Consider the following 141,638-nt stretch of genomic DNA (forward strand, 5'->3'; position numbering starts at 1 on the left):
CCAAGTCTATTTTACACGCAGCAGCTGTAATGGGGATCAATGTAGCGGTGACAACACTCCAGGAGGGCAACCTGCCCAGTCGTCTGCAGTCTGACACCACCGGGCTGCTGGAGGGCTCGGGGGCCTGACTGCCCGCATCCTCCTCCCATAGGTAGAGAGGCGCTGCAGGAGCCTTAGCAACAAGGCCAAGAAGAGAAACCAGGGTATTTACTGTGATCCACCCTCTCAGCTGAGGCCCTAACAACCAGGCAGCAAGAAGGAGCAGGGCAGCCAGTCCTTCATCAGTTGGCTGCAGAATAGGCAGAACAAATCTGTGACCAGGAAGAGCTTTGTCTTCAGCCCAGAATTCAGACCTCAGAGCAGAAGTCAAGTAAGGATTGGCAAAAGGGACTGAGCTGTGTGTTTACTCACTTAAAAATGTGTCTTACCTTCCAACTATCATATTTACCTCTGTGCAGCTAAGTATCTGTCTATCTGTATCTATCATCTCTGCCTTAATCATCCATCCATATCTATATCTATCATCTATCTATCTATCTTTCATTCATTCATTCAGAAAGATGTCCTGAATGTGATTGCTTCATATGGGTTGCACTCACTTACATTACTAAAAAGGTATCTTTTTAATTTAAAAAGCATGAAAGATTTGCAGTGGATTTCAGTGGAGAGCTGACCTCTGCAAGGGTCAGGGAACTAGCCAGCACTTCCCACCGGAAGCTCTGGGCCCAGCATGCGCTACTCTGCTGGAGGGCCTGGTCATGGACCAAATGATTGCCCATAGGTCAACAGTCCCTGGGCTGTGCTGGAGCAAACTCTCTCAGTGGAGTATCATGAACATTGAACTCTCCAAAGGAGGCTCTGCTATCCCAGGATTGATGCCACGCTCCCCTTGAGGCCTGTAATCACTTACATAGTGTAAGCACTACATGGAGAGAAGGTCCTGAGCCTACAAGGAAACCGACCGTATGAGGGGTGATTGCAGGTGAAAAACATTTTAAAGCCACAGTAATAGAATTTTAGCATCTTAGAGATAAAGCATCATTTGCATTATGTTGCAGAGCAATCAATAACATAGTATTTTACTTCCCCCAATATATTAATATACACATTTGAAGGAACATAAAGTATGTAAAATAAAGTTACAGTAAAAATTCAGGTACGATGCACAGTGGCCACAAATGCACTACATAACTAAGTTTTTCTGGATACTGAAGAAAGAAACATACAATTTTCAACAGTACTGATATCATTTATCCAGGTTACACTTAATTTCGTGTACCCCAAAGCAACACCTTTCCCCCAGAACGTGACTACTTTCTTTACATTGCATAGACATCATTTGGTGTAGAACATTTTTAGATTTCTGTGCCCAATTGTATAATCTTTGACAAGTAATGCTTTTATTATGGACTTCTGAAAAAGATCTAAGTGTCCGCTTGTATGTAAGAGCAAATATTTCCAGGGGGGAATTCTAGAAATATGGCAGGTACTGATTTTCCCAGGGTGGGGGTAGCCCTCGTGGCAGACTGTCCCTGCCCCTTGCCTTGGCAGACATCACTAATCGATCAGGGCACCAGGCTTGCTGAGCCTGGACATGGTATGACACGGATTAAGGTAATGATAACTTTACTGATTGATCCAACTCAGCCTGTGGGGTGAGCCCTAACTGCCCTTCTCCAGGTTAAACCCTTTGTCCTGACGGGGAGGTCTGACTGGGTTCACTTCATCTGCCCTTGCTTGTGTGGGGTATCAGAAAATTTAGCAGGACATGTAAGGCTCCCCCTGCAGAAATTGCTGGACCAGCTGATATCCTTAATGGAGGAAAGATTGCCTCAGTCTGGGGCTCAGCTCTTCCCATCTTTTCCTTCTCCAGTTCTCCTCCCTGGCCCTGGGGTTGACATCATAGCCTTAGACCACCTTCTGGGTAATGCTGGCCACAGTGCCCATGCACTGACGCCCACCTGGACTAGGTGGGTGCCCCAGGACCTGCATCACTGAACCACACCTCCTGGAGGCCGAGGCTGAATTGGGGACATTTTCTGACGAACACAGTGTCGTAGAGCTCTCTATACTGAGAGTTCCACATTTCAGTACCGTGAAGAATTGCAGTAATGCAAATTATATACAAATGAAACAAAAACGGGCTTTTATGGACGGGCCTGGGAACCTAACCCCTTCGTCTATGGGAAAATGCATTTGCAATGCTCAACAATAAGCCGGAGAAAGCCCTGGCACGCCCTGCCTGGGGCTGCCAACACTCCGGATGCAGCGTGTCCCCCGTGGACTGGAGCTCAGCGCTGAGGACCTGAAGGAGGGAGCTGGGCTTAGAAATCCTTTCTCCAGGGCTGCAGCAGGACTTTGTAAAGAGAGTCTAAGATTCAAAACCCTTAAGTGGGGAATTCTATGATTCCAAAAGGCAAAAAGCCTTTGGAAGTTGATGTCCTGATAACGAGGGCGCATTTTCATTCTGGGTCCAGGGTGACGTAAAGAGCACGCCCGGGGCACAGGGAGGCTGACATTGAATCACACTGTTACCCCTCGGCTGCCCTTTCAGCTCTGTTGGAAGAAGGCAGCTTACTGCCTGATAGAATTTTCTCATCTATTCAGTGGTCAAGGCTGGTTCTCATGGGTTGCAGACATTGCATGATGCTTCTGTGGCCCAGTCCACACTTTGTCCCATGCTCTAGGTCACCTTGCACACCCTGTTCCACCCGGCCCAGTTTTCCATACCCAGACCCCACTGACATCGCCCAGAGACCTGACTGTGGCAAGCCCCACCCACATTTGATGGTGACCGCGTGGGGCTTTGCAGCACATTAGGTGAAGAGCACCTGTGCCGACCCCAGCCACCGGGACATTCCTGCCCTTAAAGTCCTCTGGCCCGGGGGAGGTACTTGCTAGCTTTGCTTTTGTCTTTCCTCTTGGCTCCAGGGTCACAGACAGCCTTCCCCATGGCCACTGGCATTGTCTGGGCCAAGTGGGCAGGACCCAGGCTGTCCTGGTGAGTGGATTTGAGGTTTGACCAACATGCTTGCAATTTATATCAACTGTGCATGCATGTGTGTATGTATGTATGTACGTTTGTATGTATCTAGCTATCTATCGTCTATCTATTTTTCAATCTCAACTGTGTGAGATATTCTTATGTGGTTTTCCGGTTTCCACATTCAGAGTGATTCCATGGATAGAGGTGGGTATAAGAACCTGCAGCTCACCCCTGGGAGCATCTTAGGATTCCTCCTTCCAGGCTGGGAGTAAAAGGCCCTGCCCCCAACTTTCTTTGTCTTCTTGTTCCGGTGCCAGGAGTTCTAAGCCATTTAACCTTTGGCACATAGAGAACATACTCCGGACATTTTTTTTGGAATTGCAAATAAGGCAGTTGACTGGGGCGCATGCTTTACTTCTCATTTCTTGTCCTGTGGTTCATCAGGAAAAAAACCACCCTCATCCTCATGTCCTCATGGGCCTGAGCCCGTACACCACAATCCTGCCCTGGAGTGAGTGACCTCAGACCACATGGCCACGTGAGACAGGCAGCTGGACAGACTTAGGCCAACAGACCAGGTTAGGGAAGGAGGACAGCCACCTCCAGCAGGGGTGCAAAGCTACCAGGGGTGTGAGTGGGGAACTGGCGAAGGGCTGTGAGAAAGATGGGGTGTCAGGGGGACTCCGGCCCTCTGTCTACCTGGGCTCCTCCCATGGCTCAGGACGGGCTCTGAGGTGTGGCCATCAGATTTCCCTTTCCTGAATCCCAGCCAGAGGTCCTGATTCATGAGTCTGGGGTGACCTGGAGGCATTAGTGTTTTTTAACAGCCCCTCCTCCAGGAGATTCTTCTGGGCAGCCTGTTTTGGGCATGACTCACTACATTGTGAGTGGTCACCAGGGCAAGGGACAGGAGGCCTGGTCATCCTGGGTATGAGTAGTGGGGAGGCTGGAGGTTTACGTACCAATGACACAACAGGGAAGGGAGTCCGCAAGCTCACCTCCAGGGCAGAATTCACGACGACACTATTCGCAGGGAGCACGATGTGGGCGCAGCATCTTACAAGAGGCCTCGGAACCCAAGCACATCTGGAGCCCATATCGGGTGAGGGACAGATGAAGGATGTTCAGGCTGGAGACGTGAAGGGCAGCGTGAGGATGATGGGATGCTGGTGCCTGGCCAGGAGGGGGCCCGCGTGGTGGGGATGAGGTTGACCGAGTAAGATGGGGCCAGAAAGGCCCCAGGGATGGTGGATATCACAGAGCAAACCTCAGGCAGTCCCCAGGTCCACGGGGCCCTCAGCACAGCGCTCACGGCCTCGGTTCAAGGTTTGAATCCTTGCCTGGCGTGGTTTCCCCCTTTACTCCCTCCCAAGCACTGCTGGCTGACAGCCCAAATAGCGCTCCTAATCTCTTGTGTGGTTAAGAGTTGAAAGCTTGGCACAACTGAAATAATAAAGTATCTGCATTGTGTCAAACTCTAAACTGTGCAGCAACTGAGACATAAAAACCGAAACACCCTCAAGTTTTCCACGTGAGATATTTATCCCACAAATCTCAGTGCCCACGTGGGTGCTTGTCTCTAGCTAATCACAGACCTTTACAGAATCCCTCAAAGTCCTCCATCAACAGAAGCAGACCAAACCCCAGTGAACCAGTGACGGGAACCAGGAGGTAACTTTGTTTTTAAGAGAACAGTGTTTGTAACGTGCACAGCATGCTCTTTTAACTAAATTGCCATGAGCGTCAATTTTAGGACTTTCTGAAAAATAAAGAACATTTTACTCAATTAGTGGGTTGTAACTCGGTGCGTCGACAATCCCCAGGGGGGATGGGCCAGTTCAAGGAAAATGGTGAAAATGGTTTTAATCTCTAGATCCTGTGTTGCCCAAGACAGCTTCCTCAACAGTTTTAGGGAGGGAAAAATGCCTCCTGATGTCTGCTGACTCAACACAATTTGGGTTATTGCGTGGGTGTTGTTACTGCAACGTGCACCTCCTGGCCTGGTTCCTGGGGTTGCGGTCATAGACTCTAAGGCAAACCAACCCAGACATCCAAACTGGTAGGTGAAAGGTGACGAACGCAACAGCCAGAGCATAGAAGTCAGGAGACGTGTTTCATTTCTTGTCTGTGGAAACGGCTGGTATGTTTAGAGGCCAAACTTCAGAGAATGACCAGAGAAGAGGGTTAGCAGTCAAGGACTTCAAAATAACTCTGACAAATATGTTAAAAAATAGAGTAAAACATACACAAGTATGGACGCAAAGAGCGAGCGTTTCATTGGAGAATTAGAATCTACAAAAATCATCAAATGGACTTTTTGGAAGTGCAAATCAATGTCTGAAATGAAGGTATTTCAGATGGCTTTGACAGCAGACTGAATACAGCTGGACACAAGATTAGTATGTTTAAAGACAGATCAAGAGAAAATATACAAAATGAATCACAGAGAGGAAAAAAACACCCATGAGAATAGCCACATTTAAAAAAAAAAAACTGAAAATGCGAAGTGATGGCAAAGATGTAGACCAGCTGGGGCGTCACATTGCTGGTGGGAATAGAAATTGGTATAAATTTGGAAAACTGGTAATATCTACCCAAGTTAACCGTGTTCTTGTCCCCTAACCTATCAATTTCACTGCTACGTATATTCTCCAGAGAAATGAATATTTATGTCCACCAAGATACATTTACAAAAATGTTGATAGCAGCTTTATTTATAATAGGCCCAAACTGGAAACAACACAAGTGTCCATCAATAGGAATATGGAAAAGTAAACTGTGGCATAAAGGAATGAACTATGTGTACGTACAACATAGGTGAGTTTCAAAAACATAATGTTGAGTGAAAGAAGGAGTACACCTAGTAGTACGTACTATATTCCAGTTATACGAAGATCAAGAATAAACAAAACTAATCTATGGTGATCGAAGCCAGAATACTGTTTACCTCCAAAGACAGGAACTGATTGGGAAAGGACACAAGAAACATTTTCATAAGTTGGAAATGTTCTATTTCGTGGTTGGTGAGTATACAGGTGTATAGATATGTGAATACAAGTGAATAGATATGTAAAATTCACCAAGGTTTACATTGAAATTTGTGTGCTTTACTTAAAAAAGGAAAAGAAAAAAAATCCTTCTTATAGGAAAAAAAAATTTGCTATTTCTGGAACCAGACCTGACTATTTTGGATCTGAGATTGGTACTTTTTTGCTGTGTGACCCCAGGCAAGTTACTTAAGCTCTCTGTGCCTTATTTTCCCATTGTGAATAATAATAGTGTCTGGCTCATGAAGTTGTGATAAGGATTAAGTGAATTAATGGCTCTAAATTTCAACACACGGTGCTAGGCACCTAGTACGGCCTCCAAGGCTGGTAGTCCTTGTTACCAGGTGATGGCTAAGCTCTTTTCAAGCTCATAGGTGTCAGATACTTCCCCAGCTCACTTTTTCTCCACTTTGCAGCGATAATCATTGGCTAGAACTATCATGATATGATACTGTATAAGTTATTCTAGACCTTCTACTAGGAAATACTCGGTTTACTTTTTTTTTTTTAACATCTTTACTGGAGTATAATTGCTTTACAATGGTGTGTTAGTTTCTGCTTTATAACAAAGTGAATCAGCTATACATATACATATATCCCCATATCTCCTCCCTCTTGTGTCTCCCTCCCACCCTCCCTATCCCACTCCTCTAGGTGGACACAAAGCACCGAGCTGATCTCCTGTGCTATGTGGCTGCTTCCCACTAGCCATCTATTTTACACTTGGTAGTATTTATAAGTCCATGCCACTCTCTCACTTCATCTCAGCTTACCCTTCGCCCTCCCTGTGTCCTCAAGTCTGTTCTCTACGTCTGCATCTTTATTCCTGTCCTGCCCCTAGGTTCATCAGAATTTTTTTTTTTTTAGATTCCATATATATGTGTTAGCATACGGTATTTGATTTTCTCTTTCTGACTTACTTCACTCTGTATGACAGACTCTAGGTCCATCCGCCTCACTACAAGTAACTCAATTTCATTTCTTTTTATGGCTGAGTAATATTCCATTGTATTCATGTGCCACACCTTTATCCATTCATCTGTTGATGGACAGTTTGTATTTTTTACAGATTTTTTTCCCTGTAATTGATATGTAGTCTCATAGCGTTGTGGTCAGAAAAGATACTTGATATGATTTCAATTTTCTTAAATTTTCCAAGGCTTGATTTGTGACCCCAGATATGATCTATCTTGGAGAATGTTCCATGAGCACTTGAGAAGAAAGTGTATTCTGTTGTTTTTGGATGGAGTGTCCTATAAATATCAATTAAGTCCATCTTGTTTAATGTATCACTTAAAGCTTGTGTTTCCTTATTTATTTTCATTTTGGATGATCTGTCCATTGGTGAAAGTGGGGTGTTAAAGTCCCCTATTATGAATGTGTTACTGTCAATTTCCCCTTTTATGGCTGTTAGCATTTGCCTTATGTATTGAGGTGCTCCTATGTTGGGTGCATAAATATTTACAATTGTTATATCTTCTTCTTGGATCGTACCTTGATCATTATGCAGTGTCCTTCTTTGTCTCTTGTAATAGTCTTTAGTTTAAAGTCTATTTTGTCTAGTATGAGAATTGCTACTCCAGGTGTCTTTACTCTGTTTACTTTTATTATTATCCTGTAGACCTTGATGAATTACAGTTTTTGCTGTAATTGTGTTCAATGTGTGTTATAAAAAATTCCACCATGTTCACAAATGCAAAATCTATCATCTGACTGAACATGGGAAATACCTAGATTTTACACTTGGTCAATCTGTAGACAGACAGGTGGTGGGTGCTTTTTTATGCAAGTAACCTGGGAGGGAGTAAAATTGCCCTTTAGTAACCTCACTCGCTTCCTGTTTTCTACAGTAACAGTTACACTGGGCAATATTATTACACATATGATTGCATCATGCCTATTTTATAATAATTCTCCTTGTAGTATGAATCATGGTTTGGGGTTTGGGGTTTTTCACATGTCTACAGTGGTGACAGCTGAAACCTGCCCTACATAAGGCAGAGGCTTCTTCCCTTTATTAGCTGCAAAATAAATATACTTCACCTCAGAGGGGTCTGTTTTGCAGCAGAAGGGCTCCTTGGGAAGTGTTTATATCTACGCTGTGGGTAAGTCACTGACAAAATGCATTTTACGAAAAAAATTTTTATATAAATTCATGGAGTCAATGTAACTAACTAGATGTGTATCAGGGAAAATATGTCATGTCTCCTAGTACACGCAGCCAACAGGAATTTGGAATTTAAACTTTGATGTAAATTGTCTGTGACTTAAGTCAGCCAGTCCACAAATATTGGAGAGCCTGCTAGGAGGCAGGTACCTGCTAGATGTTGGGGACCAGTGAGAACCAGTCAGAGTGACTCCATCCTCTGGATCCAGAGACTAGTGGGCGACAGAACAAATGTGTAAATTCAGATGAGTTAAGAGTCAGCAAAAATATTTTTTTCCAGTTGTATTGAGAAATCATTGATATATAATATTATATTAGTTTAAGGTGAACAAGATAATGATTTGATATAGGTATAGATTGCCGTATGACCACCACAATAAGTTTAGTTAACATCAGTCACCTCACACAGTTACAGATGTTTTTTCTTGTGATGAGACCTTTTAAGATTTATTCTCTTATCAACTTTCAAATATACAATACAGTATTATTAACTCTAGTCACCACGCTGTACATTAGATCCCCAGGACTTATTTATCTTACAACTGGAAGTTTTTACCTTTGCCCACCCTATTGATATCTTCATATTTAATACTGAAATGCGTCATTCTGAGGTTGGTGACAATGTTCCTCCCCTGTGCTATGCGGCTGCTTCCCACTAGCTGTCTATTTTACATTTGGTAGTGTGTGTATGCCCATGCCACTCTCTCACTTCGTCCCAGCTTACCCTTCCCCCTCCCCGTGTCCTCAAGTCCATTTTCTACATCTGTCTTTATTCCTGTCCTGCCCCTAAGGTCTTCAGAACCATTTTATTTTTTTTTTAGATTCCATATATATGTGTTAGCATACGGTATTTATTTTTCTCTTTCTGACTTACTTCACTCTGTATGACAGACTCTAGGTCCATCCACCTCACTACAAATAAGTCAATTTCATTTCTTTTTATGGCTGAGTAATATTCCATTGTACACACGTGCCACATCTTCTTTCTCCATTCATCTGTAGATGGACACTTAGGTTGCTTCCGCGTCCTGGCTATTGTAAGTAGAGCTGCAGTGAACATTGTGGTCCATGACTCTTTGTGAATTATGGTTTTCTCAGGGTATGTGTCCAGTAGTGGGATTTCTGGGTCATATGGTAGTTCTATTTTTAGTTTTTTAAGGAACCTCCATACTGTTCTCCATAGTGGCTGTATCAATTTACATTCCCACCAACAGTGCAAGAGGGTTCCCTCTTCTCCACACCCTCTCCAGCATTTATTGTTTGTAGATTTTTTGAGGATGGCCATTCTGACTGGTGTGAGGTGATACCTCATTGTAGTTTTGATTTGCATTTCTCTAGTGATTAGGGATGTTGAACATCCTTTCATGTGTTTGTTGGCAATCTGTATATCTTCTTTGGAGAAATGTCTATTTAGGTCTTCTGCCCATTTTTGGATTGGGTTGTTTGTTTTTTTGATATTGATATAGCAGTTAATTTTAGAATTAAAATGAGCAAAAGTTCAAAGAGTCATGCTCCAATTATAAATCTCTGCTATATAAATTGTGATTCCCTTGGGTTTTAGATGATGAATGATTTTTGATGGAAACCTAGATATTTTGGGGATTATGTTACAAGACGCTAGATCTTATTTAAGCCTTCTGTTTTAGCCTTCTGTTTGTTCAGGCTTTTTTGACATCCAAGGGAGGGACTCCTTGTTACTGCTGGGAAGGCCTGGAGTCCTGGCTCTCCACCTGGTCACCACCCACACCTCCCTGGCTGGGAGAGGTGAACCTCATTACTGCTCCCCACATGCTATCCATTGGCGTCATGGCTTGGGGGCTAGTATTGTGTTCTTGTTACCACTGGATGGTGGTGAGAGTACTGATTCTGCTGGGTCTCCTCAGCCACCACCCCCATAAGAAGGGGAGGGGCTCCTCATTCCTGCCAGTAGGGGTGTGGTCCAGACTCCCTGTGTGGCCTGCTCCGACACCATTTTAACTGGGGATGGGGCAGGTTTTTGTGCCTCAGTACAGCTTGAGGAGGGTGGACATCTAGACTCCCCCTTCATCTTTGCTGTTGTGGGTGGTGCGGGGAGTTTATTGCCTGGTATTTGGCTGGAATAGAGCAGTAATTGTCTACAAATTTTCTATAGTGATAGGCTGCTCCTTTTCCATTCCCGTGGTGAGAGAGGACAGTCTTTTGTGGGGGCTTTTGTTGTTCGTGTCCATTGGCACTTCCAGGTTATTGCTTTCTTCAGCAGAATGTCTGAAGACTGTCAGTGTGGCAAAAAGAAAACCCAGCATCTCACCAGTGTGCTTCCTTAGGTCCCAGGGTCCTGACCACCATGCCTTCTCCTCTCCACCTTTCAGAGTCTCCTTGTGTTTGTTTGGCATAATGTCCCGAGTTTTTAGTTGTGTTGGGGGGAAGAAGAGAGAAAAGCATGTCTACTCCATCTCCCTACTAGCTTGCCTGTGACCTTTAAAAGATTGAACTTGGACTTCTTGTAGCCGTCTCCCTATTTGAAGTAGGTTTGGGTTATTCTCAACAAACATTTGGCCGCTGTAAAAAAGTGGAAAAGGGGCTCAGCAGGAGTCAGGAGAGCTGGGTCCTTGCCTGGGCATCATGGCCTTGGGCAGGTTTCAGTCCTCATGCTCCATCTCCTTATTTTCTGTGGCAGGAAATAATTTGCTGAAATAATCTCTGACACTGATTTCCCTGCTCAAGCTACTTTCCCTTACCTTTTCTTAAAAAGTAGCCAAGACTTTTTTTTTTTTAAATTGATTCTCTCTCACCCTGGGGACTTGCTCTGTCCAGAAGTTTCCAAGCATGCAGAGGATAATTTCCCTAACCAGACTTTTGCTTTCAAAATCCAGGGCTCAGCAAAGTGACCACCAGGTCTTCCTGGAGCGGAGGGGATGGGATGGAGCTGGGGCTCTGGAGGGGAGAGGCAGGAGGTAGAGGAAGCATTTTCCAGGCCTGGACAGGGGAGAGGTGGGTGGGCAGATGCCAGGAGAGCTCAGTTGTCTTGTGGAGGCAAGAGGGCTTCTGCCCGTGGCCAGGGTGCTGAGCGCACTGGACTTGAGCTGTGGTCTCTGGAGGCGTGGAGAGTCTCTTTGCGTCCCAGGGGCATGGCCTGTCCTGAATCTGTGGCTTGGGAATCAAATCCACACGTGTTTCGGTGATGGCATCTGCCCTCCGGCTCCGCAGGGGTGTTTTGAGCATCACAGAGGGTAATGCATGTTAAAGCATTTTTCAAACCATTAGATGGCATCATCGAATGGATCTGGGTAGGGGTTGCTTTGTAGGATTGAGCACATGGAGCCTGGGAGGGCAGCTTCCCAGAGGACAAGTGAGTGCCCAGTGGCCTGGGAGTTCCAGCTATGTCCCAGCTGGGACCTTTTGTGGGGGAAGGAGGCCTCTGGTAAGTTTCCAGTGTCCACCTCTGAGACTTCTCTCCTAACCTTCAGCTTTGAAGGTCATCTCATTGCCAGATGCTATTCCCTCTTCATTTGTCTCCTGCACCTTTCCCCCCACTCTGTGTTCCAGGTTAACAGAAGAAGGCAGAAATAATCTGTTTGCAATGGTGAACTTGCCTCTTGCTAACCTAGCTTATGAAATACTTACTTGCCTTGTCCTCTCCCTCCTTCACCTCAACCTTCCCTCTCTCTCCTTCCAATCTGTGCTGCACTCTCAGCAGATGGCCCCTCCTCTGCTCCCACCTCTGGGCAGGCTGGGGAGGGAGGGGCCCCTCTCTGGAGCTGGGCTGGTGCCCACACGTGATGGAAGCAACTGGGTGGAGACAGAAGCTGGAGGAGTCAGGAGGGCCAGCAAACTAGGGATCAAGCAAACCACAGAGAGGGAAATAAAGTTGCTTTAAAATACACCAATTTACAGAGTCCCCATTTAGTGTGTGACTTTACCTCAGGCTGTCACCCTCCCTGATGGACTGTCTCTGTGTCTGTCTGCTCATCTGCTCCCCTTTTTACCATTTCCCCGTCAAGGGCTAAGGCACCTATTCTTACCACTTAAGGGTCTTTTTTCCTCTCCCTCACCCCTCTTCCTTCTTTCCTGTGTCCCTCCCTCCCTCCCTCCCTCCCACCTCCTCTCTCTGTCTTTCTCATTCTCTCTCTCTCTTCCTCTTTAAAAGTGGAGGCAATGGCTTCTTTGTGAACAGAGCTAGAAAGGGCCTGATGGCCACTAATTCTCTGCTAACACAAGTGGAAGTATCAGAGAAGCCGAGAAGGCAGGGGCCATGACCCGAATGCAGGTCTCCAGCCCAGACAAGGGCAAGTGTCCCCCAGCGACACCGCCTCCGGTACCTGTTGTGTTGTCATGAGCCTGGGGATATAATAGGGCAGGGTTCCTCCCCACCCCCACCCCCGCCTCCCAGGAGTCCCCACCGTGTCTCCCACCACCGCCAGCCTGGGGAAGGGACTAGCCCCTCTTTATTACTGGCTATGGCGGCACAAGATTTTGCTTTCATTTGACTGAAAACATTTACTTTCAGAGTCAGAGCTTTGGGTTGTAGAAAGCAAGCAACTAAGCAAACACTCCCCTACACCACGCCTCCAGAATCAAGTTTGGTGAGGCTTTGGGGAAAGAAATCCCATAAACCCTCATATTGCCGCAGTACAGGCGTCGACGTGGTGAGAGGAGCTGGGGACGGGGCAGGGGGATCAGGCTTCTGTGGGCTTTTATTTTCCTCTGGGAAATGGTGGGGTGCCAGAGGTGTTCCCCTGGCAGAACACTGCAGGGCAGGCGCTTTCCACACTGGGGCCTTCATGCACACTGGCAACAGCCGGGCTGGGGGACCCAGAGGGATGGGGGTAGGAGGTATCGACCAAATAGCTGATGAGCCGGGACAAAATCCCTTACGAGGCACCGTTCCTGGGGCTGGAGATCCATCAGTGGATGGACATTCCTTCCGGCGTGGAGCTTCCATTCTCAAGGGGTGTGTAAGCACAACCAATAGTAAATTAATTATGTGACATGTGATGCCCAGATTACAAGGGGGCATAGCATTGGGGATGAGGCAGTTTGGCGGGATGCAACTGCAGATATCAGGTCTCTAGGGTGGGACACCTGAAAGGCTGACTCCAAAAGGGCTGGACTGTGATAGACCGAGGCCCCTGTGGTACCAGCTTGCCTCTGGCAGGACCTCCCTTAATCTACACGGTGAGAGTTCCTCTAACTATTTACAAAATAAGTTGAGCTCATGGAACAAGTTGAAAACATACCCAGCTTAGACAAGAATGTCAGCTTTCCAATCTCTCTCCGTCACTGACCACACCCGAGGCCTGGTTTCCCCTTGGTCCACACCCGAGGCCAGGTTTCCCCTTTGTCCACACTGGGTTCCCAGCGTTGAGGCCGGGTCCCAGTGACGCAGATATTTCTGTCTGCTGAAGGGCATGGCTGAAATCGTAGGTCTTGGAAAGAAAACAGAGCTCAGGTTGGTGGAGTTCTGCAGTCAAACAGGAGAAAGTCGGCCGAGCAGAGTCCACTTAGGTGGATCACTTGGGTTAATTCGGAGCTCAAGGTCAAATTATCGAAAGGCAGATCACCCAGATGTGAAGAAGACTGTGTTCATTAGATTTCTTCCTAGCCAGCTGAGAGCGGGGAGGCTGGGAAGCCAGGGGATGTGCCCAAAGGTTCCTCTGGAGGGATCAGAGACCTTTTGTTCTGGACCTCCAGCGCTGGGGCCATCCAAGATGCTCACCCCCTGTGACCAGCTCCCTGCAGAAGTACACCTGGGTCAATCCACAGGCCTGCCGCAAGGCCACCTGGATATCTGATTTACCTGTACCCGCCCCCCCTCCCCAGGCACCAAGAGCGGAATCCTTGCACCAGAGACGAAGTCCTCAGGGTGTCCTCTCCATTCCCCAGCCTCGGGGGCTGTATGTCTGGCCCCCCAATCTATGGGATTTGGGGGATAAAGTGCAAACCAGGCAACTGAAACTACACAATTACAAGGAAAGTGAATTGAGTCGGCTGCTGGTTGAGTCCACTGACCTGCTCGCTCCCAGGACATCGGGCAGTTGGCTCTGCAGCTTGGTAGCGGGTCCTTACCAACAATTTGAGGGAGCAAATGCTCATTAGAGAGCAGAGGAGTTACCTGGAGTAGGTGTTCGGTTGTGGACCCCAAGTTTCAGAGGGGACACTGAGAAAGGTGAGCAGGAAGAAGGGGCATCTTCTCCAGAACAATGTCGGAGGCACGATTTGTCCAGGGAAGCCAAGGCCTGGAGAGAAATATGGCGCCATGATTGAAGAGCTCAAGTCCTGTTGTGTGGGGGCGGGGCTCACTGACACGGTGGAACACAGAGCCCGCGGGGCGACAGGGAGTCCCATTAGGCACAGGGACCGTTCCCTGCAATGACAGCTACCTCAGCTGGTACGGGCTGCCCTTTGAGGCAGAAAGTGTTTTCCCACTGGACATTCTCAAGCCCAGCCTCGTCCACCTGCCTGTGATGTCCTGTGGAAATTCCTGTTGGGGTTGGGGTGTGGACTGGACAGTCCTGTGATAAGCTCCTCTTATGTTTGCCTCCCCGGCACGCACACTGGGCTCCGAGTTCCCCAAAATGGCCTTGAGGAAGCACGCATGTCCCAATCTTTCTGCACGTTCCCATTAGGGCCGGCATTCCCTTTGGCCTGTTTGGTTCCCTGGGATTCAAGCCAGGCCAGTCAGAGTTTGGCTCCTCCTCACTGGGCATCGTGGCTGGTTGCCAGCTGATGAAACCCAGTCCCCTAAAACCAAGTTCCTTTACCAAGTTTAGGATTCATCTCTATCCCAAACTTCATCCCGTTTCTGTCCCCTCTGGCCTCAAGCCTGTGCTAACAACACTAATTACCAGAGTCGGATGCTTAAGGTTGCTGTTGTCCATCGTTAACGTACTAAAATTGCTATTATAGATTCATCATTAACGTACAAACTCGGGTCATTTCTCCAGGGCAAGGTGAGCTCACAGACCCCTTAGCCGGGGACCACCTGGGACACCCTGACTCCTGAAACCATGATTCAGAAATGTCACAGGAAAAAGATTCACCCCAGCTTCTTTGTTCTTCCCCTTAAACGCATCCCCCAACCCAAAGACCAGGTGGGAGTGGCTCTGAGGCTTGTCTCCCCTTCCCTCACTTGATGCCCTGCAATTAATGTTGTACTTTCCTTCACCACAACCCAGTGTCAGTAGATTGGCTTTGCTGTGTGGCAGGCAAGTGGACCCGAATTTGGTTTGGTAACACTGATGGGATGCAGGCTTGGAGCTGCCAGGAGGGCCGTGGTGACAGCCTCGCGGAGCAGAAAGCCAGCAGATAGAAGGCAGAGCCATGGAGAGAGCTAGAGATCAAGGGCTGAAAACCCAGAATGGGTGCTTGGTCCTGGCAGGCCTGAAACAAGTGCACCCTGAGCCTTCCCGTTAGCCATTTGGAGAAGAGTTTTGGTCACTTACAACCAAAAGTCCCAATAGCAATGTCACAGATCCGACCTACTTTACCATTTGCTTATTCTCAGATTTGGCGCAAGGGGGATGACATTAGTAAGGATTAGAACTGGAGTGCTAGCTATGTGCCGTGCACAGTGGACAGCACTTGACAGGCACTATTTCCCATGCGGCTGAGATGATCATTACCCCAACGTATAGATGTGTATAAGTGGGACTCTTTCCATGCCTGTAAGTGCAAAGCCAGCAGCTCAAGCCACGGCAATAAGGACCCACTTTATCGCTGTCTGCCCTCTCTGGCTTCATCCTAGGCTCTACGTATTGTCCCCCTGGCCATTCCCAGGAGCCCGGCGAGCATCGCCTTACACTTCTGGTTCCTCACCAACCACTGACCGGATCGCATGGTGTAGAACTGGGGGCAAGGGGAGTTCCAGAAGGAAATTCTGAACACATTCCTAGCAGCATGGAGAATGGATATTGGGCAGAGAATAGATGCCAGTGCAACAGGACCACGCTGTCACTTGTCCCAGCCACACAGCTGGGCAGCGACCAGCCAGGTTCTCATAGAGAATCTCTCCCCGGCCGCGTTCTGTGTCTTTCTCCCCTGCTTTATGTCCCATCTGCCCCTGGAGCAAGTGGTGGGCTTCAGTGCCGTCCACCAATCCTGGGTCCCAGAGATGAGGCACCTCTGTCTCTGCCTTTTGGCCTAAACTCTCCCAGGGAGGTTTGTAGATTTGAATCCTCTTTCCAGAACATTCAGAGTTTGTTGGCCTCCCTGTTCAGCACGTTTAAGGCACCACACAGCCTCGTGGGCCCGGCATGTAGAGGGTGGCACCTGGAAATGCAGCAGTCAGATTTCCTAACAATAGAATAGAGGTAATGCGTGGACTCTTCAAGTGAACTATGCAGACAAAAGCAGGGCCCTCTCCCCTTGAAATCATACAATTTACTGCCTTGCCCTCCTTTGATTTGAGGGGAGAATCTGCCTATGGTCATCAGGCTGTGGTGTGAAGCCCTCCTGCCTGGCATGAAAAGCCATGCTCTCTTTCTAGGTGAGGAGAAGGACAGGGGCTTAGCTCATCTGAGGGGTAGTGGGAAGGGGCGATCCAGGTGTGCTGGATGGGAGAAGAGATGCATTCCGACCTGTGGTCCCCACATGCAAACCACTGAATAAAAGCATTAGCCTCTGAGACTGGGAGTAAGGAATGTCTTATCACCATGGTTACCGGGAAATGGTCCCACTTATATATAATAAGGGCTTTAGCAGAGGCCAGGCCATCTGATGCTCCCATCTGGGGCCAAAAGACAGGGTGCCTGAAGTGTTACCCCTTATGAAGTTACCTGAACACAGCTCTGGGCCAGGTGCTGGGCCACGTACTGGGAACACCGGGTCTTTTCTTTATTTGTTGGGATCGGGGGGTGGGAGCCAGGGGAGGACAGAGGCCTGAGCATCTTCACCTAGTCACCGCTTTGTTACCCAGCACTTGGCTCTGCGTCAGGCACACAGCAATGCTGCATTAATGAGTGAGTGTGCTGCCTCAGTATGGGGGTACCACCCCAGATATGGAGCTGCAGTGGCGGGGGAGGGGTCGTTGGAGCGGCCATCTCTCCTTTAGTTCTCACGCTCCTACGTGGCAGAGTGATGCCCAACAAGGAAAAAAGTGCCCCTCCGCCCTCCCCCCCCCCAGACGCCTCCCCTGGCCCTCCCTGGCCCGGCACTGCAGGCTTTGAGGTGGCAGTTCTGGAGGGGGACCCCCGCTGACTGACCGCAGGGGGCCCGGGGTCGCTGGCCCAGGCCCCGCGAGTTTCCGAACTCGGCGCCTCCGGGGCCGGGGCGGACCCTCGGCACCAGCCAGGCCAGGGGCGCGGGCAGCGCGAGGAACCGGACTGCCTAGAACTGGGGCAGCCGCGCCGCACAGGAGCAAAACAAGAGCACGCGCACCTGCCGGCTCCGCCCCGCCCCTGCGCGCCGGCCAATCGCGGGTCGCGGGCGGGGCCGGCGCGGGCGGGTCGTGGGCGGGGCCGGGGCCACAGCTGCGGCCGGAGCCGGAGCCAGAGCCAGAGTCCGCGCCCGGCGCAGCCGCCGAGCCTAGGGCGAGCGCGCCTCTTGCCCGCCGCCCGTCCCCGCTGCCCGCAGCCTCGTCCCCACCGCCGCCGCCCCCGGGGCATGGCCTGTCTGACGGCCGCTTTCTCGGTCGGCACCGCCATGGTGAGTGAGCGCATCCTTTGGCCCCGGGGCTTGGTTCTGTTCTCTAGGAGAATAACAAACGCACAAAGACCCGCACCCGCACCCTGACACCTGTCCCCCGAGCCCCGGGAGAGGCGCCCGCCTCCCATCGCCCCCCGCCCTAGCTACCTGGCTCCTCGGGATGCCTCTTGCAGCCGAGGATGCGGGGAAGGCGGAGGGGCCAGGAGAGGCAGGGAGGAAGGAGGCCAGCAGCCCCACAAGTGTACTGATGGCCTTGACCTCGTCTGCCTCCGAGTGAGGGGCCTGGGGCCTGGGGACCCGGAGTGTACTGGGGCGGGGCGGCAGCCCGGGCCAGAGGGAAAGGGGGCCCCATCCCTCTGCCGGCGCGTGCGGCCAGAGCCTGGGGAGCGGGCGCCTCTCGCGCTACTCTCCGGAGCACCGGCACTGTCTGGGGGAACAAAAGAGAGAGGCGGCGGAGAGCCGGGGCCCGTGCTGCCCCTTCGCCCTCGGGGACAGCCTCTCCCGGACCTGCTCAGGAGGGGGCGGCGGAGTCATGGGGAGGCAGATGAGGGCCGAGCCTGGGTACCTCTGGCCACATTTCTGCACCCTGTAGAGAGAATAGGGTGGGGACAGAGGCACGCATCTCACTTTTCCCAAGGGTACCAGCTCCGTAGGGGTGCCACCGGCTGCAGGCGCATTCTTTGCTAGACGCTGTTACAGCAAGTGCTATTCCTCTGAGTGGTCAAGGGTCTCCTCTTGCCCCTTTAACATATCTCCATAAAGTCACATTAGGAAAAAAACAAACTAACCACCGTCTCACCCATCCTAGGGCCCTTCATTTCTATGCCTAGCACGCCAACAGTGCAGTTAGGTACCTCTGGACCGATTTCAGGTCATCTAAAGTACAAGTAGAAAGCATTCCGTATTCCAAGCCCTCTCGCCCTCCCTATCCATCCCCCTTCTATCCTTTGTCTATGTATTTACTATCCTGCTAGTCACTTCCCTTGAGCTGTAACCCCACCGTGCACATCGGTTTTCACCTCCACCCCTCGCCTTTATTTCATTTTTAGCATCCCGTATTTGAAGTCAGCAGGGCTCAGCAGGATTTGACCGACAGTTACCTCTTGCCTTGAGCTCAAGAAAGAAAAAAAAAAAAAGAAGAAGTAGCCGGGTTTCTGCGCATGCTCTGCTCTGACAACTGCATCCTATGATTCCAAACAGGTTACTGTAGAACATACCGAGCCTCGGCAGCTCATTATATAATGATTTTGTGTAAACCGATACAGTGGGGCCTCGGACACATTAAGGAGGTTGGTAGAGCAGGAAAGAGCCAGGGGCAGGGGGACCCACAGGCCGGGTCCCATCTCTGGGCATGTTCTGCCTCTATGACTTAGCTTCTTACATATAAGAGGGATCAAAAACTGAAAGAGGCAGTCCCCTCCTCGTGACATTTGCTTTTATCTGATTGCATGTTTGGGTAACACTTGGCCATTCTTCATTTTACCCGTGTTCATTTCTTTGGGATTCCTAAATGATGGTGGTAATGGAAAATGAAGGAGGTTAGTATTGTTAGTTGTGGGTAAAGAAAGTTTCAGGTCGTGGAGACACTGGGTAACTAACTCTTGAAGCCCTTTCAAGACTGCAGAAGTAGCTCATACACGTGGGACAATAATGAATCAGAATGTTTTAAGGTACAGGTGTTTTTATGTCAAGATATTTTGGATGTTACGTTATGGTTGGAGACAGCCCCAGAACTCAGGTGTTTCGTTCGTGTGGAGGTGCTAATGGCTGAGCTCATTTTTTCAGAGAATGTTGTTCTGTGTGAAAACCATTCTTCCCTGAAAACCTTGTGCTTTTTTGTTTTTAATTTTAAAAATTCTACCCAAGTCATAAACAGAGCCCTGGGGAGGTACCCAGCATCCTAAACTTTGCTCTGCGGTCCAGCCCGGGGCTGGCTGCCAGGTGTGAGTCTGGAGAAGGTGCCTTGGAGGATGGAAGAAGCACCCACATGGTGTTTCAGAGTCCCTGAGCTGGGCTGGGCGGGGCAGGCAAGGGCTCCCAATGGGGACTGGTATTTGGGGCTGTTGGAAGCCAGATTTTGGAGACAATGAGGTTGGCATTCTGAGTGACCATGCCAGTGACACCTACCCTTTGCTTAGTTAAGGGCGTGACGTTTGGGTTCTTTTCCCTTAGGCGGTGGTCTTGAGGATTCTGGACCAGTATGTTCTCCTCTAATGTGCCCAGGGTCCCAGGGAGGGATCTGCCCTTCAACTGCAGGGTCTGCTGGTCTAGGTGGGCACCATAGCTGGCAGCAGTGAGAGTGCACGCCTGGAGCCTGCGAGTTCCTCTTGGCTTTCCTCCCTTCCCCAAGATGCTGTGGGGCAAGTTTCTATCTCCAACTGGACTTCCCTGGGTAAAGAGAGTGAAGCAGCCTCACAAAGGCTCAGGGGCTCTCTGACCATTAGAGACCCTCCCCAGCTAAACAAGCATCTCAATATATTAGCATTCAAACTGAAATCAGTGCCCAAGAAAATATTCCTAACAACAGCGGGCAGGAACAGTCCAAACAGGGTCTCCTCTGCATTCCACACCTGTGAATGGACTCACTAGTATTTACCATTTATTATGCAGCACAAATTGTGTGTGGAAGAGGAGGTCAAAGACAATGCTTCAGCGAGATAGGGAAGCGAACAAAGAAAGGGAAAGAATGGGGAGGGAGGATGTATTTCATCTTTAATGAACTCAGGAGGCTGAGGACAAGCTAGCTGTAACCTACATCACCGGCGGCTCTCATCTGAGGATGTGTTTCCAGAGAGCTGGTCTATTTTGGAGTGAGAGCCACTGCCACCCATCAGATAGGATTTCAGATAGAATTTTATTAATTGGACACCCATGGTGGAAAAGTGGGTGATGGCATGCACCGCTTTGGTGTCGGTTGCTTTGGGGGTAGGGTTGTGTGGTCCCCCATTCTCTTGTGGATTTCCCTGCAAGGGACGGGGGCTGGGATGACCCAGGGTCCACTACAGCTTGCCTACAGAAAGCCAAGCAACGTCCCGGCGCTGCTGGGGACTGTTTGGGAGGACCTGTGCAGGCAGGGAAGCTGCAGAGAGCTGGACCCCAGTTTGGCTACTCCTTAACGGTGGGGTCTCAGGCAGGTGAGGTGGTCTCCTCGTGAAATGGAGCGGCAGAGGGTCATACCCCACCCGGCCCCGGCCCCCGGAGAGCTGTGGAGACAGAGGAGGAGTAACCTGTGCAGTCTGGAGTTTAATGAGCGCACTGTAATTGTGCATTGCTGCACGAATAGCCGCTACTGTTCATAATTGCTTACCTACTCCGCGGGAGGTATTAATGCAAAACTGTAAATAGTAAGTACGGGCCTCTCTCGCTCCCAAATCAGTTTACTCCCCCAGCTTTGTCCCACTGGCCCGTCCACTTGTCTCCCTCCCCACTGCCCCCCGCTGGTGAAGGCCACGCACCCTCCCCACTGCAGGCAGCTGCAGGAGACGTTCTCACCGGCTCGCTGGTCTGCTACTTGCGCCTTGAGATGCCTCCGCGGCCCGCAGAGACCTCGGGATAAAGTGCACATCCCTTAACAAGCTTTGCAAGCCCTCCACCGTGTGGACCCCGTGGGCCTCGCTAGTCCCACCTTGTTCCAAAAGCCCCTCCCGCCTTCCCCAGATCAGAGCTCCAGACCCTGAATTACAGATCTCCAGCTGTTCCTCTGTCTTGCTGCCGAGCCTTTGCACGTGCTGTTCCCTCGCAGGGAATGTCGGTCGTGAACGAGCACCCCTTCCCCACCCCACCTCGCTAAGCTCACCTCACAGTTTATTTCCTCAGAAACACCGTGTATCCCCACCCAGGGCCCCCACTGCATTGCGTGACCCTCGTGGGTCCCTGCATCATCTTGTTCTAGCTCTTGCCCCTTGGCATTGAAATCGTTTGCGGCCCAGTCTTGGACCTGAGCGAGCTGAGGCCACAGGCTACGTCTGTCTGGCTGACTGCTGATGCCCAGGGCTTTATCTGGGCTGTGAGTGAGTGAGTGAGTGAGAGGATAGATAGGCTTGGAATCTAGACAGGCAAGTCAGACCCTCATCATAATCCAGGTCTGGCATCTGCTCCAGCTGGCAGGTGGGTGGAGTCATGGCCGTTCGTCCCTGTATTCGTGTAGGTTTCATTAAAAAGGGAAGACCCGACCTGTCCCTGGGCTTCCTCAGGGGTTGACGCAAGTGGTGGGTGCTGGGGGAGGGTGTGGATGGTCCAAGGTGGCTGGAGGTGGAGGGGGCCACGCCCTGGGGAGGGGCTTCTGGAAGCTCCCGCCCCCAACTGAAGACAGAGCAATTGGCTCTCCCGGCGTTAGGGCCAGTGCCCCGGCAGGACGCGGGTCTGGAAGTAGACGTCTCACCTTTCCAGGTGGAGGTGAGGATGGACTTTTGGGACCAGGCCTGGAGCTGTCTCACCCATTGTTCTGTCCACTACCCACCCCCCACCCCCCAGCAAAGCCAGGATTTGGTGTTTCCAGGGCCCCTGTGGAGTCAAACGGGGTTATAACCCTGGGACAGCAGCTCGTGTTCCCCAAGAGCAAGACAGGTGGGCCCAGGGATGGCATTTGGTGCTGCTCTGGGTGCTAGAGCTGCAGGTGCACGAAGCCAAGAGCCTGCTGAGCTGGGGCAGGGCCTCCCGTTGATCCTGCAAGGGGCGCCGACGCAGAAGGCACCTGACAAGCCCGGATGCAGAGGCCACGCCCTGCAGCGCCCTCCCGGGAGCGGGAGAGGCTCGTGCTCAGCCCAGGCTCTGAGGAGGCCCGTTGTCAGGCTAAGACAAACCTCCCCAATTATGCGGAGGATGCACGAACGTACTCCTGCTTGTGTTTGAAGCATTTCTCATGCTCGGCGCCAGCGGCAAACCAAGATTAATTTTGTCAGAGTTTTACTCCGCACTTTAATTTTTAGCCACAGAATGTTATAGTCAGTGAGCTAAGTTTTGATACGGTTAAGCTTTCCAGAGGTAGGAGATGCCTGGGAGGTGTGTGTGTTGTGTGTCTTTTTCTTAAACAGCAAAGCAACATTTTCAAACAGCACAAGAACCGGAAGCCCCTGTGCCCACATCTCCCCATCCCCCTATTTGTGTTTTAAAGATTCAGAACCTCCAAATCGTCCAAGATTTCCACGATGGAAATCATGTGGAATAATAATAATGGAAATCCTCTTCAAGGATGCGGTCACGTACCCTCAAGAGGCCACTCTAAGGCGGGGGAGGGCTTGTTTCGGTCACTAGAGTTGCTGGAGTTTATAAGGGTGTTTATGGATGACGCACTCTCTGGTTTTGTTTTAGCCTTTTGTTAGGAACAATAACGATCAAAAAGCCATCAACTTTAAAGAAATACCTCACAAGCTGTGGAAAAATAACAGTATGATGTTATTTAGAACAAACAGCAGTATGGCGGCGTCTCCCCAGTCCTACGGCCATCAGAAGGGCCTGAATTATCAAAGGTGGCTGTCCACGGGCTCTCGAGATCAGGCTGACTGCCTGCAACAGTACGGAGGGGTGTCGCCAGAGGCCACGCTTTGGGCACTGCGGAATGTTCTGTCTTGATTCAAGAGGCAGCTAGAAAAAGCACAGCGCTTTGTTCATCCACCCCAGGGTTCTTCTGTGTTTTGGAGGTACCTAAAGCATATTGACTTGTCCAGCCGTTGCCAAGCCATTAGCAAGAATATTCCTTTCTTTGCTTAAAGACCTTTGGTTCTTGGCTTATCTGTAACAGTTCAAAGGACTCCCGATGGAATCTCGAAAAGCCAGTGTAGCTATGTATTAGGTATCCAGGTGATGCAGTGGAAGAGGCAACCGTTTTTCAAGATGACTCACACTGGGATCACTTCTGCCCCTCACTTGATCGTAGAGCTCAGAGCAAGTTCCTTAACATAGTCTGTGCCTCAGTTTCCTTGTCTGTATCCCAGAGAAAAACAAATCAACCTTTCGAACACTTCAGTGCCATTATGAAGGTACAGTGAGAGAGGAGAGCTGTAAGGGATTTGGAAGATTTACAAGGGAAACACAAAGGCCATCTCCTACAAACCCCGTCGGTCCAAGTGGTATCGCTGCTCTTGAGAAACGTTTATGAGGTTACGCCAGGAAGGGACTAAAAGAGCTCATTGTAAAGCTTTTTCAGTTGTGCGTTTCTTAGCAGCCTCATGCATTTTTATGGGATTTTTTAGTGAGTGGACTGCAGGCAGATAATTTTTAGGGTGGCTGGTGTCTCATTCTTTGAGACAGGTGATGTATTTATCAGTTTTGTGATTAGATGTTAGGATTCCTAGATAAGACGGTAGATCATAGTTTATCTTTAGCATGTTTTTAGTAGAAGAGTAAGTGAGGGCCGGGGAGGAGGAATTCCTGTAGGTGAGCATCCTTCCTGTGACGCTGAGGGCACCATGGAGGGTGAGAAGCACTGATCGATGACTCTGACTGATCGATGGCCCTGAGCCTGATGGTGAGTCCCTGTGGTCCTTCCCGTGGTGTAACTTATACCTCCTCTTGGTGCTTTTCCTCCCCATCTTTCTAGAATGGCAGCAGTCACTCTGCAGCAATGACAGAGCCCAAGTCAGTGTGCGTCTCTGTGGACGAGGTGGTCTCCAGCAGCAGGGAGGTGATAGAGATGGAGCTGCTGAACGGACTTTTGAAGAAAGAGGATAACAGTCTCACAGAGGCCCAGCGCCTCTCCTCCCTGCCGCGGAGGGCGGCTGTGAACATCGAATTCAAGGACCTTTCCTACTCGGTCCCAGAAGGTCCCTGGTGGAGGAGGAAAGGTAGGGCGGGGGCATCCAGAGGCGCGGCACCTCGGAGGAAGGAACAGGTTGTTTGGGAGGATCTGGGTCTGGAAGCTGGGAGGCTGATTCTCTTTCCAGACTCTGGCTCTGCTGTGGCCAATGCATGTAATTGCTTTATGCCTGATTTTTCCTCACTTACGATATGAACAGATCAGATTAGATGACTCAAGATTCACAGCGTTTGTTGGTTTTTTTTGACTGAAGTATAGTTGATTTACAACGTTGTGTTAGTTTCAGGTGTACAGCAAAGTGATTCAGTGATACATATATATATATATATATATATATATATACGTATATATATATATATATACGTATATATATATATATATATATGCACTTTTCCAGATTCTTTTCCATTATAGGTTATTACAAGATATTGAATATAGTTCCCTGTGCTATACAGTAGGTCCTTGTTGTTTATCCATTTTATATATAGTCGTGTGTATCTGTTAATCCCAAACTCCTAATTTATCCGCCCCTCCTTTCCCCTTTGGTAACCATAAGTTTTCTACGTCTGTGAGTCACACGCTGGTTCTTAAGCTCTGATCTGATCACACAGTTTGACCACGGTCCATGTGTGTCAGTTTCCTGTCTGCACTCGGAGGGTCCTCTTTACTGGATGCCGTTAATGTTAGTCTTTCGAGATAGGACTGTTTTTTTTTTAATGTTTCAGAGCAAAGTGGAAGCCAGGTGTTTCCTCCCAAGCTTGACGTGTTGAAAAGTAACAAGTGACCTATAGTAACCTCTCTGGAAACCAGACGTGTATGTTTACAGATCTTGAAAGGACTGTCTCATGGGGGTCGTTGGTGGGCTATCCATAAAAACAGAAGAGAGGGCGGAGCAGGTGGGACTCGGAGGTCTCGGGAGAGCCACGCCCACAGGAGTTTGCCGCCAGCCTGTTGCATGTTAATGGGAATTGATGACTGACGGTGTTCTGAGTTTTCTTAGCAACGTGGATGCTCCCTTGTCAGCTCTAGGTTTTCAAAGTGTGTGGAGTTAATGCCTCCCTGGGTTGGTATTTCTTTCTCGAGCCCGACCGACTTCTTCCCGTGGAACTCACTCCGTGTCCCCCGCTGCCCCGTGCACCCTCCAAGTATCCATCTTTGGCGGGGGGGTGACTGGGAGAGGACGTGCTACACATCACCCAGAAACAGTGGTCCTCAGTTTCTAATGAATCATTGAAAACAACTTGAAAATCTATGAGGAATTTGCAACAAAGTGACTCAGGTACCCCCGGAATATCCTGGAATAGTGGGGTTGTTTAGAGCTCTCAACTTAAATCTAGATTCAATCCTTCTTCGTTTTTGAAGGAGACCCACCAAGACTCACTTGTTTACTTTGCATCTTTCTGCCCCTTATTGCCTTCATTTTGCTTCCTACTCTCTGGACGTGAAGCAGTTGAGACGGTTGGCGTGGGCACCCTGGAATTCCTTAGAGCCATGATTTTAGAACCTTGATTGACTGGGGCCTGGGACCTTTGAGCCGAGCTGGTTGTGGGATGATTTTGTGTCTGTTTGCACCAATGGGAACAGATCCCAAACCTCCCCAGCGGCTGATACCGTCGCATTGTTATCTGAGACTCAACATCTTCAGAGTATGCCAGCCTGTTCTGTTAACAAAGAAATTCTGTGAGAGGCTCAGGGTCGGGCCCATTTGGTTGAGTCTCTTGAAATTTCGACATAAGATTCCAGCCTTTTCCTTCTCCACTTGAACAAAGATTTTACTGAAACAATGCACTGGGCGACCAGGAGGGTGTCGTGAGGTTTTGACCTGCTGTGTCTCTATAGACAAACTGCGGCAGACCTGTGGGCCACGTGGGCAGGTTTCTGTCCACGTGTTACGTGTGGCCTTAGAAACGTGGTCATGATGCTGAAAACGCTTGGGTGGGTATCCTCGCAGGTGAAGGCTTGAGATGCAGAAATGCACATGTTTGAAAACCATGGCAGAATCTTGGTTTGAAATCCAACCCTGCAGGTGTTCACTTGGGGCTGGCAGGTGAAGAATATCATTTCCTGGTCAGGTGTGCGGCTTGCCCACCCTCTGTTCTCTACGTATTAGAACTGGTCACACTGATTGTCAACAGTGATGGCCTCTTAATTAATGAGGGAGGAGCCGCTACCGTCCATGGCCGGTGGCCTCCTAGGAAGCCCCGCCCAGATGGCTGCCGGATAAACACTTGCCCTGCAGTAACCTGTGTGGGCTCAAGCGGGGAGGAGTAGAAAGTGGGCCCCCGGGACCTGCCTGTGAGTCAGAGATGGCTAGGGCTGGAGAGGAAGTCGGGCACCGTCAGCCTGGTGTGTCCAGGTGTTTGGTTTCTCAACCAACGAGGCCTGACTTCTCTGTCTGGCTTCCTCCTGGCCTCTTTCTCCACCCCAGTGCCTGTGTCCACTTCCCTCTCTGTGCCCCTTCTCCCGTGCAGCCCCATCGTTTCTTTTGTTCTTGGTACCCTCGCAGTTCAGAATTTAGATTGTTTATCACTCCCGCATAACTCGAGGGTGTGGGATACTCGTCCACATTCTCACTGAATAGAAAGGAAGCCACGTGTGAAGGGCTTGCCCGAGCCTGAGCTGGGAGCTAGGCCGGGGGCTGGGTGGTGGTTTCCGACGCTTGGGCACCGGGCAGCGCCTGGCGCAGGGCCTCAGGGTGCCAGGGTCCCCACGGCCATAGGGAAGCTGTGCTCCTTCTCCAGGCTTGGTGCCCACAGACGCTGCCGAGCTGGCAAGCGTTCCTAGTTTTAGGTTTCACGTCGCCTCTGTGTGATGCCCGGCGTGATGCCAAGTGTGACCAAACTTTGGGGCAGGAGCTTATGCTCTTACTTCTCTGACCATATTCTGTTTTTCTGTCTGTATCAAGTCAATAGTCTTTTGTTTTTTTAAAAATTCAACTTTATGTGCTGAGCTCATTGTAATGCCCACAGTGAAGTGTGCAGTGAAGGACAAAGGAGCCTGAGGGCTGGAGTGATTCGCTCAAGGTCGGAGCCAGCAAGGTCCGCCGCCCAGCCGTCGGATTCCTAGTTCAGGCTTCTTTCCATCACGAAGACACTGGGCCACTCCAGTAAACTCTAGGAAAGCCGTTTTCTCCCAGAACGTGGTGCTACCACACACACTCAACACAGAATGCTGTAGCCAAGCCTGGCACTGGGATTAGAATAATATTAAAAACTCCTACACAGTTATTTTAAAGAAAGAAGACGGAGAAAGAGAGCTTCATAACCCTTAGTAGAAGGGCCGTAAGTGACTCCATAGCAGCATTTTGAAGAAGGCAAATGTCAGGCACTGATGCTTTCTAATTCTTGAGCTTGACAATTGCCAGGCATTGACTTCAGCGTCTAAGAAAACAACTTGTATTTTCAATTCTAACTCCATTTTCACCATATGATTAATGATGGCTTGAGAGGAAAATCTGGATCGTATAATAGATTCCTAGTAGACAACATAATTGTGAAAGGAACTGTTCTCAGGAGAAAAAAAGTACACCCCAAGGATGATTTCCCTGGCTTCTGATACAGTGATTACTTTCCCTCAAGGAATTCACTCACATAGCCTAAGTTGATGGGACAGATGATTTGGAACAATGTGGACTCTGGTGCCGTTACACAAACTATTGTGTCGAGGGACGTAGGGGAACAATCCGGTTTGATTGTCCTCACTCACCCCAGTGTGACTTATTTTTGAAAGCGGCTTTTGCTTCCTGGATGGTAGACACTGCGTTGGCGTTGGTAACATTTAGGACCCCTTGTTAAGAAGAGAACCCACATTGTGAAATGCTGAGGTGGAGCGGAGAAAATTCTGCACTCAGACAGCACTCTCTGGCTTTCAGAGCTCGTCCACACGGTGGAGTTAAGGGGGTACTCTGGGTCGTCTGTCCCCCAAGGAGACTGGAGCCATTTGCATTTATACAATTCAAGCAGCCCTTTGGTCCAGTTGGCGCAGGGGCCAATTCTGTCCTTTCAATGTGTGGAGTACACGAGGTTCAGAGATAGATCCCAGGTCACAGGAGCAGGGGAGAGGGGACGTGAAGGCAGGTCTGGGGGGCTTGAGGCTACAGGACCTGACAAGACACCTAGCAAACATCCGGCCCTGATGTGAGCACACAACGGGACCATTATGGCACGGATGTGTCTCACCCCATTTTACAAAACCACTGGGGGTGGCCTTGACTGTTACCTCTGACTCATTTCCCCTTTAATCGGCCTGCTTGGATGTCAGTCACCTCTGCCTTTCACAAGGACCCACAAAGAGGTTTCCTAATCCCATGGGGAGGCTTGGCTGTCCTGTCTCCTCCCCAGGGAGGTGAGGCTGGCATGTACGGCATGCTTTGCGCAAACAGGTGACATGATTCTTAGAAATGAAATAACGCCTCCCAAGATTACCTCGTGGGTTGAGAACAAAAGTCACATCTGAGGGTTTGGAGAGTTTTCTTTACTCTTCCCCAGCCCAGCTGGGGCCTCACCACAGTAACACTCCGATGGAATGGGACAGCACCTCCTACTTTGAAGCCGGACCCTCCAGCCTCATCCTTGCCAAATGCCAGGATGGAGTTAAATATTCTAGGCAGCCCCACATCAGATTATCTGTATTGGTTTGCTTCTGAGCTATAAAAATGCATTTGAACACCCTTCTCAAATTGAAGTTGGCTTCCTCTTAATTTCCATGGCCATTGCACAAGGCCTGCGCTGACAGGCCGGCTAAAACGAGTACAATGTGCTATTAAAATCCCTTTCATCGGGCTTCCCCGGTGGCGCAGTGGTTGGGAGTCCGCCTGCCGATGCAGGGGGCGCGGGTTCGCGCCCTGTTCCGGGAAGATCCCGCATGCCGCGGAGCGGCTGGGCCCGTGAGCCATGGCCGCTGAGCCTGCGCGTCCGGAGCCTGCGCTCCTCAACCGGAGAGGCCACAGCAGTGAGAGGCCCGCGTACCGCAAAAAAAAAAAAAAAAAAAAAAATTCCCTTTCAGCGATTCCATTAAGGGAAGACTGGATTCCAACCCGGCGCTGGGAGACTTGATCCAACCGACTGGGACAGGGGTGGGGAGGGAAGGCCAGAGAAAGGGAGAATCTAGAAATCCCAGAGCAGAGAGGGGGCTCCAGAGGGGGAGCTGCTCAAGGGCAAAGGCGGGTTTCTCTTCCCCAAGCATGAATGAATTACTTTTGTATTTCTTGGAAACTATCGTGCTAAGGTGGGCTTTCTCTGGGGTGCAAAAGAAATGGCTTTTGCTGCTCTTCCTTTGCCTTTATTTGAGGCTGTGACTGGTCTTATAGTGCAGTGTGGCAAACCTAAACCTTGCTTGCCAGAGCTCCCTGCCTGAGGCTGGAGCTTTACACCAGGAGCCCAATGACCCCAGGTCACCTTGGTGAATGCAGATGGCTGGAGACCTCCTCCCGTCCCCTCCCGGGCCAGTTCTCAGGCTCTCAGTGGCTTCCTCTCAGGCCCATTTGGTGATGAGGTCTTCTGGAATAGTTCTGTACCTCCGTCTTACATGCTCCAAAAGAGGCTTTGAAAAACTGTGGAGGATGAGCTGACTCTCAGGACAGACGGATGTAGCGTGACCATGTACAAAACCAAAAGGGTTTGCTAGTTTACAGCAGAACTTGAACATCCAAGGGGTCTAGGCGCCCCTTCTCCAGCCAGCCCCTTCTCTCCCTTGGAGCACACTGCACGGAAGCCAAACCGTCACCAGTTGGGACCTGGAATCAGGGGTGCGTGATTCAAGTGTGGCTCGATCAGGTTCAACAGCCCCCGTAGACACGGCACAAGTGGCCCTGTCGACACCGGCTCTTCTCCTTTGCGTCACTGTCAGGCCACCCCCGTCGCCTTCCGATTGGCAACGCACAGTAACACGTTGCTGTTTTTCCAGAGAGTGTGCCTGGTCTGGAGCCATCTGGTCTCTTCAGTGTGACTTTGCAGGACTGTGATCTGCTCAGTGGGGGGTTGGTGTCACTATCACTTTCAAGGACATTCTTGTGACACTCATTTTCACTTGCTGGGGGGGGTGCCCTCCTGCCTTCCTTTAACACCCCCAAATATGCTGACACCTTGAAAACTTCACATGCAGGAACTAACGTCCCCTCTTGTAAACTGGAACCGAATCCATCAAGGCCAAGAAATAACACAGGGTGACATTCTGCTGAGCACGAAACCATTTCTTTTGTCTATAAATTGGCAGGAGAAAACGTTTAGTAACCATACACCTGCTCTTTTTGAGTTCCGTTGTAGAATCAACAGATTTGCTTATTTAAGGAACAAAGGTAACCACGTGGGTCAGATTAAAAAACATTTGGAAAGACTGAACCGTACAAACCAGGGGTTTGTAGAATGGAGGTACATGCGCTATAAAACCCTTGCTGATGGAGTTCCAAAACCTCTATAGGAACGCTTACATTCAAGTGAAATATCTCTGATACTGAGTGGTTTTGCCCCTAGTTTGAGAAAAGGCGTCAAGAGGAGTTTTCAGAATGAAGGATGGAGGCTGATGCACCTGCAGGGACCCGGCCTGACCCACAGCCCTTAGTTTCACTTCTCACTTTGTCAGCTGTGTTGTCGTTAGTCACCTTTGTGCTTGTGGGGTAAACGGCATTCGGTGTCAAAACTGAGACATGCCAGAGTGATTTCAAGACTGTGATGATGTCCAGCTGAGACCTATATTTAGAGCCTGAATCCTGGAGCCCAAAGGGTCCTGGGAGCTCCCTCATCTGACCTCTCACCCGTGGAGCAGTCCCTCTCGCCCCGTGACAACGGGCGGCCAGCCTGTCTGGGCAGCAGCCAGACCCTGACATCCCTCTGCGTGGCCAGGTCCATGTTTGCACAACTCTCATTCTTAGAATTCTGTCTGTTGAGCTGAAATCTCAATTCGAGTCATGTTCGTTTGTTGATCCAAGTTCTGCTTTTTGGAATTCTGCAGAACATGTACAATCTTGGTCTTGAAATGAGCTCACCAATTGGGAGGAGAAAAGCCTAACCATGTACAAAACAGGTACATCAAGATCCAGGGCTACCTGGAAAGGAGGAAATAAGAAGCCTGTGGTTTGTGGAGGAGATGAGGCTGGAGTCCTGCTTTGGGAGCAGGTACCACAGTGGCATCCCTGGGGGCAGGGCAGTGAGCAGGGGCCCCTGCTGGAATGTTCTTGGTTTTGGTTGTGAACTGGTAAGGGTGGAGATCAACGGAAAAACAGAACCTGAGTGACTGTTTCTGTTTCTTTTACTGTCATAAGGTGAGCTGATGCGCTCAGACAAAAAAGTCCCTCGCCTTGATAGCTCCACTGCCTATCTTGAAAGCGAAACTTTTAGCAGGAATTTTATGGGATTTCTCAGTTTTTATTTCTTCCCTCCCACTTTTTTGGCGGGAGAAGTGTCTGGGTTTTTTTAATTAAAAATAACTGTTTACTAAGCAAATGCTGTTTGCTTTAGCACATTGTCTCATTATGTGTTCCCCGGAAAGCCATTATCAGTGTGGACATTACCCAGGAGAAAAGGAGGCTTAGAAGGAGGCAGATCTCAGGTTCAGGCTTAGACCGCAAGTCCTAACGACCTGCCTCTCAACAAGCTCCACTGAGAACACTTCTCCCCTTTGTCATTTCGCAGGTCCACGTAAGATGAGCTGTTTTTCTCACCTTTTCTTTGCGGATGACAAACACAACCCCAGACCCTGGCAGCAGCAGGGGTGCCACAAAAGCCCTTCTCATCTGCTGGGGAAGGGGACCCCCAGATTTCCTTCATGAGCTGGGCTGGGGCGAGTTCTGGCTTCCATCGTGAATCAGAACTCCGTCCAGCTGGCTGGGGTCTGTGCAGGGAGCCTCTGCTCGCCCTGCCTCTCCAGGACGGGGTTATCAGCCCCCCTGTCGTCCACCCCTACGTTCCTTCCAAGGGCGACCGGACCGGCTTGTCTCGAAAGAGCGAATTCATTCTGGCCAGGCCCACCTCCCGCCCGCCGAGAGGGCTCTTCCGCCGGCTTTAAAAATGGAGTAAAAACCCATCTCTTTTCTTGGCCGGGGCGGACGCTGACTCTGCAGGCATGGGGCCCAGGGCGACGTTTGCGCTGTCCCAGCCAATCGGCAGGGACATACCTGCTTTCAGAAATAGATCTGGCTGAGGGTCCGGCAGAGGCTCCCTGGAGGTTTTCGTGCTCCTCGGGAATCCTAAATTTTCAATAGTTGAAAGATAAGAGCACGGCCGGCCTCGCTGCGGGCCGGGCAGGTGCGCCCCGCTGCGCGTGCGCAGTGGCCGCCGGCCGCCGCCACCGCCGCCGCCGCCCGCGCCGGGGTTACTACCGGTCAACGCTCGCGGGTAACCTCGGCGGCGCCGCGCGATTGGCTGCGCGCCGGGCGCTGTTGCTAAGCGCGAGCAGAGGACGCCGAGCTCCTAGGTCCGGATGCTGCGGCCCCTCCGAGCGCCTACCCCCGACTGGGGCGCCCTGTGCACAGCGGACCCCCGGGCATGCGCTCCCCACTGCTCCAGCCCAGATCCGTCGAACGCCTGGGCCCAGAAAGTGGAAGAACCTTTCCAGTAGCCTAATTTTGCTCTGGAGGCATCACTAAATGTATCTGAGGAATGGAGACATTTCTTACCCAGTGATTATTATTTTGATGTCTCTAAGCATACTTGGGAAACTTCACTGGAATAGAAGTAGCACATAGATATTTAGAAAGGCTGTCCTCAGGAAAACGGCTGGCGTCCTGGGCAGTGTCTCAGTCCTTATCGCGTTCATCAGAATGGGGAGGCTTCATGAATTTTCCAGACTTCTATTTAAAGTGGCAAGCAGGGCCATTAGGTCAGGTGCATGCGTTTCCTGTGAGACAACCGAAACCTGAATCCTCAGGAAATGTTGTTTTGCTTTGTTTTAGGTTCTCCCTGTGGGTGAAGTAATGAGAGGCAAGGCCTCCCAGCTTGGGCCAAGCAGATGAAGCAGTCAGCGTTTACAAATGACCAGGGTGGATTCTGGAATCCTGGAATTCCCTTAGGAATCTGAGTGGCAGGTCCAGTAAGTGGGCTGGAATCCAGTGTCACGCTGCAAGGCTGCCGCTTCCCTGATCCCTGCTGACTCACTTCCGTCCTGGGTGTGTTGGCGAGGCTTAGAGAAATAGCAGCTGAACTTCAGGTGTGCTTCCCGTAGCATCCAGTACACATCGTGTGTGCGCAAGCGCGCGCGCGCGCGCGGGTGTGTGTGTGTGTGTGTGTGTGTGTGTGTGTGTGTGTGAATCCATACATGCGATCATAAATATAAACATGATTTCTACAAGTTGGGCTCCGTTCCAGCGCCTCAAAGGCCTGGGATGCCTTGATGGAACTGGGGGTACCATGCTTTGCCTGTCCCTGGGAACCAGGGTCTTCCCTAGACACCCGCCGGTCTGGTTCCTATGGGCTGAATTTAGGTGAGTTATGAAACGTTCAATGCCGCCATTCATATGGCTCCTGACCAAACGCAAGGAGACCGGGAGCTAATGATTGTTCTTATGAGAACAGTCTTGGGTTTTACTTGGTTGCTCATTTGATTTTGTGATTGTACAGTTGACATAAACCTACCTAGAGAGTATGGTTCTCAAATCTCTGAGACTCACTGACCTGAAGGTTGGATACAGGAATCAGAGATGGTGGTGGGTAACTTTTACACATAAATTCCCTCTTGTGTTTTCCCGAGGTGCGGCTGGTGAGGTGGGTGAAAAACCTTTGGAAAAAAGAAGGAAGTGCACATTTATGATAGCCGAGACGTTCTATTGCTATAAACAATAACAGTGCTCATTGCCAACCCAAGCACAGACTATATCCGAAAGCTGGTTGAAAAGTGGGGACCGCTTACATTTAGTTTCACATTTCATGAGAGTCCCCATTGAGACCTGGAAAGGAAGCTTGTGGGTTTCCTGTTTCTAAGACCTGCATGTCAGCCTGTCCAGAAAATGGTTATGTCCTAAATGGTATGAGAGGGTACGGTCTAATCATGGGCTTCTGGTCTACCCTGTAAGTTGTCACAAATGTGCTGCATGCCTTGGTCCAAACCCCACACCCTTTTCTCGTCTCTGATTTTTGTCTGGCTTAGAGAGGAGGATGACGACTGTCCTCTTGTCCCTTCGTCTCTTCTTAAGAGTGTTCTTAGTTTCAGGATTGGATGAGTCTCTAGCAGGTGCCTAGCCTGGCCAGAAGTCTCTCTGTGGGCCCTTTCCTCCTTGTCTCCTTTCTCTGCCGCCACTCTGCATGTGCTAGCCAGGTGGACCGCCTGCTGCAGAAGGGGCTGCTTACCCAGTATCTGTGTGTTCTCTGCCTGGGCCACACCCTCTGCCAGGAACCCTCCCTGCCTCCCCAAGCTGGGGGAAAGCCTGCCCTCATCCATCCTTACCTCCGGGGCCAGGGTCCTTCCTGGGCACCTCCCTACCCCTCTGCCCTATGATCATGGAACTCAGTGCATGATTTTATGTGTTTCTTCTTCTGAGCTTCCAAGCAGGGGCTGTGTCAGTCACCCCTCATCTCTGCCACCTACCCCACGCTTCACTCAGAGTCGGCACCCTCTAGGTGTCTGCCGAATGGATGTATGAAATAACAAAACTCTGCATCACAGTAGAAGAGCATATGCTTTCACCCCAGGAGAGGTCTTAGGAGAAGTGGGGAGGAAAAGCAAGAGCCTGAGGAGATGGACTGTTTCGATCTCCCCTTGCTGTGTCAAGCCCGTGCGCCATCTCTGACTAGCCATGTAGGAAGTGGTTTCTAGGTGCTGCTTCCTTGGGGCAGCTCAACCGCTGGCCTCAGCTACAGCATCGTGGATGGGCAGGTGGGGTGCCGGGCAGTGGGGAGAGCCTGGATTCTGGGTCAGGCAGCCTGCTCTTGAAGCCTGGCTCCACGTGGTTTGGGGGCCTCGGTTTCTCATCTGCAGAATGGGCCTGATAAGAGTGCCGGTCTCAGAGGGTCGGAGTGGGGGGAGTGACTGTGACCCACGTGCACACAGTGGGGCTCAATGCTTTTTAGTGTGTGGGTCGAAGGTGTCTGAAGGGTTGGGTTCTTGGCTTCATTAAAGATTTGGCATAATAATAATAATAAAATAATAATAATACAGCTCATGTGCAGTAACTTACCCCGTCTTCCCAGCAACCCTGTGGGAAGGTTTGCTTACCCTTGCCCTGTGGTTCAGAGCAATTAAGTCCCTTGCTCACTTGTCCAGCAGCACAGTAGTGCCGTCTCTTGCATGGCATCCGGGATCTCTCATCCAAATGCCTGGAGCTTCCTGCCCTCCCAGGGGGAGACAGCTGACAAGCTTCCCGAGGGTTGCTCTGCGAGAGAATTTCTATACTGTTCCTTCTCTACCGTGCCCCTGGGTTTCCTGCTCACGGCAACAATTAGGACTAAATCAACCGAGCGTTTCAGAGATGTGAACAAATGCCTCTTGTCAAGACGCGTGTGCTTTCGTGGACCAGCTAGGTAGAGTTTATTCTATCCGGGAGGTCTTCCAAGAGCTTTAGGTTACCACCCGAGGAGGGTTGCATGGTCCAGACATTTACAAGGAAGCATCTACACTTGTCGTTACTGGATGGAAATTTCCACCGTTGCAACGAAGCTACCCTCAACCTTACACTTTAGGGCTTGGCCTCAGGAGTTGAGGTTTGTGTAGGTTACCTTAGGAGGATGTGGGGTTTTATCAGGTGCCACACATTTTAGTCTGGTGGCTAGACTTTGACGATTGAACATTAAGTATGTTGTACCCACTGCTCCAACTGGCAGCCGCGGGGGTGTCGGTGGTGAGCGAGGTCTCAGCGTGGCAGTGGCATGGCCAGCACAGAAGGCTGTTCTTGGAATTGAAGATATTTTATGTGAAATCCCACTGGCTGCAGTTTTGTAGAAAATGTATTTTCCTTCCTTTACAGTCATTCTGAATTAATGTGTACCAAGAAGGAGGTTAAGATGAATGGAATTGTATGTGGGGCTTAGTTAAAATTTTCCTTCTTTCTCTCGCTGTTTATTTTAATAAAATGATTCCCCGTCTAGCGCCTTTTAGCAACATGCACTCAGCAGAGAAGGGGGTGGGGCTGGAAACGTGGTCTCCAGACTAAAAGAGTCAGGGTTCAAAACCTGGCTCTACCACTTACCAGCTGGGCAACTGGCTGAGTCACGTAACCTCCCTGTAGAAAGGAGTTATTAATAATAATAATACCCATCTTATTGGACCAAATATCTTGATACAGGTGAAGCTCTGTGCCCAACATGTAGCATTTAATAAACAGTAGCTACAGTCCTTATGAATGGTATTATATGGGATATAATAAAATAATAAGAGCCTAGAGTCAACAGGATGTTATCATTCTGAAAGTAAGTTGGGGCTTTAGAAATAAAAGGAGTGAAGCTACTGCACAGTTATGGTGAACGTTGACTTAGCTGAGCATTTCCTAGGTGCGAGGGAGGAGGGGAAAGACCTCCCGAGGTCACAGGGCTGTAAGTCTTGTGTTAGAGGGAGGGTCCAGCCCTGTGTACCTGCCTTGGGCTGCGAGGCCCCCAGTGGGCAGAGGAGGATGGCAGTGGTGTGACCAGCCTTGCCGGCGGCCCCACCGCCTTGTCATTGACGAGGGAACCGCTGCTGGAGAAGCGTGAGCGACACGTTCAGCCTTCCTACGAGGGCCACTAGGACCCCAGGCTCCCCTTCTCTGTCCTGCTTCCTGTCAAAAGATCCTTTGACCTCCCAGGTCCACAGGCATTTTTAATGAACTTGAAACGTTAAAATATTTCCTTCTTTCACGCATGTGCCCTGCAGCGTTGTCTTCTTCAAGAACGAGGTAGTGTCATCAGAGAGAAATCTGATGAGCTTGGAGGCTGTGGTGTGGGGATCCTGCAACCAGGGCTCACAACCGGCCCAGATTAAGCCTGCTCTGCGTCTCTGGGGACAGCAGACGGCTGTGACAAGTGGACACCACACTCGCGCACGCAGGGCAGTGCGGGGTGAATCCGCTGCTCTGGGACTTTGTCAGCCTCGCGGGGGTGGGGTGGTCACGTGGGCAGACTTTCCAGCGGGAATCGGGGCCCCGGAGGCCTGTAATGGCCAGGAAGGAGCACGTGGATCTCTGGGAGTTTCGTAACTCTGACGCTCAAGGACTTGCTCTGAGAGCCCTGCCCACGTCCAGAAGTGACTGGGCTTGGAATGTGAGAGCCGGATGACCTGGCTGGGCCACCAGGTTTCATGAAAACCTGTGCAAAGTGGGCCTTCTTGGTTCACATGACATCTGCGAGCTTGCTGTAGACTGAAGGGGGACACATCAGAGCTGTGTTTCTGGGGGGAGTTTGAAAATCCATAGGGTTTGGTAATGTTATTTGTTACTGTTTGGTAAATGATTCCATCATATGGAGAAGGCCCCAGGGTGCTTTGGTCACTTTTTTTTTTTTTTTTTTTTTGCAGTATGCGGGCCTCTCACTGTTGTGGCCTCTCCCGTTGCGGAGCACAGGCTCCGGACGCGCAGGCTCAGCGGCCATGGCTCACGGGCCCACCCGCTCCGCGGCACGTGGGATCTTCCCGGACCGGGGCACGAACCCGTGTCCCCTGCATCGGCAGGCGGACTCTCAACCACTGCGCTACCAGGGAAGCCCTGGTCACTTTTTTTACAAACGTGCCTGCCATGGACCCTACAGTGGAGCCAGATACCTCCCTAAGGAACGTAGGGCAGTGAGGTTTTCTTTTATTTTGTGCAAAATTATCAAAGCACGTGCTATTCTTACTACTGTATTTGGACTTTCTGCGTTCCCATTAGGGATTAGTGGCTTTTCAAAAACTGTGCTATGAGAGGGGAGGAGGGTGCTGGAGCAATTAAGGGCAGCGATGCCTGGTACCCAGACCCGGATGGTCAATCTGGGGATGGAGAGAAGTGTCGAGAGGTAAGGGGTGAGTTTGCTGCTGGGAGAAGGCCAGCCTCTCTGGGGGCTGTTTCACACGTCACACATCCACAGCTGCTCTCAGAGCTGGTGAGGGTGCGATGGCCCGGGAGGTGGCCCTTTGGCCAGAAGCTGACGTGGCAGGAGTCCATCACAGTGAGCAGCGGTCCCAAAGCGAGTGAGCACCAAATTGGCCCCGGAGGGTGACCGGCCCCCTGCCCTGCCCCGAGGCTCCTCTTTGGGGATCTGAGGCTGGCAAGCCTTGGTGTGTCCAGCAAGTGCTGAGTGACACTGATGCTGGCCCGGGGACCCTGCTCTGAGAGCCGCTGGGGTAGAGCAGAGAAGCTGGCGGCCACTTGAGAACCACACTTGACCTTTTTAAAAGCCGGAGCCGGAAACGGCCCTGCTCACACAGTCAGCTTCCCTGGGGATGAGGGTGGTGGGACAAGGATGCAGACCTTACTTCGTGGGAGATGCAGGGCCAGGCATAGCTTCTGAGCCCCCCAGTCTGTGGACTAAGGGAGCCTGCAGGCCCCTCCCCTCCACAGCGACCTGTAGAAGTTCACTGTCCCTCAAGGCGTCTCTGTGCTTCCAGACGCTGGATAACAGGGCAGGAATGCCTGGATTCAGCAATTTATTGATTTATTCATTTTTGGCCGTGCCTCGCGGCTTGGGGGGTCTTAGTTCCCTGACCAGGGATTGAACCCGGGACCTCGGCAGTGAAAGCGCAGAGTCCTAACCACTGGACCACCAGGGAATTCCGAGGATTTAGCAATTTATGCCATTATTTAAGAGAGCACAGATTGTATTTTTATCTTCATCTGATCCAGAGAACCGTGTTCTAGGTACCCATCCCTCTGTGTGTGTGTGTGTGTGTGTGTGTGTGTGTGTGTGTTCATGCTCCCTGGTTTGCAGCATCTTCTGTGCAGGATAAGGAAGATAAAGTTTCCTTCTGCTTATTTGCAGAACCTGGTCAAGCCTCCAAGTAAAGCTGTTTTGATCTCTGTCACTGTCCAACTTATCCCCTGGCCAGTTCCTCTGTGAAATCTGGGGAGAGGGCTGGTGGGAAGGGCTTCACAGCACTGCCCAGACGGACGGTGGGAGAGTCGTCGGCGGGAGCCAGGTGCGCACAACTCCTCACCTGGCTACCCTGGCTGTTCTCTGTTCTTGTCTGTAAACCTCCTTATTTTTGACTAAAAGAAGAATTGTCCTCTTCTGGCTAAAACCACACAGCAAATAGCAAAATCATTTGCAGAGGCTGGAGCCTGTGGTTAGTCTGGGGTGGGGAGAGCACGGCAGGGGCAGCTGCGGGGCTGGTGGGTGTTTAGGGTGGGGCCTTGGACCTGAGCCTCTCCGTCCCCTCCCGGCGCTGTGTTCTGACGTGAGCCTGTCTGAGCCCTTCTCTCGGTATTTTGTATGTAGTGATACCGGTCACTGCAGAATAAGGTCGGCATGTCCACAGTCCTCTGCAGCAGCTCCAGGGACCAGATGGGAAACACGGGCACCTGATGTTGTCACTGATTTGCCAATCAATCGGCACATCCGAAAGGCCTCCGAAGTCTGTCCTCTCACGCACCGGGTACCCACCGTCTAATGGATGGCATTGCCTTACCTTGTGATCCCCACTCTCCTTCTGGCAAAGAACTGGAGCCTCTTCCTCGTCTCCCAGATGGCAGATTCTGAAATGCAGGGATAGTAATTCATGAATTTTAAAAATTCTGCTTGGAGCACGGAGGTGTCCTAGTGGTTGGAGCGTGAGCTCGGTGATCGGAAGCCTTCTTGCCTCTGTGCTGAAGCGAGGGCCTGTTTCCAGGAAGTCCGTTCCCCCGACACAAAAACAACCGACTCTACGAAAAGCTTGGAAAACACCCGCTGAGAGATGACTGTGACCTGCACCCCTGGGGAAGCACCTTCCCTTTTGGGGGTGGTGACCTTAGGCAGAGAAAACCCCAAACCTGCTGGAGGAACTTCAGGTTCAGAGAGAGTCATTCCGGGAGGGGGAGGAGAAACCAGAAATGTGGGCGCCATCGTTTCCCGACTCGCTTGTGGAGGGTGACCTCCAAGGAAGACTACCCCATGCCTAGCAGGTCCCGAATCGCCCAGTCACTGGCCCAGCTCTGCCCTTCAGGTGCCTCCTGAAATTCAGCCCCAGCCTAGCAGCTGACTTTCTGGAGTGTGTCCTCCGGGGCTGCCCCTGGGCCTCCTCCAGTGAATTCCAGACACCCTGTGCTTTGTACCGGAGGGTGTAGGCTGAAGCCGACTTCAGGGTCAGAAGACTTTTTTTTTTTTTTCTGGCTGCACTGGGTCTTCGTTGCTGCGCGCGGGCATTCTCTAGTTGCGGCGAGCGGGAGCTACTCTCAGTTGCTGGGCGCGTGCTTCTCATTGCGGCGGCTTCTCTTGTTGCATAGCACAGGCTCTAGGCGTGCGGGCTTCAGTAGTTGTGGCACATGGGCTCAGTAGTTGTGGCTTGAGGGCTCTAGAGCGCAGCCCTAGTAATTGTGGCGCACGGGCTTAGTTGCTCTGCGGCATGTGGGATCTTCCCATGTCAGAGCTCGAACCTGTGTCCCCTGAATTGGCAGGCGGATTCTTAACCACTGCACCACCAGGGAAGCCCCAGAATCAGAAGACTTTTGAAAGTCCATAGATGGAAGAACCAAAGAAAAAGGGGTTTATGTAAAAGCTTGAGCCATTCTGTTGGTTTGTGTATAAGCCTGATTCATAAGGGAGACGTTGGTCTGGGGTTTTTGTAGTCATAAAAATTATAAAGACACCGGAAATTGCTTTTTTCTCCAGTTGACTTTAGGCATTCGGGCCAGATAAAGGGATTACCCAGTGAGGGAAGCAGGACACCTTCGTCCTGATTTGCTTCACGACAGTGACATTGCCCGGACGAGGCGCTCTCGTGGACAGTGGGGTCCTCTCACTTGTAAGCTGGGCCACACATCCTGCAGTCCGGCACAGATGAGATGGGCAGCCAGGGGACAGGACAGATGGCAAAGCAGAAGCAAAGACAAGCCGGGTCCCCTCGTGGGAGGGAGGCACGGAGAGATCCGGGGAGAGGGAGTGGCTGGCCAGGCGGGCGGATGTCCCGTCAGGGCAAGGACAAGAGTGGCTCAGGGGAGGGGAGGCCCGTTGGGTGGGAACTAAGCTCACTGACCAAACTCTGGGGGAAGCCAGGCGATCCAGCAGTTCCCGTCTGTTTCTGAGCACCCCCTTTCTCAAAGGCACCTCCACATCTGAGCGTCTTGGAGCTCTGGCGACTGGCAGACGGGGCTCAAGGTGGGGAAAGTGCTGATGGGGCAGCGGGAGACACCTTGCCTGTGTCTCTTCCACAAAATGTCCCGGGATAAAGTCAGGGGCAGCAACCCTGGGCAGGAACATCCCAGAGAGCCCAGGGCAGTGGGACACCTGTCACCGGAGGAGGTAACATCTCCGGGAGGGGGAACAGGAGCAAACGCCCAGGGGGCAGGAGGTCACCGTCCCACCAAGTAGCTCCCACCTCTGGGCAGCTCACTGGCTCAGCTGTCAGCCTCCAGACTTGGGAGGTGGCAGGAACTGAATTTGCCATCCAAGCACTTCAGAGGAATTAATATGGGGAGTTTTAGAGGCTGTTGCTCGAGGGGAAACATAGTCATCAATGGATATAAGGTAGCTTTTAAAAGGAATTATTACTATCGAGACATTTTTCACCTAAGATACTGGCAAAAACAATGAAGCTGTTCTAATAATTCGCCTGTGAATGAATATTTTCATAGACGAAGCTCAGTCCAGTGCAAAAAGAGTAAACAGAGCTGCTTTGGCTAAAGGAGAAGTCAGCACGGCTTTTCCTCACTGACGTGAAGGGATGAAGTACAACTCCATGAGCCTTTTAGTTTCTTTTTCATAATTTGCCTTTGCAGAAAGGAACAAATGTAACTTCACGATACAAGAGCATGTGCATATATTTGTGCTTGTACTTATAAATACATTCATGGGTGATTATATTTATATATGAGTATTTTTTTAAGTTAGGAAAAGCCGTGAAAGATTCCTGTAGTTCAGTCTTCTTAGATTAGAAAACCAAGTCGCAGGTTGAGAGATTTTGGGTTTAAGATAAACCAGCTTTTGAGATCAAGTCCTATTACTGCCACGTCTAAATTTGTGTCTTATATACATGTATTTATTTTGTTCGGAGTGAGAAAGTGAAATATTGCTGATTCTCCTGTCAATACTAAAGCCTCATGTAACCAGATTAGGATAAATCAAAAAAAATCAAACACCTACAATTACAACAGAGCCACAAAGCTGTAGCCTTGACTCTGGTGTTACAATGACACTGGAGAAACCTTGTACTTCAAATTAGTCAGGAACGTCTAAGGTAAGAATGCGAGGGATTATAAACTCTCAAGAAGCAATTTCTAGCTGAGCCTCTTCCTACTTCTGGTTGAGTTTGCTTCTTTTTCAATCTGAGTAATTTTCAAGGTAGAAAATATTTGAATTTTTTTTCCATTTCACTCTGCGGGATTAAGCATCTGTTTATCATTCAACACGTTTTTATTTTAATTATCTGTTATAAGCAAAGTACTTTTGCTAAGTGTTGGGGAGGAAAAAGTGGATGAACCATGGCCCTCGATGAGTTTCTCTTTGGCACGGAGAAGGTCTCTGGGCATTGGGAGGGGGGACTTGGATGACCTGGGAAGACAGGACACAGATGCAGTTGGTGGGGAAGAGGGGGCTGGGGACAGAATGTCCAGGGGGGGCAGAGGCAGCCCAGCACGGCTGGCAGGAAACCTCTTTAGAACAGAAGGCGGGTGGGAGCCACAAGGAAGGACCCTGCTGAGGGCTTGGCTGTGGAGTTGAGATTTGGTGCTGGGAGAGGTCAGTGTTACCTGGTGATGGAAATGGGCTTTCCGGAGGCTGCCTGATCAGGGTGCAGGGTGCCTGGGAGGAGAGAGGCTGGAGGCCCATAAAGGGTGTTTCACCACAATTCGGGTGAAGATCTTGGACTCGAGTGTGATGTTGACTGAAAAAAAATGCACAACCTAAAGGCTGAGAGTTGATTATTTGGTGAACTTTCTGAGGACTCATGCCTGCCTAGGAGGCAGCCTCCCAGATGGCTCCAGAGAGGCTGGGGGGAGCCAGGATAGAGAGCAGTTTTTGCAACAGGTAGTTGGACCATCAAAAGATTACTGATAATCAAAGAAAACCAGACATCTCAAGTTAACGCATTTAGCGCTTTTCTATGTACGGGAAGATGCTAGAGTCTGGGCTCATGGAAATCATTCCTTGCATAGGCACCGTAGCTATCTGGGGCCAGCATCCTGTGCTTTCCCATCCTGAGTCCCCTCAGGATGCAAGGTTGGGGTCGCCTGCAGTGGCTGTTGGCTTCATGGCCATAGCATCCTTTGTTTACTCATGTGGCGGGTGACATTCTTCACCCACAGTGACAACGGGGTAGTGGGTTGAATGGTGACCTTGAAAAATGATGAGTCTCTGTTCTAACCCTGGATCCTGTAAATGGGACCTTACTGGGAATAAGGGTGTTGGCAGATTGATTAAGTTAAGGATCTGCAGGTGAGATCATCCTGGATTAGGGTGGACTTGAAATCCAAGGACAAGGTCTTAGGAGAGAAAGGGACACTCTGAGCTAAAAGACACAAGGACACAGGGCAGAAGGCAGGTGAAGATGGGCAGAAATTGAAGATGTGGCCACCAGCCAGGGGGCCACGGAGCCACCGGAGCTGGAAGAGGCAGGAAGGACCCTGCCCTCGAGCCTTTGGAGGTAGCGCGGCCCTGCTCACAGCTTGATTTCAAACTTCTGGCCTCCAGGCTGTGAGAGAATACATTTCTGTTGCTTTAAGCTGCAAACTTTGGGGTAACTTATTGCGGCAGCTCCAGGAGACGACTACAGAAGAAAAGAAGGGATCAACATTTTGACAAAGAACCTCACTGCGGAGCGTTGGTGGGGACGTAGAGGGAGCGTCCTCTTCCAGACCACTCCTCTCTTCCGGGGGTGTGGAGGGGTGCAGCCCCGGAAAACATATCTGGCTTTATGAAGCCAGGTCAAAGACGCATACGCTTGGTGACCCAGCACTTTCCCTCCTAGGTGTGTGCAGTGCAGTCGTGTGTTTTTCGTTAATAGCAGAAAGACTGGAGACAACAACCCAAATGCTCATCGAAGGAAGAGTGGGTAACAAACGGTGGTTAACTCCACGGTGGAACATTGTGGAAGCGAGAAAGAAAATGAGCACGGTCGTAGCATCAACAAGAATGAATCTTACAGACAAAATAAGGTGGAGAGGAGAAAAAAGCAATTCTTGGAAGACACACGTTATGACACCATTTATATAAGTCCCCCAAACATGCAAAACTTACCAAAATTATTTAAGGATAAATACAAATGTGATACAATAGAGACAAAAATAAGGGAATAATACAATTCAAGACAATGGTGACATCTGGAGTGAGGCAGGGGACTGAGATCAGGAGAGGCACAGCCTGTGTCTTCATTTATTTTTCTTCTTTAAACCTCACAAACATGCAGTCTGCGTTAGAGAATTAGTATAGTGTCAAGTATGGGCTTAGAGCCCGACTGCTTGGTGTTAAGTTCTGGCCCTCCACCTGTTAGCCATGGTACCTTAAGAAAGTTATTTTAGCTCTCTGTGCCTCAATGTTCTCACCTATAAAATGGGGATGTTAAAGTCTGTACCACATAGGGCTGTAGTGAGAATCAAAGTCAATACGCGTGAGAGCTCAGAATAGTGCAGGGCATATAGTGCGTCTGGATACGCGTCGGCTACTGTAGTTGTCAACATGTCATCATCATCATCTTGTAAATGTAAAGTGCACTGAAATTTAAAAAAGGAAGGGATGGGACCATGCAGAAATGAGGTGAGTGCACACGGGGGTGGTGGGGACCCTAACTGTCAGCCTGGGTGACCAGGAACCACAGGAGGCAGTGACACAAAATGAAGACAGAGGGCTGAGGCCTGGCCGGAGCTGATGATTCTGTTTGGGTGGTTGGCGTTCTCCTGGGGCGAATCCCATCCCTCTGCTGGCCGGTGCTGTAGGGGCCCCGTTGAAGGCGTGTTCCCAGGGGAAAGCAGGGGCTGGAGCTGAGCTGGGACTTGGGGGAGGGGGGGGTTTGGCCCTTCTGGTCACATTTTGAAAGCATTTAAATGGACAGAAGGCAGCTTGAAACCCAGTTCGCCCTCCCCGTGCTGCTGGGCGCTGCATCGTCCTCTGGTCTCCTCGGGGTTCCTGTGGATGTCCTGCACCAGGAGGGTGGCTCCGGGCTCCCCAGGGGCAGGCAGCTGCATGTGGTGGCGCTCAGACATTGAGAAGCTACACTCAAGCTCGCTCCTTGGACGTGGCGCCTGAAGATGGGCACTGGGGCGTCCGCGGGAATGAGTCAAGGCCGTTCAGGAGAAGCGCCTCCTCCTGGCCTGCTCGTGGGTCCCCCCGTGGCTGTTCTTGGTCCTCTGGGGTCACTCATGGTGTCAGCAGAAGGCATGCTTGTCTGCATCAGGGTCTCTCACACGGTACCGTGAACCCAGGCCGGTTCTATGCCTCGTGTTCACAGAACTGAGGATAGCACAAGCTTTTTTGTCTCTCTTGCAATTGTACCTTTCCTCCTATCATGCCTGACTGCTGGCTTGGGAATTTGTTCAGGAGTCAGATCAAGGAACAGACAGCGGTGTGTGGAAGGCCTGCTCCAGGTACCTGGGAGGATGGGGCTTCCAGGGGAGACCTGCCAGACAGCCGGGAAGGGGAACCACGGCAGAGCTAATAAGTACACTGCTGCCAACAATAGACGTGATCGCAGCACAGCGTCAATCATAGTAACTAGCGCGATGAGCCCCCACTCGGGGCCAGGCTCCGTCCCCGCCTGACACACGCTGCCTTATTTACCCACCTACAGCCCAGGCAGAGCTACGTCGCCCTTCCCTTGAAGGTGAGGAATCTGGGGCCCAGGGGACTCTGTCATTGGCCCAGGAGGGAGGCGGGCAGGGGATCAGCTGGTTTGCCTCCAGGCCTCCCATTTTGACCCTCAGGGTGGTGAAATGATGAATTGGCAAATTGGGCAAATGGATGAAAATGGCCCAGGTGCTTGGAGGAGGAAGCCATTGCTCTAGGTTTGTGGGGGGCAGTCTTTGAGACCCAACCACGTATGGAATGCTTCCCAGTCCTTGTGTCATTTCATCTTCCAGCAGCACCCAGTGGTAGGAGGTATGTGTATCCCCAATTTACGGATGAGAAAACAGGCTCACAGAGCTACATCAAGTTGCCCCAAGTCCCACGGTACTCGAGGGGTGGGTTTAAGGTTTGAGCTGTTGTCACCCTGTAAAGGTCATTGTCTTCCTCAGGGGCCAGGGAGCTGGTTTGAAGAACAGGTAGGACAAGGTTGAGAGAGGACGGTGGGCATGTTCTCAGTGGAGGAAGTGCACCAGCACGGGCGGGTTGGGGAGAGCCCAAGCAGACCAGCCCGGCGTGCAGGGAAATTGAGGCAGTGGGTAAAGGGGGGTAAAGGGAGATGGGCCTAGAAGGGCTCATGTGTACTGTGGAAGGAAGGCCGTGAACCCCAGGCTGGGGCACGTAGAGTTGGTCCTGGAGGGAGATGGGGGGGCCCCATCCAGAGGGACCCTTGAGAGGCTCAGCATCCCACCCAGGAGCCCCACTGGTCCAGGATGTGTCCCCGGAGCCCGTCGAGGACACATACGGGCACACAGCCAGCCCCGTGTGCAGTGCTCTCTCCGCGGGACACAGGGCAAGTTCACGAAGCAGGTGGCGGCAGCTTCAGCCAGGTCACCGAGCTCTTGAACATCCCCAGTGTAGACACACAGCAGCTCTCCGAGCTGCTGCTTCTAAAACTGCCCCCCAAATGCTCCCGCACAGCAGCCAGTGGCTGAGCCGAGCATCTCCAGCTGTGCCCGGCTACTTGGAGGCGCGGCAGATGCGGGCTGCCGGGCTCTGAGAAATGTCATTCACGTAAACATTTGGGGAAGTGCCAAAGCCCGGTGGTTCCCAGCCAAGCCCCGCTTCCAATGTGCTCTGCACCTGCCTTTGTGTGCAGGCTGATTTTTGCTTTGTTTTCTCTTTCACAGTATGAATTTGGGGCCAGGAGTACAGCCATTTGCTGTATCAGAGCAGTGATCCCGGCTCTCGTGGAACAGAGACCCCCGACTGCGAATCGGCCAGCGGGGCTGGGAAGCCGAGCTCAGAGGCACAGAGCTCGGGCGGCTGTTGGGTGCGGGGCGTTCTGGCTCACCTCCTGGGCTGTCCCGTTCGAGAGTCTTACCTGTGCCTTTCTTGAGCGTCTGTGGCCTCTGGTTGGTGTTGCACTGTGATCTTTCTTTAACAGAAGGTGGCTCCGATGTCATTCAGCTTTGAAATGTGTCCCAAGAGAAGCTTTATTCACAGATGAGTTGCTTGGGGACCTCAGCATCTTCCCGGCTGGGTGACTGCAGGCTGGAGGCGACCTTTCCTCCCTCCTCCCGGCAACCTTGGATTTCAAGGTTCACCACTTGGATTTTAACCCGCTTTGGGGACGGAGTTTGGGAAGTCATTGGAGGGAAGGCCACCTCTAGATGTCGTCCCAGGCCAGGTGGTGGCGGCAGTGAGCGAGGTTCAGGGGCTGCTGCCTGGGCACAGCAGTGGAAGGGACTTTTGTGCTGGGGCTGCCACCTGTGTGCTCTGCCTTCCAGAGTCCCCACACGCCTGCATGTGACAGCGACACGTGGGGACATACGTAGCCGGAGCTTCAAGAAGCAGCAGACAAGGTATCTAAATCCAGAGCCCAGCCTGGGGGCAGCTGGTCCCCAGGGAGTATGCTCAAGGTCTGGTCACTGCTCCAGCAGGAGATACCAGGGTCGGCGTGGGCATGTCAGCCGGGAACACGGGCGAGGGGCAGAGACCACAGCACCTGTCAGGGCAGGTGCCCAGAGCAGGTCCCAGGATCAGACCAGGGATGCGCAGGTGCCCCCTCGGCGGGTGGGGAGTGAGCCAGAACCGTGCCGGGCTCAGCTCGGCAAGGCCTGGGATGCAGCCCACTGTATCGTTTTCTCACAGAGCCCCTTGGATCCTGGTAGGGAGGGAGGCCCCCATCTGATGGGACCCGCCGGGCATTTGCAGCCAGCGTCCCACTGTCCCCAGGCCAGGAGCCCGCCTGGGAGGAGCTGGGCGCCACCCTCGGTGCTATGACTTTTTTCTGGGGAACACGAAAGGGAAATTGCATTTCAGCGACTCTGCTGAGTGGCCCCTGATGTGCCACTGTCCTCCAAGTCTGCAGAGTAATGGGCTTTGAAGGACAGGCAAGAAGCTCTGTGTGGCAGGGGCGCACTTTGAGGTGGTGGATTTCCCAACAGTGTTGTGGGATCAGAGGTGAGAGGAAGTTGTGTGCGCCTCCTTGGCGGTGTTGCGGACACAGAGCATCACTGTACACGATGCCTACTGACGTGATCATGGCCCGCCGAAATTCAGAATACTTAGACCCACTCAGGCAGAAGGATGAGAGGCTGCTTCCGCTCGGGGTCGGGGCAGAAGTGGAACCGAGGGGGGCACTGGGTTTGTGGAGGGCGGGGGAGGGCAGGCAGACTGACAGGGACCTCGAAACATGAGGAGATCGGGGTGGTGAAGCGAGGAGAGGCTCTCAGGACAAAAGGATGGAAAGCATCCCTGAGCTGTGGTCAGGGGACCATCTTTTTTTTAAAAACGTGGGGACCCACTGTGATTGGGTGTCCCTGGAGGTTTTTTTTTTTAAAATATTTATTTATTTAGGCTGTGCCGGCTCTTAGTTGCGGCATTCGGGATCTAGTTCCCTGACCACGGATTGAACCCAGGCCCCCTGCATTGGGAGCACGGGGTCTTAACCGCTGGACTGCCAGGGAAGTCCCCAGGGGACCATTTTACGTCCATTAAAGTCGCGCCTCGGGGGAACCTTCCGGAAAACTTGCCGCCTTGTCTGTTGCCCTGTCGACTTCCAGAGCGTGCGCGCCTGCTAAAATCCAGGGATCCGTGTTCACAGCCTGACAAAGCGAGCAGCTGTTCTGAAGGCGGAGTGGACTTCCTGCTGTAACATCCAGCGGGGGTTGGCAGGGGGTGACGTGCTATCTGCGCGGTTTGGGGACAAATGACAATGTCCTCATTTCACGAGTGGTTCTCCCTCCCCGTGACTCAGAAGGCTTCACGTGTTATGGTCGCGTCCATGTTGATATTTTTAAGCCCAGCTTCCCAGACCTGGTTCTTGTTGTTATTGTCGGCGAAAAAGCCGCCTTTCGATTTCAGAAGGTGAGAAAAACAAGAAGAGGTCTGAGCTGTGGGTGTGGCTTTGCCCCTTAATAAGGAAAAGTGAGGCATTGATGAGCTGGCCCTTGGGCATTGGGGGATGAAGCAGGTGGGGGAGAAGGAAATGTCGCTGGTGTCTGGGAATATGGACCTTTGTCCTTTTTGCCTTGAGCTCTCTCTTGGAGAGGGGGGAAGAGGGGTCTGGAGAATAAGGCTGTCTGTTCTCACCAAGAGCCCCTTTCAGCTCCAAGGGGAGACTGATGGGGGAGGGGAAGGGGGAGGAGTAGGGAGCGCAGCCGGGCTTATCTGGTCAATGTTGGCATCTAGAGGAAAACACGACTTTGGGTGCAGAAATGGACCTGCTGTGTTGATTTCAGACTGAAGTTGACGTGATACTAGGAGGTTATTTGGCAACCTTATTGGTGCTTTTGGCATAATTTAAGTAATCAGAAGGATGTTTTTTCTTCATTGTTCTAGCAGGTTTAGAAGCTTGTGAAAAAGACCAGTTCTTCTTTTAGAAGGATAAAAATACTGCAGTGATAGAAAACTGCTTCATGCCTGACAGGCAGATGTGAATAACTCCCACCTATTTTTTAGTATCTTTACTAGGGTAGGGGCTCCACTGCCAGTGCGCTGATGAGCTAGCTGCCTGTGGGGCGTGGGTGTGTGTGTACGTGGTGTGTGTGTGTACATGGTGTGCGTGTGCACAGTGTGTGTACATGGGGTGTGTGTGTACATGGTGTGTGTGTGTGTACACGGTGTGTGTGTACTTGGTGTGTGTCTGTGTACACAGTGTATGTACACGGGGTGTGTGTGCATGTAGGGGTGCACAGCACGTTGTCTTGGCATCAGCATCAGAGCTGCTCTGAGCACCCAACCCGGGCGTTCTGGCTTGAGGGGGCTGTGAGTCCAGGTGACCCGTGTAGCCTGGGTGCAGGAAATGATTTCCCAGCAATGTCCCATCAGTGTTCTCTGGGACCCTGAGCCACTGAGAGACAGAAGTTCTCGTGGTGTAAACAGATGCAGGTCCTCTCCTGGGGAGGCTGGGGTCAGGGTTCCCAGGCAGCCCTGTCCCTCCTCACAGAGGCTGACCGGCGTCTCTTCACCCAGCAGCACTTGGAGGCTTTCTGGAGCCTTCCAGAAATGGGCTCTGGCTCCTTGAAAATGATCACGAGCCTGAGCACCCACGTCCAGAATGTTAACCCTGAGGCGGGCGCTCTTGGTGGGCGCCCCTTCCCCGCAGATGCGCCAGGACACGTGTGGCATCCTCAGTCCACCTGAAAGAGGACGGTGGTCCAGCTGTTCCTCCTCGGGTGAAGAGACGCTGCTGTCACGTGGCTTGCGGTTCCCGGGATGTGTTTTGTCCCAGTTGCATCTCTAGCGACCACGGCTTAGTACACCATCTACCTGCAGCTCCTTGTGACATCCTTCAAACACGTGATCTTGTTGTATCTTCACAAACACCCTTAAGGTCAAGTACTCTTCCCTGCCCCTCACCAGGTGAGGATGGTGAGTCGAGGAAGCAGAAGGAACTGGCCCCAGTCACACAGCAAACCAGAGGCACAGCTGTAGGGCGATGGAGGGGCCCCTGGGGCCAGACCGACTCCATCAGAATTGTTTCCAAAGCTCCAGGAAGACTCCACATGCAGGCGATATTGGGACCACGGGGCTGGCGGCTCTGCAGAATTATTTCCCATTCAGTGTCTGGTCTGAATTATCCCTCGTTGTTTACAGAGTTATTATTAAGGAGGCACAGGGCTGGTGAAGAGACACAGCTTCAGGCAGGACACGTGCTGGAGTTTGCTTGGTGCTGGGATAGATGAGCTGAGACCCGCTGTCCGTCCCCCCTCCTCTAAGCAGCCTCGTCCCAAGGCTGTTGGGAGGCCCACACTGTTGCTGGGCCAGTGTGAGGGCATAGACACCGACCACGGGAAGGCACGACGCTGGGACATCCAGACTCTAGAGGGCCGACCCCTCCCTCAGGCCACCCACCCACTGTGCTCATCCCCCCACAGCAGATACGACACTCCAGAAATTGGAATATGTTTAAATTCGTGGTCAAGACGAATTTCACACACGTTAGAATGTGATGGAACTGGCCACCGAAACGCCTGCAGTCCAGAGGTGCTTCCCTGCATGGCTAGAGTGAGCCCAGCTATCATGCCAGCAAAGGAGTTCTCGAAAACGATGCTTCATGAGGACGGAGAATGTGCCTATGGGCTGAATTGCTCCATGCCAGCTGGGTACGAGGGACAACACTGGCGAGCACAGGAGACATTTACACTTCCTTCCAGAGGCGACTGGACAACCAGAACACAACTTGTCCTCTCTTGAGCCGCCAAGGCAACCTCTTTTGTGTCCCGCAGCCCCACTTCCCTCTCCCATCATTCAGCCGATGTTCCCTTCCTGGTTTCCAAACATTGAGAAGGATCCAGAGTGATTCGTGCTCACCACATCAGACAATCCTTTGATGCCGTAATTTTCGCATCCCGTGACATCGACGATAATTTTCATCAGCCAGGTAGGAATGTCTGCCTCGTTTCTCCCTCTCAGCAGAGAAAATACACAGTCAGTGAGCACAGCTCCGGGTAGGGGAGAGCCAGGGATGTGTGTGGTATGAGGGCAGTGCATTGGGGCTGGGCAAGTCTTCTTTGGCAGAGCTAGGAAATGCCTCATTCTAGAATCCTGTGAGTCCACTGTGCAAAAATTTACCATTAAAAAAACAAAATTAAAGACCCACATCCATTTGAAAATAGTCAGTGATCTGGGCTTAGTGCCTGGCTCTTTCTAATTTGCTTGGGCTCCCTCGTTTCTTTTTAGTTGTCATTGTTTAGAACCAAATGAAAAACATCTCTGTGAAAGGAAAGACCTGCTTCAGATTGAGGAAGGATTCTGGGCCAGGCTCTGCATGTTGGTAAACTTGGGTTCAGCCTCGATAGCAACGTTTGCCATGAGCGTTGAGTCTGCAGATGGAATTCCGTGTCTCCGGCCCTTAGGTTGCGACCCTTGGCCATTTCAATGAAAGCCCACACCTGAACCTCAGCTGACATTTGGTTGTCCAGGGAAGAAAGCCCCACGTGACGCGCACACCTGGTGAATTCTGGGTCTTTGGAGGGTAGACCTCTTCTTTCATCAGGGGACACTGAGGCCAGGATGGTGGACGGACGGCCTGTGCATGGCCACTGTCCAGCCATGAGCACGGCTGGGAATGAGGCCCGGGCTGCCACCCACCCCCGTGCTCCCCCCTCTCCCGAGGTCCCCACTGGAAACTCCAAGGTCGATCATCTTTCTTTTCACATTTAATTGGACAGAGCTTAATCGGCTCCTTTAACCTCATTATGAAAAGCCTGCACTGGGGATGCTTTAACCAGGCTTCGTGCCCATGTGGGCTGCACAGGAAAGTCTGAGAATGACCCTGGATTGGAGAAGGGCCCCTGGAAGAGCTGCAAGGTGGCAGCTCTCATTGCTTCTAGAACATTCCTTCTCAGGACACTGCCCCTTGGGAAGGCTTGCTAGCTGAAAAGTGCAACTGTTACATAATGTTCATGGAAGAAGCAGGAAGTTATCTTCCGAGGGAAGTGGTCCCCCGGGGAGGATCCAGGAGGCCTGGCGTGGGCGTGGCTGGTGTGGGCAGTGGGAGGCTGGGCGTGTTCGTTTCGTGTGGCTGCTATAACAAATTGCTGCAAACTGGGTGGCTTAAAATCACACACAAGTGGGCTTCCCTGGTGGCGCAGTGGTTGAGAGTCCGCTTGTTGATGCAGGGGACACGGGTTCGTGCCCCGGTCCGGGAAGATCCCACTACTGCTCGTCTGGAGCCTGTGCTCCGCAACGGGAGAGGCCACAACAGTGAGCAGGCCCGCGTACCGCAACAATCAAACAAACAAGCAAAAGTGATTGCCCAGAAATGATGGAATGTGCACATTTTGATTGCTGCTACGTAAAAGTTTACTGGCGACGGGGCATGGGCTTATACTTACAGGATGTGAGGCACAGGGACGCCACGGCCCCTCCATAAGGCAGTGCCCGCCCTGTGAGTTGACCTCAGAGACCATGCAGACAGCTGGTCCTCCGGGAGCTCCTGGCCGTTTCCTGCTGGCCCAGCATTCGCCAGAGGGGTCTGGTCCTGTTGGGGGTGGCTTGGACAGAAGTGACAACCAAAGGGCAATGCCCAAGGCGGTGGCTGTCACTCTGCATTCACTTGTGCCAAGAGTTCACCTTCTTATTATCAACGTCATAGACGCTTTTTCGGTGACCGCGACGTGCCCAGCACCGCTCCACGCACAGGACACGGCGCTTCAGAAGGCTGTTCTGGCCATGTCTTCGGGGAGCTGATGTTCACGGCCTCTAGGGGCCATGCTAGGGCCGGGAGGCAAAAGGAGGTGTGCGTTGGGGGCAGGTATCAGGCACTGGGCTCCTGTCGGGCACTCGGTTTGAGGCTGGCAGGCGGGCGTCGCCTTTAGAAGTAGCCTGCTCAGATGTCTCCTTCGTTCTTGAAACTCAGGATGTCTGGACAGGCTTCTTCCGAACTGGTAACATTCTAACAGTAACATAACTGAGAGTAACTGCAGACGTAACTAAGAAAGCCCTTCAGGTTCACTTATGCTAACTGCTAATAAGCACCTTTATCTCCATGTCCTTAGAGACAGTTACAGCCCCACCAGGTGGGTGCTGGACGGACGTGTGGAGTTTCTGTCCACGTCACAACTCCCCTTGGAAAGGATTAGATCATGGACACGTCACTTCCAGTTGGCTTCATTTTCGTGTCACTAGCGGGGTTTGTGGAGAAAGCCTTCACCGGTTTTTCCATCGTGGTTTTCCTTCCTGATGCCCACTGGGCAAGGCACAGGGCTGGCCCGTCCACCAGCTCCGAGTTTAGTGGATCCGTGGGAGAGTTAGAAATGCTGTGGCATGTTTGTCCCTCCCTTACAAAACACACCGTGCCTAGCAAGGGCTGGGCCCGTGAGCCATGGCCGCTGAGCCTGCGCGTCCGGAGCCTGTGCTCCGCAACGGGAGAGGCCGCAGCAGTGAGAGGCCCGCGCACCGCAAAAAAATAATAATAATAAAAGAAAGAAAGAAATAAAAGAAAAACAGTTTTCTGATATTAGAGAAGCACCGCCCGAGAGGGTGGACTGCACGTGAGGACGCTTCTCAGCTGGCCGGCCTTGCATCGTGTCACACATAGGCCCTGCCCCTCGCTCCACGTCCCCCTGGGAGCCCACGCCCCTCCAGAGCGAGAGCTGGGGCCGCTGACTCACCTGGCTCCACATGTGTCACTTTAGCTCTGGGGTCCACAGCCAGACCCCCAACTCCAGTTTGCTGGCTGTAAATGACAAAACCACGGTCTATAACCCCGGTCCGCCCGCCGTTTCCCCTGAAAGGCCTGATGCTCCCCCAACTCCCAGACCCGTGTCTGTTCCTGGCGTCCTGGCCGTGGGTGTCACAGCCTGTGGGAGCTCCCTGGCAGTGTTATTATCCGGTGCCCCCGTGTGGACCCCAACACCACGGGTCACAGTGAAAGCAGCACCCATGGGCCCTGCTGGAGGGAACGGACCCCTCAGATCCCCAAGGTGAGGCTGTCCTCAGGCGTCGTGATCCAGGGGCAGGCTGCACGTGGCCTCTACGTGGCCAGTGGTCACCTCAGCCATCCGTTTCCCTAACTGGGTGGCTCCTGGTTGCCAGGGGACCAGCTGGGGATCGGCTCTGAACTCGGGGCAGAACAGCCTAAAGGAAGGTTTGCTCTGGAGTAACCCCAGTGCCGCCTGAACCCCCAGGAAGACAGCAAGGAGCAGACGCCCGGCATTAGTGCTCCCTCAGTGATGTCACACAGGTCCCCTGGGCCCGGGGCCCGGAGCACCTGGCCCCCCTCTGCAGAGCTCCATCCCATGGGGAGCCCACGCTGGGGCTTGACCCTGCAGGGAGGGGGCCCTGCTGTCCCCCAGCTCTTCCCTCCATCTGTCCCCCATGTGGCAGACATGATCTTTCAGGGTCCCCAACCCCCAACCCTGGTCTCCTTGGACTCCCCTGCTGTGCGTTTGCCCACCTGCCATCACCCACGTCCCGGGGGTAGGAGTCTGACTCACTTGCGGTCCTGAGCTGCTGCCCCAGGCCCCCCTGCCCCCGTCCGTCTGCTCCGCAGCCCTTCCCCCCCAACCAGGGGTGACCGTCTCAGGTCTCCCCAGGTGACTGCCGCTCCCCGTAACGAGTCAGGTCGCAGGGCCGCGTGCTTCCTGCCTTTCGCTTCTGCTTCTCTCTGCGTGATTCAAAGGTCCTCAGGGACTTGCCATCCAGCTCAAGGAGGCAGCTGGTGACAGGCTGGGCGTTTAGGGTGTCCCATCTGTGGAAGACGAGAGGCGGCTGGGAGAAGACTCCCCAGACCCAGGCTGGGGCTCGAGTAGACACACAGGTTTGGGGGTTCAGGGAGCGACTAGGGGCAGAGTCCGAGACCAGGGCTCAGTGGAGGGCTCCGCAGGCCCTTTCCTCATCAGGCCCCTTTCAGCTCTGCGCGGGAAGCCAAAGTACTGTTTTTGCCTGATTCTGATCATTTAAGGGTATGTCCTTGGAATGTTTCTCAGGGACTGAGAAGTGTTTCTTCTTTTTTAAATTTAATTTTTATTTTATTTTATTGACTGAGCCGCACAGCACATGGGATCGTAGTTCCCCGACCAGGCATCGAACCTGTGCCCCCTGCAGTGGAAGCGCAGAGTCCTAACCACTGGACCACCAGGGAAGTCCCTGAAAAATGTTTCTGAATTAAGAGTCTTTAGATGAATCCAGTTGCTTCTATTTTATTCTTTGTAGCTCATTTGAACAGTCTGCTTGAGAAAAAGTAACGTGACTCCATTTGGCATACGTAGTTTTTTTTTCCTTTTACAAAGCTCTCAGATGGAGATTGGGCAGAAAGTCCAAAGCAACGTGATGCAAGTGCAAAATGATAAGCTTTTAATTATTAATGAATTATTAATACATGAATCATTTAATTATAAAGTAATGATTTGTGAATAAATTCTATACAAATAGTTTATACCAGTAGAGACGAGAAATAGAACATTCATACATGAAATAATAAATGAATCACTTAATTGATAAAGGCATGAGTTGACCATCATGGTGGGTGGTGCAGCCCTGGGTTAGGATCTGTTCACACTGGCTCTGGGGTCCTGGACAAGTCGCCCAGGCCCACTGGACATCCAGTTCCTCAATCCGAAATGAGAATGGTGGAGTCCTCGTACCCTAGATGATGTCCGCGAAAGGGCTTTGTAAACTCTAGAGCACTGTACGTGCACTGGTACTTACCACTGATACACCCATGACGTACAATCGAGGAAGTAGGCAGAGGCATCCAAAAAACCCCATTTTCTTGCCCAGAACTCAGCATTTTCATAAATACTAGGGCAGGGGTTCCCAACCCCCGCCCCTCCAACCAGGCCGCACAGCAGGAAGTGAGCAGCGGGGGAGCGAGCGAAGCTTCATTTCTATCTACAGCCGCTCCCCATGGCTCGCGTCACCGCCTGAGCTCCGCCTCCCGCCAGATCAGCTGCGGCATTAGATTCTCATAGGAGTGCGAACCTTCCTGTGAACTGCACATGCGAGAGATCTAGGTGGTGCGCTCCTTATAAGAATTTAATGCCTGATGATCCGAGGTGGAGCTGATGTGTTGATGCCAGCGCTGGGGAACAGCTGCAAATACAGATTCTCATGAGCAGAGAGGTCTGACCGCCCAGAGACCATGATAATCAACTGCTTGCAGACTCATATCAAAACCGTATCAGTGAGTGGCAAGTGACAGTTAAGCTGCGTCTTATGGAGTAGACTGGACATAAGCAACACAGTTCGGGTGTCCCTGTCTCCCATCACCCCCAGATGGGACCCTCTAGTTGCAGGAAAACAAGCTCAGGCCTCCCACCGATTCTGCACTCTGGTGAGTTGTATAATTATTTCGTTATATATTACAATGTAATAATAATAGAAATAAAGTGCACAATAAATGTAATGCGCTTGAATCATCCCGAAACCATCCGCCCCCCCGCCATCCGTGGAAAAATTGTTTTCCACGGAACCAGTTCCTGGTGCCAAAAAGGTTGGGGAATGCTGTACTATGGTGTGAAACACCTTGCCTTTGGCCTTGGTTCTGCAGCCAAGTGTACTGTGTGTTTGCCTCTGCAGTACTGGGGGCAAAACCAGTGAGTCCTGGTTTGAAAATGAATGTGATCCGCTTTTCACAGGATACAAGACCCTTCTGAAAGGAATTTCTGGGAAATTCAACAGTGGAGAGCTGGTGGCCATCATGGGTCCTTCCGGGGCTGGGAAGTCCACGTTCATGAACATCCTGGCCGGATACAGGTGAGCAGACCCTCGCCCAGTGGTCAGCCAGGGGCCACCAGTATGAATGGTCCATCCCGTCACTTCTCAAGGCTCTGGGCAGCCTCCCGGGAAGCCGGAGGGGTGTCTCACAGTAAGGGGCTTTGGAACCTGTGAAGGGAGCAGAGCTCCGGCATTGGGGGCATCAGGAGGCAGCACATGCTGGTTGTCACCTGGTGGTGGTGAGTGGATGCTGTGCTCAGGAGAGGGAGGTCCTGGGGCAGAAGGGCCAGGCCTTACGGGACAGGAAGTAATGGAGAGGTCCAGGTTGGGGAGGGGGCCGGCAGGAGAACGCTGAGACAAGTGTGAATGAAGGTCAAAGGTAAGATGAGCCATTTTCAGAAGAAAAGCAGCAGCATCAGGCTGGGGCCCAGAGCTCACGTGACCCTTGCCTGTGGCCACGTTAGCTGCTCCGACATTCGGAAAACACAGCTCTCGACGTCCTGTCTGGTGACGTTCACGTGAGGATGATTTGAAAACTGAACCTTCAGAAGTGTTAACAAAATGGTCTCTTAAAGCCAGTTCTCTTCAGATCTCATGGCTTCCATTTGCTACTTCAGCAAATACATTTTAAAAATAACTTCATTTACTGGCAAAGAAAGAGAAATTCCGCCCCCCCCCCTTAGGACTTCTGAATTACTCTTTAGAGATGAAAATTAGGATTTTTAAAAGTCTCGCTTACGGCAGATTCCTGTCTGTTGTATTCACTTCTAAAGGTGAGAGCCAAACTTCCAACACCCAGCGTCATGCTGGGGACAGGGGAGGGGAGAGCAGCCGTTTTTCAGCTCATCCCACACCCTCAGCCGCTATCCAGCCTGCGCGGCACGTGGCCGCCCTGGAGCCGCAGAGGGCAACCTGGAGACAACTGAGCTCCAGCCTGGGTCCCTGGGACGCCAGTCGATCCCACCCATTCCCTGAAGGAAAGAAGGGACCCACCACAGGGCCCACAGTCACAGCAATGGGCTGGATGAAGTTGGACGCCAGATATAACTGCACTGGTCTCCGTAGACCCTCTGTGTTTCTGTTCTTCATGGCATCGGGGAGGCAGGGCTGGAGAACGGGGATCCTTGGTAGGATGCCCATGGCTCCCACTGTGACCCTGGGCTGAGATGATGCGCCCAGGAGAGCGTCGGGCCATAGCGATGTCCAGCGGGTCTGTGGATGAGGGAGTGAGCGTGGCTGGCGGGGCCATGCCCTTCCATCTCCACAGTACACAGAGGATGCCCCACCTCCACTGTGGTCAGAGAGAACAGCTTCCCATCGCTTGGCCGAGGAGGGTCAGGGCGCAGACCTCCTCCTCTTTGAGACCTGAGCCCAGAGAGCCTGCAGTGGTCCTCCCAGTCAGCATCATCGTCGTGCAGCCCCCAGGAACTGGTTCTGATGTAGTGGCCACACCCCAGACTGAAGATTCTTGGCCTCTGGGGCCTCTGGGGCGGTTGGTGTAGCCTCGGCTACACATAGCATTGTTCATACGCCCATCTCATAAACCCCTGCAAAGCCAGGGGTGTGCGTGGGGCCTCGTGGCTGCGTGTAGGAGCATCCGTGTGTATCTCCGTTGGTTTGGTCCACAGGCGCCTGTTACGAATGTGCTGTCCCAGAGAGGCCCCACGCTTGCCTCTCCCTTTCCACGCTGAGTGTTTTCTTTGTGCAGTTCCCTCCTCTGAGTTCTGGTGCTGTCTGGGCCTCCCATCCCTGCCTGGCTTGGTGTCCCTACTGATCCAGTGAGAAGATGCTGGGAGGGGCCGTCCTCTCTCCCATCCCCAGGCCCTGGAAGAGGAAGGGGTGCAGGAGGGATCGGGCTGACACGTCCTCTCGCTGGCCTTGCAGGGAGACGGGCATGAAGGGCGAGGTCCTCATCAACGGCCTCCCGCGGGACCTACGCTGCTTCCGGAAGGTGTCCTGTTACATCATGCAGGACGACATGCTGCTGCCTCACCTGACCGTGCAGGAGGCCATGATGGTGAGCGTCCTGTGGCCTGCAGCCCCTCACCTGGCCGCCCCCCTCTCTCCTCGCGTGAGACAGCGTAGCGCCCAGCACCCCTCCCTCACATGGAGCCCTGGCACCTTGGACAGCTTTGCCCAAGGCAACCCCTCAAGGCCCTGGGTTCTGTAGAGCCTGGATGACGAAATCGAGGTCAGGTTTCTGAGAAGGTTATTAGCCTGGCTGATGTGAGGGGCCGCTCCCAGGGTGGCCGCAGTCCTGTGCCCCAGCTGGGGCTCTTCCCTTCTCATCAGTGTTCTGTGGCTTTGGGCAAAAGTTCCAGGCAGTCTGGTGCCTGGGTTAGGGCCCCGAGGGTCTCGTCCTCTGACTCACGTGCCCGCCAGGTGGGGGTGAAACCAGAGTTTGCTGCACACCGGGTGGGTCCCAGGCCTTCACCTTCATAGCCCGGCACAGTCCTCAGACATGTAATCCTGCAAAACACACGAGGAAAGGCGCCTCCGAGAGTTTAGCAGTTAGCCCGGGCGTCCTGTGCAGTGTGGTCCAGGATGGCCTGGCCCAGCTGTGCTCTTTGGACAGACCATGACCCAGCCAAGTACCAGGTGGACAGGGACCACAGTGACCAACCGTGGGCCACGGGAGCCACTAGAGAGCCTCCCGGCCAGAGGAGGTTGGGAGGTCAGTGGGCTGCCCTTGTCCGTCATGGAGCGTGTATGCCCGGGGCTGCCTGATGTCCTGCGTCCCCTCGTCCACGGCACAAGGCGGTGCCCGACCTCCGGGCCTCTCCTGGCACGTCTGGGACCTTCCCACCTGGTCTGCCTTGTACTTGGGCAGTAGATGGCCATTCCTCTTGGGCTGCTACGGGTGAAGTGTTGCCCTGCACTCTTTTTTTTTTTTTTTTTTTTTTTTGCGGTACGCGGGCCTCTCACTGTCGTGGCCTCTCCCGTTGCGGAGCACAGGCTCCGGACGCGCAGGCTCAGCGGCCATGGCTCACGGGCCCAGCCGCTCCGCGGCGTGTGGGATCTTCCCAGACCGGGGCATGAACCCGTGTCCCCTGCATCGGCAGGCGGACTATCAACCACTGCGCCCCCAGGGAAGCCTGTGCCCTGCACTCTTGACTTGGATGGCGCAAGGCTTCCTGTCTGTGGTGTCGCATCTTGTCCGAAGGGCAATTCCAGGAGTTCCTTAGCTGAGCAAAGAGAAGCAGGGAAGGTGTCGGGTACGTGATCTGCCCTCTGACGAGCTCCCCCAGCAGCCATGAGCGCCAGGCACCCTGACCATGTAGCTTCTCTGGCCTCCAAGTGGGCACACTGATGGGGGCACCGGGAGCTCAGGAGGTGTTTGAAAATAGGGCGGTAAAGTTAGGAAATCCAAGATTTCTACCGACCCTGTGGATTCCTTAATCGCTACTTCACCTTCATCTGGGGTGACCAGCGTTTCGCTTGTCAGAGTTACTGCATGAAGTCCTTGGTTACTTGTTTGAGGAACTTCACTTTGATTTCCAGCTCAATCACTGCTTTCTCTTGCAAACAAGATGGGTGACTCCTGCTGTCACCTCCATCCTCCCCCAACCTGTCCCCAGGCTCTGCTGTGAAATCCATTTATTTTTCAGAGTTGAAATCAATTCGATTTTGATTTTGAGAATTTCACGATTCCTTTGATAAATACAGTTCCCCTGAGTTAATGGGAAAGGGTACCTTTCGCTCTGCAGGGTCCTGACCCACGTGCAGGGGTGATATTGGCCACCAGCCATTGGTGGTACATTTCCATGTGCTGCTCTGGCCCTCCACCACCACACCTGGTGTCACAGGGCAGGCGGCTGGCCCTGTCTGACTCTGGGACCGTGGCCCTTTGGCCCCTTGCCCCTGCATCTTAGTCTCTCACGGAGCCTCGGGACAACCTCACTAGCTCACCGGGTGGGCAGGTTCTAACCTCACCACTGTGCTGATGGGGAAGCCGAAATCCTTGCTTCCCAAGGTCACAGGCGTTGGCAGAGAAGAACCAAGGCTGACGCTGGCATGGTGATGCTTCCTCAGGGTTTCACCGAGCAGGGTCAGGGGCCCCACGGTGCGCTAGCAGGCAGGATTTCGAACAAGACAAAACAACACAACAGCAGCAACAAAACTGGAGCTCTTATATGTCCCACTTACCAATTTCTGTGGCATAAATCCTCCGCTGTGGATAATTGTAAGCTATGAGTGGTTGAGCAGGTGACTTGTGAAATTCCTGAATAGGCGCCAGTCGGCTTCAAGCCCTCGACGATGCCTGGGGATTCCTCATCTCTCTAACTTCCCTCGGGGCACAGCAGAGAATCCCCTGCGGTAACAGGATGCAGCCCAGGCATCGCTGCTCTCCTGGACCTACCTTAGTTAACCAAGGAAGCTTGGAAGCCCAGACCTCCGAGGATTTCCTCCGTCGTCTGGCGGCTCAGCCCCCGGGGCACTGGGCCTGCAGTCGCTGAGTGAGTCTGTCCTGTTGCCGGCCACCTCTTCTGATTCCACACTGTGGCCTTCATCCCCTGCAGGTGTCTGCGCATCTGAAACTCCAGGACAAGGACGAAGGGAGACGGGAGATGGTGAGTGTGTCTGCTCGGGCCACAGGTGCTCCAGAATTGCCCGAAATCCACTCAGCACACGTGCGTGGAGGGGCCTTTGGGGGCAGGTTGAGTCTGTGGCTTGGCCCCGGCTGTCCTCGTGTGGGTGGCGGTGGCATCGCGGTGTGCGCCTGGGCTGTCACACACCCGGAGTGACCGCGCCGCCAGGGACTCTCCGACGCAGACACACAGACGCAGTGAGGATGTGCAGGACACCGGCCCAAGGCCCCAGCCTGGGGTTAGACCCAGCGCTCTGCCCTGTCAGTGTTTAATACACGTTATGCTCCATTGTTTTTTTTTGTTTGTTTGTTCGTTTGTTTATAAAACACCAACAATGAAGATAGTTAATCGTTCATTTAAAAGTAACCAGAGTCCACCCCGACACATTTGCAAGGAGAAATTGGGTTCTTACGTGTTACTCATCAGCCTTTTAAGAATAGCACAAACAAGTTTCTGGGATGATGGAGATCTCCTAATTCTTTAAATTCTTTTTTCTGCTTCCCTAAAACCCCAGGGAGCACGAGGGTGTTGGGTAAGCAGACCCCGCAGGGAGCGCCAGAAAGCCCCACTTAGTGGGGAGGCCTGGTTTATATTTACACATCCCCTTATGTTTATTGTCTAAGGGAAACTCAACTTAGCCAGCCCTAACCGTGACGGGACTGTGTGACCGTCTAAGCGGAGGACTGCTGCTGAGGGCATGCCCTGACTCATTTCCCTCCAGCCCCTGTGTGTACCTAGGTCCTGGTTGTTTACTTCTCGAGGAAACACAATAGAATGGAATGTTCCAGCAGGTGGTAGAATGTTGCCTACCTCCCTCATTTCCCAGAAAAGCAGCCTCAACCCTCGAGAACCCCCAGCGAGGAGCCTTCCTCAGGAGCCAGTTCTCCCAAGGCCGGAACATTGTTCTTTCTGATTAATTTTAAAACAAAACCAGCCTTCAGGGCGTCACTCTTGAGAACTGGGGACCAGAGGCCGGCACAGGGTGGAAACGGGAGGGATTTACCTTGACCTCCACCTCCAGCATCCTTCCGGTGGAGCTGAGGGCAGGTGGGGATGTGGTCTTTGTTCTGCACCTTCCGCCTGGGTTCCCGGGGACCGCTGGAGCCGTGTTGTCCTGGGAACGCCAGCAGACGGTCCATGTGAGAGAAAGTGTGCCTGAAAGATGGCCTTTTCTGGGCGACCACGCTGACCTGCCTTCCGGGGAAGAGGCAGCGGAGCTGGGTTAGGGCTCAGCAAGCGAGAGACCAAGCAGGATTCAAACCCATATCCGTCTAACCCGCCTGCTTCCCGGCCCGTGGAACCGCTATCCCCTGACTCTTCCCGTCACCAAAGCCACATTTTGTCCTGACCGTGCAAGTAATTCAAGAGCTGGGGTGGAAGTTTTCTTCCTTGTGAGCTTCTCCTCCTTTTGGATGACCACATCTCCCCAGAGAAGCCGCCGGACCGGGGTCCCCCTGCTGCCGCCAGGAGCTGGGACGATGGCCCAGTGGATGCTGGCAGGGCCTCCGTGGCAGGCTGTCCCCCGAGAGGTGAACCTGGAGTTGGAGGCAGGGAGGGTCACTGCCCCCGGCAAGACGCTGGGATGGACCCTGAACGCTGAACACTGAACGCCACACCACAGCCTGCACCGAAGTCCACTGACCTTTCCTGCCCCCCGCATCGATACCGCATCAATGATCGGGCGGGAACAGCCGGGGAGGCTCAGTGCACAGCGGGCCGTTTATATCTTGGTGCCCAGGCTGCTTCCAGGGTGGCATCGGCAGGGCCGCTGAGGGAGGTGGGGGCAGCTTTAAGCAGTTTCCTCGCCTTGCTGCTGAATCAGAGACCTTCTTTGCCTGTTTACAAGTGTGAAAGGGGCTTCACCCCTTCTTTCCGAGAGGCCCGGCCTGCTTGATTGTGTCTACAGGAGCTGTGTACACTAGTAACAGTGTCACTAATGGCTGCCTTCGAGTAAATGCTTACCGGGCGCCAAGCATCTTATCCGCTGCGCTGAGTCCCCTACTTACGAACGAGTTCCGTTCCGAGAGCACGTTCGTAAGTCCAATCTGTTCATAAGTCCGACAAAGTTAGCCTAGGTACCCAACTAACACGATCGTCTATATGGTACTGTACCGTAATAGGTTTATAATACTTTTCACAGAAATAATACATAAAAAACAAACACACACAAAAAATAGAACATTTTAGATATCGCAGTACAGCACCGTGAAAAGTACCGTAGTACAGTATAACAGCTGGTACACACGGGCACGTTCGCGTCTTTGAAAGTTCGCAACTTGAAGGTTCATATGTAGGGGACTTACTGCATCGCATCAGACCATCAGGGTGGCCCTCCCCTTTGTGCTGGTCAGACACCTGGTCACTCGTCCACCTATGTGTTCACTGATCCACACTTTCTGCAGTGTTTATCCAACATCTTCCCTGACCCGGGCCCTGAGCGAGGCTTACAAGTGAAGGGACTTGACAGGTGACCGGCAGGGGGCAGGACCAGGACCCCAACCCGGGACGGCCTGGCCCCAGCCCTGCCTCTCAGCCTCCTGGGCTCACCCTTGCCGAGTGTCTGCCGCCTTGGCAAAGGGCAGGCGTGCGAGTGGGCTTGGGGAGGCAGCTGGGGGTTCCACGTGGGCCCTGTAGGCGGCTAGGGGGCAGGTGGTCCCTGATGCCACTCTGGCTCCACTGTCCCCCAGGTCAAGGAGATCCTGACGGCCCTGGGCCTGCTGTCTTGCACCAACACGCGGACCGGCAGCCTCTCGGGCGGCCAGAGGAAGCGCCTGGCCATCGCGCTGGAGCTGGTGAACAACCCTCCGGTCATGTTCTTTGATGAGCCCACCAGGTAAGCAGGAGCCATGGAGGCAGGACCCCTGCCCTCCCTGCCGGCAGGAGGAGATACCTCCTGAATCCCCTCGCCTCCCTGCGCAGACCCAGCCGGGACACTCTGAACGCGGGGTCTGGTTGGGGACCACAGGCGTCTCACGGTGCCCCTTGCCTTGCAGCGGCCTGGACAGCGCCTCCTGCTTCCAGGTGGTCTCCCTGATGAAGGGGCTGGCCCAGGGGGGCCGGTCCATCATCTGCACCATCCACCAGCCCAGCGCCAAGCTCTTCGAGCTGTTCGACCAGGTGCGTACGCCTTGCTTGATCAGCCCAGGGAAACCCAAATCCCGGTGCTCACGGCTTCCCCTTAGTTCACTGGGGTGTCTTCATTTCTGAGTGGCTTTAAGTGTTATGTTTCTTAAGATTTTGGCTCCATAAGCAGCTCAGGGGCAGGACCGGAGGGGGTAGAAGAGTTGGCCAGTATCCTGTCTCTGGGGCTGGTGTCCGGCTACGGGGTCCTGGGCGAGTCACTGACATTACTGAGGCCTCATTCCCCACCCCTGGTGGCAGTGGGGGAGTACTTGCCATACAGAATTAGATAGCAGGTTGTGATACTGGACAATATCATCTCTTTTATAAATCTTAGGTTTTGATACTATCATGAGCAAAAAAAAATGTCCCAAGGCATGAAATGTGTATATAGCTCCAAAATCTTTCCTAAGCAGGTGGTTAGCATGAAGGGGAAAAAGCAACATCATAATAATTCCTGGTCACATGATATCCTCTGTTTTCCCTGACTTATTTCCCTTTGAACTTTGAGTCCTTGGGAGGTAACATAAAGCTCTCCTGAGAGAGAAATTGATGGATTGATGGATGGGTGGGTGAATGGCTGGATGAATGTACAGATGGTTGGATGGATGGGTAGATGGATGGATAGATTGAGAGTGTCTCTTGCTTTACAGAGGAAGGTGGAGTTGATGTTTCCCTTCTCCGTACTTTTTTCCAGCTCTACGTCCTCAGTCAAGGACAGTGTGTGTACCGGGGAAAAGTCTCAAATCTTGTACCGTATTTGAGGGATTTAGGTCTGAATTGCCCAACCTACCACAACCCGGCCGATTTTGGTAAGTAGAGCCATGACCAGCCGGAAGGAAAAGAAAGGGGTTCTTTTTATTCTTGGTGGGTTTCCGCTTTTACCTGAAGCCTCCACATCAAGAATTACTTGAACGTTCCACAGATAGCTCAAGTGCCACCCTGAGGTAGAACTTTTAAGGCCGCGTCAAAAGAGGTTTCGTTTCCTCCAGATAAAATACCTGGGAACTACAACAAGGGGGGAGACCTTGCACCCCCCTCGCCTTCTCTTTCTCTCGAGCTCATATTCACTAGACCACCACGTGCTCAAACAGCCCGACCCAGTCCTAGTCTCTCCCTCCGCCACTGTATCTGGGGTCCCTTCCTGGCCATCGCATCCTGCTGTCCTGGCACTGCTATAACAAAGCACCACGAACTGGGTGGCCTAGAACAAGAGAAACTGCATTTGATCACGGCTCTGGAGGCCAGAAGTGAAGGTGTCTCCAGGGCCAGTCTCCCTCCTAAGGCTCCGGGGGAGGGGCCTTCCTTGCCTCCTCCAACTTCTGGAGGCTCCAGCATTCCTTGGCTTGTGGCCGCATCCCTCCAGTCTCTGCCCCTTGTCTTCACACGGCTCTTTTTCCGTGTTTCTCTGTGTGTCTCTGTGTGTCCTCTCCTCTTACTATAAGGGCAGTCTTCGGATTCAGGGCCCATCCTAAATCCAGGATAATGTCATCTCAAGATCCGATACCAGAAAATTACACCTGCAAAGAACCTTCTCCAAATAAGGCCACATTCTGAGGTTCCAGGTGGACGTGAATTTGGGGGGAACACCCTTCAATCCACCATAATTCTCCTCCTTGGTCTCCTGGTCACCGGGCTTTCTCACTCAGTTGTTTTACTCTCAAGCATCCAGACCCCGCATTCTCTTCATGTCATCTCCCAGATAGTGTTCCACAAGACGCTGTTGCTGGGAACTGCTACTCTCTTAAAAGAAGGGGCTCTGACGAAGCAGGACCAGGTGCCGTGAGCTGGAAGGACGTGGGGGCCGAGGGGGAGGAAGAGGAGGCTTGAGCGTCTGTAAAGGCAGGGATGGGTCAGGTTGATAGCTGCCTGGTTGTTCAGGAGAGAGGACAGTCGGGGACAGGCGCTGCTGCACAGGAAAGGGCAGTGAGGTCCGTGGCCTGCGAAGAGGTGAGAACCTAGAGAGAAAGATGACAGGAGAAGGAACAGAGCACGTGGGACTGCAAGGAGGGCCCAAGAAGGGGACGGTGTGCCCGTCCGGTGGCTTCTAGACCCTCAGTATCACACCTGAGAGGGTGAGAGATGAGGATGGCTGTTTGGAGGGTGGTGAGTGTGAGTGACCAGCAGAGTGGTCAGTGCTGGCTCGTTTGGTGTCATTGATCGTGACATTCTGGTGAGGACAACCTCTCCTGGTGTGTGACCAGATGGAGGACGGCTTAGCCACCCCGGCTCAGGAAACAGACGGCTGGTTTTGCCAGGGGGGGGGTCCCTGCGGGCTTTGCATTAGCAAGAATCTTATGCGGGTGAGGGGCTGGGACCCACACCAGGAGGGACAGGATGGGGGAGAGGAGAGGGCAGGTGGGAGGGCAGGAAGGAATAGCTGTCGCCAGGGGGAGTGTGGACCCAGGAGAGAAGGGGCAGCGGGGGACCTTGGACACTTTGAGGTGCAGAGGCATGACACCGGGGCCAAGGAAGGAAGGTGGAGGAGATGGTCCCTGGGGATCTGAGAGGTGGGGCTGATGGTCCATGATCTCGACGTCCCCAGGACGCCGAGCGCACCTCCCTCAGGACCCCCAGCACTTCTCCTTGGTCCCAGAGAGCTGCCACAGCGCCCATCACTCACCCCCGACCGGGGAACTGCCTTCCCAGCAGGAATCTTGCTTCCTTCTGCCCTCCTCCCAGCTCCAGCTCTGGTGCTTGAATGCCCATGGCCGGCACTCAGTAAATATTGGACAGATGAATAAGTTAACAGATGCATGAGCTCATGACTTCCCGGGCTCCCCGACATCAAATCTGTATTTGCGTTTTCAGGCTCCTGACGTGATAAATGGCCTTGCCTGGGCGTTTAGGGCCAAAAGAACATTGGTCACTAAATGATTTTTATCATATCGTTAGCATCATCACACAGCTTCTACATAATCAGTTACAATTATTCCTGCTAGATAATGATTTTGTTGCAAAGCAAAGAGGCCCACCGTTCACATGAGCGATGCCTAGGGTGACCCTGTCTGTGTCTCATGGTGCAGTCATGGAAGTCGCGTCCGGTGAATATGGCGATCAGAACGGCCGCCTGGTGAGAGCCGTCCGGGAGGGCATGTGTGACTCTGACTACAGGAGAGAGCCCGGAGGTGATGGCGAGGTGAACCCTTTTCTTTGGCACCGGCCCTCTGAAGAGGTAAAGCAGGCAAAACGATTGAAGGGGTGGAGAAAGGTAATGCGAAGCCCCGGCCCCCAGCAGCGCTGCACACCCCCTCGTGCGCCCACTGCATGAGAACTTTTCTTAGCCGAGAGGGGAGGCGTCCCAGGGCTGGCGTCTCACCCCTCCTCCCTCCTTGGTGTGTCCTCAGGACTCCACTTCCATGGAAGGCTGTCACAGCTTCTCTGCCAGCTGCCTCACCCAGTTCTGCATCCTCTTCAAAAGGACTTTCCTCAGCATCATGAGGGATTCGGTAAGGCGGTCTCCGTGGCAAAGGAGGCTGTCGGGTCATTTCCGGGTTTTCATCCTGCTTGCACTTTCAGACTATTCTTCCATCTGCATCCGTCAGCTCCCTGTGAAGCAGTAGTAACAAACACTCCCCAGATGCCAGTGGCTGGGACAGTAAATACTTATGTCTGGTTCGTGTAACGGGTTGTGGGCCATGGCCTTGCCCCACGAGTCTTCTCGTCCTGGGACCCAGAATGGAGGACCGGCTCCTTTCTGGAACATGGCAGAGGGAAAGTGCAGGAGAAACCACATGGCAGCCCTTACGGCTGTGGCTCCCGGAGGGAAACGGTCACTGGTGTTCACATTCCGCTGGCCAAGGCTGACGTCGGGGAGTGTGTTCCTCCCTCCGGAAAGTTCCGTCCGACACAGGGCATGGTGGGTGGTGCAGACACTTACAGGAAGGAGCTGGTGAAGGATTGGGAACCGTGACAATATCCACCCTTTCGAGTGGATGATCCGACAACCTGTGCAGGGGGCTGAGTGCCCAGGGGCCTCTGGGACCCAGTTTGAAAGATGTAGGGGCTGGTAGCCACCAGGCGGAGCTCTGCAAGGGTGGGCCTGTCATGTGTCCATTCTTTGCCCCCTTCACCACCATCGTTGTCCCTTGTCCTCCCCTCTGAAGGTACACTGCCCTCCCTGGTTTGCCACTTTGAAGGGGATTTCACAAAGGATAGCAGTTCTTTCTGTTTTAACGGCAGTAAAAGGCTGCCATGTGTGTGTGTGTGTGTGTTTGTGTGTGTGTGTGTGGGCACGCACGCACGCACGTGTGCTGGTTTAGGGTCGGGGGCTTGTTTCGTGCAGGGAAGGGGCAGGACAGAGCTTGTGACCCGCCTTGGCCGCTGCCTCTGGGAGCCTTGGCCGCCTTGTTCTTTCACTGTCCACCTTCGGACTTCTGCACACCTGAGTGTGAACCACGTCTGTCCCCAGGTCCTGACGCACCTGCGGATCACTTCCCACATTGGCATCGGCCTCCTCATCGGGCTGCTCTACTTGGGGATCGGGAACGAAGCCAAGAAGGTCCTGAGCAACTCCGGCTTCCTTTTCTTCTCCATGCTCTTCCTCATGTTTGCAGCCCTCATGCCCACCGTCCTCACGTGTGAGTGTCTGGCGGACCCCGTGCCCACCTCTCCCTCCTTATCTGCCACTGAGGCCATGGCTGGCTTGGCCACGAACACATAGCGTCTTGTGTTTTTAAATACCGTTTTCTTCGTTGACAGATGTAGGTATTATTGTATTTTCTGTTAGACAAGAAAATACATACTATATTTAAGCCAAAGGAATGAACCACTAGGAAGTCCTGTAAGCCTGGTGGAAGGCTGAAGAGACGTTTTTAACCCCCTCCCGGCAATGCCTCCTCCTTAAATTGCCCTGAATTTCCAAGAGCAGCTTGCAAGGTCTTGTCCAGGAAGGGAACCACATTGTTACTCGGTGAAAATAAGGGCGACCGTAGACATTTGTACCCATCACTACAGTGACACTCCACACTTGGATTCTCCCCTTCGTGACGCTTCCGTTATAAAAATGATTGGCAGTTTTTCCAGACGGGTAAATCATTTCACACCTTTCCATTCAACCTTAATGTACTTTGTAAGTACTGCATGGTCCACAGGGAGGTGCAGGACAGGTTGGGGCTACAGAGGACTCGGCAGGAGACCACCTGTTTTTTTTGTTGTTGTTTGTTTGCGGTATGCGGGCCTCTCACTGCTGTGGCCTCTCCCCCGTGTAGAGCACAGGCTCCGGACGTGCAGGCTCAGTGGCCATGGCTCACGGGCCCAGCTGCTCCGCGGCATGTGGGATCTTCCCGGACCGGGGCACGAGCCCGTGTCCCCTGCATCGGCAGGCGGACTCTCAACCACTGCACCACCAGGGAAGCCCGAGACCACCTGTTTGAGGTGGTGATCCCACTGTGATGTCAGCCTGACCCTTTCCATTTGCCCGTCCCCTAGTTCCCCTGGAGATGGGAGTGTTTCTTCGAGAACACCTGAATTACTGGTACAGCCTGAAGGCCTACTACCTGGCCAAGACCATGGCTGACGTGCCCTTTCAGGTATGTGAGTGGCAGTGGCATGATGTGAAGAGGGGCAGGGGTTCTCCAGTACCCCCCGTGGGGGAGAGGAGAGTCCGGCTTCCGGGAGAGGGTGACAGGCCCTGTGTTTCCAGATCATGTTCCCCGTGGCCTACTGCAGCATCGTGTACTGGATGACGTCCCAGCCGTCCGACGCCGTGCGTTTCGTCCTCTTCGCGGCACTGGGCACCATGACCTCTCTGGTAGCGCAGTCTCTGGGTCTGCTGATCGGAGCCGCCTCCACATCCCTGCAGGTATCAGCTGAGGACACACCACAGGACAGGCCTCGCTTCTCCACCCTGGCCCGTGCGACCGGGGCTGTGGCTCTGGTGGGGCTCAGCACCCCCACCTTGTGACCCTCCTCCTGATTCTGCCCCAGGTTCCTAGTCTGGCTTCAGTAGGTCGACTGACCCCCAGGGAAGGGATCGAGTGGTACTGGTTTCTCAGGATGGGCAAACTGACAGCAGCAGGTGCCCTTGTGTGGAGCTCGGGGCACACCAGCTGCTGGTCTCAGTGCTTTCTGAACATCAGCTCATCGAGTCCAAGCACACCCATGAGTTACGTGCAATGCTCCCCATTTCACAGATGGGGAGACTGAGGCCCAGAGGGGCAACATGTTTTTGTCAGAGTCACACAGCCGGCTCAGAGGCCAAGCTCTCAATGCCTACGTTTTGTTGCCCCTGCGGGATCCACTCAGCTGTCCCCTAGACACCCCCCTTTGCACCCCATGCTCCCACCCTCCTGAGCCCCTCCAGGTGTCCCTTCTGGATGCCTGGTACCACCCACCCCCAACCTGCCAAACCCGCTGCGTTTGCAGTTTCTGCGCCTCTGAGGCTTCCTGGTGCTCAGGCCAGTCCGACCCTTAGAAGACGAATCCAGAAGCCTGGGCAGTCAGCACCACCGTGGCCTTCTGACGCCCCCCTCCCCGGCGTGTGATGGACTCCTTTCTGTGTTCAGAGCCTCTGGGCGGTACCCTCATCTGTGGCTGGGAATAGCGATGGCATCCACCCCACAGCCGAGCCGTAGAAAGTGCTCGGCCCACGCCAGCTGCAGTCAGCACCCAGGGAATCGTGCTCCCGAGCCTTCCTCCCTGGAACACGCTGACATCAGGTCCCGGGACGCTGTGCCTCTCTCCCCTCAACCACATGTCCAGCATCATGCCACCCCTGCTCTGTGGGGTTTCTACTCTTTCTCACCTTCTGTCCCCTCTGCTGGGCCTCTGGGCACGAGCCCCAGCCCCTCCCTCTGCCAGAGACCAGCCAGCTCGCTCCCCAAACAGGGTGCTTCTCTGCACCGTCCTGGCCCTGGTGTGACCCGTCCTGAAGTCTCTGGCCCTTTGCCAGCTGCTGGCGACCGTCCAGAAACACGGGCTGTGGCCTCCGGGCCACCTGGGGAGGAGGAGGTAGATGGGAGTAAGTCCCCTTTGTGTCCCCTCTCAGGTGGCAACCTTCGTGGGCCCCGTCACGGCCGTCCCCGTCCTCCTCTTCTCAGGATTCTTCGTCAGCTTCCACACAATCCCCACCTACCTGCAGTGGATGTCCTACATTTCCTATGTCAGGTACATGCGGGGGCACCTTACGCCTCAGGGACTTTAGGACGACAGAGGGAAGGGACTTGGGGACGTGCAGAGGCTCACAGAAGGCCCCTGTTCGCTGTCAGCTAGACGACGGCATGTTTCATGGATCCTGAACCCAAAGAGTATCGGTGCCTTTTGTTTTTTTCCTAGCTGTCCATGCCACACACACACGCATGCTCGTGGCTCCGTGTCCTGCGTGCCTCGGAGCGCTGCCTTGCATATTTCCATCGTTTAGCAACTTCATTCCTCTCTGGGATGAACAAGGTTCTGAACCCGTAAAACCTTAATAAGAAATCCAGTGGCAAACAGGTCATGTTTCAAGCATCTTAATGTTCTTGAACAAGGCAGTTCTGCTGCCTCAGCCCTTAGGCGATCAGATTTCACGCTCTCGACGCAGAGGTGCTTCGGCACGTCGGCCCTCGGCAGGAGAGGCTGGTCGTTAGAGCTTTTCTCCCCAGACACAGCCATTCCACGTGACAGCCAGGGTCCCCGGCTGTGGACAAGCTTGTCTTTTCTAGAATGTCAATTCAGACCCAGGTCTATTGTTCCGGAGAACAAAATCAAAACAAAGCACTTGTACAGAGTTTCAGCCATAGGTGCACCTTCCAATATCAAGAAATCAGAAACCCGTGTCTTCTCAGAGGTAGCGTTTTTGTTCTGATGATGCAGGGCTGGAACAGAATGAATGGTGATGCAGAAATGTTTTATTTACATGCTCCCCAGTCCTTGGAAAGCTATCGGACCCTTTATTATATTTAACTGTTAAAAAAAGTATGATTTCAGAAGTAATCAAAGTGTTTTTCCATTCGTATCACCCTTGAACAATACCTACTCTCGGTTTTTTTGGGTGGGTTTTTGGTTTTTTTCGTTGAGACTTTGGAGGAAACAAAATTGGAAAACACATCGTCAAGCCATCGAATGGATTTATCTGAGGAAGCTGTGGAGTCGTTAGGAAGTGTTCCAGGGAGAAAGATCTCCGGGGAGGGAGGGGAGCCAGGCTGAGGATGGGGGGATGGTGGTGGTACCTTACCCTCCGCAGATGTGGGCAGAGGCGGGGGGAGGGTTCCTGAGCCCTCCTCACACTGGCACCTCCTTCCTCAGATATGGGTTCGAAGGGGTCATCCTCTCCATCTATGGCCTCGACCGCGAGGACCTGCACTGTGACATCGATGATACGTGCCACTTCCAGAAGTCGGCGGCCATTCTCAGAGAGCTGGACGTGGAGAACGCCAAGCTCTACCTGGACTTCATTGTCCTGGGGATTTTCTTCATCTCCCTGCGTCTCACTGCCTACCTGGTGCTGAGATACAAAATCCGGGCGGAGAGGTAAAGCACTGGAAAGCCAGAGAGAGGAAAATCGGACACAGTGGCCAAGGGCCACTTGCAGAACCTGCGGCAAGCCCGGGCCCGAGGACACAGACACTCCTGTGACCCAACCCCTGGGACCACATTTGGTTGCTGGGCGTCCAGTGCTGGATGGACATCGCCGCCCCGCTGGGTTGGGCCTTCTCTCCATTACCCTTTCTAGCTGTAACTAAGAAGAAGAAGTAGAAAGGTTTTTTTTTCCACGTGCAGGATTTTAAAATACCACCCCTGAGGCAGAATTTAAAACTGCAACAAAACTGGTGACGAGAGGGTTCCTCGGCAAAATTCTTCCTTCTGACCAGGGAGCTCTGGTCCTGGACCGGGGATTCAGGCAGCTTCCTGGGAATCCCTGTGCAGTCAGACGTCCAGGGGCAGAAAGGCAAAGCCAGGAGCGATTCCGTTCTGTGACTAGTGTTTTCGTAGTTTCACCTTTCTACGGTTTGTCTCTTTTTCCAACGAGGTCATTTTCCAAGCCAAAAGTCGATAAATTTCATTCATTTCCAGAAACTGTACCTTTTTAGTACTTGGTGAAGAAAAGTATTCAGGGTAAATATACTTTGTTTAGAGATGAGAGGGGTTTGATTTGATCGCTGAGCTGGTCTCATTTACAGACAGAACCTGGGAAAGACACAGAAGCCGGCTCCAGGTTGAAGGGTGACCTTGGAACCGTACGCACTAAGCCGTGTGGAAATCTTTTAAAGTTACACAGAAAGTTGTAAGGTGAAATTGGCCATCTCTTTCAAAGTCTTTTATTTTCCCCGTGCTTCTTATTTTAAGCAAAATATATTGGGTTTTTTTTTTCTTCCTAACTTTCCAAGCACCTTAATTTTGCCTAAAAAAAAATTCTAGAAAATCAATCCTGTTGATTTTTTACAAACATTTCTCTTCCCTGACATATCACATCAACTACCTCCACTGAACCTGGGGAAGCTGGGCTTAGAGAAACTCCAGGTGTGAACATTGTGCAGGTGTAGCCCGCAAAAGTTGCACTAACTGCACAGGAGGGAAGATGCTGAGATTTCCTGAGAATCCAAGGCCTTTGCCAGAAACTGGCGAAGACTTGGTGTGGCCGAGGCATCTGGAACTCCATCAGATCATGACTGAGAGCCGTGGGAGGGTCCGTCTCCCACATCTGGTTTCCATGGCGTCTCAGCGGCACCTTCACCTTCTCAGCGCCGGGCTAGCATAGTCTTTCCAGACCAGAAACTCCTTTCCAGTGATACAGTCGCATAAGTAAAATCCCTCTAGCACAGGAGCAGTGGGCACGTCTGCAGGGTAAACGGCCTTTGAATTCATGGCGGGCGCCCGTGTGCTTGTTGGCGGCAGTATGACCCCAGTGTGGAAGGGGACTCTGGCCATAGAAGGTCCTCGGAAGGAAAACGGAATCGCTTTCCCCTTCTAGAATGCCGTGAACCTGGAATCCGGGTCTCCTAATGAAAGACTCTATTTTTTTGTGGACAGATTCATTCATGTCCCTGAGCCCCAGTTTCCCCACCTGTAAAGAGCAGCACGAGATCGTCCTCAAGGTCACGTTCAGCTCTGAAAGGTTCTGAGATTCCTAGGTTGTGTTCCAGAACTTCTATTTCCTATTTAAGAGAATGAGGAAGGTGCAAACTTTAGTCACATGCATTTGATTTGCAAGTTCTTAGAGGCCTCTTTTTCACCCTCAGATCCCTTTTAGTAAACACAATTGAGGTATTTCAAATGTAATTTTACGTTTGCCTGTTTTACACCAATGTGGCGTTGCCTTCCACATTAAGTTACTTAACCAGGGTCAAACTTAGCCTTTATAAAAAGTCTTTATTCAGTTTCAAGGTAGACTTGCCTGTACGAATGTCACACATAGGAAGACACACGTGGCAACAGCCTGGTGAAATAGAGTTGGGAAGAGGAAAAGTCCTGGACCATGCCTCAGAATTACATGAGCTGAGGCCACTGTTGAAAGCTTTTTCCCTCCAGGTGAGTCCTTCCAGTCATGGGTCTGTGAGCCCAAGAAGGACATGCACACGGGTATTTTTTCAAGGATGATACCTGGAGTGCGGTGAGTACACTGAGGTCACCACCGCAGGATAATCTGATTCGGAGCACCTGAGGCCGTATCCAGTGAGGATGTCGACCTGGAAAGCTGCTTTCATCAGTCTTCAAGTGTCAGCGATGCCCCTCGCTCCAGCTCTCTCATCCTAAACCCTCGGCAGCATAGACCCAGACGCTGCAGTTTGGGTCTCCAGATGCTTCCCCTCTGCTTTTTGCTGTAGGGAAGATTGCATTGCTTTTTGCAATGGCCCAAGAAAACATGCAAGCAACTTGTTGATTTTATTTTTCTAAGTAGGTGCCGTTAAGAAGTGTGGGGCGGGGGGCGGTGACGTGCTACCTTTCATACGCTGGAATTTAAACCAGGCCGACTTCCCAAATCTACTTCTTTTAAGTAATTTCTGAATGTAATGACTCAGATCTTCCTTTCGTCTGATCGCGCTTCTTCGTTTAGAAGGACGGAGGAAACATCGGATGAACGATGTGCAGCCTTTGCAGTTGTTAGTAGAGAAGAAAGTGGAAGTCCAAAGAATGTCACTGTTACATGGAACTGGGGAGAGGAAGGGCCTCCGCTGGGTCCTAGTGCCCGCTCCGCGGAGGCGTCAGGGCCTGGGTCTGCCGACCAGCCCTGTCTCGGGAGCCGTGCACCTCTGTCCACGTTCATAGCATTTTGTGCCTCCGTTTCCTCTACCCTTGCTGGGTATCAGCTCGAGAATTAAATGCTTCAAAAGCTCCTGTGTGGGTGACATGGGAAGGAAAGAAATCAGGTAAACATTTTACATAGAAGATGCTGGAATCTGATTGTCACCTTGTGGGGAGGGGCTTCAGAACCAAGAAATAGGACTTAAGCTTTTAGGTAAAAACTCATCCTGGAGACCCACAAAAAGGTCATTTTCCCACCTAAGAAAGGCACTGCCAGGAGGTCAGGGGCAGGCTGAATCCACGGGGTAGAAAGCCCGCCGGTGGGTTCACTGAGGAGAGAACAGCTTGGGCCTCAGTGCCCCGAGCATCCTTCCTTGCCGGGTGGCCCGGGAGCTGGCTGGATGCCTTACCAACGCCTCTGTTCACTTACTCACTCAGCAGACGTGTGTTGACCCATCCCTGCATGCTTGACGTGGCCCAGGCACAGGGGCTTGGAGCTCAGAGCGGGCTCGCCCTCCAGTGCTGGCAGGCCGGAGGGTATCTTGTTCTGCAGACGCAGGGTGCCGAGGCTGGAGAGGGTCCGTGAGGCCCCGGGTCCAGGGCCGGGAAAGGGCCCACGTCGGACCCCAAATTCTCTGTTTTTTGTTTTGCCGTATTGCCTCCTGTTCATAGTGTGCAAATGTACAGGAAAACAGTTTGCAAGGTCTGAAATGCAATACTAGGTTAGCTCTGGACTTGCCGTCACCAAATGGACAGCTGAGATGGGGGGTAGCCTGTGCCCCTTTCCTCAATCGCCTGGCGTAGGGGTGTCCCGAGCTGGCCTGGGGGCCCAGCTTCTTACCCCCCGTCTCAGTGGAGAGGTGCCTTCCTCTGCCTTCGCTCAGCCTTAGCTTCTTAACTCAGCACACCAGTGGGCTGGCTGGGGCCCGAGAGGGGCTGGTGTGTGTGTGCGCGCACATGCGTGTGTGCCTATGAGTGTGTGCATGCACACACGTGTGCACACACACGAGGGCACGTGCCAGCTCGATCCGGGTATGTATCTCACAGTATTATCTGTGGTGTTTCTAAATCGTCCATCGTCCTTTACTGCAAGAAAGAAAGAGAACATTCCCTCACCTCATGCCTGCCGAGCAGTTGGTAAAGTGTAGTCAGAACCCACTAAGTCTTTCAGCAAATACCAGCTCCATTAGAATGTGACAAAAACCAAAACAAAACAACCCAGCAGGGCGGAGGGTGGTGCAGCGTGTGTGGCTATAAAGTTAGATGCTCTGGAGAAATAAGACTGCTAATAAAATATTGTATGTAAAACTTTTTACTTGTGTTCAGTGTTAAATGCTTCAGATTCAAAATAACTGGCTTGAACTGTACCAGGCAAAGGGGAATTTTAGGTTGTATTTGGAATATCTTCGTTGTACGTCTAGCGTGGGTTCTGGTTCATTCCTCAGTGTTCTGGTCCAACACCCCACTGTCAACAGTCACCCTTCTCTCTCGGTAACTTGCACGTTTTAGGTTGAACTCTCTTAAAGTTTTGTGTTTTTCCTCCGTTTTCCAGCCTCGTCCCCCATCTCTTCCCTCTTGTTAATGTCGGCCGGGGCTTTAAGAAATGCCCGGAGCCCAGATGCACGGGCCCCACGTGTGCCGCCCTTGCCGTGGTCCCCGGGGACACGGGCCCTGGGTGGGAGGACCGAGGAGCCGGGCGTAGGGTGTTGTCTTAACTCAGCTCTGGTGGGTGAACTACACTGAGCCGCGCTTCCGAGAGCAGCGCGCTCAGGGCCAGGCTGTCATCCCCGGCTTGCATTCCTCCTCAGGGACACAGGGCAGAATGCGGTGCTGGGCCAAGTCCCAGAGTTCACGGCCCCTGCAGTCCCGCCAAGCGACAGGGAGAGAGGGTGCGGGGAGCCTCAGAGGGTACCCTGGGGTGGGGCAAGCTCACGGGGCTCCCTCAGCCTCTTCTCTGCACCCCTCCTGCCCTGCGGACCCCGCCCTTCTTCTGTGCAGCCTCCATTAAGGTCATGGTCCTTCAGGTCCGGGCACTTGGCCTCCTGCCTCAGGGAGATTCCCCGGGGACAGTTATCCTCTGCCAAAGCCAGATGTTCCTGACGTCCCTGTTGGCGCGCCTCCCTGGGACCAGAAGCAGGAATACGTCGGGGAGCCCCGCACCCCCATTGCACAGTCCAATTTTCACACCTGCAGGCTCCGCTCAGCCTGTGCTGAAGATCCAGCCTCCTGGGCAGGAAGTGGGCGTGAAGGTGATGCGCTCACGCCCATCCTTCTGCAGGCCTAGCCTAGGTTTTCTGTTAACTAGCGCGTATCCTTCCCTTCTCCCCATCTTTAAGGAAACGAGGGTTTAGCATTAGCTTAATTTTTTATGTTACCTCTGAACAGTCCACTTGGAATCATTCCTCAGACTGACATTCTGTGGCCTGCTCGAGCGGACCCTGAGGTCAGCCGAGGAAGCCAGGTTTCTACAAATGACTAAAGTGAGCACAGGTCAGGCGCAGAGCTCCCGACCACCTCCCTGTTCTCAAAATAGTCCCGTGGTGTCAGAAAGGAGAAAGTACCCCAGGCACACTGGCCATCGCCTTCTGTCCAGCCAAGGGGTTATCACCGTTGGGGGCATGGCTTCAGGGCTTTTCCACAATATAGTGACCATTGTAAAGCTGAATGGAAAGGAACAGAAGCACAAAAGTGCCCTCGTGTTGTCACAGGCTGGGCGGAAGCTGAGCCCCGCTTTGGGAAGGAGGGTGGTGGGATGTGCGTACACAGCTGGAGGGCCCGGCCCACCGGTTCCCAGGGAGACACGCCAAGCCAGGGACGTGGCCACAGGAACGTGTGAGTTCCTCCCCGGGGTTCGTGGTTTGACCCAGATGTTGGGAACGGCATGAGCCCAAGACACACGAGCGAAAAATAGCAAAGCCGGAAGCGATTACGTTCAGCTGACGTTTTCTCTCAGTGGCGTGGCCCCATCCCCCGCTTGGTGTGTCTGAATAAACGTGAAAGAGAACCCTGTTGATCACCTGTGGGTGCCTTTGGCCTGTACTTTGCACGTGAATCTAACCGTGGCCGTGATGCTGTATACAGTTAAATGGTATCTCCTCTGTCCACTGATGTTCGGACATCTGATTCTGGGGAACTTGTAAGCCACCTGCTCGTCCCTCTGCAGGACGGGAGTCATCCCTCACCTGCAGCAGGCGCCAAGGTGAGCTGGGACGGAGACGCTGAGGCTTGGCTGGCGAGCGTCGGAGTGGTGACATGTGACCCTCCCTGCCGCCTGCTTGGGGGCCAGTTCTCGAGTCCCGCAGGGCGTCTCCTGGAAGGAGGGTTCGGGGAGCCCTTGTTGCCAGCCACTGAGAGGGGAGCGTTCTTTCATCTCACCTGCCGTGAGGTGACTGTCCAGCCTCAGCCCCTTCCTTCCATCACAGCCCTGGATCAGCATGGTGGAGCTCTCGAGAAAACAGTGTTTACCCAACAGGGCTTTGCTGAAGCAGAGGAAACAGCAGGCTCGTCTATTTCTGGGGGAGAAGTTATCAAACCGACCTCCGCGCTTGGGGCCCCAGCACGTGCTCTCTTGTGCTGGGTGGAATGGATCTGGCCTTGAAGGGAAAGGCTGAAAGTCATGGGTACCTGGGTCAAGGTTAAGGTCCCTATATTCATGGGTTCCTGGACACCCCAGGTGCAACCTGATCTGAAAGGTACCACGGTTGGTTTCTATGTCAGTGGCCATGGTAGATATTTTGTTTTTATATCTTTACATGTTTTCACAATTCTGTCATCACGTACCTTGGGGGGTCTCTTTTCCACAACCTTCGGAACACAGGTTGCCCAAGCTTCATCATAAATATCTCATTTCAAGCCCTCGGCCAGTGAAAGCTGGTAGCCGAAGGTCCTACCATCGAAACTGCTAACAAAATGGACCACCCACCCCACACGAGGAGTTTTCTGTTTCTCTAGTCAAATGCTCCCTGGGGAAGGGGGTGACCAGAAATGAGTTTCTCCATAGAATGAGTATGTTTCAAAAGTGAGCGTGTGTAGCTGACCCCCTCACCCAGGTTTGTTTTTCCTTTGCAGACCTAGTGGCTTAATACCTGCTCGTAGCTGAGTCTGAACTGCTGCCTTTTACTTAACGGTTAGCTAGTTAACATTTTTCCTTTGTTCTTCCTTCCAAAGCAAGGGTCAATGCAAATAACACTTTGAATCATCGTGTAAAGATGTGCATATGTCTGTATATCTAATACGTAACTATGTAATGTCTGGTTTTTATAACGCTGTGCGGATAACCTTACATTGATTTAGCCACGTGACTTTCGGAAGTACTGTGCTTGCACGCTGGGAGAGGTGTGCACTGTCCCAGGTGAGAACATCTATACATACGCGTACATATATGTGTGTGTGTGTGTATATATATATATATATATATAATAACAGCGGCCCCCTTGGATACTTGTCTCCCTGGCTGTTTCCCTTGGGTCTATTGGAACATAGACCCAAGCAGACCCTAACATGTAAGCTTTCTGACTCTACAGACCGTGGTCCTGCTTTGTATATTTCTGCAGAAATCTCCTTAGAAAATTTGTACGTGCATTTTTTGCAGACTTGAACACTGTTTTCTGAAATTAGATGCCATTTATGAAAATGTGACATAAATCAAAATAAACATCGCTCTTTTCAGATTTCTGTTTCTCTCTCTGGTTTGCTTTTAGCAGCAGCAGCCTGCGGACCAGCCGGGAGAATTGGGCCTGGGGTCTGACGGAGCCGGTGGGGAATTTTCTCGTTCTTGCATTGCCCTCTCTTTTAATGAAAAAGTTCCTCTGGTAGGTGTTATAATGGCTTTGGATGAAATTGGGAAGAAAAATAAGAGTGACGGGGGTGATGTGCAAGCCCCACTTGTTAGGGGATGTGGTAGCACAGGGTCAGGTGCCTTTTGTATGTGGTCTCATTTCACTGCCATCCTTGGGGCCGGCGTGTCACTGCCAGCCCATTTCACGGGCCAGGGAACTGAGGCTCAGAGAGATTAGACAAGGGGCCCGAGGCAAGTGGTGGAGGCAGAACGCAGATGGTGACAGTAGCCAGGGAACCGGCGCTCCGGCCCCCGCTTCGCACTCCCTCGTTTGGAAGAAGACACTGAGAAACTGACAGCAAAGAATCCATCGGGTCACAGGAAGTGGCCTGGGGGAGTCCGTCCCCCACACCCAGGGGAAATTTCTCCCAGACGCTTTGTTTAGGGTAGGGTGATGGGCGAACATCCCCAGGAGTCAGCTTTGGGGGTCTTTGTGCTGTTAGGGCCCCATATGGGTCAGCACTGGAGTTCAGGCGTCACTCTGGGATTAATCACCCGGGTGTGGCCGTAGTGGGGTTGCACTAGGTTACCTTTGTCGGTGTGGAAGAAGGTGTGCGTGTAGGGACAGGACAGAGAGAGAAACCTGGCGCCTCCATTCCTTCTCCCTGCCCAGGCTTCTCTGTCCCTGGACGCTGTCTTGTGCTCCTGAACCACCTGCCACCTTCCCCCCTCCTTCCCCACTCCTTCCCCCCTCCTTCCCCACTCCTTCCCCACTCCTTCCCCACCAAAATCCCCACTCCTTCCCCACTCCTTCCCCACTCCTTCCCAAATGCTCTTTATTAGAAATTTTAATTTACAAATACGCTGCACACTTCTTTGAACAAATAATACAAAAGTTAGTAATCTCACCCCCAAACCATCCTGTCCCAAGCCCACCCCCTCCAGGTAACCAGATGGCAGGTTATCACCCAGCCCCTCATCCCACCCAGAAAGACACTCCTCATTGCCGCACTTCCCGCCCCTCGCCCCAGATTGCCAACAGCGCCCTGGACCGGAAGGTACAGCACTCATGCCCTCGTCAGAATGTTCCAGAATCCGTAAAGCCATGTCCCTCCTGATCCCTGCTGTGGTGGTTTCTACCATAACAACCGTGCTTCAGTAAGTCTGAAAATTTGGAAAACATCCTTATACTTATATCCTTACAACCTACCGTTTAAACCACAGAAGCTTTTCTGGAAACGCAAGCGGAAGGAAACCCAACAGGCACGCAAAGAAGGTTTCCCACTGGAGGTGGAGCTGCAGACCCCACGGGTGCCCCCCCCCCACGGTGCTTTCAAGGCAGCCCCATCCAGCACCCACATTCTGCCTCCAGTCCCATGTCACCTACACGAGCACGCTTCCCCCTGGCCTCTCCCAACCAGGCCATTCCTGCCCCAAACAGGATTCCCCTACGGGGCACCTTGGTTTAGGGACCGTCCATCCACTTTTTGGAGACCTTGTCTAAGTTGGCTGTGGCCTGAGACCCTGCCCACCCAGTCCTTCCTTCCCTGCTCCATTCAGTGGTGTCAGATCCGCAGTGAGATCTGAGACCTCCTGCACCACCCGGTCTTCTCCCTCACAGGGTCCCCCCCACCATGAGTCTGCTGAGCATCTGACCCTGTGCAGGTGTCTAAGCTGGAAGCTAAATCCCTCCTCTCCGTGCCACTGAATGTTCAAGAATTCTTGGAATAGCGTGACGAATTCCAGTGAATTTTGACATACTCTGGAACAGTGCATGGGGAACCGTTGCCAAATAAATGCTGAAGCGACGCTCTTACGGACCAACCACACCGACACAAGAGCAGGGGAGAAGCACATAAACGCCACGAGAAGTTATCCGTAGGTTTACTGGCCACGCTGTGTGTTGGGGGCTGGTGGGGGGGAAGCCTGGTGTTATCTTCCTTTTCCACCAGCAGCAGTGGGGTTCTGACTTCTCCTTGGCAAGTCAAAGCTCTCATTCCATGGTTTCTGGGAGGTTCTACAAATATGCACCATTAGTCAGTGAGGAAGGTACTTGATATCAAAGTGATCGCTGGATCCTGTGAAACTCAACTGATCATTTGAATTCACCCTGAGCCACTTGTGGATTCAAATTTTAGAGGCGCACTGACCAGGAGGTGGGGAGGTGTAAGGGGGTGTAAAGGCCACGTGGGCCGTGGGCAGTCAGTGTCAGCTAAGTGCCTTCAGGGGGGCTGAAGTCCACTGATGATGACCATATTAGACGCAGCCCAGCAGAAGTGGCCACAGCCCATCCCGGGTTTGAGTCTTAGCAAGGCTGTGTCCTGGAGCGAATTTGTCCCAATGTCCTCATTGGCGAAGCAACGGTAAATATCAAGTTACTCACTGCACTCTAGATAAAAGAAAAAAACGTTTCCAGTCCACACTGTAGTACTTCTTATCCCCGAATTTTAAAATCGGTTAGCACTCTCTGGGTACTTAATTGACAGCCAGTGTCTGGAGCCAAGAAGGTTGTTTAAAATTCCCGACAGAGACCACCCAGCCCTGAGAGACCCCCATCGAGTCGCAGTGAACGCAAGGACAGAAGAGGGCTCCGTGGGATCGCCTGCTGGCTCCTGGCAAGCCAGTAATTAGAATAATTGTTCTAGTTTATCGGCAGTTCAGTGTTTCCTTTTTAAACCTAGCCAGTTATTATGGGCCTTTACACAAGGTTGGAAACATAGTAACTATTTAATTTCCTTATCCCCGATCTATTGTGACTTACAGACTGAATGAGATGGGAATGACCAGTGGGAGGGGCTAGGATTCAGCCACAACCTTCTAGAAGGGCTCTGAACCCTCCCCGCCTCCTGCTGTTGGCCTGTCCTCGCAGGCTGCCTCTGGGCGCCACTCCCTGACCAAGTTACTGTAGGGCTCCGTGGAGAGTGTCCTCTTCCAAAAACAAAAATGGGGATGGTGGTACCCCTCACCGCGTGGGCTTTCACGGAGTTAGCAAATCTCAAGCACCTGATGGGTGTCTGACGCATGCCAAGTGTTTGATCGTCTCGTTAGCTTTGATGATCTTTACAGATTCCTCTGGGTGTCCGCCAGGGACTCCCAGCTGGTTGCACCGTGAGATGTCCATACCTGGGGGAAAGATAAAGGCAGAAACCACCCTGCCCCCAACACAGAGCACCCCGGGAACGGCATCTCTCCAAGTTCCTTCCACCCCCCAGATGTCACCCTGAGACTCTGGGCTTCACGCAGACCCTTTGTGTGTCTGCCCAAAGGGTGAAACGAGAGGCAGCCACACCATTAGGGCAGACACACAAAATGTGGCACACACGTGTTTCAGCCTCACCCCATAATTCATTTGCGATGTGCACGTCAGTGACTTGAGTTTTCTCTACTGCCGAACTTAAAATCCCCACCCAGGCACTTTGGGGCAAATTCCATCCCGTTCCCTGCTGAGCGAGCTGGGGCTTGCTAGGGTCCGGGCTTCCATGCTGGACAGGGTGGTGTGGACCTCTGCAAGCCCCCCCACACCGGGACTGGCGTGCACCAAGATGGGGTCCCGATGGGACACCCTCCCAGACCCTTCTGGAAGCTGCGGATTCAGCGGGGCTGCTTCCCGCTCTCTTTGGCAGGACACACAGCAGACCGGGGTCCTCACTGACCTGAGGGCACTGGAGCCGCCCGCCACACCCGCGCATCTTCCCCTCCCCGCCACCCGGAGGCTGCCCCATCTGGCGTCCAGGCTGGGAACAGAGAAAGAACCCCCTGTACTGTGAGAGCTCAGAGCTGCTGGGGTGGGAGAGTGTCTTCGGACACTGGAACCAGATCTCCCTGCACTGCGTGTGACCGTGGGGTCCTGACCTAACCTCTGTGCCTCTGCTCGTTCACTTGCAGAAATGGAGATTATCATCCGGGGCTTCTGTGGGAATTAAAGGAAGTCAAATGTGTAAAACCCCGCAGGGCTGCGGCGGTGGGCACTACGGGAGGGTGCGCCGCTCCGTGTTCACGTGCACCGGGACCCCAGGGCACACGCGGCCCGGCTTGCACAATGACCCCCTCTGCCCCCTGCACGAACAATGGAGCGAAGGTTGGGGAGAGACATGTGCGCCCCAGGAGGGGAAGATGAAGGTCCATCTCCCCATCCCCCCACCTGTAGGTGATTCTCCTGAGCAGGGATGAAGGTCGCTCCAGCGTCTGAGTCTGGCCCGGGGTCTCCCCTGGGAAAGCACACACTCAAGACGGGGCCCTGAGCAGCCAGCAAGGGAACAGAAGCCGCCGTCTGGGGCCTGGGGTGAGGGGTGAGCACCGTCTCCCCTGATGGTGTCGGTGGCCTTGACACAGAAGCAGTGGCTCAGATCTGACCACGGAAGCTACGGTGGGTGGTGGCAGCAGCGTCTGTGAGGGGAGATAGCAGCTCCCCGGGCCTCGAGCTCCATCCAGAAGGGCGGGTGCAGGGGCCTGGGATGCTGGGGCCTCTGGGGTGGAGGGTGGTCTCCAGCCTCCACTCCCTCCTCACCCCACGGGATTGTGCGCTGAATGCCCGGTCCTCCTGGGGGTGGAGGGCGAGCGGGGACCTGCGGGTGGGGGAAGGCGCTGGTGGGACTCTGCGGACAAGTCGAGTGCGTGAGGGCAGACGCGGCGAAGAGCTACGGACTCGGCCGTCAGGGAGGAAGGACAGGATGGAGTCCCTCTCGCAGGGTGGAGGGCGTGAGAGTGCTCAGGGAGCGGGCTGGGCATCTCGCTCTTGGGGAATCACGTGCACCTCAGAGGGGCTCTATCTCCTCCAACTAGACCTCACGTGACAAATTGCAGTGTAACAGGCCTCCCCTGGGTGGGCCCTCAGCGGGGGCTTTGGGATGAGTTACTTATCCTACAACAAAGGGAATAACATCTCACTTCTAGGATGTTCATAGGATCTCACTCGAGAGACCTGGCCCAAAGTGCAAGCTTAAAAACAAAGCCTTTTGTTTTGAAAAGGAGCCAGGGTCTCTTTTCCAGCGGGAAGGATGGCTCAGACCCAGAAACCCCCGTCCGGAGGCTGCGCTGCTTTCCGTTCCGCCCCGCGCATGCGGCGTAAACGAGCCCTGCGGTAAAATCGGTAGAATCGTCTGTGCAACCTTAACAGAGTCCTGTCAGCAGAAGGAGAGCAGGACACTCAGCTTGGATGGCTGGAGACCATCCCGGTGTCCATGGAGAGCTGCGTGTCCCCAAGAGTGAGGGAGGGGACAACTCTCCATCTCGGGGTTACTAAGACTTCATGAGTGTTCGTGGTGACATTTGTTCATGTATCCACAAAGCTGCATCCATTCTCAGAGGAAAAAAGCAAAAGAAGGCCACCCAAGCTGTCACAGATGGTAAACTTGACTTACAAAGAAATACCAAAAAGTGCCAATTGGTAAGATGGTTTTATTAGCTTTCTCTTCGCCATTAATAATCTTTTTTTTTTTTTTTTGGAACTTACATTTGAAACGGTGTTTCTCAAGGGACACTTAGAAGGCGGCTTGCCCTCCCCGTCAGGTCAGCGCTAGATGTGACGTTTGCTGCACCGTCACAGCAAGGGAGCTAGATTGGGAGCCTTCCCTCCTCCCCAGGCCTGGGGGAGACCCTCTGCTGGGAGATGCTAAGACACCCTCCGCCGCTCCCGTCTGTGAAATGCTGAGAAGGGAGAGTGTGACTCGGTAGAAATAAAACACAGCAGCGGAAAGTCTCAGGAATGAAGACGTGAACTCATGCTGAGCACGGGAGCTTTATTCTTTAAACATCAGGCCTCACACATTAGGGGCAGTGCTTGCCGGGAGCAGGTGATAGAAAAGGAGAGGTACCAGCGCCAGGCAGAGTCCCCTCCCAAGCTGTCGGGCAGCAGCACGGCTTCAGAAGGTGCATTCTGGAAACAAAGCACAGACGTGCATTACCCTGAGCCATCCCGTGCCTGCCACCCGCTGCCCCGCTTCTCCAGGTCCAGACAGGCTCCGAGGTCAGCGCCGTCTGCTGCTTTCCACACCAAGTCCCTGGGGAAGGGTTGAGCTCCCCCCCGACCCTCGTGGGAGAATAGCCACAGGCCCCACGGGGACCCAGGTTGTCGGGACAGACGGCACCGGAGACAGGCCCAGGTAGGGCCACTGCCAGAGTTCAAAGAAGTGTCGCTGCAGGCCGAGGAGCCGGCAGAGCGGGGACGGCCAGCACAGGGCTGACTCTCCCTCCTGGGCCCAGAGCCTTATCTGGACCTCTGCCCGGCTTTGCCGGGAAGGGGAGGAGGCCCCGGACAATGGGAAGGGGCCCCCGTGCTGATTAGGGAGCCGGCATCAGGCGGAGACGTGGCCTCCTTCGTCGTTACCCGGGGACGAAGCGCAAGAGGGGCCCCCCGGGCGCTCGCCCCAGGAAGGGGCCTTAGGTAGCTACGTTCATCGTGGACGGCGACCTGGCACCGGGGCTGCCAGGTGGCTCACGGCCACCTCCAGGCCGCACAGGTGATGGGCGGGGCACGGAGGCAAATCACCTGTGCGCAGTCTGCTCCTGACACGCGGCTCCCCAGGGGCTGCCCTGCACCCCACTGCTCCAGCGATGGAGGGGTGAGCACCTCGTGCTGGGGGCAGGGTGGGGGATGGCAGGGTGGGGAGAGGTGCCAAGACTCCAGCCCAGCATGTCGCCAGTCACAAAGGACAGAGACTCCGCAGGGGTCGTGTGCTGAAAATGACCTTGAAATCCGCCCAGCTTTCCAAACCTACGTATTGTCCATTTCTCTCCAAACTAGTTCCCTCTCCGTAGGGCCTCGACTTTGAACACCTTTCTGAAATGATTAGAGTTTGCACAGACCTCCTCGGCCAACTGACAGCCGTGGCGCAGGGGGTCCCACCCAGGGCTCAGGTGTGTGTGGCTTCCTGGGAGCCCAGAAAGGTCCCCCGTGCACGTGGGGCTGACTCACCTGCTTCCTGCAGGGGCTTGAAGCACCAGGGCACCCCGGGGATGCTGGAGTCGAAGCAGCAGCCCCGGTTGGTGCACTGCTCGGCGGTGACGTCGGGGTAGGCGCAGTCCACCCTGTCCTTGGCTGGGACCACGCACTGGTTCGGCGCTGTCCCAAACAAAGCCCAGTCAGAGCCCTTGTTGGCTTGGGGTTGGTCTACCGGCTGCATTTGCTGGTCTGCACCCTCCCCCAGCTCCTGAGTTCAAAGGCTGTGATCTCACCCCTCCCATAACCTGTGCTTGTCTGCTTGTCGAGGACACTCTTCCCGTAAATGTTTAAAGAGAAACGTTCTGTAGGCGATCTGGCTGGCTGCCTGGTGTCTCTCACTTGGGTGCTCCTAGCACCTTGCCAGGAAGTCAATAGGGCCTGGATTCCTTCCAGCTGGCAGGTACCCATGGGAATCCAGGGCCCCCGAACCCGGAAACAATGTTCCTCTTTATTGTCTTATCAACAAAATCTCCCCCTTAAAACAAAAGGAGTATAATAGAAGGCGGGCATTCAGAAGAGAAAATCACAATGTTTACTATTTCCTGCTTCTTTTCTGTATCTCCCTACCCCCCTGTCAAGCCTTCCCTGTACATCCTTGGCCTCTACTGTTCATTTTCCAAGTAAGCCTTTATGTCTGAAGTTCAGCAAAATTCCACTTTGCCTCATTTCTTAAACTGGATTTGTCCTTAGGAAAATAGAAATCACGTGAAATCTCAAATCCTCTCCTATGGCTGCCAATTCATAATTCCTCATTCCACTGGTCCCCAAACTTCGCTCACATTGGGATCAGCCGGGGGTCTTGAAAAACCATTGATACCTCCTCCCACCCAGAGACTCTCTGATATAGTTGGCATATCCTGGGCTTTAAGAGTTTTAAAATCTTCCAGGTGATTCTGATGGGTGACAAGTTTGAGACCTCTCAGCAGATAACTGCCACACCCTAATCTCTTTTCTTTTCTTTTCTTTTTTTTTTGCGGTACACGGGCCTGTCACTGTTGTGGCCTCTCCCGCCACGGAGCACAGGCTCCGGACGCGCAGGCTCAGCGGCCATGGCTCACGGGCCCAGCCGCTCCGCGGCATGTGGGATCTTCCCGGACCGGGGCACGAACCCATGTCCCCTGCATCGGCAGGCGGACTCTCAACCACTGCGCCACCAGGGAAGCTCCACACCCTGATTTCTTCACACTCTGGTTAATGGAGCAGACTCATTCCACTGGAACTGCAGTGCAATGGCTAAATGAAAACTGTGTTTGTAGGTATTGGAAATGTGATCGTTTTCATTTGTCTTCTCTTTTTGTCTTGCGAATGCGCCGGAATAATGCACAAAGACCTATACTGTAATTTGGAAATCCCCAGCAAGGCGGGCAGTGGGACAGTGGGCTTCGGTGTTGGCTGCCAGCCAGGTGGACCTGGGTTCCAATCCTAATTTCCACACTGCCCGAGAGGGTCAGTTATCAACTTTCAGAGCCTCAGTTTCCTTGTCTGTAAAATGGGGACAGCAAGACCCACTATGTGGAGCTGTTGAGAGAAAATGTGTGTGTCTGGTAAGTGGCAATTTTATTAAGGGGCCTGGTCACTCTCCTCAAGCCACAGGAAGCCCCCCGCCTGGCTCTCCCACGTCCCGTCCCCTTGTCATGTGCTCCCACCCCGCCACCCGGCCCCTCCTCCTTAAGGAGGTCAGAGCGGTACTCACACAGACCCACGTACTGCCCAGTCGAGCTGGAGGACACCAAGGGCAGGACCATCACCAGCAGCCAGAATGTTCTGGCCTCCATGGTCACTTGCGGGCTCTGGGGACCCGTCGGCTCAGAGGACATGCCACGTCTGCCAAGAAGACTCATTTTTTATACCCCTGTGTTTACACAGGCACTCCGGATTCTGTTTGTCTGGGGAGCCCTTCCCTCTAGGTCCAGCCCCACCTGCTTCTCCCCTGCACAGGATGGTACAGCCCCCAGAGCGCCGTCCATCCCAAAGGGGAGAGGCTGCTTCTGACCCCACCTTTCTGGTAGTAAGCCACTGGTGGCAGCAGATTCCAGTTTCCTGCGAATACCTCTCTGTCAGGGAGCAGGGCCGTGTTGATGCCTGTGTTAGCCTGGCTGGAAGAAAAGGATACAGGCTCAGCGTGGGGCTGGAGGGCAGGGTCAACAGGCCTGGGCATCAATCCTGCAACCCGCCCAGCAGCAGGCCACCAGGGTTCCTGCTCAGCGACAAGAGCTCCCAGGCCGCGTAATCGCAGACCAGTCTCGGGTACTTGAAAAGACAGGTGACGGCGCAAGTGCGGTACATGGTGAGCACAGATTTCACAACTCTTGAAAGGTAGAAGTTCCTTTTCTTTCTTTTTTGCTTTTCTCCAGCAAAAGAATTGTTTTTATCATCAGCTACACGTTAACAAATGTATTAAATAAACTTATTCAATACATTTTCATAAAAATACAATACCTGCAGCTGGTTTTTATTTTCTTTAATATTTTCTTGCCGTGGACCATTTGGTTTTTTTAAGTTTTTGTTGAATTTGTTACCATATTGTCTCTGTTTTATGTTTTGGTTTTTTGGCCAGGAGGCATGTGGGATCTTAGCTCCCCGACCAGGGATCGAGCCCGCTCCCCCTGCAATGGCAGGCGAAGTCCTAACCACTGGACCGCCAGGGAAGTCCCTGCAGTAGGTTTTTAAAATCAGACAGTACAGAAGACTCTCCCCCTTTTGTGTGGCACTGTCCATGTTTAACACGTTCTTAGGTGTTTTCCAGAACGTTCTCTGTACATTTAAGCACATTTTTAACACAAAGGCGAATTTACACCTTGCCCAGCTGGCTGGTTTTTTTTTTTTTTAAGTGAAGGCTATATCTTGGAAATTATTTTATAACAGCATACCTACATGATACGGGTATAATTTTACCCATTTTCTGGAGGAACACACCAAGGCTCAAAACGTTGTTACTGAATCCAATCTCATACTGCTGGCCACACAAAAGGCCAGTGAATCGAGAGACAGGTTGGGGCAGGAAGTGCGGCTTTATTGGGAAAGCTGGGAGTCCGAGAAGATGGTGGACTCGTGTCCCGAAGAAGCATCTTACCCGGGTTAGAATTCGGGCTTCTTTTATTCTAAAAGGGGAGGGGGCGCGGCTGGTGGCCTGAAACTTCTTAGTGCCGCCAGACCCAGACCTTTGTTCTTGCAGCCTCCACGTAGGTCTAGTCACCGCGTGCCTGTAAACTTCCAACAAGACAAGGGTTATTCTCTATTGTGCAACTTTTTATCCCTATGTGAGTGAAAAGGGTTTTACCTTTAAAGGTCAAGCCTGGGAGGCAGAGCCTTGAGAAAGGGCTGCTATGTATATTTCAGGCCATAGGGGACGTTCCGGTACCCAGGTGAAGAGGCAACATGATTAAGCACAGAGCACAGAGGTTAGAGCTGAGGGGACAGATCCCGCCTGGAGTCAGGTTTGTCCTTCTCTGTTACAGGATGGCTGTCAAAGGTTACCTAGGGGACCCGGCGGAGCTGGGATTCGACCTGCCTCTGTGGGACCCTGCAGTCTCCACTCTCCATTCAGGGTACCCGCCCCACCCTGCAGCTGGCTGACTGGGGAGAGAGGGCGCCCCTGGGGTCCAGCTATCGTGTGTTCTTCAGGCTTCCTTCCTGGCTGGGCTATTCTTCTCTCTGTTCAGCTCTGACCCAGGAACCGTGGGGTAGGTTTTGTACACCATCCCAGGGCGGACCCACTTGCTGGCCGCACTTTAATCCCCAGGCGGGGTTACAGTGTTGGAGGGGGTCCCCAAACCACCCAGGGGTTCCTCCTCAGAGCTGTCCTTCCCTGAGAGACCCATAGGGCCAGACTGTGCTTACACTGGGAACGGGGACTCTGTCCCCCCTCGCAACTCCCCTGGCCCAGCCCTGCTGCCTACCCAGTGAGCCCCGGGGGAATCCACATGCCGTGACACCCGCATCTGGTTTGCTCCCCACTCCAAGGCTTGGAGACAGCAGGTTCCGCATTGTTTTCGCGCCCCTCGCTCTGTTCCCAGGGGGAGAGAGTCGCCCCAGCTAACAGAGGGCATGATGGTTATGTCATCGCAGGGGAAATTCCTGGGAGCCTCTTCGGGCCAGACTGCTGCCATAGCCCCCGCCCTCCCACCCCCCGTAGTACCCCAGGCCAGGCCAGGCTGGGGTTGGACCAGGTTTCAGGAAAACACAGACCCCCACAAACGGGCTTAGAAGGGGCAGTTATCTGTAGGCTGCCCTGGCAGGGAGCCCGCCTGGCTGCCCTTGGAATCACCTGGAGGGCCGGACCGGCGTGGACCCCTGGGCCCTGCCTGCCCGGGCAGGTGGCTGGGAGACCACTGAGTTCTCCCGGCAGCCAGCGCGAGCCACTGCCTGCTGGTCTGCTGCAGTTTCACTCGGTGGATGTGGGTGGAGACCCCGCTGCAAGAGCCTGGGGCTTGGGGCTGAGGAAGGAATAACAAGGGGGCAGAGCCCCATCCTGAAAGACTACCTCACAGGGAGATGGGGGTCACCGTTACAATGATGAAGCCGCGAGACCTGGTCCCAAGTCCGGGGCTGTGTGACCTTGGACGCTTCACTTCCCGCCGGCGCCCCAGCCCCTTGCCTGTCACACACAGCCTCATCTGCAGGTTTGCCTGAGCTGGCGAGCCCGAACCAGGTGCTGGGGTCACACCTGATCACCTGCCAGCTGTGGCGCAGCAGCTACAGCGGCAGAGGGTCCAGCCTCGCAGACTCCAGGTCTTGATAGAAGTGGCAGCTGTGGGAAGGGGGGCGGGGGGGGCGGAGCACAGGCTTCTTAGAGGGAAGAGGGTGAGGCCGGCCTCAGAGCCTCGAGAAGTGAGCACACGTTGCTGGGGGAAGTTCAGCCGTGTGTGTGCTCTTTGTTCTGTTGTGGGGACCCTGGGCTGTCCACCAGGGGCAGAAGACGGGGGCGGAGAGCCCATCCTGCCCTCCAGAGCGCACAGGCCCATTGCCACCCACGTTCCCCCCGGGGGAGTTCAAGTTCCGGGAATGAAATAACACCAGTACCAGAGCGGCAGGCCCCAGGGTCACCCGTCTTGGCCCAGCCTTGACAGATGGCTTGCCCAGCGCTCCCAGAGACCAGGCTGAGGAGCTGCCTGGGCCATCCTGGGAGCCCACCCTGCATCCCTCCCTCCCTGGTCTTTATATGCTGGTGCCCAGGGAAGGCGAGGGCCAAGAAGCAGGCTGTCTGGCCCCAAGCGCTAGGTTTGCAACCTCCCACCTGCAGGATGCATGGCCCCTGGCACGTATACAACAAGCATGGACCGAGCGTGATCACAGGCCTGGTACTTGACCTGTAATGTCAACTCTCCCTGAGGACACCAGGCAGAGTCCTGCCCTCAGAGCCCACAGCCCTGTGAGGGCGAACCAGCCTTGAAGTGTGAACTGTGGTATGATGCCACAAGACCTGGCAGAATGCTGCCCAGCAGGCTTCTCCTCCGGGGTGAAATCTGCACTGGGTCTTGAGGGATGAGTAGGAGTTCACAGATGGATGAAGGTCAGAAGCGCGTTCCAGGCAGTCACTGTGAACTCACCACCTCACAGAAAATACAGTCAGGGCCAAATACTCCATGTCACCCCTCAGCTTTCTAATATCGTCCCTCTGGGTTACTCAAGCCGGCAGAGAGCCACACAGAGATAGAAGGTACAAAGTCACATTTTTCCACACACCTAGGGTAGCCCTGGGGCCACAGACCTCCCCAGGGAGCTTCCTGCTGACCAGCTGTCGCATCGCTCTGCAGCTGCCTTGGGTGTGGCCCTGCCGTCTGTGTTCCGTACAGAGTTCCCTCCAGCCCGACCCTTCCTGAGGAGCCGGACCTGAGTGTGTATGCTTTGGGGACGCAACCATGGACCGATTCAGGGAGGCTCCTGGTTTACACCGAGGACAAGCGGGGGGCTTAGAGTCGTGCACATGTATCGCGCACCAGCTCTAGGGGAGGGGTAGAGGACAGCGGGTCCTGAGTCCGGACGGAGGTTATGGGCCCGAATACGCCCCTCATGGACCCTGGATCTCTTGCCCCCAGTCCTGGGCCAGCACCCATCATACCACATACAGGGACGTGTGACAGCCATTGGGGGTTTCAGGGAAAGCAGCGTCCAGCTCAAGGTACATATCTGGTGATGCTGCCACAGTGACCTCTACGTCGAGGGCTCCCTTGGGTTTGGAGCTATTGCGTCAGCCCCAGGTGCTGTGACACCAAGGAAATGTTCCCAAGAGCAAGTCAGCTGATGACCAGGGCACCCAAAGGAACAGAGATAAGTCAGAAGTAAACAGAGCTGGGAGCCGGGAGCGGATGTGCCCGGCCCCTCGTGGACAGCCCTGCCTTTTGGACCCAGACGGCCTTTCTCTGCAGCTGGACGGGCTCCAGCAGGAAGCTGAGGCCTGGCAGCCGCTAAGGCGGCACCTGGGTGTGCCTCCACTTGGGGCTGACGAACGCCAGCCCCTGGCCCTGCGCTGTGTCCCAGGGGGACAGCCATGGAAGACAGAGGTGGTCCCTGAGAGCCCCCGGTACAGGCGGGGCAGGACAAAGGCCCAGCAGCTGCAGGAGACCCCAGGGACCCCATCCTCCCGCCAGCCAAGTTGGATAAAAGCCACCGCGCACTTCTTCCCTGTGAATCAAGCCGCTGTCACTGAAGGACTTGCAGGTGTGCTGGGTATACAAGCGTGTCCTCCCCAGATCCACGTCCTTCCTGGAAACTCAGAGCGTGGCTTTACCTGGAACAGAGTTGTTGCAGATGTAAGTGTTTCAGTTAGGACGAGGTCAGGCTGGAGTAGGGTGGGTCCCTGGTCCCATCTGACTGGTGTCCTTATAAGAGGGGAGGAAATGCAGAGACAGACACACAGAAAGGAGACGATGTGAACATGGACAGACAGGGAGATGCCCTTGACTTCGGGGACCGAGACCGGGAGATACAGCTAAGATACAAGGAACGCGGGCAGACCCAAGCAGCCCGGAGACGGGGGCGAGCCCTCAGAGGGAGCCCAGCCCGCGGACACTTCCAGCCTCCAGACCGTGGGAGGAGGGATGTCTGTGGTTGAAACCACCCAGTTTGTGGTACTCTGTTATGGTCGCCCCAAGGGACACCCAGCTCCGAGGGGCTATTTTAACTTGTACTTTGTCGGGTGAGGGGCAGGGAGGGGAGGGCACAGCTAAAAATCTCGGCAGTTGTTTTGAAAAGAGACCCTCATCTTCCCCACCCTGACCCTCCCCTGGTGAACTGGATGCACTCTGCCCAGTGCCCCCCGCCTGGGACCCCGACCCTCCTGCTGTGCAGACTGTGACTCCACCCCTGCCCCGGGCCCCTGCATTTGTCCTCACTGTGCGCATGTGATTGTTGGCCCCTCTGAGTCACAGGCTATAATCAATGACCACGTGCTTGTTGAATCCCTTCCCATGCTTCCACACGTCACCCAAATAATCCCCATAGCTCCTTTATTCCAATTTCCTTGTCTTGGGGAGGCTGGACCACACTGACCAGCAGGGAAGTGCAGCGGTCCCACTTCCCAATCAGGGCCTCATGGGCCAGGGCAGGGAGCAGCCCACGCCAGGGGAGGCCCAAGGGAGGTGACCGTGTCGTGAGTTGAGTTGTCCAAACTGGGACCTGTTCAGAGAGTATGGGGTGCTATTAGCGATTATGCCAGGACAGGAGGTGTGGGGTCCCAGGCCACCCGCCAAGAGGGCACTCAACCAGCCCCTCACCAATGGCAGTCACTTCTGAGTCTGATTTGAACAGCGTGAGGCTTTGATGGGGCGCTGGCAAGGCGCTCTCTAAAGCTCTGGAAACAGACACAAAGCCAAGGGGTGCAAACATGAGTGTGTCATGGTCCGTCACGCTCTGACGTGCATGCCTGTGCCCTGGCGGGCAGTGTGCTTGTGGGTATGAGTGTGAATATCCAGCCCTGTCTCAGTGTGTTCAGGCTGCTGTAACAGCACTACAGATGGAGCGGCTTATAAACAACACGTATTTCTCACAGCTCTGGAGGTTGGAAGCCCAGGATCATGGCACTGAGGGCTTCTGTGGAGGGTCATTGTCCTGGTTCATAGATGGGCCTGCCTGCTCAGAGACATCCGCACTTCACATGGCGGGAGGGGCTGGGGATCTCTGGAGCCTCATATATAAGGCCACTGATCCCATTCATGAGGGCTCCACCCTCATGACCTCATCACCTCCCAAAGACCATCACATGGAGCATTAGGATTTCAACACAGGAGTTTGGGAGGGACACAAACATTCAGGCCATTGCAGGCCCTAATCAGTAGTCAGTGAGCGGAGTAACCACACAGGGCCTGTGGGATTGCATCACTAAGTGTCTTGTTTTCATTTCCCATTCAGTGGGGACCGATTCTTCTCCTTTTGGGATGAAAACTCAGGTGATCCCATAATCCCTAAAGTCACAAAACTTACTTGTCAGGAACTGAAGCTTTAAGCTCCATGTTATAATTAAATTCAAAATTCTGAATTTGATTTCATTTGATGCTATAAAGGAATTAGTGGTAGCATGATAATTGTATTGTAGATTTATGACTGTGTATCTGTATATATATTCAGGTACCTATATATATTCAGATATATACCAGGGCCCGGGTTTGATCCCTGTTTGGGGAACTAAGATCCCACCTGCTGTTCAGCATGGCCAAAATAAAAATTTTTTAATTTAAAAAATTAAAAAAAAAATTGGTAGTTAGATTATTTGGAAAAAAAGAAGAGTTCACACTTCTTGTACAAGCCCTAGAGGGGATGCACAGAGTTCCCCTAGGCCCCATGGCCCGCCTCTGGTTCATAAGTAGAAACACTTATTTATCCTTTGCCCCAACAAACTCTGGGATGCAGGAAGATCCTAACAGCTCATCTTGTTCCTTGCTTGAGATTAGAGTTCTCAAGAGTCAGAAACGAGCCTTCTGTCACCCCCAACTATGGCGGGCATGGACCAAGCTCTCTCAGTGGTCCCCCTATGCCTTGTCCACCAGGCTTGAGATCAAGGGCAGGCACACCCACCCTCCTTCCCTGTTGGGGCAAGATGGGAGTGGGAAGGACTCGCAGCACCTAAACAGCTCTCTCTGAATGTTCTCACGTGTCATTTTCTCCAAAATTCTCTGCTCATGAAGCTTTTATAGCTTCAATACAAGTACAAAATTTAAGACTCATCTAACAGTCCAAATTACTTTTAAGATGTCATGGTCTGTATCTCACGTTGAAACATGACATCTGTTGTTTCTGGATGTCCCAGCTGACCCTCCACTCTTAACATCCTATGACCCTAGGGGTAGGGGACCTAGAAGAGAGATTATAACTGTATTTATTCTTGATTGAATATAAAACCCAAAGACAGAAGTTCTAAGTTTGTTTCTTGAGATCTTCTAATGGGCAGGTCACTGTGACAGACTCTAGTGAGAGAGAACAAAATCAGGTAAATGAACATTTCCTTCTCATGAGGGACTTCACAGCACAACAGAAGGCTAAATAAATAAACAAATTGTGTACTTTACTGAAGCCCCTGAAAGAACTAAATAAGTAGAGAGGTGCCTATTCATGGATAAGAAGACCACATTTTTTTGTACTTTTTTTGATTGAAATATAGTTGATTTACTATATTGTGTTAGTTTCAGCTGTGCTGGTTTCAACATAGTGATTCATTTATATATATATATATATATATAAACATAAATAGAAATAGATTTAGATTTAGATTACACAAGATACTGAATATAGTTCCCTGTGCTATACAGTAGGGTCTTGTTGTTTATTTTATATATAGTAGCTTGTATCTGCTAATCCCATACTCCTAATTTATCCCTCCCATGCCCCCTTTCCCCTTAGGTAGTCATAAGCTTGTTTTCTATGTCTGTGAGTCTGTTTCTGTTTTGTGTTTAGATTCATTTGTATTACTTTTTAGATTCCACGTATAAGTGATGTCATATAATATTTGTCTTTCTCTGACTGACTTACTTCGCTTAGTATGACAATTTCTAGGTCCATCCATGTTGCTGCAAATGGCAATATGTCACTCTTTTTTATGTCTGAGTAATATTCCATTATATATATGTACCACATCTTCTTTACCCATTCATCCGTTGATGGGCACTTGGGTTGTTTCCATGTCTTGGCTATTGTGAATAGTGCTGCTATGAACACTGGGATGCATGTATCTTTTGAAGTAGAATTTTCTTCTTTTCTGGATATCTGCCCAGGGGTGGGGTTGTTGGATCATACGGTAGTTCTATTTTTATTTTTTTAAGGAACCTCCATACTGCTTTCCATAGTGGTTCTTCCAATTTACATTCTCTCTAACAGTGTAGGAGGGTTCCCTTTTCTCCACACCCTCTCCAGCATTTGTTATTTGTAGACTTTTTGATGATAGCTGTTCTGACAGGTGTGAGGTGGTACTTCACTGTGGTTTTGATTGCATTTCTCTAATAATTAGTGATGTTGAGCATCTTTTGATGTGCCTGTTAGACATGTGTATGTCTTCTTTGGAGAAATGTCTCTTTAGGTCCTCTGCCCGTTTTTTGATTGGGTTGTTTGGTTTTTTGTTATTGAGTTGTATGAGTTGTTTGTATATTTTGGATATTAACCCCTTGTCAGTCACATCATTTGCAAATATTTTCTCCCATCCTGAAGGTTGTCTTTTTGGTTGTTGATGATTTCTTTTGCTGTGCAAAAGCTTTTAAGTTTGATTAGGTCTCATTCGTTTATTTTTGCTTTTATTTCTTTTGCCTTGAGAGACTGACCCAAGAAAATATTGCTGCAATTTATGTTTGAAAGTGTTTTGCCTATGTTCCCTTCTAGGAGTTTTATGGTGCCATGTCTTATATTTGTCTTTAAACCATTTTGAGTTTATTTTTGTATATGGTGTGAGGAAGTGTTCTAATTTCATTGATTTATATGTAGCTGTCCATCCTTCCCAACACCACTTGTTGAAGAGACTAGATTTTATAGGTAGCCATTTTTTCAAAATTAAACTACGTATTCAATGCATTTTTTATCAAAATCCCTAAGGGAGATTTTTATGAAACACCACAAATTGGTCCTAGTATTTATATGGAAAGGTAAAGGGCCAAAGATATCCAGTGAAACTTTTAAAAAACAAGTAGTAAAAAGAGGAAGAGAAGGATCAGAAGGTATCTGTCTAATCAGATTATTCAAAAATTGTGTTTAAAGCAAAGAAGTATTGGTGCAGTGATAGAGTCACAGACAACTGGAACAGAACAGAAAGCCTAGAAATAGATCCATTTACATAAGGTAACTTGGATAATAACAGAAAAAGACTTCATATCAGTGGGGAAAGAAAGGACAGCTAAGTACATGGTATCAGGACAATCAGTTATTGATATCAGAAAAGGATAAATTTAGATCCTTGCATCACAACACTAAGCATCTCTTAATTATCCATATCGAGAAAAAGGTAAATTTAGATTCACAACTTACAACTCATATTAACACATTCCCAGATAAATTAAAGGCCTAAAAGTGAAAGTAAGCCTTAAAATTTAAAAAGAAAATACAGATGACCAGCCACCTCCCACCAGACCCAACCCTCCTGAATATAATAATGAAAACTCCGGAAAATATACAAAAACAATGACCTGTAGGCAATGGGGAGTGAAAAACGAAGCGAAAACAGAACAAAAATGCCCTGTAAGATCCTAGAGGGGCATTGACACTTGGAGGAAGGGAATGGAGTGAATTTGCTATCTTTATGGATTTTTGCCTGAGGGTAGGTCATGGTTGATATTGTCTAGTGGTGGCTGAAACCCCAACAGAAAATCTACAGTCTTTCTAGCCTAAGTAACTAGCATACAGAGAACAAGACAAGCCCAGCGGCTGGGAAGTGAAGGGGAAATTCCCAAAAGGAGAGAGCCACAGGGAGAACCCCAAATTCTGTGTAAAAACTCTTCCCAAATTTTGGTCGGACCTCTGAACCATGTGTATGCAGGACAGACTCCAGCTAAAATAAAGGAACTGAGGTTTGAGTGCCACTCAAGAGGCAGAGTTTGAAGTTTGAATCCAACCAAGTAGATGGTTTGTTAAAACAAACAAACAAACAAATATAACAGTCTTCAGAGGAATGTAAGAGAATCTAGAGTCTCCACAACATAACAATATATTATCCTGTATTTAATCCAAAATTACTAAAAGACAAAGAAACAGGAAAGTGTCATGCATTCTTAAGAGAAAAAACAAACTGAGATGACCCAGATGTTGCAACAATAGGATAAAGATTTTAAAACGGCAACCATAACTATGTTTGAGGAAGTAAAGAAAAATGTGCTCACAATGTATGAAAAGATAGAAAATCATAGAAGAAAGGAAGGAAGGAAATAAAAGGAAAGAAAATGGTAATAAAATAGACAAGTAACAATTCGAAAACTGAAAACTCCAATATGTGAAATTAAAACTTATTGGATGGACTTAGCAAAATGCAGATGGCAGTAGAAAGGGTCAGTTAACTTAAAGATAGAGCAAGGGAAATCATTCTATTTGAAGAACAGAGAAGAAAAAAAGTTTAAAACATGCACAAAGCCCTCAGTACCTGTGGGAAACTATCAAAACATCTAACAGAAGTAAAATAGAAAAAAATGAACAAGATAAAAAATTACCAATCCTTGATCTTTGAAAAGATTAACAAAATGATGAACCTCTAACTAGACTGATGAAGAAACAAAAATTAAAGAAAACACAAATTACCAACGTCAGAAATGAAAAATGGGCTATTACTACAGTCCTACAGACATTAAAAGGAAAAGTAGGTAATATTCAGAATAATATTAATGAATATTAATACCAACAAATTTGACAACTTAGATGAAATGGACAAATTCCTTGAAAAACAAAATTTACCTAGATGAGCACAAGAATAAATAGCAAATTCTAAATATCCCTATTTCTATTAAAATGTTTGAAGTTACTATCAAACACCTTCCTACAAAGAAAGTTTTGGACTAAGGTGGTTTCACTATTGCATTCTATCAAACAAAGAACTCTAATCTTAATGCAAACTTAGAAAAAAAAGATAAGAAGGAAATACTTCCCAACTCATTTTATGGGGCCAGCATGAGCCTAATACTCAAACCTGACAAATACATTATGAATTATGAAAGACCATTGTGAATATAGATTCAAAAATACCTGACAAAATCTTAGTAAATTGAATCCAGCAAGACACAAAAATAATGATACATCAGGATTTAGGTGGATTTATCTAAGGAAAACAAGGTAGGTTTAACATCAGATAATTAATGCAATTTACCACATTAATAGGAAAATGAAAATTAAAACATGCAATCATTTTCATAAATGCATAAAAGGCGTTCAACAAAATTCACACCCATGCATGATAGAAATTTCAGCAACTAGGAATACAAGGGAACATTCTTAAGCTGATAAAGGGTATCGGCAAAAAAAGAAGCCCCACAAGTACCATCATACCTTGAGGTGAAATACTGGACATTCTCATTCTAAGATTGGGACCAAAGCAAGAATTCTCAATCACACCACTTCTTTTAACATTATGACGGTGGTTCCAGAAAATGTGATAAGGCAAGGTAAAAAAATAGTAGAGATCACAAAGGAAGAAGTAAAATTGACTTTATTCACAGAAGACAATCTTATTTCCAACTGCTTGTGGCTAATATATAAAACCACAATTGATTTTTTATATTAACTTTGTATCCTATAACTTTTTTGTTTCAAAGGTTTCTTAGGATTTTCTAAAACAGCACAAATTGTGGAGGCACAGTTGATAAATATGACTCAATTAAAATCAAGACTACATATGTATCAGTATGTGACAGATGAGTAAAAAGTCAAGTCTTGAACTCGGAGAAGATATTTGGAGCCCACATAATTGACAGAGGATTGCTATCAAGGATACACAAAGAACTCCTACAAACTAAGGTCACAAAGGACAAACATGGTTTTTAGAATACACAAATAGGAAGTGTAAGGTAAGGGAAACCTAAGTAGTCAATAAGGATGTGGAAAGAGGCTCCACCTCACTCATAACTGATAATTACAAAATAAACTAACATTAGAATGACATATCACCAAATGTTGATAAGGGTGCAGAGAATTAGGAACTCTTAAATTTGGTAAGGTATCATTGACACATCCACCCTGGCAAGCATTTGGGCGATACCTAGGAAATTGAACAAGCCCGTATCGTTCCAAAAGGAAGAAACTGGGAAAAATATACCTAATTGCCTATCAGTAGGGGGATGCATTCTATGTTAAATTAAATGAATCAGACCTATTGATCAATAGAAATAAATTTCAAAATTTAACTGTACAATATAAGATGAAAAGCCTGAATATTATGGTATCATTTCTGATTTTTTCTTTTTTCTTTTTGGCTGTGCTGTGCAACACGTGAGATCTTAGTTCCCTCACCAGGGATCGAACCCATGCTCCTGCAGTGGAAGCATGGAGTCTTAACCACTGGACCACCGGTAAGTCCCTACCATTTCTGATTATTTTAAAAACAACAACAAATACTATAGAATGTTTATGGATATGATGGAAATAATGTACACTGACTTTAGAATGACAGTTGACTCTGCGGAGGGAGGGAAAAAAGATGGGTTAAGGGGGCACTTTTATTGTTTTATTTCTTTTTATAAAATGAGAGGTATCTAGGCAAATAGAACCAAAGTCCAAGCTGGATAAATCTGGGTAGCACATATATAGATGCCCATAACATTACACACTGTTAATCTGAGGAAAAGGGCTTAAAATATGGCAGCTTAAAATTTTCATTAAAAATATCCAAATAAATAAGGTGGTCCGGGAAGCAGGGAGAGGAAGGGCTAAGAGTGAGGCAGGCCTGGAAGAGGCCAGCACTAAGACTTGGGGTCAGAACCCTGGGGACCCGGTTTGGGAGCCATTTGAACGTCCAATCCTGGATGCCCAGTCAATACAAAGAGATGTATCTGCCCAGGGATGAAGGAGGGAACCACTGAAATCCTACCCAGCATCCAGCTTAAGAGTAAATAAAAGTCTCAAGCCATTTCGAGTCTTCTTATTTTAATTCCGAGGTCCCTGGGCATCTGCAGTGCAATCCCAACTTTCTCTGTATATTAGTAGATTTGCCAAGTTCTACTAATTCTACCAAGACCCGGCTACATCCCTGGGTGAGGATGGACAACATTCATGATAGTGACTTAGCATCCCACCAGGGAAGCGTCCAGTAAGTGACCATGTTTTATACGATCCCTGGATCGTATAGAATCCCTGGATCAAATGTGCTCTCAGTGTGACCCTCACACCATGTAGCAGCTAATCCTTCACCTCAAAGTTCGTCAGAGAAAATAAACTGGAGGTTGTGGTTCTGACTTCTTAGGGATGACCACTAAGTTGTTCAAAAAGCAAGTGATTCCAGCAGAGGTGAGCAAATGGCCTATTCAGTTTTTCACTACAATGCAGGATAAGAATGATCAGAACTGAAGGCACCTTACATCTCATACACTGCAGCCATATCTCACCCCTGGCTCTTTCCACCACATCCCAGACCATTGTTGGCTCCGCTGCGTAGAAAGTAGTTTGTAGGGAATTCAGAAGATACAGAGAGCAGATCCGTCCAGTGAGAAACGTGTCGCCAAAAACAAAGACCATCAAAACTGCAAAGAGAATGTATCTGCTACCCAGACTGGAATCTCTCTGACGGATCCCTCGAAGCTGTCTACACAGGGGGAAAGGAGCTTTCTCTGCATGGAGGAGAATTCCTCACGGTTGCCACCTCTCCAGGGCTGCTGCTCACAGGGACTCTGGCTGGTATGTGCTAAGGTGCCACATGGGTTTGAAGCAAGCCTATCTCTCAGGTTGACCCTTCATACTCACCATCATTTCAGTATTTCAGAGAATGCATTTCCCCGGCTATAATATATTCCCCTCATTAAGAGGCATGGACATATATACACTACCAAACGTAAGGTAAATAGCTAGTGGGAAGCAGCCGCATAGCACAGGGAGATCAGCTCGGTGCTTTGTGACCGCCTGGAGGGGTGGGATAGGGAGGGTGGGAGGGAGGGAGACGCAAGCGGGAAGAGATATGGGAATATATGTATGTATATAACTGATTCATTTTGTTGTGAAGCTGAAGCTAACATACCATTGTAAAGCAATTATACTCCAATAACGATGTTAAAAAAAATAAAAAAAAAAATAAAGAGGTGAGCTTAAAAAAAAAAAAAAAAAAGAATTCAGTCCACCAGGAAATTGAAAGCAAAGTGTGAGACCATCAAGAATGGCAACATCGACAGGCCAGAGCCTACCTCAACCGCCAAAGCCTCCCTACATGTAGCTCTTGGTTATAAAGGAGCTCACATGTTCTCAAGACTCAGAGTAGCCCTGTGTCACATATTAAATGTAAATAAGCTAAAACCAAGGCTCATTAACAGATGATTCATACCCACAGCGCTCACATGATAGCTTGTGTTTGACTGTCTGAGAGGTTTTACCAAAGCGTTAATATTTGTTCAACTCCCACAGGCCGATACATTACTGAGCAAAGAAAAATCAGTCAATATTTACTAAACATCCATTGTGTGCACAGCCTTTGGCCCAGATACCCTGGGGAGGTTCCAAAGGGAGAAGGTGATGTGGTCACAGTTGATAGGGAAGCTGTGGTCATGAAGGGAGCACCATGAACTCAAACCCAGATGCCTCATTACGGAATCCACGCAGCATTCCTTCTGCTGCAGCTACTTCCCTCCAGCGGCTCCAAACGTTAGGAATACTTTTTATTAGATTTTGGGGGGGTATTTTACTAAGTAAATGGTTAACATGACCTGAAAGACTCCATTGTACTCCAAATAGCTTATATCTTTAAAAGTACACACAATACAACAACTTATTTATTTTTCTATAATCCATATTTCTTTATTTTTACATGGTCGTATGTGTATTGAAATGGTATGACGTTGTCTCAAAGTTTAATTTCACCTTAGAATTCTTTCCTCCTGAAATTAATTGAAAAACTTCTATAGTCAACTTGGGGCTTTGTTTTCTATTATGTGTATACCTTCTAATTCTATCTGAATAGAGGTGAATAACACATAGCCTTTCATGAATAATTAAATTAATCCGACATCAATTTGCATAAAAGGAAGCTGTTATCATTCCCCAAACTTACTCATTTTTTTAAAAATTTATTTTATTGAAGTACAGTTGATTTACTCTGCTGTGTTAATTTCTACTGCACAGCACAGTGATTCAGTTATACACACATACACACACACACACATACACACACACACACACATATATATACATTCTTTTTCATATTCGTTATATTAGGAAGGATTGAGTGGGTGAATATGCTGATTTCAAAAATAAATTCAAAACACACAGGCAGTCGTGTGGGAGGAAAAGATGTGAGTGTTGGGGCCCCGATGTCTGCACATCACTCTTCCTAACAGAGGGTATATCAATTTGAAAGATACAGGATACCCTGAATCGGGCTCTGCCAGGCAGGGGGCAATGGGGGTATGTTGTCCTAAATGTGAGAAAGAGGAAGATGAAGATGTAGCGAGAACACGCCTCTTTCCAGGGCATCAGGGCAGAGTGAGACAGTCCTGACACTGGAGCATACGTGGTGAGAGACCCTGGATAGCCCTGGGCAGAAGGGTCCCCAGCACTTGGTGTCCACGTGGCAGCAGCTCCAGGACCAAGCACAGTGGTCGTGACCTGGACCCTCCATGATGTCATCTTTGCTGTCGCGCAGGAAGGTTGAGAGAGGATGGTCCTGTGGGATCTAGAGACGGAAAACTGGATTCAAGCTTTCGTGGGTGTCCCCGCATGCCTGAGCTGTGGTTTCCTGATGGGCAACTAGGACGCCTTCCGAGGTGGGTATGAGGCTGGAGCAGTGATGTCAGGATAATCTAATGGGCGACGCGTCATTCCCGTGCTGGTCGCAGGTGGTGTTGCCATCATTACAGGAGTCCTATACAAGGTGACTGCTTTAGTGCAGTTGTGATAATCTGGAGGTGCAAACCCTATAAACATTCTCCATCCCTCAAGACTCAGTTCAGCTTGACTTGGCCTCAGGGACTGGGTCCCACTCTTGGTTTTGTGCCCAGAGCAGCTGTCCAGTCCTGGACCAGACCCTTGGCACCCCCTGCCCTGCCAGCTCTTCTCCCTGAGCTGGAAGCTGCTGTCTGCTCAATTCCTTGGCACCCCAGCTGCGGGGGATGGGAGTCCTCCCTGTAGGTGAGGGTGGAAGTGGGATGGCTAACCGAGGAGAAGGAAGGAGGTGACCTGGCCTGGAGCTCATGGATAAGGAGCCCTGTACGCGAGGGCTATACCCTGAGGCCAGCAGTTAGCAGTCCAGCAGATTGCACAGCTCCGGGCAAGTGCCCAAAGGCTGTTAACTGATTGGAGAACCACCAGCTGGGTGCTTGCTTATCATCCCACTTTTATAGACTCTAATAAAGGAAACTGAGAGCAGGCAGGCAGGATCTCTGTGCTGGGTTTATCTGCCTTAATGAGGGTCATTTGGACCATAATTCAATACACTCACTGCTCCAAGGTACCTTCTGCAGAATGATGTAGCCATAAAGTAGAAAAATTCAGAGATTCTGTAGCTAATAAATAACTGGTGGGGTGATTCTGAGGTTCCGAGTTATAAGGAATTGGGGAGGCAGGCCCTGGAGCCGGGCTTCCCAGCCCTTTCCACTGTGCCCTTTTCACAGTAAAACATAAAAACCCTCAAACGCTTTTCTAGGAATTACAAAAAAATAAGTCGCAGTAACTTTGTATGGTGTAGGATAAAGTGAATTGATATAAAAATATTTTCTTTTAGGTGTTTCCTTAAAACTGCAGTCATTTCTATTACAGTTGTGTTTATTTCTTAACATTTTTACTTTCTGGAGAAATTTGATGTTCTCTGTAAGGTTTTTAAATCAATTCTTCAGATAACTTCTCTGCTGAAGATCTGAAGGTGAATTTTCAGTATTATTACTTTTATGATTTTTCTCCTCATTAGCTTCCTGTATTTCTTGACCAGTCTTCTCTTGCTTCTTGCTTTTAACTAGTTGTCATTATGATGAAAAATTAGTCAATATATTGCTAATAAATGTAAACTTGAAAACACTAAGGATCAAAAGTGATTTAACTGATGTGACATTAAGCAGGGGATGTGTCTTGACCTCAGTCGAAATAGAATTCAGGACAAAGCACTTATACGTAACAAAGGGACACTTCATAAGCCACAATTCACAATGAAGGTGTACCAGTTACAAATATCTTTGTACCAATAAGGGGCTGGGCAAAGTATTCTACTTTACTAACCAGAAAGCATAGGTGATGCAGAAAGAGAGAAAAACACAGCTGATGTTGAGTTGGGAACACCATGCTGTGTTGATGAGGACACCATTCTGGGTATGTCATGTGAACAAAAATATAAGTAAGAAAAGATAGACAAACAATATAATCAATAAGGTAGATCTTATGGGCATACATATGTCGAACTTAGGGCCTGATAATACAACTGGAACCAAGAAGAACCCTGAAGCCCCTGCTTGCTCCAAGTACAAAACCGAGTAGTTAATAATTAGGTCAATAGAGTCACAGACTCATTGTCCGATGCACATTCCTGAATTGCTTTTACAGATACTGTAACTGCCACTGGAGAGGAAAAGCTAACTGCATGGTGACCAGACTGCAAACCGAGTAGTTAATAATTAGGTCAATAGAGTCACAGACTCATTGTCTGATGCACATTCCTGAATTGCTTTTACAGATACTGTAACTGCCACTGGAGAGGAAAAGCTAACTGCATGGTGACCAGACTGCAGCCATGACATAAGCTACTCCATCTTGAGCAGTACTGAGTCTGTGGCTATAGCACAATTCCAGGAACTGGTCTCAAGAGAATGGGATTAACATGATTGCTCATAGTAATCTATATTTTTGTGGGCATCAAACTAATTGTAGCTTGCTCTGCCCGTGTCTGTAAGCGGGCAACCAAAATTGTCAGCCCAGAGATGCTACAGACCCATGTTGACATCTTCCGCTCTGAGAATACGGCATCCTATTCAGCATGAAGAAGTGACAGAAGATGGACTTTTGCCCATCAGTTACAGAAGGCGGACTTTTGCCCATAACCCTTTAGAGCTGGAGTGATGTCTGACAAGTGGGGATTTGTTAAGCAGCTCTTTTGCCCCTTTCCTGTGTCCCCTTTTCTGTTCCTCTCTAACCTTACAAAGAACCTAATTATAGGAATGAGATCACTAAGCAATTGAAACTAACTCCTGACATGTGCTCTCCTCAATGCCCACCATGCCGTGTCTGACCTGTTGATTCTTTCCCTAGATAAAAATAAGTAAGGATGAAGAAGTAAGCAGTTAAAGGGTGACCAGCTCTCTGCCCCAACAGACCCTCGGCAATCCTGCAGACCACTTGGGCAAGATGACATCTGGGGCTTCCCTGGTGGCATAGTGGTTGAGAGTCCGCCTGCCGATGCGGGGGACACGGGTTCGTGCCTCGGTCCGGGAAGATCCCACGTGCCGCGGAGCGGCTGGGCCCATGAGCCATGGTTGCTGAGCCTGCGCATCCGGAGCCTGTGCTCCGCAACGGGAGAGGCCACAACAGTGAGAGGCCCGCGTACCGCAAAAAAAAAAAAAGATGACCTCTGAAGAGTCATCCAGTCTGCACGCAATGGAGAAGGATGCAGAACCCAACCTCCTGACTCCATAATTCACTGAGATTTCGCCCCTTCCCCCACCCCGGTTTTTTTTCCATTTAAAACTGCCATGGCTGAGCAGAGTCTCTGGAATTGGTCTCTGGACACGAGTCCACCTTCTCCCCAGATGGCTGGCTTTTCTGATTAAAGCACCTTTCCTTTCTACTGGCAATTGCCTCTCGAATTACCGGCTTAGGAGCCGCCAGCAGCCGAATGTGGGTTCCATAACACAACTTCCTAAGTGCGTGTGAAATATTCATGAAATTTAATCATATGTTTGTTCACAAGGAAAGCATTGTGTTCCATATGGTAGACATGTGACAATCACTCTATGGTCAAATGTAAAAAAAGCTAGAAAATAATGACAACGTTTCTGAAGGTTCTTGCTTAAGGAAATTTAAATATCTCTACTAAACACTTGTGGCTAAAAGATTAACTACAAACCAAAATGACAGACTTTCTTAAAAATCATGGTAATAAAAACACGACATTTCTGAATCTATGAAGAGTATTTAAAATAGTGATCAAAAGAAAATGTATAGGGCTTCCCTGGTGGTGCGGTGCTTGAGAGTCCGCCTGTCGATGCAGGGGACACGGGTTCTTGTCCCGGTTCGGGAAGATCCCACATGCCGCGGAGCAGCCACGCCCATGAGCCATGGCCGCTGAGCCTGTGCTCTACAACGGGAGGGGCCACAACAGTGAGAGGCAGTGAGAGGCCCGCGTACGGCAGAAACAAAACATGCAAGCGAGGGGGAGGAAAAAAAGAAAATGTATAGCTTTAAACACATATCAGTAATAATGGAAGAAAATTCCCAACTCAGAAAGCTAGGAAAAGAATAGGAACGCAAGCCAAAATAACACAAAGATGAAGAAATTAATGAAGTAGCTCAGAGAACAAGAATAAAGTAATAAATCAAAATCTTGGTTCTTTTGAAAAATAAAATATGCAAACCACTAGCAAACCTAATAAAGAAAATAGAAAAAAAAGAGAGAGAGAGAGAAACCCCAAATAAAATAAGAATTCTTTGGGAAACACCTATTACAATAGAGGAAACTTTAAAAATTATAAGAGGCTACTCTGAATAACTTTATGCAGCTCATTTTGAAAATCTCGATGAAATAGACAAGTTCCTAGGAAAATCACCCTTTACCCAAAGTGATCTGGTAGAGGCATGAAGCTCAAATCAACCATAGAGGAAAGAGAGAACGTTATCAAGTTTTACAGATTTGTTCTGTAAAAGACTCCATGCCCAGATGGTCTCACAGAGAAATTCTAACAACGCTGCAAATACCAAATAGTCCCAGTGCAACATATATTGTTCCAGAGAATTAAAAAAAAAGCAAAGGAGAATGCCAAAATTCACACTGAAAAAATTACCTCAAAATGTGTCATACACCCAAAATATAGGAGCTAAGGCTATAAAACTCCTAGAAGAAAACATACTAGAAAATCTTTGTGGTCTTGGATTAGGCAAATAATTTTTTTAGCTAGGGCACATAAAGTGTGAATCATGAAAGAAAAATGGAAAACATGGGACTTCTACAAAATTAAAAACATCTGTTCTTTGAAAAATAATTAAGGAAATGAAAAGGCAAGTCTCAGACTTGGAGGAAATATCTGCACAACATAAATCTGATAAGGGATCTGTATGCAGAATGGATAAAGAGCTCTTAGAACTCAATATAAAGCAGGCAAAACACTTGATGAAAACCGTAGGACTGACATATACGCACTACCGTATATAAAATAGATAACTAATAAGAGCCTACTGTAGAGCACAGGGAACTCTACTCAGTACTCTGTAATGACCTATATGGGAAAAGAATCTAAAAAAAGAGTAGATATATGTATAACTGACTCACTTTGCTGTACAGCAGAAACGAACAAAACATTGTAAGTCGACTCTACTCCAATAAAAATCAATTTAAAATAAAAAGACTTGAACAGAAGCTTAACCAGAGAAAAAGTAAAAAAAAAAAAAAAAAAAAAAAGACAAGCCCATGAAAAGATACTCCATATCATTCGTTACTAGGGAAATGTAAATTAAAGTGGAAATGAGATGCCCATCACACAGCAGCATGACTCAAAGTAAACGCTAACAACATCATGCTGGAGAGGGTGTGGGAAACCTCCGGATTCTCATGCTTTGTTGGTGGGAAGGCAAAATGGCACAACCATTTTGCAAGAAGAGTTTGTTAGATTCTTATCAAGTCCAACAGAACAGTTGCCATATGACCCAGCGATCCTACTTAGCAGATATTTTCCAAGAGAAAAGGTATTTACACAGCCAACTCCAGACTCGTACACACTTGTCCCCAGCAGGTCTGTTCCTAAGAGTGAAGCCCTGGAAACAACCCAAATGCCCATCGACTGAGGGATGGTAATCATACAGTGAAATGCCCTCCTGCAGAATCCTACTCAGCAAGCAACAGGCGTGGATGACCCAGATAAATCTCATAAAGAAAGATGCAAAGGGTCACGCACAACATGACTACATTTACAGGAATTCTAGAAGAGGCAAAACTATAGCGAAAGGAAGCAGATTCATTGGTTACTTGGGGCTGGAAGTGGAAGGAGGGCATTGACTACAAACAGGCGTGAGGGAATTGAGGGGGGGGATGAAGATCTTCTATATCTTCCTTGTGGTAGTGTTTACACAACTGCAAACATTTTTCAAAACTCACTGAACTGATTCAGTTAAAATAGACAAATTTTATTGCCTTGAATTATACCTCAATAAGGCTAATTTAAAAAAAAACCTCAACGTATAGCAATTATCAGTATTACTGGTGTAATTCAGTAGAGCTGAATGAAAGGTCAATGCTATGACAAAATTGTGGCCCCACATTCACCTGTTGAAGCCCTAAGCCTCAATGTGACTGTATTTGGAGATGGTGCCTTTATGGAAGTAATTAAGCTTAAATGAGGTCATCAGGGTAGGGCCTTGACCTGATAGGATTAGGCCTTATAGCTTTCTCTCTCCCTGTCCCGCTCTGTCTCTATCTCAGTCTCTGCCTCTCATTCCATGTATATACACCTAGGAAAGTCCCTGTAAGGAAAGCCAGAAGGTGGCCGTCTTCAAACCAGCAAGAGAGCCCTTTCCAAGTTCCTAGGCTGCAACACTACATGTGACATTTCTGCTTTGTGAACCCATATCAGTAAATTCGGTCTGATCCAACTTTATAAGTTTAGCAACTTACAATCTTTTTTAAAAGAATTTTTATTGGAGTACAGTTGCTTTACAATGTTGTGTTAGTTTCTACTGTACAGCAAAGTGAATCAGCTCTACGTATGCATATATCCCCTCTTTTTCGGATTTTCTTCCCATTTAGGTCCCCACAGAGCACTGAGTAGTTCCCTGTGCTGTACAGTAGGTTCTCATTAGTTATCTATTTTATACATAGTATCAATAGTGTATATATGTCAATCCCCATCTCCCAATTCCTCCCACTCCCCCCTTTCCCCCTTTACAATAGTTATTGAGGCCAATCTCTGGACATGAGGAGGCTACCTATTGTCAGACAAATCCCTGCCCCTTGGTGAAGGCGGGTATGTCAGTCCCCACGGTGGCCAGCAGAGGGCACTAGAGGACAGACAGCCCTGCGAGCATCCTGGGCCTGAAGGTTCTTCATGGGGAAACACCTTCCGAAGTTCATTAAACCTGTGTCCTGAGACGAACAGGACGGGTCTTCCTTCCTTGAAGCCGCGTTTCTGACTGTGCTAAATTAAGGTCGAGTCTTCATTAAGTGCTGAGCTCTCTTTGCATCCCAGGAAATAAATACAGAAGTTGCCACCCACGGGACTTTCTGGAAACCCAGCCCCTCAGCCCCGGAGCAGTATCAACCCAGGTACCTGACACCTGGGCGTGTGTCTGAGCTGCCAGGGAGGGCTGGCTGAGCTGGAGCGGGGATCCGGCCCCCAGGGGCTGTGCAGTGAGGCTGCTCCTCTGGTCCCCATCTGTCTGGGCTGCAGGGAAGCCCAGGAAGCTGCCGGCATGTCCTGGAACCTCCCACAACTGTTCACACAGATGCAGACAAGCCCTGGGGAAGGGCCAGAGGCTGTGAAAAGGGAAGGGCTTGACCAGGGGGGAGGGGCTCTGGGACACCCGGCAGGGGAGAGCGGAGGTCCATGAGGACGCCACCCCGAGCCAGCCTGGCTGGGAGGCACGGTGTCACCTCATTGTAGCAAGACAGGCCACCAGCCAGGGGAAGGGGCACTGCTCAGCACGCAGGTGATGCTTAGGTGTGCAAACCCCAGAAACACGCTGCACTCTGTGTGTGTGGCCCTGAAGCGGTGGGCTCGGGGACTGCAGAGGACACTCCGCTTCAGCCACTTTCTCAAGGCTGTGGGGTGCCAAGGCTCAGCATCCCTTCCGGGGTCCCCACCACGTGTAGCGAGAGGGAAGATGAAGCTTCCCCTCATTTCACGGGAACGCTGCTGGCCGGGCCAACTCCCAGGGTGTTCCCAGGAGGTCCAGCAGTTGGGGCCCAGCCTGCTGTGGGTACAGATGTCCACTAAGACCATGGCCTTAGCCAGGGCCACAGAAGGGCCCCCGGGGAGGGGACCTGGCAGGGATTAGCCTTCCTGCATCAGCAGGGGCGACCTGGGAGGGGCTGATGACCGGGCACTGGGGTAAGGAGATCGCATCTGTCCCCCCACTTAATAGGGCCTGGACTATCAGGTCAGTATGTGTGAATATTACAATAACTGGCATTAATTGTCAGGAAGCCCTCGCCACGTGCCCGACACTGTTCTGACCACATCTCAGGAGATGTGCAGAACCTCCCCGAGGTCACACATCAGCACTGTGATGTCTCCTGTTGTTTCCGCCCCAAAGACCTGGCCCATCCCCTCTCCTGTGACTGCCTCAAAGCACCTTCATTACCTGAACCAGCCAGGCAAGGACCTGGGTGAAGCCCCGGAGCCCGGAGACCAGGACAGTGGGAGTGAGGGGCGGAGCTGCCGTCCCCTCCCCCTGCCAGACCCTCTGCACCAAGCCCGCCCTTCTCCACCCTCAGCTATGTCCCAGCTGAGCCCAGCGGGGCTAGGGGTGCCCCTGGAGGGCGTAGGCCCAGCCGAGGAGGGGATGGAGGGGGGAGGAAGAAAGGTCGGTTGTCTGACGGAGGGGGCTCGGATGTCACCAGCTGCTGCTCCAGGGGCAACGAGGACACTCCCCATGGGCCACCTACAGAAGGGGGACGGGGACGGTCTGAACCACTCTGGGGGGCCACGCCGTTCTCTGTAATCAATGGCGCTGGAGCAAGCGGAGGTATGGAAATAACGTCAAAAAGATTTAAATGGCCTAAGGATCCCCCGCCCCCGCCCCCCCCCTCCCCCCCCCCCCCGCCCAGGGAGCGCCACTGAAATTGCTTCAAAATCTAAAAGCACTCAGTTATCAGAAGGGCCGTCGGGAGCCGGCTGGGAAGTGAGGGCGTCAACGCGTCAGAGAGAACGTACGAGAGGAGGTGGGGTTGGGGTCGTGCGCGAGGACTCCTGAGAAAGAACCAGGGCTCCCGCACCTGCAGCCCTGGAACAGGAGGCCTGAGACCAAAACCTTCCACCAGACCCCAAATCCAAGACAGCCAGGACCGCTCTGGGAGCAGCACAGCCCAATTCCCAACTCCGGGGGTGTGGGTATGAAGAATTCATGTGTCAAAGACCCTTTCCCCAATGTGCCAATACCAGGGCCGGCCTTGGCTCTGCGGGGGCCGAGCGCGGGGCTGAGTCGGGACAGGCGAACCGCACGTGAGGACATGGCTCCCGGTGAGGAATCGATTCACTAAGGCCGCGCCTGTCTCCACCGGCCGCTTGTCTTGAATGTTTCAGACCCCGTGTTCCAGCAAGAGCCGTTGTTTCATGGAGCTTATGTGTGTGTTATTAGCAAGATGAAGATGCCTCAGTGACCTAAGACTGGATGGGGCCCCCTTCTCAACATAGGTGTCCCGAGAGGGGATGTGAGGCCAAGTCCCTTCCTGAAAGAAACACTTTTTAAAATTCCCTCTTTTCAATGCAAAGCCAGTGTCACCTAGAAGGAGAGGCCCTGGGTTTCCAGGGTGACCATAGGCCCCAGGCTGGAGGAGGGTTAGGGAGGAGGGACAGGCCACAGAAAGTCTGGCCTGGGGTCACCCGCCTGCACTTCCACCCTTGAGCCGAAGAAGGCCAGGACCCCTTCACCCGGATGCCTGAAATATCTTTCACGCAACGACTTTCACACACGCTTCCTAAAAGCCTTGACGGAAGCTGTCAGCTACCTCTTTGGAATGGCTTTCAAATCGCAACACGACGGACGCTGCAGCCGTGCGCTCCCAAGCCTCGGGGAGAACTCATAGGGGCTAATCGGGCACAAGCCCCGACTCACCTTTGGAAGAGGTATTGGGATTCCTGGCACGAGTTTCAAAAGCACGTGGTCTGCGATGCATTTGTAAAAGCAAAGCCGTTTTGTAACTGCAATCTGAAATTATGTGTTGCTCCAAGAGCAGCATATAATTTTTAGTATGTTTTTTGGGGTAAAATCATTTGAATTTTAATACTGTGATTTAGTACGAGAGTTGTAAAGGGATCATGGATTCTGAAATTCCTTACATGCAATACTTTTTCACGGTCAGAGTAGCCTGAACGTATTAGATGAATTCTTGCTCTTCTAGCAAATGAAAGAATCTTAAAATTATACACACACTCGTACTCTCAACCTCTCTCTCTCTCTCTCACTCTCTCTCTCTCTCTCTCTCTCTCTCTCACACACACACACACACACACACACACACACTGCTATTGCCACCTCTGTGTCAATGAAGCCAAAATGAAATTTAGCAGATTTTAAGTGTTTTCTTTATTTGAAGAAATTGCATGTGAAGCCATTGAAAAGGATAAAAAGCAGATTAAGAAAACCCAGGAATTCGGGAAACATGAAATCTGAACCCATAAGACGGTGCATGTTCTTCTTTAGTTTCAGGACATCCAAGGAGCCTGAGGGGTTCTCTGAAGCCACTGCCTCTTAATAATGACAGTCTAGAAATTTAAATGTGACATTGTTGGTGAGCACGTCAGAGAGCCAGGGTGCCTGAGCTAGAAGGCCCCGTGGGTACACGGGACTATAGCCCTTAGTCCAGCCGTCCCTGCTGGAGAAGGAGCTGCCTGCGGGGCACAGTCCCCTGGGGCCAGATGCCCTCTGGGAGTCCATTCTCCCCAGATAACTGGTAATTTTCCAGATAGACACTTAGGTCACACAAAAAACTCACTTGGAAATTTCTGAAAGTAAAGGCCATGCTCTTCGGAGCACACTGATTTTCTCAAAATGAGAAGAGGCGTCCTTCAAGGATCAGTGCGTTCTCACCACCTTTTGGAATACCCGGTCTTTCCTTGATCTTATCAAACTCAGTGTCAGGGACACACTGTAACTGAGGGGTGGCGGGAGAGGGGAGATGGGCTCTCTTGGGACTGGCGCTGGGGCAGGACCTGTCACTCGTGGTCACGGGAGAGAACTGCGGGGTCCACGAGAGAAGAGACCACATCTGCTTCACTCTGGGTCCCTCTCACTATGCCCAGCACAGCACGTGGCATTCAAAGCACCCAAAATAGTGACACCACCCCCCTGTGCTGGGACCTGGGGGTGCGCTGAGAAAGGGATGCTTTCTGCAACCATCCAAAAGCCACAGTGGGAAGGCTGGAGGGCTTAACTTATTAAAAAGAAGCTGTCGTTGTTGAGAACATTCTGGAATTGCCTTTTGAGCTGGTTCACAATAGAGGTGGCTTCCTACACGAGGACACTTTTTCCTGAACTGGTCACCCACTGGGTCCAGGGGCCTGGCCGGGATGGCATCAGGCATCCTGCCCAGCCTAGGACCTCCTCTGCCCCAGCTCCCACTGCCCTCGAGAACCATCCTTGTCCAGGAACTGGACATTACCTTGCACGGAGAGCGGGAAGAAGCACCAGGGCACTTGGGGGATGGTGTCGGAGAAGCAGCACTTCCTAGAGGCGCACTCCTCGGGGCTGATGCCTGGGTAGCCGCAGTTCTTGCGCGCTGAGACCTCCATGACACACTCCTCCGACTCTGCCGCGTGCCACCGGATTTGGGGACGACAAAGGGACTCAGTTAGGCCAGCTAGCTAACCAGACACGTCCATTCCATCCTCCCAGGGGAGCGCCGCTGGGCTCACAGGCTCGGGGTAGCATGAGGAGCTTCTGAGACTGTCACCCCTGGGCTAAGAGTGGGCGCCAGCAGGTGGGCACCCCTTCCTCCTGATGCCAAAAGTCAGAATGTCTGGAGGGAAGATCGTCTCACCTCCATGGACTTGACATTGCTCTGTAAAGCGGGGTGGCCCACTGTACCTCCTGTGGGGACCCTTTAAGGATGTAAAGCATTAGACCAAAGAATTGAAACCCAGCGATGCTTCCACTACCGGGAGAGGCCTGGCTACAACCAACCAACAGCCAGCCCTCGGGCCCGTTTCCCCCGGAGCCCGGGAGCCTCTGACCGGCAGCCTCGGGGGCTGTGGATGGGAGGCCAGGGTATTCAGTTCTGCACACACGGATCAGCTTCGCACACAGACTTTTTTGTGTGCACGCTTTGGAGTCGGGGACTTTCTAAACTGATAATATGCACAGGCACAAAACTCACTCTCAAAAGGTAACTCAAGAAGACTCAAGTGAATTTCTTAACATTGAGGGTCTGTTTGCAGCTGTGTTAATAATGCCCTGATCTTAATGCCTCATGTCCCTTAGAAGCTTCTCAGGAGCCACAGCGAAGACGGGCCTCAGAATTGTTTTTTCTTCAAATACTGTAAAATGGATTCCAACAAGGCTCCCCTTGGGGTCCAGTGTGGACATAGGGGTGGGCGCACGTTTTCCCTTCCCTGGGGCTGGCCCAGGTGGTGTTGGAGCCCTAAGAAGCCAGGTCCCGGGCTGCCACCCGGGGCACAGGAGGAGGTCCCAGCTCTCCTGGACGTTACCTTGCTTGGGGAGGGGCTTGAAACACCAGGGGACCCCGGGGATGCTGGAGTCGAAGCAGCAGCTGGCGGAGAAGCACTGGTCGCTGGAGATGCCCGGGAAGCCGCAGTTCAACCTGTTCTTGGTGCTCACGCGTGAGCATTGGCAGGGATCTGCGGAGAGGCCCTGGCTCAGCCAGCCCCCCACACCTGCCCCCAGCCCCCAGGCGCATCCAGGACCCCCCAGCAGTGCCATTCCCACCCTGGGAAAGGCCGTCTTACCTTGGTCGTATTTGAACCAGCCAGTGTCCCTCAGAGGAACTGACAGGGCTTAGCTGAAAGGGTTTTCTTAGTTTAAAAATAAAACCTTCTGGCAAGAGAGTGGACAGATGCACTCAGGCCCAGGTCGGGATGAAAGTGGGCAAGGCCGGACCCCCAGGAGCCCTTAGTGGGCCTCCCACCCAGCCTCTCCCGGAGCCCCCGCCCACCTGAGCCTGAGGCCATCCTACTGATCCTGAAGGGGGTCCTCCTGGGAGGTCTCACCCCCCTCCAGTGCCCCCCTGCTGCCCTTCCTGAGTGGCGGGGAAGCGGGGGGACGCACACAGGAGCTGGCTGTGTGGCTAGCGTCCCAAACCTCAAGACACCTTCCCACCTGCTTCCCTTCTCAAGTTAACTCATCGCCTGCGTTTTCTCTCTGAGGGAAACTAACATGAACAGAGACACCCCGAGGGGCAGAAAACAAGGACCTCTCATGCCCTCCCTGCGCTCAGGGCACTAGAGGTCTCCCCAGGCTCGCTGGTCCGAATGGTCCCCACGGCCCCTCGAGGACCTGAGCCCTCGCTTACCAGGTTTCTGGGCCCCCCCCAGGGCACACAGCCCTAGCAGAAGGAGCGCAGCCAGGAGCCGGGTGCAGCGGAGCCCCATGCCCATGATCGGCTGCACCCCAGGGCCGCCGGAAGAGTGCACGCTCCCCACTGCGGGGGGTTGTTTTATAAGCTTCTCTCTGTTTGGTCAGTAAGCAAGATAACCCCCTCTCTCCCCGTGGCACTGACACTTTGGAACCTTTGTTAGGAGAAGGAGCTGAGGTAGCTTGGCTGAAGTGCCAAGTGGTGACAGAGCAGGCCTCCGGGCTCCCCGGGCACAGCCGGGCTCCCCCCGACCCAGGCAGGGAGCCAGGTCATGCCAGGATGCCAACATGGAAGACGGGCCACGTGCGCGTGTGGCGCTGGGTACTCACAGGGTCCCACCCAGGAAGGGAGAAGTCATGTATTTCTCCTGATAAAGTACTTGGCTACCACAGGAGTTTTAAAATATTGGACCCAAGGCTACTGGGAGAAATGACCGGGCCAGCCATGGACAGAGAGAAGACCCCTCCTCCAGGAATGGGAGGGTCTCCGAGGAAGGCAGGAGACCCTCCTTCAGGGCTGCAGACCCCTCTCTCAGCCCCTGTCTGTATCTCCTTGTCTCTGTTTTGGGGAGGGGGCTGCTCTTCGTGGAGATGAAGCTGTCCGGGTAAACGGAACGGCCCCAGATGAGTGTAGAAGTAACAAGTTCGTTTCAGCAAAGCCTGAAGTGTGTCATGTTTTTCTTCCATGGGAACTGTCTGTGTTGCCTAAAAGATGGTACCTGTAAGCCAGCCTATGCCCAGGAGAAGATGCTCCAGGGAAAAGACTCTGTGCTTGGGACCCAAAGAGAGAAAAGGGAAGTGGAGATGAGACACACAACACACGAAGGGGAATGTGGAGGAAAGAGAGAATCGTAAACTCCCTACTCTGGGGGACTTCCAGGAGCCACCAATCTGTCCAGCACGGCTTGAGCAGCCAGGAACCCAGAGATGCGTGGAATCGGAAACCCTGGGTCCTCAGGGTCTGGAGAGCTCAGGGCTTCTGCCAGCTCCAGCTCCAGCCGCCCCAGACCCCTGCCTATTCCCCCACTGAGCAACCACCGTGACTCTATCTTTGCAAACCTTGAGAAAGTCACCTTTCCCCACTGCGTCCCTGTCACTCTTAGTCACCACCAAGACCTAGGGCTCCAAGTCCTCCCTCTTCCCCCAGATTCTCACCTCCACTTTCCTCTTGCTTCCTCCCCCTTGCCCGACTTCCCTCTGCACCCTCCTGGCCCTTCCGGGATTCCCACCAAAACCGCCTGACCCATGCCAAAGAGACGGCTTATCAGCCCCTTGGTCTCTAACCTGCTCTGGCCCTAACGGAAGCCTGCATCTTCCCTGCGATGTTCCTCTTGTGTGCATCTCAGGTGGAGGTGCTCAGGCCCCCATCCAGGGCACCATCCGCCCACACGGTATTTTAGTGCTTTTAGAAAAAGGCACATTTTCTTCAAGACAAGTTACTTCCACTGTGGGGAAGTCATTACCTTAGATACAGTGTGTACAGTATGAGTGGCACCCACCTGAACGTGGAGCTCTGTGCACGGCACAGTCTCTAAGCTGCGTTGGGTGCCTGTGCTCCCATCACGTGGGCTCAGGCTGGGGGCTGGACATTGACCTTGAGCCCCAGTGTCACCATGCTCCTCGGAATCGCAGCTGTGACTGTACCACCTTCAAGGCTCCTGCCCCACCGTCATCGGCTGACTGTCAACCTGCTCCTTGTTAAGGGTTTGGCACCGCACTCGCTGTGTCCCTTGTCACACCAAGATGTGTGACATCCTGGGCGGCTTCAGCACTCCAGGGACATCTCACCCACAGCCACAGGAGCTCAGGTTTTTATTTCCTCCTCATCTCTGGGAACTTCCATCCCTCCTCCACTCTGCCACCCCTCCCATGACCACACTCAGAACCCGTACTCCACCTCTGAAAGAGGACATGCAAATGTCCTTTCTGTTCAGCATGTCTAAGCTTCTACTGCTTCCTCGTTACTCCTAAACCCTCCAGTCCCTTAACCCCTCGGCTTCCCCTCTGAGCACTGTACCATCTGCGTCTCCCCCTCCCCTCCTTCTCCAGCCTGGTTCCCATGGTCCCCACTCCACCTGCTCCCCCACTGTCTTATCACCCCCAGGAGTACCCATCTGTTGACCATCTCCAGGCCCTCCCACCCCACCTGCTGTGCTAGCTGGTGCTGCCACAGGAACGCCCAGTCTCAGACCCATCCCGCACCTAGTGGGATTGCAATCCTTCTTTGTAGTGATGTTACCTATCAGTTCTCACAGGAAACAGAAGCCAAATGGAGGGTCCCTTAGAGGTCACCCATGTAAGTCTACTTCTGATTATTATGGAGGTACTGGTACCAGACCCTTCCTCCTGCCATAAGTAACTCTAAACCTATGTGGAATAACCGTTTACAGATGCTGAGCAACAGGCTGTGTGGGACAGAAAGGGAAGCAGTGTGGAGAGGCCCAAGGTCACCTGGTTTTCTGTCTAGAAACATAGTCTGGCCACAGAGCATCAGAGGCTTATGGGGCTGAGGGACAGAGGGTGGAATCAGAGGCCACGGGGTGATGGGTTTCCAGGGTGGGGGCCGGAGGAGAGGGACACCTGAAACAGGGCTGGGGACTCCCTGGGGTTTAGTCAGATGCTAAGCCGCCACACACAAAAGGCCAGGAAGAAACAGCTCCCAGGAGGGAACACACACCAAGGAGACAGGGCTGTCAGCAGCCTGATTCACATGAGTTCTGACCAGCCACAGGGGAAAGCTTGTTGGCTGTCCAAGCACTGAGTAGGGACATAGAATGACCATGCCATGTCTTAGTCAGCTTGGGTGGCCATAACGAAATACCACAGGGAGATGGGTTAAACAACCGACATTGGTTTCTCACAGTTCTGGTGGCTGGAAATTCATTATCAGGGTGGCTGCAGGGTACGGTTCTGGTGAGGGCTCTCTTCCTGGCTTGCAGATGGTGGCCTTCTCAATGTGTGCTCACCTGGTGGAGAAAGGGTAAGTTCCCTGCTGTCTCTTTCTATAAGACTACTAACCCCATCATGAGGGATCCATCCTCATGACCTCTTCCAACCCTAATTACCTCCCAAAGTCCCTACCTCCTAATAGCATCACATTGGGGGGTATGGCTTCCACATATGAATGTGGGGGGGGGCGCAAACATTCAGTCCATAACATGCCATAAGAGTAGGCTTGATCTTGTTCTAGAGTAAAGCCATACCCCTTCTAACAAAACTTTAAAACAAGTCCTAAAAGATCAAGTTAATCTGTAAGTAAAGTGACTGCCTAACAGAATGAAACTCAGCATTTTGTTAAGGAAGACAACAAAATCCAGACACATGACATAGCATTCATAATGTTCAACACAAACTCAAAACTTACTAGGTGTGTGAAGAAGCAGGACCTTAAGCACTGGAAATAACAGAGAATAGAAACAGACCAGATACTGCATTAAAATGTTCAACTACTTAAAGAGAAATATAACAAGGGGACACATTTTAAAATCTGCATAGAGAAATGGAAACTAAAAATGAACCAGGTGGAAATTCTAGGCATGAAAACTACAATATCTGAAATGAAAAATTCTAATTAGATTAGATACGTTAGAAGAAATCGCTGATTTATTTGAAGTCAGTGCAGTACAAGCTCTCCAAACTGGGACATAGAGAGAAAGAGGGCTGAAATAAAAAGGAACAGAACCTCAGTGACCCATGAGACAGTGTCAGCAGACCAACATATATGTAATTAGTGTACCAGTAGGAGGGGAAGAAATATTGGGGCAAGAAAAAGGATTTGAAAAAATAATGGCCAAATTTTTTGTAAATTTGCTGACAAATATAAACTCATATATCCTAGAAGCTCAATGAATGCCAAGCAAGATAAAGAAAACCACATAAAGGCACAGCATGATCAAATTGTTGAAAATCAGTAATTTTAAAATGTTTTTACAGCAACTGGCAGAAAGACACACTGAATTACAGGGGAGCATATTAAGAATGACAAGTGAGTCAGAGGTTGGCTCAAGGTGGTGGAGTAGAAGGATGTGCTCTCACTCCCTTTTGCAAGAACACTGGAATCACTGCTAATCACTGCTAAACAATCATTGACAGGAAAACACTGGCACTCACCAAAAAATATACCCCACATCCAAAGACAAATGAGAAGTCACAATGAGATGGTATGAGGGGCGCAATCACAATAAAATCAAATCCCATAACTGATGGGTGGGTGACTCACAAACTGGAGAACACTTATACCACAGAAGTCCACCCAATGGAGTGAAGGTTCTGAGCCCCACGTCAGGCTTCCGAACCTGGGGGTCGGGCAATGGGAGGAGGAATTCCTAGAGGATCAGATTTTGAAAGCTAGCAGGATTTGACTGCAGGACATCGGCAGGACTGGGGGAAACAGAGACTCCACTCTTGGAGGGCACACACAAAGTAGTGTGCGCATCAGGACCCAGGGGAAGGAGCAGTGATCCCATAGGAGATTGAACCAGACCTACCTGCTAGTGTTGGAGGGTCCCCTGCAGAGGCGGGGGGTGGCTCTGTCTCACCGTGAGGACAAGGACAAGGACACTGGCAGCAGAAGTTCTGGGAAGTTGGTTACTCCTTGGTGTAAGCCCTCCCAGAGTCTGTCATTAGCCCCACCAAAGAGCCCAGGAAGACTCCAGTGTTCGGTCACCTCAGGCCAAACAACCAACAAGGAGGGGACCCAGCCCCACCCATCAGCAGACAAGCAGATTAAAGTTCTACTGAGCTCTGCCCACCAGAGCAACACCTAGCTCTACCCACCACCAGTCCCTCCCATCAGGAAATTTACACAAACCTCTTAGATAGCCTCATCCACCAGAGAGCAGACAGCAGAAGCAAGAAGAACTACAATCCTGCATCCTGTGAAACAAAAGCCACATTCACAGAAAAACAGACAAAATGAAAATGCAGAGAGCTACATACCAGATGAAGGAACAAGATAAAACCCCAGAAAAACAACTAAATGAAGTGAAGATAGGCAACCTTCCAGAAAAAGAATTCAGAATAATGATAGTGAAGATGATCCAGGACCTCGGAAAATGAATAGAGGCAAAGATTGAGAAGATGCAAGAAATGTTCAACAAAGAACTAGAAGAATTAAAGAACAAACAAACAGAGATGAACAGTACAATAACTGGAATGAAAACTACACTAGAAGGAATCAATAGCAGAATAACTGAGGCAAAAGAACAGATAAGTGACCTGGAAGACAGAATGGTGGAATTCACTGCTGTGGAAGAGAATAAAGAAAAAACAATGAAAAGAAATGAAGACAGACTAAGAGACCTCTGGGACAACATTAAACACAACAACATTCGCATTATAGGGGTCCCAGAAGGAGAAGAGAGAGAGAAAGGAACAGAGAAAATATTTGAAGAGATTATAGCTGAAAACTTCCTTAACATGGGAAAGGAAATAGCCACCCAAGTCCAGGAAGCACAGTGAGTCCCATACAGGATAAACCCAAGGAGAAACACGCCAATACACAGAGTAATCAAATTGGCAAAAATTAAAAACAAAGAATAATTATAGAAAGCATCAAGGGAAAAATGACAAATAACATACAAGGGAACTCCCATAGGGTTAACAGCTGATTTCTCAGCAGAAACTCTACAAACCAGAAGGGAGTGGCATGATATACTTAAAGTGAGGAAATGGAAGAACCTACAACCAAGATTACTCTACCCGACAAGGATCTCATTTAGATTCGATGGAGAAATCAAAAGCTTTACAGACAAGCAAAAGCTAAGAGAATTCAGCACCACCAAACCAGCTCTACAACAAATGCTAAAGGAACTTCTCTAAGTGGGAAACACAAGAGAAGAAAAGGACCTACAAAGACAAACCCAAAACAATTAAGAAAATGGTCATAGGAACATACATATCGATAATTACCTTAAACGTGAATGGACTAAATGCTCCAACCAAAAGACACAGGCTTGCTGAACAGATACAAAAACAAGACCCATATATATGCTGTCTACAAGAGACCCACTTCAAACCTAGGGACACATACAGACTGAAAGTGAAGGGATGGAAAAAGATATTCCATGCAAATGGAAATCAAAAGAAAGCTGGAGTAGCAATTCTCATATCAGATAAAATAGACTTTAAAATAAAGAATGTGACAAGAGACAAGGACGGACACTAAATAATGATCAAGGGATCAATCCAAGAAGAAGATATAACAATTATATATGCACCCAATATAGGAGCACCTCAATACATAAGGCAACTGCTAACAGCTATAAAAGAAGAAATCAACAGTAACACAATAATAGTGGGGGATTTTAACACCTCACTGACACCAATGGACAGATCAGCCAAACAGAAAATTAATAAGGAAATACAAGCTTTAAATGACACAATAGACCAGATAGATTTAATTGATATCTATATGACATTCCATCCAAAAACAGCAGATTACACTTTCTTCTTGAGTGCACACGGAACATTCTCCAGGATAGATCATATCTTGGGTCACAAATCAAGCCTCAGTAAATTTAAGAAAATTGCAATCATATCAAGCATCTTTTCTGACGACAATGCTTTGAGATTAGAAATCAATTACAGGGAAAAAATGTAAAAAACACAAACACATGGAGGCTAAACAAAACATTACTAAATAACCAAGAGATCACTGAAGAAACCAAAGAGGAAATCAAAAAACACCTAGAGACAAATGATAATGAAAACCAGACAATCCAAAACCTATGCGATACGGCAATACAGTTCTAAGAGGGAAGTTTATAGCTATACAAGCCTACCTCAAGAAACAAGAAAAATCTCAAATAAACAATCTAACATTACACCTAAAGGAACTAGAGAAAGAAGAACAAACAAAACCCAAAGTTAGCAGAAGGAAAGAAATCATAAAGATCAGAACAGAAATAAATGAAATAGAAACAAAGAAAACAATAGCAAAGATCAATAAAACTAAAAGCTGGTTCTTTGAGAAGATAAAGAAAATTGATAAACCATTAGCCAGACTCATCAAGAAAAAGAGGGAGAGGACTCAAATCAATAAAATTAGAAATGAAAAAGGAGAAGTAACAACAGACACTGCAGAAATACAAAGGATCATGAGAGATTACTACAAGCAACTCTATGCCAATAAAATGGACAACCTGGAATAAATGGACAAACTTTTAGAAAGGTATAGCCTTCCAAGAATGAACGCGGAAGAAATAGAAAACATGAACAGACCAACCACAAGCACTGAAATTGAAACTGTGATTTAAAATCTTCCAGAAAACAAACAAACAAACAAAATCTTCCAAAAACCAAAAGTCCAGAACCTGATGGCTTCTCAGGTGAATTCTATCAAACATTTAGAGAAGAGCTAACACCCATCCTTCTCAAAGTCTTCAAAAAAATTGCAGAGGAAGGAATCCTCCCAAACTCATTCTATGACACCACCATCACCCTGATACCAGAACCAAATATACTACAAAAAAAAAATTACAGACCAGTATCACTGATGAATATAGATGTAAAAAATCCTCAACAAAACACTAGCAAACAGAATCTAACAACACGTTAAAAGCATCATACACCATGATCAAGTGGGATTTATCCCATATATGCAAGGAATCTTCAGTATACGCAAATCAATCAATGTGATACACCATATTAACAAATTGAAGAATAAAAACCATATGATCATCTCAATAGATGCAGAAAAAGCTTTCAACAAAATTCAACACGCATTATTATAAAAACCCTCCAGAAAATAGGCGTAGAGGGAACTTACTTCAACGTAATAAAGGCCATATATGAAAAAACCACAGCCAACATTGTTCTCAATGGTGAAAAACTGAAACCATTTCCACCAAGATCAGGAAGAAGACAAGGATGTCCACTCTTGCCACTATTATTCAACATAGTTTGGAAGTCCTAGCCACGGCAATCAGAGAAGAAAAATAAATAAAAGGAATACAAACTGGAAAAGAAGAATTAAAACTGTTACTGTTTGCAGATGACATGATACTATACATAGAGAATCCTAAAGATGCCACCAGAAAACTACTAGAGCTAATCAATGAATTTGGTGAAGTTGCAGGATACAAAATACACAGAAATCACTTGCATTCCTATACAGTAATGATGATAAATCTGAATGAGAAATTAAGGAAACACTCCCATTTACCATTGCAACAAAAAGAATAAAATACCTAGGAATAAACCTACCTAGGAGACAAAAGACCTGTATGCAGAAAATTATAAGACACTGATGAAAGAAATTAAAGATGATACAAACAGATGGAGAGATATACCATGTTCTTGGATTGGAAGAATCAATATTGTGAAAATGACTATACTACCCAAAGCAATCTACAGATTCAATACAATCCATATCAAGTTACCAATGGCATTTTTTACAGAACTAGAGCAAAAAATCTTAAAATTTGTATGGAGATACAAAAGACTCCGAATATCCAAAGTGGTCTTGAAGGAAAAACACAGAGGTGGAGGAATCAGACTCCCTGACTTCAGACTATACTACAAAGCTACAGTAATCAAGACAGTATGGTACTGGCACAAAAACAGAAATACAGATCAATGGAACAGGATAGAAAGCCCAGAGATAAACCCACACACCTATGGCCAACTAATCTATGGTAAAGGAGGCAAGGATATACAATGGAGAAAAGACAGTCTCTTCAGTAAGTGGTGCTGGGAAAACTGGACAGCTACATGTAAAAGAATGAAATTAGAACACTCCCTAACACCCTACACAAAAATAAACTCAAAATGGATTAAAGACCTCAATGTAAGGCCAAACACTATAAAACTCTTAGAGGAAAACATAGGATGAACACTCTTTGACATAAATCACAGCAAGATCTTTTTTGATCCACCTCCTAGAATAATGGAAATAAAAACAAAAATAAACGAATGGGACCTAATGAAACTTAAAAACTTTTGCACAACAAAGGAAACCATAAAAAAGATGAAAAGACCACCCTCAGAATGGGAGAAAATATTTGCAAACGAATCAACGGACAAAGGATTAATCTCCAAAATATATAAATAGCTCGTGCAGCTCAATATTAAAAAAACAAAAACCCAATCCAAAAATGGGCAGAAGACCTAAATAGACATTTCTCCAAAGAAAACATACAGATGGCCAAGAAGCACATGAAAAGCTGCTCAACATCACTAATTATTAGGGAAATGCAAATCAAAACTACAATGAGGTGTCACCTCACAGCAGTTCAAATGGGCATCATCAGAAAATCTACAAGGAACAAATGCTGGAGAGGGCATGAAGAAAAAGGAACACTCTTGCACTGTTGGTGGGAATGTAAATTGATACAGCCACTGTGGAGAACAGTATGGAGGTTCTTTAAACAACTAAAAATAGAATTACCATATGACCCAGCAATCCCACTACTGGGCATATACCCTGAGAAAACCATAATTGAAAAAGACACATGCACCCCAATGTTCATTGCAGCACTATTTACAATAGCCAGGTCATGGAAGCAACCTAAATGCCCATCAACAGACGAATGGATAAAGAAGATGTGGTTCATATATACAATGGAATATTATTCAGCCATAAAAAGAAACGAAATTGAGTTATTTGTAGAGACATGGATGGATCTAGAGACTGTCATACAGAGTGAAGTAAGTCAGAAAGAGAAAAACTAATATCATCTATTAACGCATATATGTGGAACCTAGAAAAATGGTACAGATGAACCAGTTTGCAGGGCAGAAATTGAGACACAAATGTAGAGAACAAACGTATGGACACCAAGGGGGGAAAGCGGGGGTGCGGGGGGGGGGTGTGATGAATTGGGAGATTGGGATTGACATGTATACACTGATGTGTATAAAATGGATGACTAATAAGAACCTGCTGTATAAAAAAATTAATTAAATTTAAAAAATTTTTTAAATGTCAGTTCAAGGTTTGGATGGAGACATACTTAAAGTATATTTTAGAAAAATTGATATTATAAAAAAGTTATTAAAAATATTGTATTGGAAAAAGAAAAGAATGACAAGTGACCTCTCATGTGAAACCGTGCAATCTGGAAGGAATGGAACAACGATATTAAAGCGCTAAAGGAGAAAATCTGTCAAGTCAGAATTCTATACTCATGGAAAATGTCCTTATTTTATTTTTTAGAGCAAGTCTAGATTCACAGCAGAATTGAGCAGAAGGTACAGAGATTTCAAAATACTTTCTTAGACAAGCAAAGGCTGTAAGAATCTGTCACTTGCCAACCTCTCCTCCAAGGAATCTAAAATTGGTTCTTCAGGCTGAAGCTGTGGTTGTCCCTTGATGCAGGGCAGTGCTGCCACCACTTCCCACCTGGCTGGATTTATTCAGTTATGGCAGCGTTTGGGCCTCTGTCAGCATCTGTGTTTACAGCCCAGTCTAGTCTCATGATTTCTCCCTTGGTTTGCTACAACTGTTTCCTAAATAATCTCTCAGCCAGAGTTTTGTCCTCATCTAGACAAAAGTCTGGTGCCTTGATTACCTTTATAAAGTGACAATCAGTACATGTCACTCCCCTGGCACTCCCTCACACCTCCCAGCCTGAAGCGTGCATGAAAAGCAAGACCTTTCATGAGCTGGTCCCCACATACCCACCCCCCAGCCCCGCACTCTTCTATTGCCGGGTCTCCTTCATAACCTAAGCCTCTTGCCCTCTGACACACCCTGACCTCTGACACTTGTTTGCATGTCCTCCTCTCTCTGCAATGCTCTTCCACCACTCTTTGCCTTGCTCACTCCTGTCCACCCTTCAGCTCTTGACTCAGGAGCCACTTCTTCCAGGAAGGCCTCCTTCACTTCCCCTGAGAGAAGACAGGGCCCTTCACCCCTCCCCCAAGCATCCTTTGTTCACCCGATTCACAACACTTAGCCCCACCTGCATTTTAAGTGGAGTTTTATGTTTCTGGTTCCTTTATTAATTGTACCAAAGGTAACAGCTAAATCTGCAGGCCAACTTTGTCCCAGGTGATATTCTAAGGATTTCATGTGCTGTATGTCATTTAATTCTTACAACAATCCAAATGAAGGGCTGAACCTATCACCCCCAGTTTATAGTGTATACGGAAAAATAGTTTCCCCAAACAACACAGAAAGTAAGTGCAGGGTGGCATCCAGAACCGGACCTATGCCTCCTTTATTTTGAATCCCTAGAACCAAAGCCAGCATCTGCACAAACTAGACCTACTTAGTGAGGTGGTGTGGGGTGGAAAAATGGGTAAGTGACACCTGGAAGGTGAGGAAGAGGAGTCTGCCTCCTAATGTCACCCATTCGCCCAAATTTCCTTATGGAATTCATAAAATAATACCTAGGCCTGGATATATGCAAATAAGTAAGGCAAGCCTCTTCTCATCTCTGGATTAATTTCCTCATCTGTGAAATGAGAGCTGGAATGAGAGTTTATCAAATGATCTCCAAGGTCTCACATGCCTGGTGAACCCTCACTCGGATACTGACTAGGATAATATTTCATTTTTACACTGTCATCAGGGGAAAAAGTACATTTTTATTACTAACATTTGCATGTACAGTGTTCCTAAATATAGAAGGTGGGGCTGAAAAACATGCAAATTCAATTTCCCTCCCCAGCATTCCAGGTTTCTGGAGTTTGGCTGTTCTGATCAATAGAATGGGTAAATAATAGACTCTTCTATGGGACTTCCCTGGTGGCGCAGTGGTTAAGAATCTGCCTGCCAATGCAGGGGACACGGGTTCGAGCCCTGGTCTGGGAAGATCCCACATGCTACAGAGCAACTAAGCCCATGTGCCACAGCTACTGAGCCTGTGCTCTTGAGCCCACAAGCCACAACTACTGAGCCCATGTGCCACAACTACTGAAGCCCACGTGCCTAGAGCCCATGCTCTGCAACAAGAGAAGCCACTGCAATGAGAAGACACGCACTGCAACGAAGAGTAGCCCCCGCTCACCGCAACTAGAGAAAGCCCGCGCACAGCAACAAAGACCCAATGCTGGCAAAAATAATAATAATAGACTCTTCTAAAGCCCAGGACTTAATTTAGCTACATAATAAAGAAGATGGCCAAAGCTGGGAGGAGACATAAACAGATGAGCCAATGCTGATGAGAATTTGGTACAGACTTTAGGAAGGAGTAAATAGAGATGTCTTGATGGCTTATATTCGGGGGACATAATTGGACGGACATAAACCTTAGCATTTTTCAATGTATTGTGCAATGGAATTCCTCCTTGTCCTACTTTGAGGGACTTTAACCAAGATTTACATTCCTTCAAATTGTCTCTTTTGTACCCCTTTTGTATCTGAGTGGGAGTTGGCCAGTCTTGAAACTTACCACAAGTCAAGGAAAAATGATATCTTATAGTAGGAGTTGGCAAACTATGGCCCATGAGCTTGTTGCCTGTGTTTAAATAAAACTTTATTAAAAACACAGCCATACCCATTCATTCACACATTGTCTATGGCCACTTTCTAGCTATGATTGCAGAGTTGATTACCTGTGGCAGAGACTGTATGGCCCAGGAAACCTAAAATATTTACTCTCTGGCCTTTTAAGAAAAAAAAAAATCTGCCTATCCCTGTATTTTAGTCCTACAACTCTCTAAAAATGTATTTAAAAAGGAAGGTGGTAAATATGTGTATTTATAAATGAAATGTTACATAAATGTGCCTCAGTGCTCTTTTCCCCTTCTGTAATCTGGTCTTGGAAATGGTATATTTAGTATACTGATTTTCAGGAGACAATTCCCCGCGAGTCTCTCACGTTCCCGCAGGTCTTGTGAATGAGATGCTAACTGTCCTGATAGCTTAGGACCTAAAATTACAGTTGAATGTTAATGATGTCAAGATGCCTTGACATCTGGCAATTGAGAGGCCGCGAGTGGCCTAACCACGAATCCTCCTCCCTACTCAGCTCCCACAGATAAGGCCCCTTAGCCAAACAACCTCCTTATCTAGGGACTGGGCACAGTTCCTGCTTATCCCTGAGGAGTGTGGACCTCACTTCCCTGCCAGCCAGCAGAACTATCCAATCAAGCCAATCTCATCCTCCTGCAGGAACCAGGGAGCACCCCGCCCTCTTGATACTACACAGCTCCTTCCACAGCCCCTGGCTGTTCGCTGTGTTCCTGAGCGCAGCCCCCGTGTGGCCCTGCGTGGCAGGATATTTGTGCGGCAAACAACCTTGGAAGGTAGATAAGCAGGCGGCAGAGGGCTGGCAAGCTTACTGCCCCTTGAAAGATTTAAACCCCTTGAGAGGTCAGTGTTTCTCTCCTGGAAGGCAGCCCACTGTGTGTGCTGACACCCATCTGAGCTCATCGGTGCCACCCCTGAAGGACTTGGGGGCAAAGGGAACCAAGACAAGCGTGCTGCTGCTTACGCTGCTTGCTGTGTGATGAGTAATAAGGTCCTTTATCTCTGAACCGGGAGTCTCCTGTCCTCGGCCAGCAGCCATGAAGCTACTGGCTTGCAAGTAGGGTAAACTCTCAGCCCTTCTGAGTTCTCAACACTGACGAACCAGATAAGATTAAATGTAAAAATCCCATCACTGTTTGTCTTTAGAATAGATGTTCCCTACTTTTAGGTTCAATCAACTACACGGTACCACATATATATGTGAGTGTGTATGGCTTTGCCTAATTTAATCTGTTTGCTACCCCCAAAATGTCCGGCTCAGGGCAATGTCAAGAGCTGAGAAGAACAATTAAGAAATACCTTTAAAATAATACTATTTACCTTTCTGGAACTAACTATAATGTGACAGCTCGGACCTTTAAATGGGTGATTGTTTGATACCTGCCAGTACATTCCTGTGCTGGTATTTCCCGGGTATGTGTCTCTTCTTAGCTAATGTTTCCTGTCGGGCTCACAAGCACTGAATATTTCCACGAGCTGTCTCTGCCCACACTCACAAATAAACGCAAGGGAGTTTTCTTGAGCTAACAATACGCTTCCGTACAACCCTACGAATAGTATCTGAAGCCACAACTTGGCTTCCAGAGTTGGTTCCTGGTCTGGTCCTTAGTTCAACATGTTCTGAATAGAAGCCTATTGTTGTGTTGGCAATTTTCTAGAAACAATGATAACCTCCAAGTACACGGCCAGCTGCAGAGTGGAAAGGCTCACAGATCCAATTAAGGTGCTTGAGCCATGGGGTTTAGTAAATCTATCTCCCACACGTGATGAAAAGTGAGGGGCAGAAGTGGCAGGTTTGCACTCTGCATGGGGTGCAAGTGGGTGGAAGGACCACACACCTGGATCCTGGGTCATGAGATGCTCATGTGTCCTGTTCCTCTCTCGGCCTTTCCATCAATGCATGGTGACAAGGACCAGAACTGGGGTTTGAACAGGGGCCAGGACATGGGCAGTGCCACCACACACTCAGGCTTTATTGGGGAGACTCAGGGAAAGCAGCGTTGGCCCAACTGCAGCCCACAGTGACCCACAGAGCAGCCATGCTGTTAGTCTGTGTCTGGGATGACACGTGGAGCCTGAATTGGACCATGACCAGGGTCACCAATGGGGGCCTGATTAAGGGTGACGGAGCGGCCAGGCTGGAGATGTGCAGTCTGCTTCCTACGGATCCTCCATCCTGTCCCACCTGTGATAACATTCTGCCTGTTCCATCCTCTTTGTCACATAACACACCCTACAGGTGACCCACTCACTCCCTGTCTGCCCTTAACACACAGTGTGAATGTCCCCTATGTCTCATGGTCTCTGGGTTTGCTCACTGTCTGCATTTGACACATTCTCAGTCTCATGTATTCCCTTTGTTTTCTTACCACTTAGAGCAGAAGTGACTAGTCTCAGCAACAAACAGTTGTGACCCCTGCCCTTTGGTAATTTGCATTTATTAGGGTTCCTTGGTTGCAAGTAAGAGACACCAGCTGTTATGGGCTAAAATGTCTCCTCCAAATTCACATGTGGAAGTCCTATTCTCCAGGACCTCATAATGTGACCTTATTTGGAGATGAAGTCTCTAAAAGTAATTAAGTTAAAATGAAGCCAGTAGGGTGGGCCTTAATCCAATATGACTGGTATCCTTCTAAGAAGAGGAGATTAGGACACACACAGAGAACACGGAGAAGACGGCCATCTACACACCAAGGAGAGAGGCCTCGGGAGAAATCAGCGCTGCCCACACCTCAATCTTGGACTTCCAGCTTCTAGAACTGTGAGAATAAATGTCAGTTGTTTAAGTCGTCCGGTCTGACGAGGATACCAGCGCAAGCTGATGAAGAAAGGGGAGGGTGTGTCACATGGCTTCAGTTGTCACTGGGACACCAGGGTGACAGCACTGCCAGCCTCGGGGTCGGGACTCGCTCCCTCTCCCTTTGGCCCCTCTCTGCACATCCACCTGTCCTTGCCCGGCCCCTCAGGCCGCGTGGGGAGCTGTGCTCACTTGGGCTCCTCTGTTACGCATTTGTTACCCATTCTCTCCAGGGCTGATACAGACGTGACTCCCTCCCACACCAGTTGTGTCCACCAGAAGACCCCTGACTTCCTCTCAAAATATGAATCTCTCCCAGGAGAAACTTCCTGGACTTTTGTCTGAAGCTCTTCAAGGACATGGAAAGTTCTAGAAAAATTCCCGCATTGGTGGTTTCCAGGCTGGAGGGAAAGGGTAGTACGCAGGGTGTCAGACAGCCGTGTTGACTGGCCAGTTAGCCTTGTAGCTCCACTTGTGTGAAAACCAAGAAAACTCTAAACTGACACATCACTCCATTGCATCGTTCTGAAGTTGAAGGCCTGTCTCTAAAAATGAAGATAGAAAACATAAAACTTTCCACTAACAAGCTACGTATTCAGATGTAGAAAGTATAAGGGTGGCTTTCCCTCCTCTGGCAGAAATCCACTGGTCTTGATGTGCAAGAGAGCTCACCCCCAAAGAGCCTCCCTCAGCCTGGTTTCCAAGGTTGGGTGGAGGGAGCAGCGTGGGCCCCTTAAGAGCTGTGTGTATGTGTGTCTGCATGTGTGTGTGTGTGTGCATGCGTGTGACATGCTCCTCATGTCAAGGCTCCTTGTGCCTTACCAGCAGAGCTGTTCTTTATCACGCAGCCTGCCTTTTTTCCACCACCTTCTGGATGCTTCAAGGCCTCTGCACTGGCCGTGAGAAGGCGCCCTTCGCTCCTAAGCCCTGCCATCTGTTCTGCTTCCCTGGTCGTGGACTCCTGGCTGTAGTGAAGCGCGGGGCGGGAAGGTGGTCCAGGCTCCTGGGAAGCCCAGATTTCCCTCCCCAGGAGGGGTCACCAACCAATCGCCTTCATGGGGGCGCGTGACGGGGAGGGGCAGGTGATGCGAGAGCATGACAGGGAGGCGGCCATAGGGGCAGGTCTGCCCCCGTGGGTGGTGGTGACTTCTTTACAGTCCTGTTCTGTCCCCCACCCGCTCCCCTGCCGTCTCCCCCATCGTGGCTCTGAACACGGGAAGGACGCAACACCCCGGCTCTCACCTCTCTCCCTCCACAGCCTCACTGAGCGCTGAGACCCACTGGGATGTCCTGGGAGGCTGAGGCCAGACAGCACGGGCGGGCACGGGCCTGACTGCCCTCTGAGGCCACCCGGCTTCCCAGAGCATTTCCACCGGCATCTGTTCTGACAGGTCCCCGCACACGCTGCCTGGGCGCCTCCCTCTCTGCCCTCAGTTGCCTCCACTGTCGGAATTCCTAGGGATTTTGTGATTCTCAGGAAGCACAGCGTGGCCGAGGCCAAGTCAAATCCCTTTCCCACCCGTGCGGGGTGCTGGACTGGGCGCCCCTGCAGGAGTCCCCCGTGTTCTCGTACCCGTGCGGGTGAGCCCCAGAGGCCTGGTGTCCAGACAGTGGAGCCGTAGGATCTCGCATCCACGCGGGTAAACACCAGGGGCGGTGGCCGAGCCATCGCGGATCGCGGATTTCTTTCCCTGTAACGTGGGGGGAGGGGGAAGGGTTTTGAAGCTGCTGGTCCTCCATCCATTCACTCCCTCAGTGGGCAAGAATCCAGAGAAACAGAAGGAAGGCAGGGGACCCACCTGGCCTCCTGTCACCTGGCCTCCGCCTCACAGCCTGGTGCCTGTCAGCCACAGGAGTACTTGGGGTCAAGAAACCCCAATCTGTGCATCACAGCTCCCTGAAAAGTGGCGTAGCCCTCCCACTCTCTGCCCAGGAAAAGGGGGAGAATGCCCAGTTCAGCCTGCTGCTGCAGGAACCCCCAGGAGACCAAGTTCACCTCTCAGAGCCGGGGGTACATGTGACACAAAGGGGCAGCGTGGGTACGGCCCTCATGTCCCAGATCCCATTCTTGGCTTTCTCCTGATTGCATCCTTGAAATTATTAGTAAACCCTGATTCTAGAGGCTCCCTGGTCCAGGGGAGTCTGGTCCGATCTGTGTGCCCGCTCGATTGGGCGAGTTACTAAACATTTCTTGTCTTACCAAACGAGGATGAAGATAAGGGTAAGGTAACATTTGTAATGGAGTTTGTTTCGAAAACCTAAAGAAATGCCTTTTAATCCTCCCCACAGGCACCTCCCTTTGCCCCTGATCACTCCTGATTCTGAGCCCAAAATTCCTCCCGAGAGCCTGAGGTGGGTGCATGGCTCTGTGAGAAGTTGGTGAAACACTAGGTGTGGTAGAGGGGACAGATTGCCCACTGGCCTTTAACAGGTGAAGGGCCCAGCCTGGAGGACTCACCCTGAGGACGTTTACTTTGGCTGAGAGCTTGTCCCCTGCCTGTGGTAGCTGGGATCTAGACTCACCCCTCTAAGGTACAAGGAAGATACAGGCCTTGGTAAAGTCTTGGAAGATACAGAAAACTCAACCAGCAGGGGTTTAACCCATAAGGATATTTGGGTTTACTTGACATGAAGTGTGGAGGTGGGTGATGCTGGAGCAAATCAGCAGCTGAGGGAGATCAAGGCTCGAGTTCTCTGGCTTTTCCGCATTATCATAGAATGACTGCCTGAAGCACCACATCACACCCTCACGCCACACAGCAAAGCAGGCTGCAAGGGCCGTCCATGACCGCTAGAGGGCGCTCTCCTCCAAGCAGTACAAGCCTTTCCCCAGAGCCTTCAAGCAGATGTCTGCTCCTGCCTCATGGGCCAGAGTGGAGTCCTACCTCTCATTGAAAGAGAGGTTGGGAAAGTGAGTACTTTTTCCATTCTTTATAGGATGGAAGTCAGGGAAGAAAGAAGGGAAGGAACGGATGTTGGGAACTGGGAAACGGGCCTGTTTTGTCATGGGGGAAAGCCCTCCTCTCTGGCACTGGGGAACGTGGGGAGAAGGTACAGGGGACGCGACAAGCTGGACTCCAGAAAAAACTCCAGCCGAGACCCCCAGACAGGTCAGTGGCGACCCAAAGGGCATGACGCAGACCCAAGGACTCCCTTGCTCCACAGCCGTGGGGGCTTGGTCCCCTCTGTCCACCCAGCTCTAAGGAGGGGCAGGAAAGTGGGAGAGGGAGGGTCCAGAGAGACTGGCGACTACTACCTGCAGACGCTGCGCAAAGTACCGTCACACGCTGCATTTCCAGAGCGGCCGGAGTAAACACAGGTAGTTTATTTTTACCTCTCACTAACAGGTGAAGATTGCGAGAAAGATCAGATACGCTTCAGATTTTAAAAAAAGAGAAGCCAGCATTTCTCTGCACATTCTCCCGCGAAGGTCACGGCACACGCACGACATACACTATTGCACACACACGCATGCTGCTGTGTGCGTGTGCTGGGGTCCCCATCCTGATGTTTCCGCATGTGCAGTGTATCTCCTGGCCCCCGGGGCCTCTGTACTTAATCGTCCTGGTGGCCAAGGGTTGCGGGTGGGTGATGGATCTGCTGGAAAATTGGGAAGAAAACTGATCGCGCAGAGGGCGGTACCTCCTTCTGGGGGCCAAGTGGCTGGGGAGGGCGGGAGGGCGGGGCTCCTGGGACCCCAGAGACAAGCTCTGGGAGGAGGCGTCCAGGAGCACGGCTGGCTGAGCTGAGCTCCCTGGAGCAGGGCTGACTGCCCCGGGGGCACTTGAACCTGCTTAGCCCAGCACTGCACGCCAGGGTGAGGCGTCTGCCCAGGTCCAGGCAGGTCCGACTGGCTCCCTTCCGTCTTGCCTGTGTCGGTGATAAGGGGGCACCGTGGCCTCCGTATCTCCCACCCACTCCCCACTTTGTTCTATTTTCCAGTTTGGAGTTCAAGCGTGGGGGGCCAGGCCGGTGGGTGTTTCCTCAAGACGTCAACCCGCGCCGTCCTCTGCAATTGTTTTTATTATTAACACTTGCAGACGCTTTGCGATGGATTCGATCTCCTAAGTCAGTTTCCATCTGGGGGAAGTGAAGAAATTACCAGGCAACTTTTATTACCACCATGAATACGTAAAGAATGTAAGTTTTGGTGCCTGTTTTCATGATTTGACAAGGGTGTGACTCCGAGTTGCTTCTGAGACTTTGCAACCCAATGGCCTGGTGCACGGACGCCGATGGCTGATATCCATCGAGAGAGCCTAACGCAATTACAAGTCACGCTCTCATCTGGCCCAAGATAGCCTGAATTAATGTGTAATCCACGATGAGAACCCAGAGGTGCAAATATCACATTCCTCCCTCAAAGGGAAAATCCTTTCTATTTTTTAAAAGAAGTACCAGCACAGAGTAACATTTATCTCTTTTAATTTTTAGGCTGATTTTGGGTACAAGAAATCAGAGCAGTCAATCCAGGAAGTGAGTTCAGGCTCAGAGGACCCCGAAACATCCGGCCAGAGATGGAGTTAAGACCCCGGCGCCGGGCTGATGCCATCCCCGCCGGAAAAGCGTCTAAAACTGACACTCCCCTGCAAAGGTGAAGTGTGGGGAAGAAGAGGTGTGTTAGCAAGAATAAGTATTTTCTTTCACTTTTAAATAATTACAGAGAATTTGCTTAACAGCGTGAACGGGAATGTTCTTTAGAAAACAAAGATTGTCTTTATATTTTGTCATTCTTTCCACTCCCCACCCCCAAGCAAGTGATGAAGCGCGTTACCAAGGACAATTCTTCACAGATCTGTAGTTCGAGATGTGAAGAAAAGCCAGGAAAAAAATAGGGTGCCTCACCCAATGGGTCTTTCACCCCTGTGTTTCCATCCCCCAGCCCTGGGTTCAGACTGATTTAGGCAAAACCACTTCTTTCTAGTCACCCTTTGGCCATTACTTTGGGTAAAAACGCAGCAGGCAATTCGGAGCAGGGTCCCGTGGTCCCATGTGGTGTTTTTTTCTCACGAATTCTGCATCTTCAGACCCCACGGTGTTGTCATGGGCTTACCTTCTAAAGGTTCATCAGCGGCCACAGGATGGAAGCACCAGGGGACTCCAGAAATGTTGTTATCAAAGCAGCAGCCTTTACTTTTGCACTCCGTAGACGTGATACTGGGGTGACCACAATTTACCCTTCGATGGGGTTCCATCTGACACGTCTCTGAAAGTACATGGGCCAAGAGGTGAAGGTAAGTGGCAGGCTGGATCCCTTCCTGTTATTACCCGCACTGCAGCTCACTTCCTTTCCCCAATTACATCAGCAGCCAGCCGAGCAGTTGATGTAGACCCAGGGCTCCCCACACAAGAGGAGACCCTGTCCTCATTTCCTGATGCGCAAACACTGAAACTCTGGGAAAATGCAAGGTGCCTGGGATTTGTAAACTTTGCACCTACCTAGATAATCTACTCATTTGCTCATTAATTTCAACAATTATTAAACTTTATTCACTCAATTGATAAATATCTGTGGAGCACCGCTTGTGGGTGCTAGAAACGGGAGCCAGCTCAGCAGAAATAGACAGGGATCTATTTATCCCCTCAGGAGTCAAGTTCATGCCAGGCCTTGTGCTGGGTGATAGGGACCCAGAAATTAAAAATAGAGACGTTGTTGTTAAGAAGCTCACAGTCTGACGGAGGCGGGAGCTGAGTAAAGGTACAAAACGGCACAGTGCAACCAGCCATGGGCAGGCCCAAGAGGGGAGAGTGACAACAGGCTGAACAAAGCAAGGAGGGCTTCCTGTCGGAGGAGGCTGACCTGATGAGGACGAGGCAATGGGTGCTCCAAGCAGAGGGAGTAGCGCGTTCAAAGGTGGTGGAGAGAGAGAGCAAAGTGTGTTCGAGGTAAGATGGGGAGTCGGGGTAGGGTAGTTTGGGGAAGCCAGGCTGAGGGCTGGAGTGGACGACTTCAGCCCAACAGCAAAGGGAGCCACTTGGAAGCTTCAAGCAGAGGAGTGACGACATTGACCCAAAGTGGGGAACACTCGCGGGCGGCTAACGGCTCCCACGTGTTCTAGATGCAAGATGGGGAGGGTCTGAACTCAGGGCCACAGTGTAGGGCTCTGAGAAGGCATACTGCTCAGACCGGGTGGTGGGCGGGTTGAGGCAGGTCGCAGAAGAAGAATCCGGAACCCCTACCCTGTCTTGTGGGTGAGGGGGGATGCTTCAAAGGTTAGGGGCTCCGCTCTGTACGTGGGCTCGGCGTGCTCGTGGATGAACGCCACCAGCTGGCCTCCAGAGAGAGGCCTGGCCGTGCAGCCGCGCCATCCACTCCCAGACCAGACTCTGTCCCCGGGTGAAGGGGACACGCAGCCAGGCCTTGGGAGTGTGGGTGGTAAAGAGACTGGGAGGGAAGGAACCGGAACAGAGCAAGGAGGACCGAGGTTCAGGGCGGACGTGGTCACAAGCTGGCCTTCACCTGGAGCATCTCGCTCTCAGAAGAAGGCAGTCCAACCAAAGACAGATAGATGCCTGGCGTCTCCTAGACTGGGAGGCAGGATGCTCGCCTTTGGTCCCTTGTAAAGTCCACCTGAGCATCTTAAAGCGGAGCCCGTCACTCGAGCTGGTCTTTGTGGGTTTTTGTATCGACATCTGAGGATCGCCTCCAGCTTTCTTTGAAGAAAAGTTTCTGTGGCTTTGCAGAAAGACGGGCGTCCATCTCCCACTGGCGGTGCAGCCTTTTGGGGACATCAAACCTCCCAGGGTCTGGCCTCCCCGCCGTAGAGAGAAGGTGGTCATTGCCCACTCCACCGGGCAGGGTGGTGGGGAAGGTCAAGACAGGCTGTGTGTGCAGAGCTTGGACCACAGCTCTTTTGTCCTTTCTCTCCCTGCAGGATGCGATGTAGCAGCCAGCGGGAGGGGCAGAGAACTGCTTTGCTGGGTAACCTGACCCCCTCCCAGCTGCCATCCTAAACGGGAACTGAAGATTTCCAAGGGTTCTGTCCTCAACAGGAGTCCATCTTGTTTTCTGTTGCATAACAGGACTAAATGGAAATGATTTCCAGCCAGGGCTACACTTGTAATTGGATGGAGTTTTCTAGTTTTCTGTTTTCACAGGATCGCTGACCCTGTGAGAACCATAGAGAAAGGTTGAGCCTTGGGCCACAGGGCAGGGGCCAGTGGGTGGCCAGAAGCTGGTGTGGAGAGTGGGGACCAGAGCTAGGCTGCCCAGCCTCCCGGAAGCGGACAGTGCCGTGGGCAGAGCTGGGGACTGGGGTGCCAGGGAAGATGCAGACGGACCGGGGTGCGG

General features: G+C 50.9%; 3 protein-coding genes and 1 long non-coding RNA gene across 7 annotated transcripts; 2 read left to right on the forward strand and 2 right to left on the reverse strand.

The window, feature by feature from the left end:
• Nucleotides 1-17,691: 17,691 nt before the first annotated feature.
• ABCG1 (ATP binding cassette subfamily G member 1) lies at nt 17,692-81,546 on the forward strand. Of its 4 annotated transcripts, none has more exons than XM_060150979.1 (15): nt 17,692-17,821; nt 24,360-24,603; nt 57,940-58,057; nt 59,903-60,035; nt 62,539-62,589; nt 65,295-65,440; nt 65,601-65,724; nt 66,425-66,539; nt 68,754-68,938; nt 69,075-69,176; nt 70,139-70,307; nt 71,158-71,258; nt 71,372-71,530; nt 72,716-72,834; nt 76,177-81,546. In XM_060150979.1, exons 1-15 carry the CDS (start codon nt 17,780-17,782, stop codon nt 76,178-76,180), a joined length of 1,812 nt encoding a protein of 603 aa, XP_060006962.1. In that variant the 5' UTR covers nt 17,692-17,779; the 3' UTR covers nt 76,181-81,546. The 4 variants fall into 4 exon arrangements, with proteins under 4 accessions (XP_060006962.1, XP_060006959.1, XP_060006960.1 ...); XM_060150976.1 differs by lacking the exon at nt 76,177-81,546 and adding an exon at nt 73,954-74,729; XM_060150977.1 differs by lacking the exon at nt 76,177-81,546 and adding an exon at nt 73,954-74,729 and having other exon boundaries at nt 68,754-68,902.
• Nucleotides 81,547-87,241: 5,695 nt separating this feature from the next.
• Nucleotides 87,242-90,496, reverse strand: LOC132520735 (trefoil factor 3-like). Its single transcript, XM_060149465.1, has 3 exons — nt 90,301-90,496; nt 88,581-88,727; nt 87,242-87,542 (listed from the first exon to the last, which is right to left on the reverse strand). The coding sequence occupies exons 1-3, from the start codon at nt 90,446-90,448 to the stop codon at nt 87,529-87,531; spliced, it is 309 nt and encodes a 102-aa protein (XP_060005448.1). The 5' UTR covers nt 90,449-90,496; the 3' UTR covers nt 87,242-87,528.
• Nucleotides 90,497-102,960: 12,464 nt separating this feature from the next.
• On the forward strand, nt 102,961-109,671 carry LOC132520736 (uncharacterized). Its single transcript, XR_009540607.1, has 4 exons — nt 102,961-103,069; nt 103,655-104,390; nt 106,342-106,462; nt 108,358-109,671. It is a non-coding gene; the product is annotated as an uncharacterized LOC132520736 (long non-coding RNA).
• A 6,549-nt stretch (nt 109,672-116,220) lies between these two features.
• LOC132520738 (trefoil factor 2-like) lies at nt 116,221-119,149 on the reverse strand. The gene is made up of 4 exons (XM_060149467.1): nt 119,071-119,149; nt 118,250-118,399; nt 117,205-117,351; nt 116,221-116,308 (listed from the first exon to the last, which is right to left on the reverse strand). The coding sequence occupies exons 1-4, from the start codon at nt 119,147-119,149 to the stop codon at nt 116,295-116,297; spliced, it is 390 nt and encodes a 129-aa protein (XP_060005450.1). The 3' UTR covers nt 116,221-116,294.
• Nucleotides 119,150-141,638: the final 22,489 nt, after the last annotated feature.

Source organism: Lagenorhynchus albirostris, chromosome 5 (genome assembly GCF_949774975.1).
Source record: "Lagenorhynchus albirostris chromosome 5, mLagAlb1.1, whole genome shotgun sequence".
Taxonomy (NCBI): Eukaryota; Metazoa; Chordata; class Mammalia; order Artiodactyla; family Delphinidae; genus Lagenorhynchus; species Lagenorhynchus albirostris.

Coding starts and splice junctions, on each gene's coding strand:
- LOC132520738 (XM_060149467.1), bottom strand. CDS start 119,149: ATGGGGCTCCGCTGCACCCGGCTCCTGGCTGCGCTCCTTCTGCTAGGG. Junction 118,400..119,070: donor GGGGGGGGCCCAGAAACCTG/GTAAGCGAGGGC, acceptor GCCTCTCCGCAG/ATCCCTGCCAATGCTCACGC. Junction 117,352..118,249: donor CAAGCCCCTCCCCAAGCAAG/GTAACGTCCAGG, acceptor GGCACGCGGCAG/AGTCGGAGGAGTGTGTCATG.
- LOC132520735 (XM_060149465.1), bottom strand. CDS start 90,448: ATGAGTCTTCTTGGCAGACGTGGCATGTCCTCTGAGCCGACGGGTCCC. Junction 88,728..90,300: donor TGGGCAGTACGTGGGTCTGT/GTGAGTACCGCT, acceptor TGTTTGGGACAG/CGCCGAACCAGTGCGTGGTC.
- ABCG1 (XM_060150976.1), top strand. CDS start 17,780: ATGGCCTGTCTGACGGCCGCTTTCTCGGTCGGCACCGCCATG. Junction 71,531..72,715: donor CCGCCTCCACATCCCTGCAG/GTATCAGCTGAG, acceptor GTCCCCTCTCAG/GTGGCAACCTTCGTGGGCCC. Junction 72,835..73,953: donor TCCTACATTTCCTATGTCAG/GTACATGCGGGG, acceptor CTCCTTCCTCAG/ATATGGGTTCGAAGGGGTCA.